This window comes from Phoxinus phoxinus (genome assembly GCF_949152265.1).
Source record: "Phoxinus phoxinus genome assembly, chromosome: 17".
Lineage (NCBI taxonomy): Eukaryota > Metazoa > Chordata > Actinopteri > Cypriniformes > Leuciscidae > Phoxinus > Phoxinus phoxinus.
The window spans coordinates 31,651,558-31,775,936 of NC_136892.1; the positions used below are offsets into that span (position 1 = coordinate 31,651,558).

At 38.3% G+C, this 124,379-nt stretch overlaps 6 protein-coding genes and 2 long non-coding RNA genes across 14 annotated transcripts; 6 read left to right on the forward strand and 2 right to left on the reverse strand.

The window, feature by feature from the left end:
• Positions 1–772: 772 nt before the first annotated feature.
• LOC306984775 (uncharacterized protein) lies at positions 773–2,664 on the forward strand. The gene is made up of 2 exons (XM_079586467.1): positions 773–902; positions 1,092–2,664. The coding sequence occupies exons 1-2, from the start codon at positions 845–847 to the stop codon at positions 1,958–1,960; spliced, it is 927 nt and encodes a 308-aa protein (XP_079442593.1). The 5' UTR covers positions 773–844; the 3' UTR covers positions 1,961–2,664.
• Positions 2,665–8,090: 5,426 nt separating this feature from the next.
• LOC306984790 lies at positions 8,091–11,070 on the forward strand. Its single transcript, XR_013794627.1, has 3 exons — positions 8,091–8,301; positions 9,767–9,886; positions 10,057–11,070. It is a non-coding gene; the product is annotated as an uncharacterized lncRNA (long non-coding RNA).
• Positions 11,071–13,920: 2,850 nt separating this feature from the next.
• On the forward strand, positions 13,921–71,516 carry LOC306984773 (uncharacterized protein). Of its 2 annotated transcripts, none has more exons than XR_013794612.1 (3): positions 13,921–14,045; positions 18,597–18,713; positions 18,901–22,551. XR_013794612.1 is itself a non-coding variant. In XM_079586464.1 (3 exons), exons 2-3 carry the CDS (start codon positions 70,002–70,004, stop codon positions 71,165–71,167), a joined length of 948 nt encoding a protein of 315 aa, XP_079442590.1. In that variant the 5' UTR covers positions 13,982–14,045; positions 69,940–70,001; the 3' UTR covers positions 71,168–71,516. The 2 variants fall into 2 exon arrangements, 1 of the variants encoding a protein (XP_079442590.1); XM_079586464.1 differs by lacking the exons at positions 18,597–18,713; positions 18,901–22,551 and adding exons at positions 69,940–70,059; positions 70,278–71,516 and having other exon boundaries at positions 13,982–14,045.
• LOC306984778 (uncharacterized protein) lies at positions 23,165–26,231 on the reverse strand. Its single transcript, XM_079586471.1, has 3 exons — positions 25,854–26,231; positions 25,235–25,299; positions 23,165–23,730 (listed from the first exon to the last, which is right to left on the reverse strand). The coding sequence occupies exons 1-3, from the start codon at positions 25,945–25,947 to the stop codon at positions 23,581–23,583; spliced, it is 309 nt and encodes a 102-aa protein (XP_079442597.1). The 5' UTR covers positions 25,948–26,231; the 3' UTR covers positions 23,165–23,580.
• LOC306984779 lies at positions 29,050–32,335 on the reverse strand. Of its 2 annotated transcripts, XR_013794614.1 has the most exons (4): positions 32,011–32,335; positions 30,723–30,950; positions 29,850–29,900; positions 29,050–29,773 (listed from the first exon to the last, which is right to left on the reverse strand). It is a non-coding gene; the product is annotated as an uncharacterized lncRNA (long non-coding RNA). The 2 variants fall into 2 exon arrangements; XR_013794615.1 differs by having other exon boundaries at positions 29,050–29,900; positions 32,011–32,329.
• LOC306984753 (uncharacterized protein) lies at positions 33,023–45,119 on the forward strand. The gene is made up of 7 exons (XM_079586409.1): positions 33,023–33,139; positions 33,607–33,726; positions 33,927–34,628; positions 36,865–36,984; positions 37,196–38,017; positions 43,962–44,081; positions 44,229–45,119. Exons 2-7 carry the CDS (start codon positions 33,669–33,671, stop codon positions 44,783–44,785), a joined length of 2,379 nt encoding a protein of 792 aa, XP_079442535.1. The 5' UTR covers positions 33,023–33,139; positions 33,607–33,668; the 3' UTR covers positions 44,786–45,119.
• Positions 71,517–76,432: 4,916 nt separating the features above from the next.
• LOC306984757 (uncharacterized protein) lies at positions 76,433–98,079 on the forward strand. 4 transcript variants are annotated; one of them, XM_079586417.1, is made up of 6 exons: positions 76,433–76,695; positions 81,492–81,608; positions 81,765–81,941; positions 94,090–94,206; positions 96,087–96,203; positions 96,397–98,079. In XM_079586417.1, exons 1-6 carry the CDS (start codon positions 76,638–76,640, stop codon positions 97,284–97,286), a joined length of 1,476 nt encoding a protein of 491 aa, XP_079442543.1. In that variant the 5' UTR covers positions 76,433–76,637; the 3' UTR covers positions 97,287–98,079. The 4 variants fall into 4 exon arrangements, 3 of the variants coding, with proteins under 3 accessions (XP_079442543.1, XP_079442544.1, XP_079442545.1); XM_079586418.1 differs by lacking the exons at positions 76,433–76,695; positions 94,090–94,206; positions 96,087–96,203; positions 96,397–98,079 and adding exons at positions 80,539–80,738; positions 83,481–83,600; positions 83,817–85,339; XM_079586419.1 differs by lacking the exons at positions 76,433–76,695; positions 81,492–81,608; positions 81,765–81,941 and adding exons at positions 93,132–93,337; positions 94,363–94,539.
• An 8,252-nt stretch (positions 98,080–106,331) lies between these two features.
• Positions 106,332–117,426, forward strand: LOC306984776 (uncharacterized protein). Of its 2 annotated transcripts, XM_079586468.1 has the most exons (4): positions 106,345–106,549; positions 107,299–107,418; positions 116,184–116,303; positions 116,464–117,426. In XM_079586468.1, exons 2-4 carry the CDS (start codon positions 107,361–107,363, stop codon positions 117,195–117,197), a joined length of 912 nt encoding a protein of 303 aa, XP_079442594.1. In that variant the 5' UTR covers positions 106,345–106,549; positions 107,299–107,360; the 3' UTR covers positions 117,198–117,426. The 2 variants fall into 2 exon arrangements, 1 of the variants encoding a protein (XP_079442594.1); XR_013794613.1 differs by lacking the exons at positions 116,184–116,303; positions 116,464–117,426 and adding an exon at positions 107,581–110,268 and having other exon boundaries at positions 106,332–106,549.
• The last annotated feature ends 6,953 nt before the right edge of the window (positions 117,427–124,379 follow it).

A 124,379-nucleotide genomic window follows, 5' to 3' on the forward strand; every position in this document is an offset into this window, starting at 1 on the left:
TTATTTGGCTCATTGGAAGCATGTACAGGTTGAATAGGAGTGGCGCAAGAATTGAGCCTTGAGGAACTCCGCATGTCATGGATGTCCACTCAGACGGATGGTCTCCTATACTCACATAATAACCTCTCGCTTCTAAGTATGACCTGAACCATTTTAGGACTATCCCAGAAAGCCCCACCCAGTTTTCCAGCCTGTCAAGAAGTACGCTGTGATCGACAGTGTCAAATGCAGCACTGAGGTCGAGTAGTACCAGCACTGATAATTTGCCTGTATCAGTATTTAAGCGAATATCGTTTATTATCTTAATGAGTGCTGTCTCTTTGTCTCATCTGTCTCATCACACATTTCTAGTAATCTTAAAAACTTTGATTTGCCTAACTGGCTCATGTGTGTTTAATGTGGGTTGGATCTTCACTGACCAGCGCTGAGTTTCCCAAAACCTTTATGAGCTTTAGATGATTTTAGAGAACATGGCCATCTGTGGACTTTAAGATCAGCATAGCTCACGATGGTTTTTAATCTATGACAAACTATATCTTAAGGTAGAGCAACTCAAATATCAGCCGGGTGAGTTGGAATTTGAAGTTAAAACTTAAATCATGAATAGTTTTTAAATGACTACTTGAGCGAACATTTGCACCTGAAGAATTGCGAGTGATTGTAAGTGTGATGATCATCTGCTAAATGAGCAACAACGACCACAATTCACTCCTTCAGTCAGTGAAGCTCCCACAGCCGTTCATGAGAGTTTAAATTCTGGGAATATTCCCATCTTCCCACAGGAGAAGAAGAAGCAAGCAGGAGGAATTACTCCAGGAGAAACTACGGACATACTATTGTAAAGATGGAGATTAAGGAAGAACCCTGCAGAATAAAAGATGAAGATACAGAGGAACAAATAGGTTGGTGTTTTCCTTCATTCTCTTTAATGACTGATGAGGAACATTAAGATGAAAACTGACATATAACTATACATCTAAAACTAGATACTAGTAGACTCAGAAGTAAATTAGATTAGTGCTAAATGAAGAATGAACTTTATTTGTTTCTCATTTGTCCTTTTTTAATTGAATTTAATATGTTGATTTCAGACCTGATGGAAGTGAATGAAGGCAAACACCATTATTTCTCAAGTGAAGATGGAAAACTGACATATACAAATGAAGACAAACCTCTGTTTCCAAAACCTAATTTCAAAAATGAAGATGGAAATGCAGTCGTTTCAAAGACTGAAGAGAATTTAACACAAAAACAAGCTGGAAAATCTGGAGTCAAAGAATCTTTCATCTGCACTGAGTGTGGAAAGAGTTGCAAATATAAATCACACCTTAAAATACACATGAGAACTCACACTGGAGAGAAGCCTCATACATGCACTCAGTGTGGAAAGAGTTTTTTTGATAAAGGAGACCTAAATAGACACATGAGGATTCACACTGGAGAAAAACCATTCACCTGCTCTGAATGTGGAAAGAGTTTCATACGTACAGGATACCTAAATGTACACATGAGAATTCACACTGGAGAAAAACCATTCACATGCACTCAGTGTGGAAAGAGTTTCATTCAGAAAAGATCTCTCAATGATCATCTGCTCTCTCACTCTGGAGTGAGATCGTTCAGCTGTGATCAGTGTGAGAAAACATTTGTTTCTTCAGCAAACTTAAGAACACACCGTAAAGTTCATGCTGGTGTGAAGCCTCACATTTGTTCTTTTTGTGGAAACAGTTTTACACTACTGCAACAGTTAAAAGTGCATGAGCATATTCATACTGGTGTGAGAGCTCATGTGTGCTCGGACTGTGGGAAGAGCTACATTACATCCAGCCGCTTAAAAACACACCAGGGAATTCATACTGGAGAGAAACTGTACAAGTGCTCTTCGTGTGGAAAGAGTTTCACTCGGTCATCTATACTAAGAACTCATGAAAAAAAGCATTGCCAGAAGTTTTCTAAGTGAGAAAAATTCACTTTTACATCCATGATTTACAAATATTATACTTACAAATAATTTGCCATTCAAATATTTACAATTTAGTGATTTAATCTAGGGCTGCCCTCGTTTTAAATATGTTTATAGTCGACTATTCGTCGTTCATTTTGGCGATTATTTGAGTAATTGCTATTAGTATTATTATACAATTGCTATTAATAAGCCAAATCATAATAATGAGCCTTGTAATTGCCTATACATAGCCTAATCAAAAGTAATGGCAAAACTCCTTGCACCAAACGATAATCATAATCTAACAAAATCCCAGAGCGATAATAAGTGAATATGTGATGCAATCTCGCTTTGGCTGGGTTTTCTTGTTCTCTGTTTTTTTCCTATGTGAACGTGTCCTGTTTTGTGCCATAAATAATCCTTTGGAGATGAATCGTCTGTCTAGAGGATGCAATTAAATGTGCACAAATGGCGAGCTGACTAGTGCCCATGGACCGGTTTCCCCTTTGAACCATAATTTGAAACCATCAACTGGTAGGATATTTCCAATTTTCTTTTGTTTTTTGGACTCAAAGGACTTTGATTCGTGGATTTGATTGATTTTTGCTTCTGAAATGGAGAGACTTTGCTTTTTGTACTTGAACTGATCGAGAGAAGTTTGAACAACTCTTTAAACTGAATCTTTGATTCACAAACTTTGTTCAACTGAATGAATTTATCTTTCCCGCATTTCCAACTCATATTGTTGAACATACTGTTTACTATTGAAAGAAAAGTTGGTTTATTGGAAAGAATTCTGAATTGCATTGTGTGTTGAGTCAAATCCAATAAATGATTACATTTCTCTTTGTACATTTTGGTTATTGAATGTATTATTTTGTTTTATTATTGTAAGTTACTTGGGTCAAGGTGAAAGAAACTATTGGTTTTGAGAGTTTTCTTTCTTCACAAATTGTATGAAACTGTGGAACTTCATCAAATTGAATCGAAACTTTTAGGCTGTTGAATCATCCATTCTAAAAGAAACATGAGTCGAGTCGAGTCAGTTTTGATTTACTGACTGTTAGCAATTGGTCATATTTGTCATTCATCTTTCTGAAACAAACCACGAAGAGAACTATTTTCTTTATCATTATAATTTTCTCTTTGAATCAGAACAAAATTGCGTCGACTGGTCACTCACCTGTTGCATCATTCCTCTCTCCAGTAGACGTTCCTGGTTTCTGATTCAACTAGGCCCTACCGAATATCATAACTGGGTGTTGCACGTCAAGTCACGTTGCGCATTACATACTACACATTCATTCTCAGTTTCATTATCATGAACTTTCAGTTATTTTCACAAGTTTCCCGTTTCCCTTTGTTCTGTTTTCCCGCCACTCGTTTGTCTCCTTGGTTACCATTATTATGAGTTCTGTGTTTCAGCTGTGTTTTATTATCTCGTTTGTGTGTGTTTTATAAGTTTTACCCTCACAGTCACTCTTTGTCCGGTCCCCTTCTATGTTAGAGGTTGTGTTTTGTTTGCCAGCCTTTTTGGACTGCCTTCGAAGTGGATTATTAAAAACTCTTGACACTTGATCATCCTCTTCTTGTTCTTCCTTCAACTGTGTGTGACAATTTCTTGTCAGTTTCAAATGACGTATTGGGCTACTTGTGATGTAAGACCAAAAACGACTGAGTATTTTATGTTAAATGCAAGTGATCGCGCTGGTGCCTTTTGCCATATTGGTTTCTGCATTATCTATGTGAATGTTAAAATCTCCAGCAATAGCAAAACAGTCAAACTCAGAGGAAATTGTTGATAACAGTTCTGTAAAGTCCTCAGCAAAGACTGGAGAGTATTTTGAGGCCTGTAAACAATGATTAGTAAAATGCGTGGAGCACCTTTTAACACAATACCCTGATATTCGAAAGACGGGTAATTACCAAAAGATATTTGCTTACATGGATAGACATCTTTAAAAAGAGCAGCTACACCCCCACCTCTCCTACCCGCTCTGCAGACACTCATAAATGTAAAGTTAGGAGGGGATGTTTCATTGAGGACAGTTGCACTGCAGTTGTCATCTAGCCAAGTTTCATTTAGAAACATAAAATCCAGGTTGTATGTAGGTAGTCGTTGAGTAGAAGTGATTCATTTTTAAGTGAGCGGATGTTTAAAAGTGCGAACTTAACAGTCTTACTTTATGTCCCTAGAGCAATCTTAGTTTGGCGTGTAATAGGCACCAGATTAGATGGGTTTGCTGTACGGCTTTTGAAGGCTTTAGACTTTCTACCATGTAATCGAAAAGCAATAGAGAAAGATACAGGCACACAGGGTTCCCGCTTGTTCTGTAAACATTTGAGAAAGTTACTGTTATCATAGCGGGGACCCGACACATATCACTGAGAGCTGGTATCAGTTGTTTTTGGTTCACCTCGAGCAGAAGGAGGAGGGTGTGGGCCCTGGTGTTGGGGCCGAAGAGCTCTCACAGGGGGAGGGCGAGCGGGGCCCGCAGGCTTTGGTGGTTGCGGGGCTTGACGTTTTTTGGTTGATATCTGGGGGCTTGCAAAAGAGTACCCATATAATCTTTAATCAAATACGTTATCTTTCCCTCCCCCCTCGAAACGACTTCTCTTCTCTACTTGTCATGTGCTTTGGCGTGAGGGCGTGGCAACTCCCCTCGAGCCGTTACTCTGCTATGAGCGAGAGATGGAGAGGAGGAGCGCTAAATTAAAACCCTGCCCTCTGTTCAATATCCTTTCACTTGGAAATATGTCACAACACTGGAGAAAAGTCGTTTGTAACTTCCGGTTCACGGGGACTTTAATAAAAGACAAGCAGGTATTATTGAAGTATTTTATAGCATAGATAAAAAAATGAGAAAATATCTTGAGCTTGTGTTCACCACAGACCTTTTTTCCTAAAAAACAATCCTATTCAGGATCCTCTGTATCTGCAGAACTCTGTTCTTATTCATTTTTCAAATGTAATTATACAAATCCACAGAAGCACAAAGTGAAGACAGACACAAACCAATAGGTTTAATGCACCTTACAGGTTTCTTTTATTTATTTTTAAAAACAATATACAAGTTATATATTGTAAAGAACTTTCCCCAGAACCCCTAAAATTATGTACAATTATGAGAACATGTTAAATAATGTGCACAATGCTAGTGAAATATTTTCATACTGAAGATCAACCAGCTGAAGATCCTCCATGATGGAAAAGTGCTTAGCACCATCTGCCCCAAATTTCTAGTAATCTTGAAGACTTTGATTAACTGGTTCATGTGTGTTTAATGTGGGTTGGATCTTCACTGACCAGCGCTGAGTCTCCCAAAACCTTCATGAGCTTTAGATGATTTTAGAGAACATGGCCGTCTGTGGACTTTAAGATCAGCATAGCTCACGATGGTTTTTAATCTATGACAAACTATATCTCAAGGTAGAGCAACTCAAATACCAGCCAGTGAGTTGGAATTTGAAGTTAAAACTTAAATCATGAATAATTTTTAAATGACTACTTGAGCGAACATTTGCACCTGGATAATCTAGAGTGATTGTAAGTGTGATGATCATCTGCTAAATGAGCAACAACGACCACAATTCACTCCTTCAGTCAGTGAAGCTCCCACAGCCGTTCATGAGAGTTTAAATGCTGGGAATATTCCCATCTTCCCACAGGAGAAGAAGAAGCAAGCAGGAGGAATTACTCCAGGAGAAACTACGGACATACTATTGTAAAGATGGAGATTAAGGAAGAACCCTGCAGAATAAAAGATGAAGATACAGAGGAACAAATAGGTTGGTGTTTTCCTTCATTCTCTTTAATGACTGATGAGGAACATTAAGATGAAATCTGACATATGACAATACATATAATACTTGATACTAATAGACTCAGTAGTAAACTTTGTGCTATAGAATTACATCTTCATTTTTCCTTTTTAACTGTAATTTAATGTTCATTTTAGACCTGATGGAAGTGAATGAAGACAAATACCATCATTTCACAAATGAAGATGGAAAACTGACATATAAAAATGAAGACAAACCTCTGTTACAAAAAACTCTTTTTAAAAATGAAGATGGAAATGCAGTCGTTTCAAAGACTGAAGAGAATTTCACACAAAAACAAGCTGGAAAATCTGGAGTCAAAGGATCTTTCACCTGCTCTGAGTGTGGAAAGAGTTACAGTCAAAGAGGAAATCTTAATCTACACATGAGAATTCACACTGGAGAAAAACCGTTCACCTGCTCTCAGTGTGGAAAGAGTTTTACTCAGAAAAATAATCTCAATGATCACCTGCGCCTTCACTCTGGAGTGAGACCATTCAGCTGTGATCAGTGTGAGAAAACATTTGTTTCTTCATCAAACTTAAGAAAACACCTTAAAGTTCATGCTGGTGTGAAGCCTCACTTTTGTTCTTTTTGTGGAAAGAGTTTTTTACAACTGCAATCTTTAGAATTGCATCAGAGAATTCATACTGGTGTGAGACCTTATGTGTGCTTTGACTGTGGGAAGAGCTTCATTACATCCAGCAACTTAAAATTACACCAGAGAGTTCACACTGGAGAGAAACCGTTCAAGTGTTCACACTGTGGAAAGAGTTTCTCTCAGTCAGGAACCTTGAAAGTTCATGAGAGAGTTCACACTGGAGAGAAGTCGCATCAGTGCTCTTCATGTGGGAAGAGTTTCACCCTATTATCTAATCTACAGCGACATAAGAAAAAGCATTGTCGAATTTCTAATGAGCAAAATTCATGTTCAGATCCATTAGCAAATAATACACTTAAAAATAAATAATTTGACCTTCAGAAAAGCTGGATAATTAGCCAAAATGTGTAGTGAAGTTTGATTGTTTGACAAGTGGAACCTTTGGGGAAAGTCAAAATAATAGTTCAGAAAACTAGCGTGCTGCCATAAAGCGATTTGTGAAGAGATGTGTTTTGTTTCTTTGTGGAGTTTAATTATTTTCGTTAATTTTGCATATGTGGCATTTGTGTAACAGTAGCAACATTACTCTAATAAATCATAATCCATATTTCAAACTGGTTTTATCTGTTTATACGTGATGCATTAAATATTGAAGTATTGCACATTGTGAAAATGTAAGGAATAAAAATGAATAAAACTTGTGATTTATTTAGGTATAATGAATAGATTTAATTTAGTTTCCATTAAATCAAGGGTTTTAACATTGTATTCAGCATTGCTAATGAACCAATAGTAGTAACAACTTATTCTTTATACAAAAATGGCACCAGATATATTTTCAATGTAAATTTTAAGAGGCGATTCCTCTCATAATATGGACTCAGACAAACACATCACTGAGAGAAGATGAAACTGCTCAGGAAAAGTTCATGTGTCTGTGATTCAGCAGTGACTTGTTTTACAGCTGCCATCAAGTAGGCTAAGAAAGAAGGTTTCATGTTACTTAAGTTCTTACACTGTTTATACCTTGTATTTTGACAAACAATTTAAAAAAAGAAATAAAATGGAACTTGTGTTTAAGCTGATTTTGTGTTGTCTCGATCCTCTGAATAACTTGCATGAGCTTCTATGTATGTAGTTATGGCAATAGTTTGGCAGCGCCACAGATGTTAGATGACGCCATTTGCTCTCATTTCAACCATGTGATCTTGTTGAATCCATCATGATTCATAAACAAGTAGGTATGCTACTGATTCAATTCACTGTGTTTATCAGACTGTGAGTACATTCATTTTATTTTTATTGGGAAAAATCTAAAATCGGACAACTAATGCTTTAAGCTCGGACAGAACAGGAGTTTTACATCGTCATATCACTGAAGAACTGTTGCTTTGTCTTTACTTTGACAACATCTCAAAAACCATAAAAAATCTTTCTCCATTTATAGCTGCTTTAAAATATGCAGCGTTTTAAGACATTTGTTTACATATTTATTAGGATTACCCTAAATCTAAATGATTCTAAAGAGTCTATTAACTTTTATTAATAAAAAAAAAACAGTAGGCTAGTGTGGGTATCGAATCTTGAATCCAAATGTATTACTTTTTTTTTGAGGGAGGGAGGGAGGGAGGGAGGGGGGGGGGTGTAGATAGATAGACTATTCCATAACTTTTCTAAATAACTATATTTATTTATACTAGTAGAATTAGGTACTGCTCCTTTAAGGCGGAACGCACTCTCATTGGATGAGTGGCCAGTCGGTATGAGGAGCGCGAGCTGTGATCATCGCATGTAAAGCCTGTTTTATATTTCTGTTGCTCTTACCCTGTTTTATTTATATTCAGTAACGCAGTTGTTACTGGAGTATTTTGCAAACTGTCCCGTGTGTGTGTGGGATCGACGACGCTGATATCCACTGTGGAATATCAGATACGTGAGTGTTTGTTTACACTTTACAACCATTTAGGCAAGCCCTCTGTGTAAAGCGTTACAACATCTCTACATGATATGAGACTCAATCTTATTCTCACTGTAAATAAAATATGGAGCTTTGCAGCGGACATAAAGTTTGATTCACGTTAGAAAAATGCGGCGCCAAATTTAAAATATAATTTGATCATACGTTCATTTTAAAAAATAAAAAACATGTCTCTGGCCCTTGCGTTTTTTCTTCTTCACTGACCGCGTCTCGTTTTTAACATAATGTCTCTTAACTGATTGAAAGATAAACAGCGCATTCTTATATGAGTGTTGGGGAAATGCATTACAAGTAACTTGAGTTACGTAATCAGATTACTTTTTCAAGTAACTAGTAAATTAACGCATTACTTTTAAAATTTACAACAAAATATCTGAGTTACTTTTTTAAATAAGTAATGCAAGTTACTTTGTTTTCCCATTTATTGACTGACAGTTCACGTGTGTGTGTGTGTGTGTGTGTGTGTGTGTGTGTGTGTGTGTGTGTGTGTGTGTGTGTGTGTGTGTGAGAGAGAGAGAGAGAGAGAACATGTTTATTGTAGTTCTAAACTAAATGTGAGCATTTACTCCTCTCACTTGCACAAAAATAATCAATATTCCTCAAAATGAATAAAATCAGTGAAATGCTGAATCGGAATACTATGCAAACCTCCAATAACTAAATATGTTAAATAAAACATAATTTTTTATGCCAATGTACTTGCTTCTGACCTTCGATGATTCAGTTAAATAAGCAAAAATAACTATAGATAGATAGAAAGGTTTGCTTGTGCTTTCCTCTACTGTACACATGTCCTTCAGTCTGAGGATTATTATTTCACTTTTGCTGTGAAAGGGTCTTTACATTTACCCAAAAATATAACTTTTGTGTTATAAAAAAACAAGCCCAGCCCAGGTGGGAAAAGTAACGCAAAAGTAACGTAACACATTACTTTTCTAAAAAAGTAACTAAGTAATGCAATTAGTTACTTTTTAAGGAGTAACGCAATATTGTAATGCATTACTTCTAAAAGCAACTTTCCCCAACACTGCTTATATCAGTGTTGTTATTGTGTTAGTAATCTTGAAGACTTTGATTAACTGGCTCAGGTGTGTTTAATGTGGGTTGGATTTTCACTGACCACCGCTGAGTTTCCCAAAACCTTCATGAGCTTTAGTTGACGATGACAAACTATAACTCAAGGTATAGCAACTCAAATACCAGCCAGGTGAGTTGGAAGTTGAAGTTAAAACTTAAATCGTGATAGCTTTAAATGACTACTTGAGCAAACATTTGCACCTGAAGAATTGCGAGTGATTGTAAGTGTGATGATCATCTGCTAAATGAGCAACAACGACCACAATTCACTCCTTCAGTCAGTGAAGCTCCCACAGCCGTTCATGAGAGTTTAAATGCTGGGAATATTCCCATCTTCCCACAGGAGAAGAAGAAGCAAGCAGGAGGAATTACTCCAGGAGAAACTACGGACATACTATTGTAAAGATGGAGATTAAGGAAGAACCCTGCAGAATAAAAGATGAAGATACAGAGCAACAAATAGGTTGGTGTTTTCCTTCATTCTCTTTAATGACTGATGAGGAACATTAAGATGAAAACTGACATATAACAATAATATTTAAAACTAGTTACTATTTAACTAGATCTGTGCTACATTAAGAATTAACTTTTGTTTCTCATTTGTCCTTTTTAAATTGAATATGTTGATTTTAGACCTGATGGAAGTGGATGAAGACAAACATTATTTCACAAATGAAGATGGAAATGCAGTCGTTTCAAAGACTGAAGGGAATTTCACACAAAAGCAAGCTGGAAAATCTGGAGTCAAAGGATCTTTCACCTGCTGTGAGTGTGGAAAGAGTTTCAAGCAGAAAGGAAACCTTAAAGTACACATGAGAATTCACACTGGAGAAAAACTGTTCACTTGCTCTCAGTGTGGAAAGAGTTTCAAGCTGAAAAGATCTCTCAAATATCATCTGCTTAACCACTCTGGAGTGAGATCGTTCAGCTGTGATCAGTGTGAGAAAACATTTGTTGTGGAATCAAACTTAAGATCACACCTTAAAGTTCACACTGCTGTGAAGCCTCACTTTTGTTCTTTTTGTGGAAAGAGTTTTTCACATCTTGCATCTTTAAAAGTGCATGAGCGTATTCATACTGGTGTGAGACCTTATGTGTGCTCTGACTGTGGAAAGAGCTTTATTATATCCGGCCACTTAAAATCACACCAGAGAGTTCACACTGGAGAGAAACCGCAACTGGAGAGAAACCGTACCAGTGCTCTTCATGTGGGAAGAGTTTCAGCCAATTATCTCATCTACAGCGACATAAGAATAAGTATTGCCTGAAGTCGTCTAATGAGCAAAGTTCATGTTCAGATCCATTACTTACAAATAATACACTTACAAATAACTGATTTGACAATCACATTAATAATAAAAAGCTGGATAATTTGCAAAAAATTGTGTTGAAGTTTGATTGTTTGACTAGTGGAACCTTTGGGGAAAGTCAAAATAATAGTTCATAGAAAACTAGTGCTGCCATAAAACGATTTGTGAAGGGATGTGTTTTGTTTATTTGTGGAGTTTAATTATTTGGATTAATTGTGCAATTGTGAGGCGTTTGTGTAACAATAGCAACAATAGTCTATTAAATAATAATCCATATTTCAAACAACTTGTTTTATCATTTAGACATGCATTAAATATTGAAGACTTTTTTGCATTGAAATCTCTCTGCACAATGTGAAAAATTAACAAAATGTAATCACACACACACATATATATATATATATATATATATATATATATATATATATATATATATATATATATATCATACTCGTTTATATATAATCATACTTGTATATATCGAAGCCTCGTTTATTGAAATCACGTGTATCAGTTTGATACATGCTCTGAACCATTGATTCAAAACAAAAGATTTGTAAAAGTTTCAAAGCTTCATGAAGCAGTGTTTTGAAAGTGCCATCACTACTTTTAGCCTGTTTATTATATTTACCCTTTTTGTGGCTTGGTTAAAAATGAAAAATTATGTGATTAGGCTACTCACGATAAAAACCTTATGTTTTTAATAAATTTTATAATGTCATAATTTCACATTTAATCTCCAAATGAATGTAGAAACAAAGACAGTATATTTTAAATATTTGTCTAAAAGGTAGGAAATGTACAGAAATTTAATAAAGTTAGCCTATCAAACAGTTTGCACTGCATAAATGTGAAATTATACATAGATGAATCCTTATTAAAGTTACAAATGTTCTTTAGTCAAGAGCAGTGAGTGTTTTTCTCTGTTCCCTTTGTTCTGTGATTAACTTTACTGACAGACAGCTTTATCTGGCTATACTGTCATTTAAAACTAGGCTATTTAACTCATTTAAGAGTGCTCAGTCTGCTCTTGTGAGGATACTCGACAAAACGGACATTTTTGCAGAATTGCGTGTGTTAGTTCGGTCAACTTCAAGCCGAAAGAGAACTCGATTCTGGCGCTCAATTTGTCTTTGCGTAAATGGTTTAAAAGCATTTGCAATAATAAAAGCGCATCATATAATGTAACGCCAGCCAAAGGATGACAGAATGGATGCTGCGTTAATTACTCCTCCCATTTCTACCAGTGATCGCTTTATTCAATTTCCCGCGTCGATCTGCGCACGTCAACAGCGCTACTGAGTTGTAGGTTGTCAGGTTGAGCTCACAAATGGGTTGAAATGTGTATGATGTGTGTATTGCGCGAGTAGGGTGGGTTTCATACAAGATCTGGCAACTGGGCAACCTTGGAATAATACATTGATGTGATTATTGATGTAACGACGTTTGGGAACAAATCACGGGAGTTTCATGGGAGAAAGGACAAAACGGGAGGGGGGCGGGAGATGGGTGTGAAATACGGGAGACTCCCGGGGAAAACGGGAGTGTTGACCGCTATGAACGGGACGCAACCGCCGCGGAGTAACCGAATCACTCTACATAGACATAAACAGAAAGAAGTAGCTAGCTCCGGCTAAGAAAAAGAAAAAGAAGTAGCTCCGGCTACAATGTTCTTCCGCAAAAACCAGTAGTATATTCCTGCACAACCGGAGGCTGCAGTTTTAGGACCCCAGTTTTAGGACCGCAGTTTTAGGACCCTAGTTTTTTGTGACAGCGCCACCTACCGAACTGGATGATATAGCGGCGGGTGCTGTTTCAGGACCGCAGTTCTAGGATCCAGGTGGTTTAGTTTGTACATAGTATCAAGATCCACCTTGATCCTAAGTCTCATTAGAAAATATATATATATATTAACAAATAAGATTATGGAATAGAATAGCTCCTGCAGCAGGTGGATTAGAGCAAGTAGCATCAAGCTACACGACACAATTTAAAAGATTAATATTAAACTTTTACTTAAAGCTCACTTTAAACCACCATCGAGTAAGATAGGATATTTGTACCATATTCCGGTCGCGGTTTAAAATGGTTTTAAGTCATAAAAAGATGTTGAAATATGGTATAATAAAGCAATTTATATGCAGCTAATGGCTATACTTGCTTGGCAATACTGTAAACATTCTTAATTCATATGAAAATACCCAAAATTGCACGAAAATCACACACAAACCACATATACTCGAAATCGTGCATTTATTAGCTTCTTGTTTCAGGTGAAGAGATGTGTCTTAGCTTTGTTATCACGGATAACAGGACCGCGTCATGCAGAAGGGCAGGATTATTGTCACGTTGAACCACGTGAGATGATTGACAGCTGTACAGCGAATGAGACTTGCGTACATTACTGACGCAAATCAGGAAGAGGAGACCCAGATCTCTCTGTGTTCGCTGTTTATCATAAACACTATCGAGTCTTAAATCTTTCTAATGATGCTCAGTTTGTCCAGATAAAATAAGTAAGAGTGTGATGTTTTAACGAGTAATGAATGTTGAACAACAATCTGTTGTGATCAACAATGTGATCTTTTATCTTTGCCGCGAAAGGGGTTAAATTTGTGTTTTTGGTAATCCAGTTCTGTAGGTGGCGCTGTCACATTAAACTAGGGTCCTAAAACTGCGGTCCTAAAACTGGGGTCCTGAAACTGCAGCCTCCCGTTGTGCAGGAATACCCTTCTCGCAAAAACGCGTTACTTTTTGTTTATTAAGCGCCACAAATTACATAGTGCATTAACGGATTTAATTCAGTGTTTATCAAACTGTGAGGACTGTGATTTTAAGTCAAGTCAAGTTGCAGAGCTGCTCGGGAAGAACTGGAGTTTTTGAGGTAAATCTTCTTAACTCTCACATTTTTATTAATAGTTACCATCTAACTTTAAAATGTAGTCCAAATGTACATTAAAATCAACAACATCTGTAATACTCGACAGTTCGGAGTCATAGGCTAATCGAGTTGCAAACTCCTTATTCGAAGTTTCAATATTTATCCCAAATCCCAAAACATATTTGGGGAGATAGATAGTGTTTGTATAATCTCAAACAAGATAACAGATCTGATCTTGGTTGTCGTATCAATTATAATCTATGAATGTTAGATAGTTTAATATGGTTTCCGCCAGTAGAGGCGCTCGAGCAACCGAAGCAATGACACACACCCGAGTCTAGGAGAAGAAGAAGAAGAGGGAACACAAAGCATAAACATGAGAAGTGGAACACAACCGTTTATTCTGCTCTAAATCTGCTGTTTTTCAAACTGTGAGTACATTTATTTTATCATTGATTAGGAGAAATCTAAATCCAAACGACTAAACGAGTCAGTTAATTTAGTGATTCATCGAAATTAACTAACTGATCTTTGGTCATTACGCCCGTGATGTGAAACGTAAACTCGTTACTGACTCTTTTTCAATTTATTTGAAATTTGTGAGGATTATGAGGACTATTTCATTTTATTCCCACGCAAAACTCTCAAAGATATTCGCGTTCCCAGTCACGCTAATCATGTTGTGAGCTCGGACAGACACGGTCCCGCTGGCAGGGCTTCAGAGATCCGTGCGTTAATGGGGCGTTTCATAGTGTTTGAACATGGACTCAAACATAAAGAAATGCGGTCAGTGCTTAACTCAAGGAGTTTAGTGAAGTTGGAAATATAGGCCTGTTCACATAGGCTATTCGAAGTTGCTGGATATTCATGATATTTGTTAAAACACAAACGACACATATTTACAATCACAGTAACATAGACAACGAGCTACAACCCAATTTTCCTCAACTTGCTTTATAATATAAATTTGTCTCTAACCCGGCTATTAAGAGACGGGCGGGCTGCAAAGTGCAAAACCCTTCTACACATTAATATTATTAAACATAGGCTATTAAATAGCTTCACTGTGACACACTGTAACGTTACTGTCACCAAATTCAGTTCACACATCACTGCTCTCCTGTTGGTTGGTTATACTACAATACTTAGTTTGATAAAATCCATCATCTTTATGATCATTTATTATGAAACAAAATCAACAACTTCACCCTTTTTAGAAAACAAAAAATGCAATAACTTCACACTGTTATACAGTGTAATGCCATCAAATGCAGTAAGCAAATATATCGTTTTTAACTATTGTTAGCTGCGTACGGGACTAATATAATTTGTGTAAAGAATAGCCCTACTTATTTTTTTATGTGGAATTATGAATTATATTATAATTATTTGTATTGGATTTATAATGCATGGAAACACGTCACGGATCTTTCCCGCTGCTTAGCCTCTCAGTCCCACCAAGGATTTTTACTGTGTGATAAAACACGGTACAACAACGGTTCATATGCTCATTGTCCCCAAATTATGACCAGAAATGGATAAATATATTAAGCCTACTGTTTAAAACAAATAAAAACCAATGTAGGAGATGGGTATTATGAGCAAACAGCAGGAAACTGTATATGTGTGCAGTATACCTATTCTGATTTTAAGCTTGTGTATAGCAACCCCGATCACATGTGTAGCGTTCATGTTTAAACTACATTCAGATTCATCATTCGGATTAATTCAGTCCGATTGAAACAAAAGCATCTAATATGCATCTCTAACTAAGCAACCAGCTAAAGGAGGGGCGAATACACTGTGACCTGACCCAATCACAATTCTTTGTATGCATATATTCTCTCTCTCTGTATTCGTGTTGGCAAAAGCACTGACTTCGGTACCAAGTCGGTACTGAAGTGAAAAAAGTGTGACGCTTTGAGCAGAATCGTAAACACCTCGGAATGGCGCCGGCAATATTCATGCACTCATCAAATATGTCTGTGATTGGCTACAATGATCAGCGCTTCAAAAACATGTTGTAAATATACATCAATAACGCTCTTCAGCGAGCGCTTGCACAGATACACACGGGAGCGTTTGAAAGCAGTAGACGGTGGGCCGAGGGGAGATTTCGTGTTTTCGGACGATCTGTGGTGATGGATAACCCAGTTTTTTATATGTAACTGCTACGCTTTTCAACAAAGCAAATAAAAATTGTTGCCACTCACATACTTTGCACATAACTATAATAGGGCTGTCACTTTTTATTCGATATTCGGAATAGATATTCGAATATATTCGAATACATAGGCTGGTATTTGATATCCGTTCGAATTTGATTTTTCTCAAAAGTGACAGCCCTAAACTATAATATCGGTAACTTTCTCCAAATTATTTGCCCGGCGAATAGAGCAAGCAGCTACGTGTGGGGTCCGACCTTCATGACGTATTTGTTGCCTTCATCCAATAGCGTGCGTGGAAAACTGTCGGTGTTGATGACGCGGTTGTCAACAAACTAGCGCGTTTCGCGCCCAGGAAAAATTTAACTTGTTAACTAACTATACTTATGCTACATATCCAGTTTGACACAAAATGTGAATGTAGGGGGAACGTTGTCCATTCTTACCGTTTTTATTTTATGTAACCATCTTTTGTCATAAAATCGTCCCCTTGGAATTATAAGGTTCTGTCTGACATTTTTGTAAAAATTAAGTTATTCACATATTCTTATTCTGTGACCACTTCTTTACATTATGTGATGTTTTTTAAGTTGTGTACATTTTGAACTTTTTATTTAGAAAAAAAAAAAAAAGGTTCTTTCTACACAGTCGAATGGAATGCAAAAACTTTAAAGCTCAATATCTCAAAACCAATCAGAATGCAGATAGAACCTTATAATTCCAAGGTGGCAATATGTCCTGTCAGTTCTTTGTAATCTTTAATAAATACACCGTTCTGATTTCACACATTTGATATATGGTATTGCTTGGAAAACACGTCATAAAAATGAGCCAGACAATTCTCCCTTTTCCCGCTTTTTCATGTTTATTAGTGATCGACCGATTTATCGGTTTACCGATATTTTTACCGATTTTTAAGCATTTTCCCATAATCGGGTATCGGTTTTGTAATATCGGATTCACCGATAGACGGCGCCATCTTGTGGGCGTTTTGATAATTTCGCCATTGCAGCACCGCGTCTGAGGAGAGACGAGACAACAACAACTGCGTGCACAGCACAGGTAAAGTAGGTTATATGTAGGCCTACTACTACATGCCCCATTGACTCCAATGTTAAATGGGTCCATGGCCAATTCTATTATAGTCAAAAACTCGAGAGAGGAACCATTGTCAAAAAAAGTTGTCCACCACTCTTGTTCATCCAAAACAAACTACAATATAGACTCAAGGTGTTAAATACCGGAATTATCCTTTAAAACAACATTCCTTCTGATGTTCATTCATGTTTATTTGATGCTATAAATGAACTAGAAGGAAGAGATGATCGGTTCACGAGCGGCTTTAACTGAGGCGACACAGCGATCTGACACACACATTAAAGAGACACAAAACTGTATTTAAGCAAAATTCTAGTCGTGTTTGCCGCGTGTTCACAACCGGTCAAACAAATATGTTTTCTGGGAACGTTCCCAGCAGGTTATTTTTTAGTTTTATTTTATAAACCATGTAAACTAATTAAAACGTTGCAGATTATAAACTATATTATGCTCGGACACGCTCTGTCTCTCTCGCGAACTGTCGAGCGTGCTCTCGGACACACTCTGCTCTCTCGAGCACTGACGACGTTCGCTTCGCTTTTGTCCAGTCCGGCGCCTCGAAACACACACACACACACACACACACACACACACACACACACACACACACACACACACCAGAGAAAAAAGTTTGCAGTTCCTATGGCGGAGAGAGAGCCCAATCGGATGAAAACCGCTTCAGTGAACTCTTATAGTAACAGCGCATTTTATTGTCAGTAACGGTAACTGCGTTGTAACGGAGGAAACAGAAATTAGTTTGATTACTCGTACTGAAAAAAATAACGCTGTTAGTAACGCTGTTTATTTATAACGGCGTTATTCCCATCACTGTTCCTCTGTTTCTCTGACTGAAAATATAACTGTAGCCTACTGGGAGTCGAGAGAGTGCTACAGCTCCTCGGGTCGTATTTTTGATGGCATATTTGTAGAAAATATCATTCTTTCTAAATGTGATGTAAATATGTAACTATTCTTCTTTCTTTTTTGAAATAGATGGTAAACCACTTTTCTGTGTGACTACTTCCGGTGCTACTGGCCAGAGGCTATTAGCCCGACACGGCCCGTTTAAAGCCCTGGCTCGCACTGGCCCGACAGTGGAAACGCGGCTAATGCCTAAAACTAGCGCGACGATTAAGTGATGCACCATCTTGACAGGATTGAAAACGTGGGAAATAATGAGCTTCCAGATGCGGCAGACAAGCTGTGTGCATGTCACAAAATTATTCCGATTGAAAGCGTCAGCACATGTAAACACCAGATCGGTTTAGATAACATCCCATGTAAACAGTCAACCGGAATCAGCCAATCAGAACGATCTTAATAAGAATAGCAAAAAAGTGTGCATGTAAATGGGGAGTTTCCCAAAACCTTCATGAGCTTTAGATGATTTTAGAGAACATGGCCATCTGTGGACTTTAAGATCAGCATAGCTCACGATGGTTTTTATTCTATGACAAACTATATCTCAAGGTAGAGCAACTCAAATATCAGCTGGGTGAGTTGGAATTTGAAGTTAAAACTTCATTAATTAATATCATTAATCATTTTTAAATGACTATTTGACCGAATATTTGCACCTGGATAATCTAGAGTGATTGTAAGTGTGATGATCATCTGCTAAAGGAGCAACAACGACCACAATTCACTCCTTCAGTCAGTGAAGCTCCCACAGCCGTTCATGAGAGTTTAAATGCTGGGAATATTCCCATCTTCCCACAGGAGAAGAAGCAAGCAGGAGGAATTACTCCAGGAGAAACTACGGACATACTATTGTAAAGATGGAGATTAAGGAAGAACCCTGCAGAATAAAAGATGAAGATACAGAGGAACAAATAGGTTGGTGTTTTCCTTCATTCTCTTTAATGACGGATGAGGAACATTAAGATGAAAACTGACATATAACTATACATCTAAAACTAGATACTAATAGACTCAGAAGTAAAATAGATTAGTGCTAAATTAAGAATGAACTTTATTTGTTTCTCATTTCTCCTTTTTTAACTTACATTTATGTTGATTTCAGACCTGATGGAAGTGAATGAAGGCACAAACCATTTTTTTACAAATGAAGATGAAAAACTGACATATAAAGATGAAGACAACCCTCTGTTTCCAAAACCCAATTTCAAAAATGAAGATGGAAATGCAGTCGTTTCAGAGACTGAAGAGAATTTCACACAAAAACAAGCTGGAAAATCTGGAGTCAAAGTATCTTTCATCTGCACTGAGTGTGGAAAGAGTTTCATTCATAAAGGAGATATTAACAGACACATGAGGATTCACACTGGAGAAAAACCGTTCCCCTGCACTCAGTGTGGAAAGAGTTTCACTCAGAAAAACGTTCTCAAAGAGCATCTGCGCTCTCACTCTGGAGTGAGATCGTTCAGCTGTGATCAGTGTGATAAAACATTTGTTTTTTCAGCAAACTTAAGCAGACACCTTAAAGTTCATGCTGGTGTGAAGCCTCACTTTTGTTCTTTTTGTGGAAACAGTTTTTCACGACTGCAACATTTAAAAGTGCATGAGAGTATTCATACTGGTGTGAAACCTTATGTGTGCTTTGACTGTGGGAAGAGCTACATTACATCCAGCCGCTTAAGAACACACCAGAAAATTCATACTGGAGAGAAACCTTACAAGTGCCAGCAGCCATATCAACCTGTAGCCCAAGACCGGTTGCCCACTGAAGATAAGCAGGGCTGAGCCTGGTTAGTACCTGGATGGGAGACTCCTGAGAAAACCAGGTTGCTGCTGTTAGGTGTTCGTGAGACCAGTAGGGGGCGCTCACCCTGTGGACTGTGTGGGTCCTAATGCCCCAGTGTAGTGACGGGGATGGTTGAGGAGAGACTCCGCCATGATCGTAAAGCGCTTTGGGTGTACAGTAGTACATATGAAAGTGCTATATAAATGCCCTATTCTATTCAAGTGTTCACACTGTGGAAAAAGATTCGCTTCATTAAGGCTGGTTCACACGGCAGGATAATTAGGCCGATTTTAGCTCCGATTCACCCCTTCCGACAATCTTAAGGATGCTCCGATTAATCCGATAATCGTAAAATAATCTGATCAGATATTCCTGCCGCGTGTGGTGTGTTAAGGACGTCGGGATCGCTCCGATCTCAAATCAGGGATATCCAACATGTTGGATTTTTTTGGCCCGATTTCACCTCGTGTGTGTGGTGTCCAAACGAGCCTGTGGACTGTGGCGTGTAGCCAATCTGAAAGCGAGGCGGCGAGGAAGCACCGGGAAACAAAATCAAAACAGCCAGCGGTATGGCGCACCAGAAAGTCCGGTGGACGTCGGAGATGGAGGATAACGTTTTTTTTTTTCCCATTAAAAACAAACTACAAACTATCGCCACTGCATCCTCTTCGTCCGCCATGATTGTTTACTCAAGTCACGTTTGATCTCGAGGGATTTTGCAAGATTTCCCGTCTGACCTGGGAATGCTCAGGAGTCAAATCGGTTCGTGTGTGATGTGTTGATTTTGCTGTGTGGTTGCGCACCACACACTGTACGACCAAAACTGTTAGACCCGTGATTTTTTTTTATTTATTTTTTTGGCCGTGTGTGGGGTCTCTCAGGTTTAGAAAATCGGCCGACAATTTTAAAATCGTCCCGTGTGAACCAGGCTTTAGGAAACCTGAAAGATCATGAGAATTCGTACTGGAGAGAAACCTTTCAAGTGCTCTTCGTGTGGAAAGAGTTTCACTCGGTCATCTAAACTACGAACTCATTGGCAGAAGTTTTCTAAGTGAGCAAAATTGACTTTCACATCCATTATTTACAAATATTGTACTTAAAAATTATTTGACATTCAAATAGTTACAATTTAGTGATGTAATCTAGGCCTGCCCTCGTTTTAAGATTTTTCTAGTCGACTATTCATCGTTCATTTTGGCAATTATTAAACTAATCGCACATGTATATTATTAATAAGCCAAATCATCTTGAAATTGCCTATACATAGCCTACGCAAAAGTAGTGATTATGAATGTTGTGAACAAACAGTAAGCAGACACTGAGCATTTTAATAATTAATTATTGACGATGCTGATTCGTCATCTCAGCAGAATAGTGCATACACCTATATGTATATTTCATTACATAATCTTAGAATATTTCCATTTAGTTTTCCATTTGAATCGGTTAATTTAAAAATGAACATTTCAAGCTTTCGATAGATGTATTTCTCATGTCGGCGAGTTTCCGGCCCCTTTCTATGCTTGAGGTTGTGTTTTGTTTGCCAGCCTTTTTGGACTGCCTTTGAAGTGGATTATAAAAAACCTTTAACACTTGATCGTCATCTTCTTGTTCTTGCTTCAATTGTGTGTGACAATTGTGAGTGTACACAAATAAAACTTGTCAGTTTAAAATGACGTATTGTACTTGTGATGTAAGACCAAAAACGAAGAATATTTATTTATAGAAATTTAAAAGATATAAATCCTCCAAAAACTGCACAAATGTTGAGTAAAAACAGTAATTCACCTTTGGCTAAGCCCCGCCCCCCTTAGTTACTGTTGCTACCTCCGACAACTTCATCTGGGCTCTGGTTTGGTATCAACATGGCTTATGCTGTGACGGCTCTTCCTGCTGAACTTTTATCAAACTTTTATAAAGCAGCAAATAAAGTGTCCGATAGAAGTAGGCAAAGGGGGCTCAGTGTGCGTTCGAAGGCTTTATTTAAGTCATACCGGCGAAACGCGAGCAACAACAAGGCATCCAAATAGAGGCAAAAGCATAACGGTCACAGTCAAAAAATGAACCACCGAATATCCTAATCGAGACGGAGGCTGGGACTCACAATATCAGGAGAAACACTGTTCATGCAAAGCTGGGTCTCTATTCACTTCTATAATCGTTATTATTTACAAAGCAAACGGACTACGCGAGTATAAAGTTGTATTTATTAGCAGCGTGTGCTAGCGTATCAATTAGGGCAGAGAACCGAAATCATAACCTAAACAGCATAAAACTGTCTAACTAGTATAACTTCACAGTAAGGTTAAAAGCTAAATGTATCTTAGAGCAAAAGTGTGTTGTTGATCTTGAGGGGTTTCGCTGACTGAGGACGTCTACACAGTTTAATCCAAAGACGACACTTGTCAGTATTTAACTTCGGTTTTGGGAAGGGGGAAAAACGGACACCCCCTCCAACCTCTCTGGGAAACACGTATCTGTGTTACAAATGCCCCAGGCACAACGTTTAACCATATTTTTAATAAAACTACGACGGTAATAGCCTGCCGAGACCAAAAATATGAGCCGCCTGCGTTGAAGTCAATGGAGCGCCGTGAAAAAGTGTCGGACCCTCTATGGCAGCTCGTTCTTGGCTGCGCTGTGATTGGTCAATCTACATTCTAGGGCGTGGCTTAGCCAAAGGCGAATTAACATGAAAACTGACATAACTTTACATCTAAAACTAGATACTTGTAGTCTCAGAAGTAAATTAGATTTGTGCTAAATTAAGAATGAACTTTATTTGTTTCTCATTTGTCCTTTTTTTATTTATTGAATTTAATGTTGATTACAGGTTATTGATTGCTCTAATGTTAACCCCAGGTATGTGACACGTTTCTGAGACACTATTTTAGTGCCATTACATGTGACCTTAACTACATTTGTTCTATACAACTTCCTTTTTGTTCCAAATAAAATGCACTCAGTTTTTCCCAGATGTATTGAAAGCCTGTGTGTTGTCTATAAGCCACTTGCTAACACTATTTAATTCATTACCTAGAGTCTTCTCAATCCCGCTGATATCATCCCCAGAGACCAGTAATGCAGAGTCATCAGCATATAAAAGCAGTTTACATTTTACTGCAGCTGGCATGTCATTGATATAAACTAAAAATAAAAGGGGGCCAAGGATTGAACCTTGGGGCACCCCACAGGTAATATCCTGAGGATCTGATATGGTAAGAGGTGAACTATTTCACACAGCAGTATTTCTGAAGCCTATACTTTGTAGCTTTGATAGTAGTATTGCATGGTTTACAGTATCAAAGGCTTTTTGCAAATCGAGAAGAATCATGCCCACATACTTTCCTTCATCAAAGTCTTGTTGAATATAATCAAATAAATGAATAAGACAGGTTTCAGTAGAATATGCTGCTCTAAATCCAGACTGAAGTTCATACAGTAGATTTTGTCTGAAAGGTATTCTTACACCTGCTCATACACAAGATGCTCAAACACCTTCGATATAGCTGATCTGCTATTTTTCTTAAAAAGGGGGACTACCCTGGCCCTTTTCTTATCGCTTGGAAAGATACCCTGACTTAAAGAGATAGAGAGATAGTCTTTATTGTCCCATAGGGATAATCATTTCAATGACAAATGTATTATTATAATACAAATCCACAGAAGCACAAAGTGAAGACAGACACAAACCATTAGGTGTAATGCACCTCACAGAGGGTTATTATTATTTTTTTTATATAAAAAGCAATATACAAATTATTTTGTAAAGAACTTTCCCCAGAACCCATAAAATGATGAGAACATGTTAAAAAGGTGCAAAATGTTTTCATACTGAACTACACGTTCAGATCAACCAGCTATAGATCCTCCAAGACGGAAAAGCAAAAGGACAGAGACGTCAGTCTAGATAAAATACCACATTTCAGTAAACTGACCACCGTCATACTGTACAGTGTTTTTCATGGATTTACTGTAAGATACGCTGCCGCCATTGGTTTAAAACGAGCACTCAAGGCTTAAGCGTCCTCTTGCGCTACAGGACTCTGTCCAGCAGATGGAGACACACTGTGACGTCACTGACTGCTGCATGAGAGCCGAAGAGCTCAAAACAACCTGAATGTACATTAGTATGTCTATGTACATCCCCTAAAGGGAAAAAAGACAACGATGAATATAACAATACACTATAACAAGATCAAAAACAATTTCAATACAAACTTTGTTTGCTTGAGAAAGCCAGGACAGACAGTTTTAATTAATTTTGAAAGCTTGAATTTTGAAGGGTGTTACTATGCAGTTGCCGGGGTGTTCAGGGTGGTTGCTAGGGTGTTGCTAAGAGTTTCTGGGCCATTTCTATGGTGTTGCTATATGAAGTTGCTAGTGTGTTCTAGCTGGCTGCTATGGTGTTGTGGGGGGTGCTATGTAGTTGCTAAGGTATTATAGGTGGTTGCTAGTGTGTTTATTTTTAGCTCAATTTCTGTCACTGATGGATTGGCTTCCTTACCACTCTTGCTTGTGGCTTGCTTAGTTTGAGGCACATAATATTCAGCAATATTATTGATCTGACTGCACTGACACTGTTGGATGAGAACTGAACTGAGCTTGACAATGACATCACTGTTTTCTACAAAGCTGCTTTGTGGCTGAATTGAAGTTATTTTATAATTGATTAACTCAGGCAATGAACTGACCTCAGCTGATCAATATTGTCTTTTTAAAGCTGGTTTACAGCAGAATTGAATTCTGATTGCATCATTGAATCATTATTTTCCTTTTTTATCCCTGTAAAGCTGATTTGAAACGATCTGTATTTTATAAAGCGATATAAAAATAAAGGTGACGACTTGAATTCAATTGCTAGGATCTTGCTATGCAGATGCTAGGGTGTTGCTAAGGTGTTATGGGTTGTTTCTAGGGTGTTGCTATGCGTTTGCTAGGGTGTTCGGGTGGTTGCTAGGGTTTTCTGGGTGGTTGCTGGTGTTTCAAAGGTGTTGTGGCTAGGGTGTTGCTATGCGTTTTCTAGGGTGTTCGGGTGGTTGCTAGGGTGTTCTGGGTGGTTTCTGGTGTTGCAAAGGTGTTCTGGGTTGTTGCTAGGGTGTTGCTATGCATTTGCTAGGGTATTCGGGTGGTTGCTAGGGTGTTCTGGGTGGTTGCTGGTAGGGCTGGAAACGATTAATCGGATCCAAAATAAAAGTTTATGTTTACATAATATATGTGTGTGTATTGTTTTTAATTATTTTGTATATATAAATACACACACATGCATGTATATATTTGAGAAATATTTGCATTTATATACTGCATATATATTTATATGATTTATATTATATATAAATAGAACTTTTTTATATATAAATAACACATTTTTCTTAAATATATACACAGGCATGTGTGTGTATTTATATACTAAATAATTATACACAATACACACACATATATTATGTAAACACAAACTTTTATTTTGGATCCGATTAATCACGATTAATCGTTTACAGCCCTAGTTGCTGGTGTTGCAAATGTGTTCTGGGTGGTTGCTAGGGTGTTGTTATGCGGTTGTTAGGTTATTCCTAACGGTTAAAAGTCAAAAACACATTTTGCTCAGATTTCAGTTCCACACATCAGTTGTCTCTGAGATCTGTGAATCTCTTACCTCTTCTGTGACGGTCTCTGATTCAGCAGAAGGAAACTCTTCAGGTCCGGCTGCGTCCAGACACACTGGAATAATAATAATACAAGATTTATGTCTTTATAAACTCTGGAAAGAAAAGAATGTGAAGTATAGGAAACACGGGGCTAGTTGTCTGTATTTCAGTAAAAAATGTCAGTAAATTCAATGGTTTTGAATTAAAAGCTCAATGACGAACATGCTTTCGCTGTAGTTTTATATTAAACTGTTTTAAATTAGGATAATTCTTGTGAATTTCAGTCCTCCGAACTAAAATGAACACAGCAAAATACACACATTTAGACAACAATTAATAAGGGTTGTTTGTGTACATCATTCAAATGCTGTCACATTTTAATTGGGGCAAGTTGTCACGCATTTTAAATGTTAGAACTGTGTACTTTGTAAAAAATATTTTCTTTGTTACATTGTGCTGCAAATCTGTTTAATCTTAAGTAATCTTCAGGCTTTAAGCTTTGTTTAAAAAATAAATCTCCCGGAGGAATATTCACTGAAATAAAAATTTACAACTTGCTCCAGTCTTCCCTGTAATGATAAGGCAAACGTTTTAAGAACGAAACACAATTGCAGATAAAGTACTCACTGTTTGGTTTTTGCTGCATGCTGTCTCTGCGAATAAGCTTCGGTACGCGTTTCTCCCACGATTCATTGGTTTTTGAGTCCTCTCTGCTGTCCATCTCTCATTTAAGACTTTATCTCTTCTGCAGGGTCCAGATGTGATCCGTCTCACACACACCACCAGCGCAATTATTGTCATGTGACTTTCTCTTCGACTATTTCATATTTTAAACTCCGCTTTACGAAATGCATAAATACGTGTTTCTGTTTCATTCAGCTTCTGATGACAGTAAAAGTGAGTCGATGAGGAGCAGAAATATCCACATTAGCTCTTTCTCTCTCTCTGTGTGTGTGTGTGTGTGTGTGCGTGCGTGCGTGCGTGTGTGTGTGCGTGTGTGCGCGTGCGTGCGTGCGTGCGTGTGTGTGTGTGCGTGTGCGCGTGCGTGCGTGCGTGCGAGAGAGAATCCCGTAACTACTACACCTGATGAAAGACGAGAACCGAACAAGAGCTCAGAGAAAACAGAACAAACTCATCAAGAGAGAAAGAGGGATAGTAAAATAAAAAGCACATGTGAACTCTGCGCTGCTCTTATAGCCTAGGCTACTTCATCTTTGGCTCCGCCTATATTTACTCAATCATTGAGGAAACGGGTGACTTGACTAAATATGAAAACCTTCCTTGAACTAACAGTGGAAAGAAGCTATTTTTAGCTACAGCTTCAGTTCTGACATGATTGCAGCATCGATTGCCTAATGCATCCTGCAGGGAACACGTTTATTTTACAAATGTGAATAAGACACGGCTTTAAATATCAATTCAACTGTATTAATATTACCATGACCTGCATAGGCCAAACAATATGCAAAATGATTAACATTAAAAAGGAAAACATAGGACGTTATAAATGAATAAACAACATACAATGGACAAACACTAGGCTACTAAAATATGATTTTTTTTTCAGATTGATGACTTTTAATTACATAAATTAAAGATTGTTTTGGCATTTCTTGTAAAGGTTCTAATTCTATTTATTTTACTGTCTTCAGTTGCATTTGATTTTTTTGCATTTAGTATTGTTTTTCCTTTCTGTTGTTCACATCAGAACACATGATGACGCCAGTCGAGTACTTGAAATATGTGACCCTGCCGCAAAACCAGTATGGAGCAATTTTGAAAATGTTCGTTCATATGAAAGCTGAATAAATAATCTCTCCACTGATGTGTGGTTTCTTAGGATAGGACAATATTTGGTCGAGACATTGAAAATCTGGAATCTGAGGAGCAAAAAAAAATGTAAAAATCTGCTTTAAAGTTGTGCATTTATGTTCACGATTGTGCTGCATTCACTCACAGAAATACATGTTTTATATATTTACGGTAGGACATTTACTAAATATCTTCATGGAACATGATCTTAATATCCTCATGATTTTTGGCATAAAAGAAAAATGGATACTTTTGATCCATACAATGTAGTATTGTTGGCTATTGCCACAGATATACCCATCCAGACTTCCATTATTTTTGATCTTGTGAGATGGATGGCAAAGGTGAATTCAAGATTATTGACAGATGATGATGCAAAGACGGATCTTGTTATTAAGAGAAGGTGCGTTTAAGAAAACATTTGCACCATTCAAGATTAGATTAGATCAATAAATACCAACACGATCTCATGAAAGTGCGTATCTATACCATGAATGTTATTTCTCGTGCCATTTATAGCCTACGGCAAACATGTTGTTTTTTGCGTGCATATGTTACGCACTGAAAACCCTTGCACGCTATAAAGTGCGTATCGCATACAAAACTGCGTATGCACGTACAAACGGCGGATCATATGCACGCAAAAACCATTTTTGGCATATAAATGGCACGAGAAATAACATTCGTCGTTTAGACACGCACTTTCATGAGATCGGGCTTAAAATACTGAGTCAAATGGCAGTGACAAAGTGCAAGTATTCAGTCTACTACACCATTCTTCACATCTTATTCTTTATTTTATGACTGATTATTATGTCTATTTCCCACGTTATGTCTGACATTATACAAATGAAAATGAGCTAATGTAGTGAGCAAAACATGTGACAAACACAATCACAGAAAAACTTTTCAATTAACTGTGGTGGTAAAAATACACTTATACTTTATAGAAGTCGCTTGGCTCAAGTTGGCTGTAATTTGAGAGGCAAGGACGAGGAAATTCACCTTTGTGCTGGTTAGTTGTTGTAAAACCAGAATCATCCACATATTCTTCTTTATTGTGTGCAGAAATAGTCGAGAGAGTGAGATGAGGCATGAGCAAAGGTCTGAAACCTGCATTGTGCTGACCATAGCGTTTCTTCATTCATTTCAGTTTTTATTTATTTATTCCGCTGTAGTCAATAATTGTATCCCTCAAAACTCATTTTTGATCACCAAAATTACATATTACTAAATGACAATTTTCTTCATATTTAATTTAATATTTCCAAAAATAGTAAAAAATGTTTTTTTTCCTAAAAAAAAATAGATGCCTACTCTCAGATAAATGAGGCCTACGATTAATCAGATGCAAATAGAAATATAAAACCAGTCCTAATTGAAAGAGAACAAGTTGACAAAAAGATTGAATCTAATATTGGGTGATAATATAGCATAATGAGTGATTTATAAGTTATTTTATGTTGGCCGGTCATTTTTGACCGGGAAGACCACAAATGTGACTATGTGCCATTTTTTACAAAATAAAAGTTTTTCAAAACTTTTTTCCTGATGCAAAATTAAAGTAGACTAGTGTGATCAACAGTGCCAATTTTCTTCATAATTAATTTAATATTTCCAAAAATATAAAAAATTACTCAAAAAATGAGATGCCTACTCTCAGATAAATGAGGCCCATGATAAATCAGATGCAAATATAAATATAAAACCAGTCCTAATTGAAATGAGTGATTTATAAGCTATGTTTTATAGGCCGGTCATTTTGACCCGGGAAGAACAGGTGTTATAGGGTTTTGAACACCACATGAGGGTTAAAGCACATTAAAAACAACAGACATATAAACAACATTAATAGCTGGACTTTAAGCACTAGATTTCAACAGTAAAATATGGATTTTACTGTAAGATATGGAAGTGTTTTTTGTTCTGTTGTTGTTGTTTCTCTCCTGCAGAAGAAATGAATTACACCAGTTTCCAGGAGCCTCAGTGCAAAAAGTGTTCATATATCTTCACTAATTTACTTACAAAAACACCAGAAAGTGTGGATTACTTTCACAGCTAGCCCTAAGCACATGTATTTATCAATGATTGCTTTACATTATATGTATTTATAAATGATTGCTTTATATTATGGGCTGTTCTACTTGTGACAAGTGAGGTTACGCAGCCACGTCTGTTGGATAAATTCAATATTTATTGAGCAATGTATAAACAGTGTCATTTAGACATTAAAGAATACATTTGGGACCGAGAACACTTTCAGGTGTAAACAGTGCAATATTGTAAATACACTTTGACACTTACATGACCTTCACAAAGTGTTTAACAGAACCCAAATCATCCAGACTGATTATGTGCTCATGTATCTTAAACTATGAGATCATTGTGCACTTGAACGACACTTGACACCAGTTATTGGAGGTTCTGAAGATAAAAATACCTTCTAAACGGAAGTAAAGTAATGACATGATTAAGGAGAAATATTTTGCATCTCTAGACAGATTGTGCAACATGAACTATACCTGTTCAAATACGAGGAGAATTACACAATATATAAGCCTGTGTTGCATATTCAAAATCTGTTGAAATATGTACACAGTACATTTATAGTCATGAACGTTTAAAAAACGGAGCATTTTCAAAGGAAAATATTATTTTGTGTTATTTTGTATTCCAGTCTCATTCTGATTCACCGACTGAAAGTGACGTGAAGATGAGGGAAAAACGGCCGCTTTCTGAAGAGAAAACACAGTGTTAGAAATCAAAACACGTGCAGATTTATGATATGATTATGAGCTGTGAATCTCGGACCTCATCCCTGAATTTCTCTTTTCTCCGCAGGTCCTTCTGGATCAAGAGAGACTGAAAGCAAACAAACAGATGTTCAGGTTTGAGTGAGTCACGTGATCATAATCCACACTGAAATCAGAATGATCGTCACAATGCAAGAACAGTTCAATTATCTTAATATGACATTTCTTCTTCTCTTATCTCTCCGTGTTGCTCTTTAGAATCACAGTCTATAAACAGCAACGAGCATTTCGAGAAAACCTGTTGCATTTGATTTAATATCTGATATAATATTCTGATTTATCATTCCAGGATTTCACTTTTATTCCATTCCATGCATTTAATTGGACTAAAAAAACAAGTTTAGGGTCAACAGTCAACATTTACTTTATACATACATATCTGCACTGCACAAATGTTGTTATTATTATTGTAAACATGCACATCATACAGTATATAGGCATTATATACAGATATTTGTGTTAAAATTAGGGCTGTGAAACGATTAATCGCGATTAATCGCATCCAGGATAAAAGTTTGTGTTAATAAATGTGTGTGTACTGTGTATAATTATTTTGTATATATAAATACACACACGTGCATGTATATATTTAAGAAAAATGTGTTATTTATATATAAAATATTTATATATAATATAAATTATATTATATATAAATTATATATATTATATATATAATATAAATTAAATTATATATAAATCTATATACATGCAAATATTTCTTCAATTTCGTCAAGCATGTGTGTGTGTTTATATATATATAAAATAATTATACACAGTACACACACATTTATTATGTAAACACAAAGTTTGGATGCGATTAATCGTTTCACAGCCCTAGTTAAAATCTGAAATTCCTCTCAAACTTTCTTACACTTCGGTCGATATGTCTCCATACTGTTTTTCTGCTGCAGAATCAGATGTTCTTTGAATCCACAGGCATTTTCTTTTCTGCTAATTGTTTTTTCCTTCTGCACATGTTTGTCTTCGTCTGTCATCTTTTCTTTTCCTTCTGCTGCGTTTCGTTCTCTCTCTGGCATTTACTTCAGTTTTCTTGTCGTGTTACTGGCATGAAGTCTTAATCTTCTTATTTTCTTAACATCTGCAAACCACACAAAATATATAACCGATTATTTCACTATTAAAGAGAAATCATGAATTTCTGACTGGACAAACGCTATATTACAGAGTCATCAGATATATACAGTGCAGGCCAAAAGTTTGAGGCCCTCTGAGATAAATCTAGAATATAATGGATTTTAAAATATTTAACATTCTTCATTATTTATAGGCAGTGTTGGGGAAAGTTACTTTTAAAAGTAATGCATTACAATATTGCGTTACTCCCTTAAAAAGTAACTAATTGCATTACTTAGTTACTTTTTTAGAAAAGTAATGCGATACGTTACTTTTTCCCCCACCTGGGCTGGGCTTGTTTTTTTATAACACAAAAGTTATATTTTTGGCCAAATGTAAAGACTCTTTCAAACTAAAAGTGAAATAATAATCCTCAGGCTGAAGGAAATGTGTACAGTAGTACTATCTAAAGTCATTTTTGCTTATTTAACTGAATCATCGAAGGTCAGAAGCAAGTACTTTTGTCAATAAAATGAGATTAAATGCATAAAAATGTATGTTTTATTTAACATATTTAGTTATTAGAGGTTGGCATAGTATTGTGATTCTGCAATTTCATTTTGAGGAATATTGAATATTTTTTTTGTGCAAGTGAGATGAGTAAATGCTCACATTTAGTCTAGAACTACAATAAACATTATGTTCACACACACACACACACACACACACACACACACACACACACACACACACACACACACAACATGAGGACAGGAGAGCAGTCAGTCAATAAATGGGAAAACCAAGTAACTTGCGGGATAATTAACAAATGAGCGATTATTGATTAAGTTAACTCTTAAAAACAGGCACATTTTCATGCTTCCAGTGAAAAAAACGCACAATGATCTTTGAAACATTTTCAGTTCAAAGCAAAAAAGCGACATAAGAAGTAATATTTCTGCTTTCAACTCAAGGTCTGAGTTTGTCATTTAAAGAGTTGTTTTAAATCAGAGCTACGGTATGCATTATCGTTATCTGAACGCGATGTAGAAATGCCAAACAAACGACATGCAGAAAACACTCACCTAGATCCAGATCTGGAAATATTTATTATTATTATAATTCCTACTTCAGACTTTTTTTTTTCGTTTAAATCCTTGGAGAAGACGGCTACTAAAACCTCAGACTTGAATCACAGCCGAAGCCACCAGGAAACGACTGAGTAAATACTTCGAACAGCTTCTGTGACGCAAATGGGAAAAGTGCCTGAACTTGTTTAACCTCTTTTTTTTTTTTTTCATCTCGTCTTTGTTAATAAGTTACAATAACTGACGATCCAGTTGATTTCATGTCCAGTTGAGTTTGGCCACAGCAAGAAGACATTACCCGATGTATGACACCACCCGATGAGTCCACTGATGATGACACTCATTTTTATTAGCAAATAAAAAACTCTTTTCAAAATATTTGCATTAAATTCCTTGCATTACAGGAACATTTATTTTTTTACGTGTTACTGATGAATCCAGATCTCAAGGTCTCTGATGATCCACTATTATTGATATGGCTGGAGTTAAGGGAAAAAAAATCAAATTTACTCATTGTTTAATATTGCAATATTGGATTATAAAAAAATATAAATCAATGTTGACCTCACTAATGCTACTGAGTTATTTTCAGCATGTGTAAAGGTTGTTTTATGCTAATTTTTCTGCACAGTTAGTTTGTTGTGTGGTTGGATTTAAGCTCTAAAAGATCTGATCCTGAATCAGCGTGAAAAGAAAAACTTTCTTGGTTTCAAATCATCAGCATCAAAAACAACTGCATACTCCTTTGGCGGCTATTTTAAGTTTAAATATATGCCTTTCCAAACATTCTCTATTATGGTAAATCATCTGTGTAACCAATACATTTTATTTCTAAAATAATATTTTAATTTTCTATCATTATATTATCCCAAATCAAACACATGTGGTAAGATAAAAAGAGTTTGTATAATATCAGCCAAAATAACAGATAGCACATTAATCTATGAATGTTAGATAGTTTAATATGATATGAATTGTGTTCCGCCAGTAGAGGCGCTCGAGCAACCGAAGCAACGACACACACCCGAGTCCAGGAGAAGAAGAGAAGTGAGCGAGGGAAGGGAACATAAACATGAAAAGTGGAACACAGCCGTTCATTCTGCTCTAAATCTGCTGTTTTCAGACTGTGAGTACATTCATTTTAGCATTAATAAGAGAAATCTAAATCCAAACAACTAAACGAGTCAGTTTACTTAACTTAGTGAATCACTCAGAAATGAATCGAAATGAACCGACTGATGATGTTTACTCGTTGCTCGTGAAACCTAAACTTTTTTTTTTTTTTCACATTACAATTTGTGAAGATTATGAGTTGTGTTTTTATTTTATGTAATAAACAAATGAAACATGTTAAACAGAGTTTTTAATGCATGTAAATTATATCTAATGAAAGAGAAACATAAAAAGTTTGAGGAGTGGAATTGTTTTTAAAAAGTTGAAACGTTTAAACCATGAATAACTGAGAGTGATTGTAAGTGTGATGATCATCTGCTAAATGAGCAACAACGACCACAATTCACTCCTTCAGTCAGTGAAGCTCCCACAGCCGTTCATGAGAGTTTAAATGCTGGGAATATTCCCATCTTCCCACAGGAGAAGAAGAAGCAAGCAGGAGGAATTACTCCAGGAGAAACTACGGACATACTATTGTAAAGATGGAGATTAAGGAAGAACCCTGCAGAATAAAAGATGAAGATACAGAGGAACAAATAGGTTGGTGTTTTCCTTCATTCTCTTAAATATAACGCTTGAAGACTACATGTCCGTTTTAATGTATTAATTATATATAATAATTAATAGCAATAATAATTAACTAATTTCATTTATTTACTGGTATTGCATACTGACATATTATATTGCTATATTTTTTCATTTTGTCCTTCTTTAATTAAATTATGGGAATTTAATTTTAGATCCTATGGATGTGAATGTTTTGAAACATGAGTTTCGAAGACCTCATTTCACAAATGAAAATGGAAATATTTCACAGACTGAAAATAATTTCACACAGAAAAGTTCTGAAAAAACTGGAGTCAAAGGATCTTTCGCCTGTTCTGAGTGTGGAAAGAGTTTCACAGATAAATCAAAACTTAACAGACACATGAGAATTCACACTGGAGAAAAACCGTTCACATGCTCTCAGTGTGGAAAGAGTTTTACTTATAGAAGTATTCTTGAAGATCATCTGCGCTCTCACTCTGGAGTGAAGTCGTTCAGCTGTGATCAGTGTGATAAAACATTTGTTTTTTCATCAAGCTTAAATTCACATCTTAAAGTTCATACTGGTGTGAAGCCTCACATTTGTACTTTCTGTGGAAAGAGTTTTTCACTACTGAAGTATTTGAAAGATCATGATACTATTCATACTGGTGTGAGAGCTTATGTGTGCTTTGACTGTGGGAAGAGCTTTAGTACATCCAGTGCTTTACAAACACACCAGAGCGTTCACACTGGAGAGAAACCGTACAAGTGTTCACACTGTGGAAAGAGTTTCGCTCGGTCAGATTACATGAAAGAACATGAGAGAATTCACACTGGAGAGAAGCCGTACCAGTGCTCTTCATGTGGGAAGAGATTCACCCAATCGTCTAGTCTACAGTATCATAAGAAAAAAGGTTGCCTGAAGATTCCTAAATAAGCAAAAGTTCATGTTCAGAGGCATCACTTTCATGTTAATAGTTTGATATTGTGATAAATCAACAGATGAATTTCTTGCAACATAGCTACAATATCTGAGAGAGAAATCTGTCAAATTTACATATGGCACTTTTCCATTACCAGTACCAGCTCAACTCGCCTCGTCTCGGCTCGCTTTTCGCTCCGGTTTCCATTGCAGATAGTACCTCCACAATAGTACCTGGTCGTCATAGCAACGCCGCAGGAAACTGCCGTGACGTAATTATTTCTATAACACAGTTCCAGTCGTGGGATTGAATAAGTGCACTCAATAAAGTCCACAATGGTTTCGGACACCCAAATGGCTGTTCCCAGTTTTTTGGCTTTTAGTATGAATATGTTATGTTATCTATAAGCTAGTGTGCTCCAAAACAATGACAAAATTCGCATTTAGAAGACCAAACCCAACGTTGAAAATTAAAATCAGGTTGGAGTCAGAATCCAGTGTCAGATTGACGTTAATCTCCAACGTTGGACAGAAGTTGTATTGTGGTTGAAAATCGGGTTGACCAACATTAGTCGAGTTCTGACGTCAACCAGACTTTCATTTACAACCAAAATGCAACCCAAATCATCCCTGACATTACTACTTTCTACTCGAGGACCTTGACAGAAATGCAGTGGAGTAAAAAGTACGATATTTGACTTTCGAATGTAGTGAAGTACCTCCACAATAGTACCTGGTCGTCATAGCGACGCCGCAGGAAACTGCCGTGACGTAATCTTCTACGCGACACACACCCGCTACCCACACACACAGGACAATGGAGGAAATCGAGTGTTTGCTGTTTTACATAATATTAGTAATGGGTATATCACGCAATCTATGGCCAAACTATTTAAAAATGGCGGGGTTATTCAGGATACGCGTGCAATGATGACGCAGTGAATAGTGACGATTCTCTCTGACCAATCAGCAGTCTGCCGTGTTTTCACGCTCATTTTAGTATCCGCTCAGAACCTCGCCGGAGGTGATACGAAAAAAAGTATCTGGAAGCAGGTACAGGTGCAACTTTTACACAGTGGAAAACCAAACAAAGGCGAGGTGAGCTGGTACTGTGTAGTGGAAAAGCGCCTATAGAGGCATGGTGAGGATTGTTGGAAATTGAAAATGAAAATGAAACTAATGATCTCCATCGATATTCTGTACAAATTAATTTAGTCTGGTGAAGCACTTATAAATGTCATTCAATGTATCTATACTTACATTGTATGTAGAATTTGTTTCAATAATAAAGGAACAAATCTCTGTGAGTGGCTTAAGTCAAGAGTACTCTTTTTTTTTTTTTTTCATGAGCAAAGTCATGAAAAGTCATTGAACAATAAGCAATATCTCGAGTCAGGGTTTACAGCCGATACTTCCTCGTTCCAAAGAAGGTTGGCGCCTCGAGCCCATCCTCGATCTCAGACATCTGAATCGCGCCTTGAAACGGCCGTTCAAGATGCTATCATTGAAACAAATCATCTCACAGGTGTGTCCAGGGGATTGGTTTTTCGCAGTGGATCTGAAAGATGCCTACTTTCATATCCAAATATGATATGAAATTTCAATGAAATGAAAATATATCTATGTAAGACTTGTACTTGGCCTCTAACACACACACTGGCGTGTAAAATCTAAGAATTTATTAGCCAATGGCTAATGATAGACATTTAGTCGCCCGGAGTTGCCAAGTTTAAGTAATATTGTTAGATTAAACTTTTTATTCAAATTCTAACTGTTATATTATGAACTATATGCAAACTAGTTGCAATTAAATGTCAATATTGACATTCTATTGAAACATAAGTCATTTTCTGTTCTAACTGAACTTATTTCTGTCATTGGTTTGCATTATGTATGCTTGTGGATTTAAATGTGTACATTAATGTTATTATTCGTTTTTTAATTGGTTTTTATATTTAAAATGTTTTAATTTAAGCTTAAAAGACATGATTTTCTTAGTTGTTTCATATATTGTGTCCTGCTTTCCCGAAACAAACTCAGTTTGTAGAATAATTTCTAAACGACTATTTGAGCAAAACATTTGCACCTGGATAATTGCGAGTGATTGTGAGTGTGATGATCATCTGCTAAATGAGCAACAACGACCACAATTCACACCTTCAGTCAGTGAAGCTCCCACAGCCGTTCATGAGAGTTTAAATGCTGGGAATATTCCCATCTTCCCACAGGAGAAGAAGAAGCAAGCAGGAGGAATTACTCCAGGAGAAACTACAGACATACTATTGTAAAGATGGAGATTAAGGAAGAACCCTGCAGAATAAAAGATGAAGATACAGAGGAACAAATAGGTTGGTGTTTTCCTTCATTCTCTTTAATGACTGATGAGGAACATTAAGATGTAAACTGAAAAAAGGACACAACTTTTGCTTAATTGTGTATATAATTAAGCAAATTATATACACAATTATATTAAATACAAATTAAATATACCTAGTATATTTATTGTTCTCATTTCTCATTCTTTATTTGAATGTTGAAAATTTGATATGTTGATTTTAGACCCGATGGAAGTGAATGAGGACAAACAACATCCGTTTCAAAACCCTCATTCTTTCACAAATGAAGATGGAAACACAGTCATTTCCCAGACATCAAAGTGTTTCACACAAAAACAAGATGACAAAACTGGAGTCAAAGGATCTTTCACCTGCTCTCAGTGTGGAAAGAGTTTCGGACATAAAGGAAACCTTAATGTACACACGAGAATTCACACTGGAGAAAAGCCGTTCACTTGCTCTCAGTGTGGAAAGAGTTTCATATCCAAAGGCTCTCTCAAATATCATCTGCGCCGTCACTCTGTAGTGAGATCATTCAGCTGCGATCAGTGTGATAAAACATTTGTTATGGAATCAGACTTAAGAATACACCTTAATGTCCATACTGGTGTGAAGTCTCACTTTTGTTCTTTTTGTGGCAAGAGTTTTTCACGACGGCATACTTTAAAAGAGCATGAGAGTATTCATACTGGTCTGAGACGTCATGTGTGCTCTGACTGTGGGAAGAGCTTTAGTACATCGGGCCAATTAAAATCACACCAGAGAGTTCATTCTGGAGAGAAACCGTACAAGTGTTCACACTGTGGAAAAATATTCGCTCGTTTAAAAAGCCTGAAAGATCATGAGAGTGTTCATACTGGTGTGAGACCTTATGTGTGCTCTGACTGTGGGAAGACCTTCATTACATCAGGCGACTTAAAATCACACCAGCGAATTCATACTGGAGAGAAACCGTACCAGTGCTCACACTGTGGAAAGAGTTTCAGCCAATCATCTTATCTACGGTATCATCAGAGAAATCATTGCCCAAAGTCGTCTCGTCTAAGTGAGCAAAGTTTACATTCATGTCCATGATTTACAAATATTGTCCTTACAAATAACTTGACATTCAGATTGTTTTAATAGAGTGACTAAATTTAAGGGTTAAAATAGTAGTGACGTTTGAATCAAGTAATAGTTTAATCAAGTGTTGCCCTTCTCTTTTCTCAACCGCTGTAACATGATTTATAATGATATGATTCAACTTTACTGAACTTCTAACACTTGTTTTGCATTAAACTATTTCTAAAGTTCTTCAGGTGAACTGTGGTGAGATTAATTTTTATGTGAAGCTTTAGCTTTAAATACCACACAGGTATTTTTTATAGCATGTTAAAATTACTATACAATCACGGTTGTTTTTGTGTGTCCCTTTAAATGCAAATGAGCTGCTGCTTCTGGTGTTGTGTAAAGGCAAGTTCACACTACAGGATTTTAAAACGTGGGGCTGAACTGTGCGGTTCACACTACATGACTTGCTCTCTGTGAAATCAGGAGTGTTCAAGTTGTTGAGCTGTTCACACCACACAACACAACGTGATTGATCCGCAACAGGAGGTAACTCACTACACGAGTTGACAACAACTCTGTCACCCAACGATTCTATCTTGTCTACAAACCACGTTTTGTCATGAAAAGTCACGCAATAAAACGAACCAGAAATGACGCGATACAGCACACACGCCACTACCCAGCGAAGAAGAACACAAGTACACAACACGCGAGTCTTTGTTTGAATATGGACGTCAGACAGAAATTAGTGCTGCAAACTGTTTGCGCGATGATTTTCTCTGGGGGGAAAAACCCGCGTATTTTCCCGGTGACCTCAACCCATACCTTGCTTTGATTGGCTGTAGCTCATGACATCACATGTGGTTGAGTCGTGCGACAGCTCCGGATATCTAGCATGCTAGATATTTTTCTGGGCTCGGCGACGCATTTGCGAGCGTCTTTGATGCGTTGTTGGCTCTTTCATACTAACAGATTGGCGAGCGTTCATCGGCCGCTAATCCCCCGCGATTTGCACGCGATAACAACCCGACCTGTCGGCGAGCTCAACGATTTGCAAATCGGGCTTTAATCGGGCTTAAAATCCTGTAGTGTGAACTTGGCTTAATAGTCAGTTCCTATATGGATTTACATGAATATTCATGATATTTCCCCTGTTGTGGGCGTGGCCTTGAGACAAATCACAAAACGAATGGAACTGAAAATATTTGTGCTCGCTCCTCAAATCACAACTCAAGTCGTTTAATGGATTATTTCGAAAAGGTATAGTTTCAATGTTAAGCATTAACTGCAACATTTCCCATTTTCAAAACAATATAGTTTGTGTAATATAAATCGTCTGGGCTGTTTAACCTGTTTGATTTCAGGCATTCAGATAAACATGGTGGACACAGCAGAGCAAACAATGAGCGAATAACCTTGGCTAATACAGTTTTTTACTCTTTGATGTCTTTATCTTTTTTTATTTAATTTGTGAGGCATTACATTTAATTTAAATAGTTTGGTTTGTAGCTTACCTTGTTGGCATTCGGTGAGGAGTAGCCTACCGCAGTGTTGACAACAATGCCTGAAATAAACCTCTACAAATGTATCTGTGCCCTATTAAAATGTATATAAGCTTGGCTGGTGTGAGTATTTGTGACTTTCTAAATTTCTTAATTATTCTGTAGGCTATAGCTATAGCCATTGTTTGGTTCAGCTCCATCATCCCCACCACTACCAAGATGGTTCCTTCCCATACCTCACGGGGTCGGCTGCGCCCCTGCCTTCGTCTCCCTCGGATTGCGAGCTACGGATGGGGCCTACGCCAAAGAACTTTATATCATAATATTGCTTGCTGGGCTGTTAATAAATTTATAATTGTTACAGTATTTATTCTCCCAAGTCTTTCTGATAGAACTCATGTTGTCTGGAGTTTTTTTAACTATTGAAACTTCTCAAAGATGTTTTTGCAGTGTTTCAGTGCTCTATTCCTCCCTTTCTTTCTTTATGAACAAATCAAGACAAGCTTGATCGATGTTGAGTTCGCTGCTGGTGCGATCATAAAAGGGAATTGTGAAGAGCTCCACAATGGAAATGACCTCCTTTGGAATGTTTTTTGGAGCCTTTGACAGAGCCATGAAGGCCTCTGTTGCCATGTCATCTGCATTCCAGGTATCCCATAATGTCTTCTTGCCCCTGGTTTCAAATGCAGAGACTGTGTCACAACCACTGAAGGCATGGAACACAGGAAGGGCCTTGAATTTGTCAGGACCCAGAGACATGGCTTTCTCATGGGCAGATGTGTATCTGAAGTTCTTGCCGGTCCAAAATGCCACCCACAACTCCTCAAGGTCCAGCTCTGTGGCACATGTGCAGTGGCTTGAGCCACAACTGTTACCGCTCAGTTGACGATGCAATCAACATTTCATTTTACAACACCTGGACAATCGGAACACATACGCAAGACTCCTGTTTGTGGATTACAACTCTTCCTTTAACACCATCATCCCCGACCTCCTCCACAGCAAACTGACCCATCTGAACATTCACCCCTCCTCTGCTCATGGATTACATACTTTCTCACCAACAGGACTCAGTATGTCAGGCTGGGCCCACATCTCTCACAGCCCCGCACAGTCAACATCGGTGCCCCCCAGGGTTGTGTGCTGTCCCCCCTGCTCTTCTCACTGTACACCAATGACTGCACCTCTGGAGACCCTTCTGTCAAAAGCATCAAATATGCGGACGACACCACCATAATAGGCCTCATCTCCAACAACGACGAGTCAGTCTACCGCAGAGAGGTCAGTCTCCTGGAGTCCTGGTGTGCAGTCAGTAACTTGGAGCTTAATATCAACAAAACGGTGGAGATGATAGTGGACTTGCGCAAAAAGCCCCTGATTCATCTTCCTCTGGTCATTAACAATTCATCCGTGACTGGGGTAGAGCACTTTAAGTTCCTGGGCACAACCATCACCAACATACTCAAATGGGACAAAAACATCTCCCAAATAGTGAAGAAAGGCCAGTAGCGCCTGTTCTTCCTCCGCCGCCTGAATGGGCTACTGCTCAGTCCCCCCATCATGGTACAATTCTACAGAGTGGTCATTGAGAGTGTGCTAACATCCTCCCTCACGGTCTGGTTTGCCTCTGCGTCAGCCTGCACAAAGCCCAGGCTACAAAGAGTCGTCCGGGGAGCAGAGCGGATCATCGGCTGCCCTCTGCCCCCCATCATGGACCTGTACAGCTCCAGGTCCATTAACAGAGCTGTGAAGATTGCGGCCGACCCCTCTCATCCTGCTAATAGTCTGTTTAATCTTCTCCCCTCTGGAAAGTGGTACAGGGCCTTTTTGGCCAAAACACCACCGCCACCGCCACAGTTTTTTCCCCCAAGCAATAGCCCTCCTGAAAGACTCTTAAATCTGGAATTCATTGCACTTTATTTTTATTTAACACAACACTATCTACATTAACTTATTGCTCATAATGTCTCTGTTTGTCCTTGTATTGTGTTTTTGTCCTTGTTTTCTTTGTTTTTCTGTTTTACTGTGTGTTGCCTGCATGGAGAAGACCAATCCAAATTCCTAGTATCTGTATACATGGCAAAATAAAGTTGAATTGGTCCACAGTGCACAAGGTAATCTTTTAAAATCCTTTCCTTGCAGCATCTGCCGCATGGAGTAGCATCCTTGTGCCTCTTCATGTGTGCAAGGTCTGATCTGATTATTGTGGGTGAGATGATTGGGTCCGCATGTGTAAACTTGTTTGGTAGTCGACATTTCTATAAGGTTCCTGGGCAGAAAGTAAAAGAGCTGTTTTGTTTTTATCCACTCTCAGGAAGCCTTTCCAGTTGGTTTGTTAACTTGTTTTTTTTCCATCCACTCTTGTCTCCTTTCCCCACTTCTGGGACTTTATTCTGTTAACTTCATAGTGGTCTCATATAACATCCACTCTGATGACCCTTTCAAGTTTCTCTTTGATATAAGGTATGACGATCTTGCTGGAAAGACCTTGAGAAGCTGAAGTCCGCGGTGACGACATAAAAATCTGTGATTAATTTTAGCGGAAGTGAGAGACTAAGTTTTGAATGCTTATATCTCCTAAATGTGAATTTTGTCATTGTTTTGGAACACACCAGCTTATTTATAACATTAAGGAGCCTGGACAACGTAGAGCCTGGAAAACAGTGCACAGAAAGCCATCAGGAGCAGAGCTAAAACTCTTGTTAGTGCAAATGTTACACATCTGGAATTTATGAATGAACACTGTCAGCCCCCTTTTACTAGAGCTGACCGTGCATGCTCCACTCCCAAACAAACAACACATGAATTGTGTGTGTGTCCACTCGTCATGAAGCGAGGGCAGGGAGGAACACACGATCCAAAGCTGTTTGCTCCCCGTACTCCTGTCTAGATGTGGTTGTGGACATGCATCGATGCTCAGCACCTCTACCTCCTCAGAGATAGGCTGCTGAAACACCGGGCTCTCTAACCAGGGCGGAAGAAGCCGCGGCACGGGCTTCCGATCCCAGAGAGAGAGCGCTGGATCCCCCGGGGAAAAAGGAAGAGAAAAGGTGGAGCCGGTCTCTAACCCCTTCGCGAGATCAATTTGCGAACTCCACAATACCAGCTTCCGTGCTGCCTCTGCAACACGGGGCCGATACTGCGAGGACCGCGAGCTTGAACACCCTCCTCAAAGAGTGACAAGCGGGAACGGAGCGAGTAAAGCGATAGTCAGATCCCTCGAGCGCTGACAGAACATGCTCCGTTCCAAACAAACAACACATACATCCCTAACCTGGTTCTACCAGACTCTCGTACATTTCATTTGTACTGAGAGTCTGGCCTCTCTCCATTGACAAGTGTTAACTTCCTTGAAGGCGGGTATTCTGTTGAAGTTTAAAACTATTGGATCTGCCATAACCAAACGCTAACGTTTGGTCGTGATGTATGACTACTCAAACTAGCGCACGACCTCAACGTCATCCTATTCTCAGCCACTCCCTCTGTTCGGACCGGTAAAAAAATGACTGGAGAAAACCCAATAATATACCACAATCCGTACCACAGACGTAGTTCTGAAGGAAGATGAAAATTGAGCGGAAGTACATAGGAGGGCGGAGCCAGGCTAGTGTATCCCCACCCGTAAAGAAAGAGGGCAGGGAGGAACACACGATCTAAGGTTGTTTTGTTCGCCATAGTATCTATGCTTGTAACAGACAACAATAAATAAGACAGACAGTATGTAACACAGAGCGCTTGCTGAGGCACAAAAGCTAGCGCGGTTCTAAACGGGATGTCCTTTATCCTTTCCTGGCCGTCACGTCACCCGCCTGTGACGCCCACTCTCATCATTGGACTAGTTGACACAAGTGCTTCAGACGCAATCACGCAGGAGCGTTCCCAAAGCGTCATCGACGCATCGCAAGTTCCCTCGTAAGGGAACTCTTCGTATTCTGGATTTTTCCTCCGGTTTTTACAAGAATATGCTGTGCAGTGACTGTCTAAAGCATGTAAATATACAAGCGTGAAGCGTTACTTTAACCGGGTTAAAAGCGGTGTTTAGATTGACGATAACCCGGGGTTAAGCTCAGTGTGAAAAATACATTTTATCAGTGACATGTTATGATTTATGTCTCAGATATAGACATGAGAAAAGCAGAATTTCAAAACTTTATTCCGGACATATATGTTATTATTCATTTTTAATAGTTTTTTTTATTCCTTTTTATTTATCTAATCAATTTATTTTTCATTTAAACTTAAAAGACATGATTTCTGATTTGTTTCTAAATTACTATTTGAGCAAAACATTTACACTGAATAACTGAGAGTGATTGTAAGTGTGATGATCATCTGCTAAATGAGCAACAACGACCACAATTCACTCCTTCAGTCAGTGAAGCTCCCACAGCCGTTCATGAGAGTTTAAATGCTGGGAATATTCCCATCTTCCCACAGGAGAAGAAGAAGCAAGCAGGAGGAATTACTCCAGGAGAAACTACGGACATACTATTGTAAAGATGGAGATTAAGGAAGAACCCTGCAGAATAAAAGATGAAGATACAGAGGAACAAATAGGTTGGTGGTTTCCTTCATTCTCTTTAATGACTGATGAGGAACATTAAGATGAAAACTGAAAAAATTGTGACTCACCTAGTATATTTATTGTTGTTCTCATTTATCATTCTTTATTTGAATTTTGAAAATTTGACATGTTGATTTTAGACCCAATGGAAGTGAATGAAGACAAACGACATCAGTTTCAAAACCCTCATTATTTCACAAATGAAGATGGAAACACAGTCATTTCACAGACGTCAAAGAGTTTCACACAAAAACAAGATGGAAAAACTGGAGTCAAAGGATCTTTCACCTGCTCTCAGTGTGGAAAGAGTTTCATTCATAAAGGAAACCTGAATGTACACATGAGAATTCACACTGGAGAAAAGCCGTTCACATGCTCTCAGTGTGGAAAGAATTTCATATCCAAAGGCTCTCTCAAATATCATCTGCGCCGTCACTCTGTAGTGAGATCGTTCAGCTGTGATCAGTGTGAGAAAACATTTGTTGTGGAATCAGACTTAAGAAAACACCTTAACGTCCATACTGGTGTGAAGCCTCACTTTTGTTCTTTTTGTGGCAAGAGTTTTTCACGACTGCAGACTTTAAAAGGGCATGAGCGTATTCATACTGGTGTGAGACCTTATGTGTGCTCTGACTGTGGGAAGAGCTTTATTACATCCACCCACTTAATAAGACACCAGAGAATTCATACTGGATAGAAACCGTACAAGTGTTCACACTGTGGAAAGAGTTTTGCAGAATCATCTAATCTACGGTATCATGAGAGAAAGCATTGCCCGAAGTTGCCTTGTCTAAGTGAGCAAAGTTCACATTTACATCAATGATTTACAAATATTGTACTTACAAATAACTTGACATTCAGATTGTTTTAATAGATTGATTAAATATAAGGGTTAAATTAGTGGTGAAGTTTGAATCTGGTAATAGTTTGCCCTTCTCTTTTCTCAACTGCTGTAAGATTATTTATAATGATATGATTCAACTTTACTGAACTTTAAACACTTGTTTTGCATTAAAATATTTCTAAAGTTTTTCAGGTGAACTGTGGTGAGATTCATTTTAATGTGAAGCTTTAGCTCAAAATGCCCCACGGGTATTTTTATAGCATGTTAAAATTGCAATGCAATCACAGTTATTTTTGTGTGTCCCTTTAAATGCAAATGAGCTGCTGCTTCTGGTGTTGTGTAATATTTTTTCCAGTGGGTGGATTTCACATCAATATTCATGAAATTTCCACGTTTTCCTTCAGTGTGAGAATTAGAGAATTGGGTATGAAAATCTTGATATAACATGGAACATAATCTGCACAGCCACACAATACTATGCATCTACCTCTCAAATGTCTGTAAATACAACCAAAATATATGTAAAAAAATCCACCGCAGTTTCTTTATCAGGCATCAAGAAGTGTCATACCGTCCACGCACATACATTTTTACATGATAAAAAAAGTGTCATATTGCGATATCAATGATGTAGGGACGCGATGACGTATGGTGCATTTATGTTCCCTAGAAGATTTAAGAAGACACCTTAATGTCCATACTGGTGTAAAGCCTTACTTTTGTTTTTTTTGTGGAAAGAGTTTTTCACAACTGGAACATTTAAAAGAGCATTTAGGTGCCATTTATGTTTATTGTTGGCATAATATTTTATTTTGTTTGGATATATATTAGTATTTTGGACACTGGGTGGTAGTGATTAGATGCACATGTTTGTATATAGTGGGCCAGAGGTTCCAGAACATGGCACGTGGTGGGATCTGGTATCATATCTTTGTTATTGGTCTTTTCAATATATTGTTTTTTGTCTGAAGTCGAACGATACGCACAAGGCCTTGTGCATCTGCTTTCGTCTCCAGTATTCTGCCATTAACCAGGAGCCTCGTGGTGCAGTGGAGTCAACCACCACAACTGTGTCACCTGGAGCAAACTTCCTTTTTACTTTTGACCACCGCTGTCGTTCTTGGATTAAAGGTAAGTACTCCTGTGTCCACCTTTTCCAGAAGAGATCTGCCATATATTGCACTTGTCTCCATCTGCGCCTTACGTGTAAGTCAGGGGTGCCCAATCCTGCTCCTGCTGATCGACTGTCCTGCACAGTTCATCTCCAACCCTAATCAAACACACCTGAAGCAACCAATGAAGGTCTTCAGGATCGCAACCAATTAAGGTCTTCAGGATCGCAACCAATTAAGGTCTTCAGGATCGCAACCAATTAAGGTCTTCAGGATCATTTGAAACTTAAAAGCAGGTGTGTTTGATTAGGGTTGGAGTGTGCAGGACAGGTGATCGGCAGGAGCAGGATTGGGCACCCCTGATATAAGTCCTCTTTTACGAAGAGTCCAGGCGGTAGTATTGGCTTGGTTTTCAACAGAAGAAGGTGGTTTGGGGTGAGTGCTTCCAGGTCCATAGGGTCTTCAGAAAGCTTTGTAATGGGTCAATCATTTAAAATTGCTTCAACTTCACAAATTAAAGTTTGCTATCCTTCATCATCCAGAACTTGTTGGCTAAGAACAGAGTGCAGCATATTTCAAACCATGCGGATCAAACGCTCCCATACACCACCGTGATGAGATGCTGCTGGGGGGTTAAAGTACCATTTTATTCCCTTCTGAAGCATAGCAGTCTGGATTTTGTCCTGATTCAAGGCATTGAGTGCTTCTCTCAATTCGCTTTCAGCTCCAATATAATTTGAGCCATTGTCTGATCTTAAAGACAACACTTGATCTCGTTGACAAATACATCTTCTTAATACATGGATGCAGGAGTCTGTGTCAAGAGTATGCAACTTTGAGATGTACTGCCCTGCTTGCTAATATGTCTCCCTCTATTTAAGACGTTTGATTATATCCCCACCCCTGGCATCAAGGCGAATAGCCTCAATGCCCGCTACTCGTAAGGCCGAATCCCTCCCATGTTTTGCGTCTATATAATGTTTGGCCATTGGATAATTCATATTTCCAGTCCGGATGGCATACCTATGCTCAGCTACCCTGTCTCTTAGTCTCCTTTACGTAAAAACAGCCACAAGTATACTCCAATCGATAGACAACATGCGTAGTATTGCAATTTATAAAACTGTTGACAGTGTAAGTCATATTACTGAAAACATCCATAAATGTGTCAGTTTTAGCCATATCCCCACAATAATTACAATTGCCACAAGGAAAGTTTCCCTTGGGTTGACGAAGCCCAATTTCATGTTTAGGAGCAGGGAGGTAACGTCTTACTAACTTGTCTTTTTATTTGTGGCCCTCCTAAAGCTGATCCCAGGGAGCTCCGTGAATATTTCCCGTGAAGTCGGGTCACATTCAATAATGTTCCAGTTTTTCTTTATAATGTGTTTAATCTGGACAGCCTCCTTGCTGTACTGAGTAGGGTTTCTGACACTCTTTTGGGTCTAGACTGAAGCAGGGTCTTCATTTCAAGTGATTGGGCTCTATTATGAGCTTGAACGAGAGTCTGTGTTTGGTATCCTCTTTGTCGAAAACGCTGCTGCATATCCATAGATTGATTTTGGAAATCCTGATCTGAATCACATATACGCCTTAGTCTCTGGGCCTGTACAAAGGGTATGTTATCAATAAGCCATAGAGGATGAAAGCTATTTGTATGCAATAAGGTATTACGATCTGTTGCCTTTCTGAAGATAGATGTGTGCAAGAATCCCTCATTATCCTTTGAGATCTGTAGATCCAGAAAGTTTATAAATTTAGGTTCTCATTTAAGCTGTTTACATAAACATGGAAGTCTACAAGTTATTTTTCTGAGCCTGAGAACATCAGAATCACATCATCAATGTATCTACCCCACCACAAGACTGCATCTTTAAAAGGGTTATCTTGGGGAAATATATAGCGCTCCTCCCACAAGCCTAAAAACAGATTGGCATAATTGGGAGTAAAACAAGCACCCATTGCAGTCATCCTTTTCTTGTCTATACAATTTGTCTTGAAAGAGAAAGATGTTGTTCTTTCAAGTCCACTCAGTAAGTTGCACTATAAAGTCACTGGGAGGCATCAAATGTTCAGGTCCACATCCTATTTGCTAAATTGTCTTTAAAGCCTGTGTAGTATCTTGAATATAAGAAATCTGCAACAAATGGCTTGATGAAATAATCCACATTGATTTTCTTGGTGTCATGTTTTGATGTATTTTAGAGTTATTTATGGACAGCACTTTGGTCCATTTTAATGGTTTTGAATAAACAAAGTTTGAATAAATTAATGGTTTTAAATAAAAGTTGAGTTGAGTTAATTGTCAAGATTGTTGTTGTATTGAAATACAATATAGTCACAATCTTTTCTATTTTCTCTTCCAACTGATCTTATTTCTGTCATTGGTTTGAATTATGTATCTTTGTGGATTTAAATATGTGCATATATGTTATTATTAGGTTTTTTTCTATTTATTTATCTAATAAATGTATCTAATTAATTTCTTTTTCAATTAAACTTAAAAGACATGATTTTTTTTTTTTTTTTTAGTTTGTTGTTTCATAATATGTCCTGATGTCTCAAAAAAATCATGGAATTGTTTCTAAAGACTATTTGATTGAACATTTACACTGAATAATCTAGAGTGATTAAGTGTGATGATCATCTGCTAAATGAGCAACAACGACCACAATTCACTCCTTCAGTCAGTGAAGCTCCCACAGCCGTTCATGAGAGTTTAAATGCTGGGAATATTCCCATCTTCCCACAGGAGAAGAAGAAGCAAGCAGGAGGAATTACTCCAGGAGAAACTACGGACATACTATTGTAAAGATGGAGATTAAGGAAGAACCCTGCAGAATAAAAGATGAAGATACAGAGGAACAAATAGGTTGGTGTTTTCCTTCATTCTCTTTAATGCCTGATGAGGAACATTAAGATTAAAACTGAAAAAAAGACTAAATGTTTTGCTTATTGTGACTCGCCTAGTATATTTAATGTTCTCATTTCTCATTCTTTACTTTGGATTGATTTTAGACACAATGGAAGTGAATGAAGACAAACAACATCAGTTTCATAATCCTCAGAATTTCAAAAATGAAGATGGAAACACGGTCATTCAACGGACCGAAAAGTGTTTCATACAGAAACAAGCTCGAAAAACTGGAGAAGGATCTTTAACCTGCTCTGAGTGTGGAAAGACTTGCACACAAAAATCAGGCCTTAATGTACACATGAGGATTCACACTGGAGAAAAACCGTTCACATGCTCTCAGTGTGGAAAGAGTTTCGCTCAGAAAAGCTCTCTCAATAATCATCTGCGCCGTCACTCTGGAGTGAGATCATTCAGCTGTGATCAGTGTGAGAAAACATTTGTTTATTCATCAAACTTAAGAAAACACCTTATAGGTCATGCTGGTGTGAAGCCTCACTTTTGTTCTTTTTGTGGAAAGAGTTTTTCACGACTGGAACATTTAAAAGATCATGAGAGTATTCATACTGGTGTGAGACCTCATGTGTGCTCTTACTGTGGGAAGACCTTCACTAGATCCAGCCGCTTAAAATCACACCAGAGAATTCATACTGGAGAGAAACCGTACAAGTGTTCTTCATGTGGGAAATGTTTCACTCAATTAGGAAACCTGAAAGATCATGAGAGAACTCATACTGGAGAGAAGCCGTACCAGTGCTCTTCATGTGGGAACAGATTCACCCAATCAGCTCATCTACGGTATCATGAGAAAAAGCATTGCCTGAAGTCGTCTAAGTGAGCAAAATTCACATTCATGTCCATGATTTACAAATGTTGTACTTGCAAATAATTTGACATTCAGATTGTTTAAATAGAGTGATTAAATCTAAAATTAGTGGTAAAGTTTGAATCTAGTAATAGTTTGATCAAGTGTTGACTTCTTCTCTTTTCTCAACTGCTGTAACATGATTTATAATGATATGATTCAACTTTACTGAACTTCAAACACTTGTTTTGCATTAAAAGATTTCTAAAGTTCTTCAGGTGAACTGGTGAGATTCATTTTTATGTGAAGCTTTAGCTCAAAATACCACACTGGTATTTTTATAGCATGTTAAAATTGCTATGCAATCACGGTTGTTTTTGTGTGTCCCTTTAAATGCAAATGAGCTGCTGCTTCTGGTGTTGTGTAATATTCAGTTCCTGTGTGGAGTACACATGAATATTCATGATATTTCCCCTGTTGTGGGCGTGGCCTTGAGACAACTCACAAAACGAATGGAACTGAAAATATTTGTGCTCGCTCCTCAAATCGCAACTCGAGTCGTTTAATGGATTATTTCGAAAAGGTAGTTTCAATGTTATGCATTAACTGCAACATTTCCCATTTTCAAAACAATATAGTTTCTGTAATATAACTCGTCTGGGCTGTTTGATTTGAGCTTTCCTGTAGCTCAAACAGTAGAGCGTTGACGCCTGCAACACAAGGTCATGGGTTCTACCGTTACTGGGAAACTTTGGCTTCATTTTTCTACAGTGGAAGAAGCAGAGTCCATCTTTTTACCGTCTGTGTTGTGAAAGTAACTAGTGAATAGATGTAGTTTACCTGTTGGATGTGATGTTTCATATCAACTGACAACCTCTGTAGTCCCACTTCTTAACAACCGCCTTATTATTATTCAATGATTACAATGATACTATACACAACATCATGAAATGTTCAGGTGAATAGTTAATGGTGAATTCAGGGTTGTGAGAAGGAAATCACAGACTAGAAACTTAGATATGTTTCAGGCTAGACTTTATAATATCATGCTGATGCTGTTGTATGCATGTTGTGTACAATTATAAAAGCGTAATCCTTTTGTTTATTAACCATGACAATACAGTGACTGTAAAGAAAATAATATTTGATATGATCTTAGCAACATAGCTTATAAAGAATGTGTCAACACAAGATTTACTTAGAAAAAAATCTATTTTAAAAACATGATTGTTTGATTGTTTTGTTGTTGTTGAACCTATTTTTCAATGTCTCCTTCACAGTCTCCTCCACATTGACACAGAGCTGTGCTCTTTAAGGGGGCTTTTTTTGCATTTGCAATGCCCCCGGCAGCATTTCTTGCAGCCACAACTTAAGAGAGTTCAATGATGGACTGGCTTGCCTGTGGAAGAGTTGACCACAATGGTCTCCAATCGCTTGGGTCCATCCAACCCCAGTCAGTTGGAGATGGCATATTTGGTGCCACCTCAAGTGCTTTTCCCCAACAGTGTCCTTCCTTGGTACACTGCTCTTTTGAGGTGCTCCACTTTGTAAAGAAAGACTATGTGCATTTGGTATATGCATGCCATCGCCGTTTTCACAGATTCACATTTATGCAGAGATGAGAACGATATCATTTTCAAAACTTGTTTTTAAGAGCTTGCACTCTGAAACCTATTTCGGGGTTTGTGTTCTCGGGCCACCAGACGTTGTCGTGTGGATGTAGTGCAACAGTGCATTGAGGGTTTTCTGTCTTCAGTTGAGAACGGTGTTGTGTAAGCGGCCCTGAAGTTAATACCTAATGATTGTTTACAACGGAAATGAATCAATAAGAAACGTACTTATGCTTGGACAATGATTTTCTCCTAGAGCTGCTGTACGGCCAAAACAATCTTTGTTGAATGAATTTCCTATTATCACTGTAAAGCTGCTTTGAATCAATCTATATTGTAAAAAGCATTATATAAATGAAGGTGGCTTGACTTGACTGCGCCCTTAGTGCATCCTTATTTGCTCCATTCCTCCTCCTTTCTTTGTGAACAAATCAAGACAAGCTTGATCGATGTTGAGTTCGCTGCTGGTGCGATCATACAGGAGAATTGTGAAGAGCTCCACAATGGAAATGACCTCCTCTGGAATGTTTTTTGGAGCCTTTGACAGAGCCATGAAGGCCTCTGTTGCCATGTCATCTGCATCCCAGGTATCCCATGCTGTCTTCTTGCCCCTGGTTTCAAATGCAGAGACTGTGTCACAACCACTGAAGGCATGGAACACAGGAAGGGACTTGAATATGTCAGGACCCAGAGACTTGGCTTTCTCATGGGCAGATGTGTATCTGAAGTTCTTGCCGGTCCCAAATGCAACTTCTTCTTGCAAAGTATACAACTCCTCAAGGTCCAGCTCTGTGGGACATGTGCAATGGCTTGAGCCACAACCGTTGGTCCACAGTGCGCAAGGTAATCTTTTTAAATCCTTTCCTTGCAGCATCCGCCGCATCCTTGTGCCTCTTCATGTGTGCAAGGTCTGATCTGATTCTTGTGGGTGAGATGATTGGGTCTGCATGTGTAAACTTGTTTGGTATTCAACATTTCTACAAGGTTCCTGGGCAGAAAGTAAAAGAGCTCTGTTTAGTTTTTATCTACTCTCAGGAAGCCTTTCCAGTTGGTTTGTTAACTTGTTTTTTTCCATCCACTCTTGTTCTTGTCCGCTTTCCCCGCTTCTGGGACTTTAATCTGTTAAATTCATAGTGGTCCCATATAACATCCACTCTGTTGACCCTTTCAAGTTTCTCTTTGATATAAGGTATGAAGATCTTGCTGGAAAGATCTTGAGAAGCTGAAGTCTGCGTTGACAACATAAAAATCTGTGATTCATTTTAGCGGAAGTGAGAGACTGTAAGTTTTGAATGCCTATATCTCCTAAATGTGAATTTTGTCATTGTTTTGGAACACACCAGCTTATTTATAACATTAAGGCCAACATATTCATCATAAAAGCTACAAAAAATTACATTTTGATTTCAGGGGGCCTTTAACTTTCCTGTAGATCAAACAGTAGAGCGTTGGCACTTACAACGCCATGGTCATGGGTTCAATTTCCAGAGAAAGCAAGAACGGATAATAATGTAAATGTGTACATTGAAATGCAAAGTAAGCCGCTTTGGTTAAAAGCGTCTGCCAAATGCATAAATGTAGCTACGCCTGATTTCTGCTGCTGATTTAGACCTCAGTGTCTGGGTCACTGTTTCCCGAGGCTCTGCTTATATGGTTCCCTTTCGAAGGGAACTCAACAATACGTCATCGACGCTTTGGGGAACGCCTCAGGCGTGACAGGTGTCTGAAATCAAATATCAACTCACAGCAATCATGCTGACCGGCGACAGCCCGTGCATCATCAGCTTAAATGATGAGCGCGCAACCTGGATGTATAAAAAGGGCGCCTTGAAACCGTAACAACATCCTTTTCGTCTTCAGGGACTGTTTGTCTGCATCAACGTCATCTTAACGGTTGAAGAAGAATTAAGCGCAATCTTTAAACAGTTAACACTGATAAGCATTGTGTTTAATGTGTCACCCATGCCCAAGGTTTCTTGTAGCCAGATGACACATGAAAATGAGCTTTTTCTGTGTGGGAAATGAAAAAGCACGCACGGCAGCTCTCGAGAGAGCTTCCTGTGCAAACTGTGAGCGTTTTTCTATTCAGATGCTCAGCTCTCGTCTGGCTCTCTTCTCGAGGGAAGAGCTCAGCTTCTGAACCTCGGTCCCGCTCTTGCCGAGGCAGAGTGGTGTTTCGCTTCAATGGGGTTCCTTGCTGAGTTCGCTGATGGTCTCGAGAGGGGCGGTTCCTCTCAGACACGTCATCGACTGACGAGAGCAAGCTGCAGAGGTAAGAGAAAAACTTTTCCTACTGTTTCTGCAGTGAGTTCAATACAGAATAATGGAAACGCCACAGGTTTATTGTCTGGTCTGTTAGTAAAATGTTTTTGTGCAAATAACATTTCTTAAAAAAAGAAAGAAAAAAAAAAAAAAAAAAAAAAAAAAAAAAACACTGTGCTGGCAGTGTTCTATAGAAATGTCTCGATGCGTACATCTGTGCGCTGTCGAATGTTTCAGCATCGCACCTGTTGGCTTTCTTCTCGAGGGATGAAAGCCAAATATATCGTAAGGTTCGAATCTCTCGCTTGCCGAGGCAGCATGTAGATTACAAGACCGTAATTATATTAATCAGTATTGTTTGGAAATTATGGTGCATTTCATTCTATAATATTAAAATGATGGAATATTATCTGACTTTGAGAAGTTAGATGTTTTCAGCCATCCAGACCGTGTTTCACAATTTTTACAGCCACCTGGGTCTCACTGAGTGTGAGCTGCCAAAGGTTAGCTGTCAGGTCGGAGTATGAGCTCCCACATGCCGTGGTTGTCAGGTTACAGGCCTCACCAGGCCTTCCTGAGTATGAGCTCCCACATACAGTGGTTATCAGGTCAGAGGCCTCACCAGGCCTTCCTGGTTATGAGCCTCCACATGTCAGGTTACAGGCCTCACCCGGCCTTCCTGAATGTGGGCTCCCACATATTGTGGTTATCAGGTTACAGGCCTCATCCGGCCTTCCTAGTTATGAGCCCCCACACACTGTGGTCGCCAGATTACAGGCCTCACCAGGCCTTCCTGGTTATGAGCTTCCACATGTCAGTTTACAGGCCTCCATCCGGCATTCCTGGTTATGAGCTCCCACACACTGTGGTCGCCAGGTTACAGGCCTTACCAGGCCTTCCTGGTTATGAGCCTCCACATGTCAGGTTACAGGCCTTACCCGGCCTTCCTGAATGTGGGCTCCCACATATTGCGGTTATCAGGTTACAGGCCTCACCCGGCCTTCCTGAGTATGAGCTCCCACATTTAGTGGTCACCAGGCTTCAGGCCTCCTAGAATCGGCCTTCCTGGTTTTGAGCTTTCACATGTCAGGTTGCAGGCCTCACCAAGCCTTCCTGAATGTGAACCCCCACTTACTGTGGCTGCTGGGGTATAGGCCTCACTGGTTGTGAGCTTCCACAGGTCAGGTTGCAGGCCTCATCAGGCCTTCCTGAATGTGAGCTCCCACGCATTGTGACTATCAGGTTACAGGCCTCATCTGGCCTTCCTGATCATGGGTTCCCACATGCTGTGGTTGCCAGGTTACAGGCCTCACCGGCCTTCCTGGATACGAGCTCCCACATTCTATGGTCGTCAGGTCACTGGCCTCACTAGGCCTTCCTGAATATAGAGTGATGAAGTACATGCACCTCGACTTCATTAAATTCATTCTTATGGTAAGTCACACGACTGAACATCTTGTGTTCTTTCTAAAATCCATTTTTTATGGTAAGGGTCATGTGCTGTACGCTTCGGTCCCTTCCTTTGTGGCTCAGACCCTGGTCTTTCACTTTGGGTTCCACTCTAGATGCGTCCTGTTGTCAAAGTATGCTACAACGGACGCCTTTCTCTAGCCAACTTCCACATTTTGTGGTTATCAGGTAAGACTCTCCAGGCCTTCCTGAGCGTGAGCTCCCACATGCGTTGGTCGCCAGGTTAGAGGCCTCACCAGGCCTCCCTGGATTCAGAATGGCTAAGCACACGCACTTTCGTTTCGTGTACTTTCTAAAAATCCATATTTATGGTAAGGGTTGTGCGCTGTCCGCTTCGTTCCCTTCTTTACATGACTCAGACTCCGGTTCTCCACCTTGGGTCTCACTCTAGATGTGTCTTCTGTCACAATGTATTATGACAGGCACCTTACTTTCAAGCTATCTCCCACATTCTGTGGTTACAGGCCTCATTAGTCCTTTCTGAAGGTAGCCCCACATTGTGTGGCTGTCAGGTTATAGGCCTCTCCGGCCTTCCTGAATATGAGCTCCCACTTTTTTGTGGTCGCCAGGTTTTAGGCCTCACAGGCCTTCCTGAGTATGAGCTCCCACATACTGTGGTTGCCAGGTTAGAGGCCTCACCAGGCCTTCCTGGATTCAGAATGGCTAAGCACACGCACTTTCGTTTCGTGTACTTTCTAAAAATCCATATTTATGGTAAGGGTTGTGCGCGGTCCGCTTCATTCCCTTTTTTACATGACTCAGACTCCGGTTCTCCACCTTGGGTCTCACTCTAGATGCGTCTTCTGTCACAATGTATTATGACAGGCGCCTCATTTTTAAGCTATCTCCCACATTCTGTGGTTACAGGCCTCATTAGTCCTTTCTGAAGGTAGCCCCACATTGTGTGTCTGTCAGGTTATAGGCCTCTCCGGCCTTCCTGAATATGAGCTCCCACTTTCTGTGGTCGCCAGGTTTTAAGCCTCACAGGCCTTCCTGAGTATGAGCTCCCACATACTGTGGTTGCCAGGTTAGAGGCCTCACCAGGCCTTCCTGGATTCGGAATGGCTAAGCACACGCACTTTCGTTTCGTGTACTTTCTAAAAATCCATATTTTAGGGTTATGCGCTGCCCGCTTCATTCCCTTTTTTACATGACTCAGACTCCGGTTCTCCACCTTGGGTCTCACTCTAGATGCATCTTCTGTCACAATGTATTATGACAGGTGCCTCATTTTCAAGCTATCTCCCACATTCTGTGGTTACAGGCCTCATTAGGCCTTTCTGAAGGTAGCCCCACATTGTGTGGCTGTCAGGTTATAGGCCTCTCCGGCCTTCCTGAATATGAGCTCCCACTTTCTGTGGTCGCCAGGTTTTAGGCCTCACAGGCCTTCCTGAGTATGAGCTCCCACATACTGTGGTTGCCAGGTTAGAGGCCTCACCAGGCCTTCCTGGATTCGGAATGGCTAAGCACACGCACTTTTGTTTTGTGTACTTTCTAAATCCATATTTTAGGGTTATGCGCTGCCCGCTTCATTCCCTTTTTTACATGACTCAGACTCCGGTTCTCCACCTTGGGTCTCACTCTAGATGCGTCTTCTGTCACATTGTATTATGACAGGCGCCTCACTTTCAAGCTATCTCCCACATTCTGTGGTTACAGGCCTCATTAGGCCTTTCTGAAGGTAGCTCCATGAGTATGCGCTCCCACAGGAATCTGTGGTCGCCAGGTTTCAGGCCTCACCGGCCTTCCTGATATGAGCTCTCACATTCTGGAGCTCCCCACATGAGGGGATCATCAGGTCTTAGGCCTCAGTATACCTTCCTGGTTTGAACCCTCTCTTACGTCCCCAGTGTTCGGAGCGAGCACTGGGTAGACCCGTGGATGGAGTGGACAACGTTCGTCGTTTCAAAATGTAGTCACACTCTCCATGAGATCCCGTCTCTGTGATCCGTGACTGAATGGTTTCTGCCAGCTTCGCAGGCCTTCGGTTTTTGGATGCCTTATCCAAGGCAACTTCCAGAGGTTCTGTCTCGGACAGACAGGCAATGGCCAGACTGTGTGTCTTAGTTTAGATCACCAGGCCAGCCTGGAGGCATTTCAGGAGGCATGCTCTCCTGAATAGTGACTGGTTGGGAGTCCTTTGGGTCCCCCTAGCCACACTCCCTAGAAATGACCCCTTCTATTTGGAAGTTGTGGTCCTAAGCCTTTGAGCTGGCCCAGATATACCCCACATTAACTATGTGTTGGCAGTTTCTTGGTTCATTAGCTTGGGCTATGACCGGTAGGGAGTGCTGTCACTGACAGCCCGATATGACCTAAGGGTGAGTGGTCCCAGTGTTCTCTGAACTTTTGGTTCTGACAGTTGTCACTGCCTTTGGGCATGCACTCCCCTCAGCATGGCGGAGTGGGTATTTCGTTCCCCAAAGCGTCGATGACGTATTGTTGAGTTCCCTTCGAAAGGGAACGTCTCAGGTTACAACTGTAACCTATGTTCCCTGAGAACAGGGAACGAGACAATACGTCTCCCTGCCATGCCTCGGGGCCTGCCTGCAACAGTCCCTGAAGACGATAGGATGTTGTTACGGTTTCAAGGCGCCCTTTTTATACATCCAGGTTGCGCGCTCATCATTTAAGCTGATGATGCACGGGCTGTCGCCGGTCAGCATGATTGCTGTGAGTTGATATTTGATTTCAGACACCTGTCACGCCTGAGGCGTTCCCCAAAGCGTCGATGACGTATTGTCTCGTTCCCTGTTCTCAGGGAACATAGGTTACAGTTGTAACCTGAGACATTTTCTAGGCAGATCAGCCTTGTTTCCCAAGCGTAGTCCACCATGAAGTGAGAGTGAGGGTAGGCCTGATTTTCGTTTTTGAAGAAGTTTTCTAAGTTCCCAACACGGGACAGGCAACGTAGAGCCTAGAAAACAGTACACAGTAATTTTTCAGCGAGTTTTGTCTTGGACTGTCCTCTTATCGGAGCTGTTTGAAAAAAAGCTAGCTTGTTCCTCTTCAAAGGGCCAGTGCCCTGCATCCTCTCTGCAACAAAGAGATTGCATTGCTCTTGGCCTATCTTCTCTGCAACACGAACAGCGTCTACAACTGCTTGGTCTGATAATTCTCTTGAGTTCAGCTTCAGAAGGTTGTTGCTGTCCTCTGTGAAGGGGTTTCCCAGTTCATCAATCATGTCAACCAACTCACGTCTTGAATTTCAGCTGGACACTTTTGTCCTGTTCATGATGTCTGTTTTCAGAGACACCCTCACTGCAGAACTCAAACTCATCACTTATGCTGGTACTCACTACGAGATATTTGGGGTGATTTTTGACCAATTTCTCCCCTTCCGACAATGCCAGGTAAAGTCCCAATTGATGGTTTTACATATTATCTTATTAGATTTTCCTGTGGTGTGAGGTGTGTTAAGAGTGAAAAGCAAAGAAAGCGAGCTAACGGAAGACTCACCCCCAGCTCATGCTATATACATGTCAAATTAATGTTCACACCGTCTCCACAATTTCATCCAAACATAAGGGTAGAGACACACCCAACCGACACCAAAGAACGAGCGCTGATGAAAGCTGACTGTGTTGACTAAAGCCAACGATGCTGAAAACTAAGGCGGCCAATGCTCAAAAATTGGCTAGGTGTGTCCCTGGTTTAAAAAGCAATCCATACGCTATAAGCTCAATTTCTTTACTTTAAAGTCACGTGCGATGCGAGAGAATTTGCAAGATTTCCGGAGTTCACAGGCTGTGAATGTGATGTGCTTTCCTGGTCACATCGTGGCACTCCACAGACTAGAGGAACAAAATGGAAAAATTTATGATTTTTTTTATCGTCATGTTTGTGGTCTCTCACATTTTGAAAATATTCAAGCTTCAGCTTCAGATGATATTCTCAGATACTGCGATTTCATTGTAATCCCTCTCACAACGTCACTCAATTCACCATTAACTATTCACCTGAACAGTTTGTGATGTTGCATATTGTAATTCTTGACCATCAAAACATAGGGGTAGACATATTTTCTGTGTTATCATGTTTGGTTCAGGAGATATAATACAAAATACATAATTCAGTTATGGATACGGAAAGCAAAATGGCCGCCACGGGGCGTTTTTGTGATGGCTCCATTGGCTTTTATAAAAAAAGTTTACATAATTTTCACATATCACTATTCTAACTGAGCTTATTTCTGTCATTGGTTTGCATTATGTATGCTTGTGGATTTTAGAATGTGTTAGTTTTTTAAAGGTTTTTATTTTTATTTTATTTATCTCTTTTTCATTTAAACTTAAAAGACGTGATTTTGGTTGTTGTTTCATATATTGTGTCCTGATGTCTCAAAAAAAATCATGGAATTGTTTCTAAACGACTATTTGAGCAAAACATTTGCACCTGGATAATCTAGAGTGATTGTAAGTGTGATGATCATCTGCTAAATGAGCAACAACGACCACAATTCACTCCTTCAGTCAGTGAAGCTCCCACAGCCGTTCATGAGAGTTTAAATGCTGGGAATATTCCCATCTTCCCACAGGAGAAGAAGAAGCAAGCAGGAGGAATTACTCCATGAGGAACTACGGACATACTATTGTAAAGATGGAGATTAAGGAAGAACCCTGCAGAATAAAAGATGAAGATACAGAGGAACAAATAGGTTGGTGTTTTCCTTCATTCTCTTTAATGACTGATGAGGAATATTAAGATGAAAACTGAAAAAAAGGATTAAATGTTTTGCTTAATTGTGTCTCACCTGGTATATTTATTGTTCTCATTTCTCTATTTGAATTTTGACAATTTGATATGTTGATTTTAGACCCGATGGAAGTGAATGAGGACAAACAACATCAGTTTCAAAAACCTCAGTATTACAAAAATGAAGATGGAAACACAGTCATTTCACAGACGTCAAAGAGTTTTACACAAAAACAAGATGGAAAAACTGGAGTCAAAGGATCTTTCACCTGCACTCAGTGTGGAAAGAGTTTCGGACATAAAGGAAACTTTAATGTACACATGAGAATTCACACTGGAGAAAAACCTTTCACATGCTCCCAGTGTGGAAAGAGTTTCAGTCAGAACAGTAATTTCAAAAGGCATCTGAGCCGTCACTCTGGAGTGAGATCATTCAGCTGTGATCAGTGTGAGAAAACATTTGTTGTGGCATCAAACTTAAAAGCACACCTCAATGTCCATGCTGGTGTAAAGCCTCATGTTTGTTCTTTTTGTGGAAAGAGTTTTTCACGACCACAGACTTTAAAAGGGCATGAGACTATTCATACTGGTGTGAGACCTTATGTGTGCTTTGACTGTGGAAAGAGATTTGTTCACGTAGGAAACCTGAAAGATCATGAGAAAAAGCATTGCCCGAAGTCGTCTCGTCTAAGTGAGCAAAGTTCACATTCACATCAATGATTTTCTTTAATGTACTTCTAAATAATTTGACATTGAAATAGTTTTAATAGAGTGATTAAATCTAAGGGTTACATTAGTATTGAAGTTTGAATCTGGTAATAGTTTGATCAAGTGTTGCCCTTCTCTTTTCTCAACCGCTGTAACATGATTTATAATGATATTATTTAACTTTACTGAACTTCTAACACTTGTTTTGCATTAAAAGATTTCTAAAGTTTTTCAGGTGAACTGTGGTGATATCATTTTTTTTTCTGTTTTTGCTTTAAGGGGTCCTATATCTATATATTCATGTCCTTTTTTACAAGACGTAAAATCTCTGATGTCCACAGAGTGTGTAAGTGAAGTTCTAGTTCAAAATACCCAACAGATCCTTTTTTGTAGCATGTTTAAATTTGTTACTTTTCGGGGGTGAGCTAAACGTGCTGTTTTTGTGCCTGTCCCTTTAAATGCAAATGAGCTGCTGCTCCCGCCCAGGGGCGGAGCGGGGGGGTGGCTAATTGGGCTTAAGCCCCGAATGTTTTGTCAAAAGCCCCGAATCTTTTAGGTTTTTTAAAATAACTTCAACTTTGTTCCATTCCTTCTCAGTCTTTCTGACTGGAGCGGCAAAAAATGAAACAAAAGCTCTATTACCGTGCGTGGTGGTGGACGGTAATGCATCGCGCATCACTCAGCTTGTTTGCCAACTGCCAATAAAAACGAACGAAGAATATAAATCTTCTTCTTCGTCGTTGTCATCAGGGGCTGGGGGGCTACTGTGTGTTTTCACCTGCGTCATAGCGAGCTTACTGGCTAACCGGCTGAAGTTAATATGGACATAACAAAGTTTTTTATATGGAACACTAACAGTAAACCTCACCGGCCGGAGAGAGATTCAGAAGCAGCGTCGGACGAACTGCGGACAAGTGTAGGCTATGTTGCGTTCACACCGAACGCGAATAGAGCGTCTGGCGCGAGTGATTTCAATGTTTAAGTCAATGTGAAGACGCGTTTACGCACGTCTGGAGGTCCTGCGACGCGAATGAGGCATTTAGCGCGGCGCGGTAGACGCGAATTCACCTCATTCGCGCGTCCAGTTTTTTTTTTTTTTTTTACTGAGTAGGCCTAACAATCATCATTTTCCCAGATAGTGTATAGTTTTTTAAGCAGTCTATTATCTCAAACAGCCTGAAAAATAGTGCATTTAGCTGACGTAAATGGTAAAAAAATCTCCCGGGGGAGTAGGCCCCCGGACCCCCCTAGGTTTGGGCTAAGCCCCGAATGTTTACATCATCTGCCTCCGCCCCTGCTCCCGCCCCCTTTCAAGTAGAAGGACGGGCTTCAAGAGCTCCTGTGTTAACAGCCTTTTATGTTCAAACCGGAGTCTACTGCTGCTGTCTTTTACTTTCGTTTTCTATTTGTTTCATTTCATTTTTCCCGCCTCCTTCGTTTTGAGATCGCAGTAGACGTGAAGGACTATAATGCGTTAAGAGCTCGCTCAAGTACTGCGGAGCTGAACCCTTTAGTGCTTTGTAAGTAATCAGCAAGATTTTAACATTTATACAATGTTTAATAGGGAGCCAATGTAGTCTTAACAGAACCGGGCTAATATTGTCATACTTCCTGGTCCTGGTAAGAACTCGAGCTGCTGCGTTTTGGACCAGCTGTAGTTTGTTTATTATGCGTGCAGGGCAACCACCCAGTAGAGCATTACGATATGACGGAGCCTCAGTCATGAGTGGAAAAAAACACAGGTGTGCAAGCACGCATAAAATCAGAGGCCCCATTAGCTTTTTATGTGCACTGCAATGCGCATTGTTTAAATGTAGTATTAGTTGACAGTGTGAAATGCATCCCTGAAGCTAATTGCTTCTTTTCTCTTTTGCAGAAACTGTATGTTTTTGTGTCAGGGTCATATGTGCACCAAAGATGGCTTGAGGTACAGAGGGAGATGTTTCAGGGGAGTTACAAAGAAAGACTGATAGAGACACAGTGGGCATGTAGGTATAATGCTTGCAAGACAGTGAGAGACAGACTGTCAGCCATCATACGTCTACTAAAAGAAATATCAGTAGAGCAAAATGGTGACAGAGCTGTAGAGGCAAGAGGTTTATTAGCCCAAATAGATCTCAAGTTTGTTAGCCTCCTTGTCACATTCACCAGTGTTCTTGGTGAGATACAATATCTGTCAGATATTTTACAGTCCCCACAACTTGATTTAGGCACAGCTGTCACACTTGTTGACTCTCTTGTTGACACATTGGAGAGTTACAGAGAGGGCTCTCTCTTTAATGACATCTGGGACAATACTTGAACTCTTACTGAGCAATGCAACATCAGTGCCACACCTTCAGGCCGTCAGGTCAGACCAAGCTCTTTGCTTGAAGGGCATTACTTGTTCACTCCAATAGTTCAAAGACAAGAGAGCACAGAGAAAGAGTCCTTTCGGACAGCTTCATTCATTCCAGTTATTGATGTGCTTCTCTCTGAGGTGAAGAGAAGATTTTCTAAAGAAAATTGTGTGATAATGAAAGGGATTACAGGCCTTGAATCCGTGCAGTGCCATGTTTTGTGAGAAAGATGTAGTGTTTCCATTTGCCTCACAATACAACTGCAGTACTGAGGATCTACAATATGAGATCCCCCAGCTTAAGCACATTCTTGAGAGGAAGCAAAGTAGTGGTCAGGAAACACCAAAGGCATTAATAGAGCTCACTGTCTTCCTGGAGCCATTTAAGGAGGTCTTCCACCAAATGTTTAAACTGTGCAAAATTGCACTTGCACTACCCGTGAGCACGGCATCCTGTGAGCGCAGTTTTTCTAAGCTAAAGTTAATCAAAACTGCCTTGAGAAGTACCATGACTGTTGAGCGTTTAAGCAATTTGGGTGTGCTGAGTGTAGAATTAAGAAGGGCTAGGGCCATAAATCTTGATGACTTTGTGGATGTGTTTGCCAAAAAACATTGCAACAGGCGAATAAAGCTATTCTGAAGCCTGGTAATCAGAATCGGAGAGTATCGATCCCTGTTGGGGTGTTCTTTTTGTAACAGTAATAATTATTTTTGTTTTACATTAAGCAAAGATATAAATGTTTCTTACACAGCCTGGTAATCGAAATCAGACTATTGACCCCTGTTGGGAAAGTCCTGTTACATAAAGCAAAGATGTGATTGTTTCTGTCCTTGCTTTTATTTGTATCTGCCAGTATCTGCTTTTCCCCAGTAACTGTTTAGTTTGCAATAAATGTACACCTTATGCCAAATATAATTGCAAAATAAAAAAGTTGTTAAATGTTAACTGTAGTCTATGCACATTATATCATTAGTAACATTAAATATAACACAATAAACCAGTTAAACAAGTATGTCAGTAGGAGTTTCCTTAAGTCTTTCTGATAGTTTTCAACAGGCCGGTTTACTAGAATAAAATTCTGAAATTATGGTTTATAGTTTACCAATTTAAACTCAAAATAGTAAGCTTTTACAGACTTGAAAGTTCCAGTAACTTTAATAAAAAAAAACGTAGTTGTCAGAACTTGGAAAATGTAGCTGACGCAACTTAATAATTGTAGTTCTTCAAAACTTAAAAATTTAAGTTGATATCTTCAACTCAAAAATTCTGTGCAGTCGGTTGCCTTGAAAATTTGAGTTGAACTAACTTTTTCTTTTTTACAGTGTATCTGCTTTTCCCCAGTAACTGTTTTGTTTGCAATAAATGTACACCTTATGCCAAATATAATTGCAAAATAAAAAATAATTGTTGTGCAACTCAAAATGTTAAATGTACTGTTATTAGTCGCACATTATATCATTAGTAACATTAAATATAACATAATAAATCAAAGTATATCAGCAGGAGTTTCCTTAAGTCTTTCTGATAGTTTTCTACAGGCCGGTTTACTAGAATAAAATTCTGAAATTATGGTTTATAGTTTTGGTGTGCCACCCCAAGATTTTAAGTGGTCCCATCTGGCCACCCCTATGAAAAATTTCTGGAGGCGCCACTGATGCTCAGGCTAATATGCTTGCATGTAAATTTGGCATGTGTTCTGATTATGTTAAGGTAGCCTTATTCAAAGCATTCTGTACACCATTTTATATACTGCCCACTTGTGGCGGTCTTACAGCAAAAAGAACATGCAGCGTGATACGCTACATTCATGCAGAATTTAGCGTATAATGATGGCATGAGACTGCTTCTAATGGCGCTTTTCCACTGCATGGTACGGTATGGTTCGGTACAGTTCGGTACGGTTCGGTACGGCACGCTTTGGCGCTTTTTCACTGCATGGTACGGTACGGCTCGGTTCGGTACGGCTCACTTAGGGCGCATTTCCACGGCTACCACCGGACCTACAACTATTAACGATCAGTCCCACCCACTTTGAAGCGGTGCTAACTGCAGTGGAAAAGCAACCGAGCTAAAGCGAACCGAACCGTGCCGAGTCGAGTCGTACCACGCAGTGGAAAAGCGAAGCGAGCCAAACCGTTCCGCGCCGAGTCGAACCGTACCGAGCCGTACCATGCAGTGGAAAAGCGCCATAAAACAACCAAGATGGTGTAGTGCTAGTCAAATGTTGGTTAATGTTGGTGTGCCTACCTGTTCTGCCTTAATAAGAAATCTTATTCTTCGATACATGTGTAGAATGTCTGTCTCTGAAAACAGAATTATACAAGCTTTAGCCCACAGTGATTTTAGCTCTGTCAGGTATACATCGAGACATTGGCACTCCTGTTTGTATATTACAAGTAAAAGTTATTGATCTTTTATTCATTTATTTATATGTAGGCCTACTGTATATTTATTGCTATGATGTAACTATTGTCATTTTTTGTTTTTTAAACTTGTACTATGGACCTTCCATTTTGAGTCCTGAATAAAGTCATTATTATATTATTATATAATTATACTATATTACTATTTTATTTGCTGTATACTGTTTGTTTATTTTATTGACTAAACTATTTACTATTACTTCTCACTTTATCTTATATTTACTACTTGCATTGCACTGTAGTTGTACCATATCATATTACCATAAAGAAGCCATCAGTTATCTTTGTTATTGCTAAAATCGGGTCAATCACAGAAAATGCTTTTTCCACAGAAAACTTTATTTAATTTATTGTGAAAATTAAATTATATCTCAGTATGGGGGTCTTCACAATTCTTATCCAAGAATAAAAAAGCCAGATTAATGACCAGCCTGAGCTATGACATTTCCAACTATCTAACTATCGATATTTTAAACAACTAGAGATTAAACTTTTTGTACACCACATACAAACCACTGAAATCAGTTGATCAATGTCATTTTTTGTTGTTGTTTTTATCCAGAAAAACCGCAGCTCACCCATTTACTTGCATTTGATTACATTGCAGTCTTGCCCTCAGCAAAATGGCGGACGCGTAAGTTATCGTAGCGACGTTCCAAAGCGGCCAATAGGGCGTCTATGTATTTATTATGTCTATGGGTATGAGGAGCGAGCTGTGATCATCGCATGTATGCGTGTAAAGCTTGTTTTATATTTCTGTTGCTCTTAAGTAGAATTAGGTACTGCTCCTTTAAGGCGGAACGCACTCTCTCTCTCACTCCCTCACTCATGAGTGGCCAGTCGGTATGAGGAGCGCGAGCTGCGATCATCGCATGTATGTGTGTAAAGCCTGTTTTATATTTCTGTTGCTTTTCACCGGTTTTATTTCTATTCAGTAACGCAGTTGTTGAATGTTTTGCAAACTGCCCCGTGTGTGTGTGTGGGATCGACGACGCTAATATCCACTGTGGAATATCAGATACGTGAGTCTTTGTTTACACTTGGCTACAACCATTCAGGCAAGCCCTCTGTGTAAAGCGTTACAACATCTCTACATTATATGAGACTCAATCTTATTCTCACTTTAAATAAAATAAGCAGCTTTGCAGCGTCTCGGGCATGAAGTTTAATTCGCTTTCTAAAACTGCGGCGCCAAACTTAAAATAGTCTGATCAACTAAAAAAAAAGTTGAGCGTTTTTCCCGCTTCACTGACCGCGTCTCGCCTTTAACATGTGAATGTCTCTTAACTGATGTAAAGATAAACAGCGCATTCTTATATTGTTATTGTGTAAGCAAGCAGATTCCTCAAACATTACTTTTAACAACATTAATAGTGAGCCAGATAGCAAGTATTCAACTGAACTATCCATGAGTTCAAAAACAGATTATAGACTGATGATGTGTGCCAAAATGAAACTTTACAACATTTTCTAAATGTGCTGCTGTAAATTATGCATCAGTTTTGGTGGCAGAAATAACTATAGGTAGGCTGAAAATGTCACCTGAATGAAACTATTCTTTTGTCTCTATTTTGCACACATTCCCACATCAACCTTTAATACACTTAAAGCTGGATAATCTAGAGTGATTGTAAGTGTGATGATCATCTGCTAAATGAGCAACAACGACCACAATTCACTCCTTCAGTCAGTGAAGCTCCCACAGCCGTTCATGAGAGTTTAAATGCTGGGAATATTCCCATCTTCCCACAGGAGAAGAAGAAGCAAGCAGGAGGAATTACTCCAGGAGAAACTACGGACATACTATTGTAAAGATGGAGATTAAGGAAGAACCCTGCAGAATAAAAGATGAAGATACAGAGGAACTAATAGGTTGGTGTTTTCCTTCATTCTCTTTAATGACTGATGAGGAACATTAAGATGAAAACTGACATATAATTTAACATCTAAAACTAGATACTAGTAGACTCAGAAGTAAACTAGATTTGTGCTAAATTAAGAATGAACTTTATTTCTCATTTGTCCTTTTTTAAATTGATCTGAATATGTTGATTTTAGACCTGATGGAAGTGAATGAAGGCAAACACCATTATTTCACAAATGAAGATGAAAAACTGACATATAAAAATGAAGACAAACCTCTGTTTCCAAAACCTCATCATTTCAAAAATGAAGATGGAAATGCAGTCGTTTCAAAGACTGAAGAGAATTTCACACAAAAACAAGCTGGAAAATCTGGAGTCAAAGGATCTTTCACCTGCTCTGAGTGTGGAAAGAGTTTTGTATGTAAATCAAACCTGAACATACACATGCATATTCACACTGGAGAAAAACTGTTCGCATGCTCTCAGTGTGGAAAGAGTTTCACTCAGAAAAGAGCTCTCAATGATCATCTGCTCCGTCACTCTGGAGTGAAGCCATTCCGCTGTGATCAGTGTGATAAAACATTTATTTCTTCACCAACCTTAAGAAGACACCTTAAAGTTCATACTGCTGTGAAGTCTCACTTTTGTTCTTTTTGTGGAAACAGTTTTTTACATCTGCAACATTTAATAGTGCATGAGCGTATCCATACTGGTGTGAGACCTTATGTGTGCTCTGACTGTGGGAAGACCTTCATTACATCCAGCTGCTTAAAATCACACCAGAGAGTTCACACTGGAGAGAAACGGTACAAGTGTTCACACTGTGGAAAGGGATTCGCTTATTTAGGAAGCCTGAAAGATCATGAGAGAATTCATACTGGAGAGAAACCCTACAAGTGTTCACACTGTGGAAAGAGTTTCACTCGATTACAAAACTTAAAAAGACACCATGTTCTGATCCAATGTTCAGTTCAATCTGACTTGTAATGATGCTTGAATCCTAATCATACACTGTTTGCTCGTTGGCCAGAGGAGAACTGAGCGACTGAGTCTGGTTTCTTCCAAGGTTTTTTTCTCCATTCTGTCACCAGATTGAGTTTTGGTTCCTTGCCACTGTTTGCCTTGGATTTTGGCTTGCTTAGTTTGGGACATTTATTATTCAACAATATTATTGATCTGCCTTATTTAAAGGTGCTATGTGTAGTTTTTATACTAAAATGAATCCATTTTTAATTGCCTGTGTGTGAAGGGGTTGTAATCTCACAATAAAATGATCCACTTGGCGGGTTTTGCTATTACCTCTGAAAGCAAGTATTCCTATTTCTATGTGAAGTCTCCGGGTCGGATTTGCCGCAAAATCCAGTGACGTGACTGAGACCTGCATGCGCTCCCGAGCGTCTTGCCTCTCGCCTCGTCTACTGACTTTGCACTCAACAGCGACGACACTGCAACTTTATGACATGGAGTCTGCTAATACTAGGTGTAGTGGCTATTTGTCCATAAACTTAAACAAAACGAATAATATCAAACTTTTCAAATGGCCACTGCGGCTACGTCATGGGTTAGGCTTTACGCAGGTTTAGAGGTGCCAAAGTGAACTAATGTCCATAGCAAAAATGAGTTTGAGGAGGTTTATTTACACATATAAGCAAGCTCACAGAAATTTTCTGCTGCCTCTCCTACGCTGGTAAAAAAAACATATGCCCTCGCAGCCTGAGGTCCCTCCCACCTTGACCTACTTATGCAAATTAACATAGCACCATGTGACCAATAAACAACAACATAAGTAAACAAAAAATAACCATAAATACAACATAAAACAAATTAACTTTAACAAGAAAAGAAAGAAAATAAATTAGGCTATAACTTAACTTAAGCCTAAAATAAACAAAGCGAAAAATAGCTCCAACAGCCTGTTTTATATTTTTGTTGCTTTTCCCCTGTTTTATTTATATTCAGTAACGCAGTTGATACTGGAGTATTTGGCAAACTGCCCCGTGTGTGTGTGTGGGATCGACGACGCTGATAAGTATCCACTGTGGAATATCAGATACGTGAGTGTTTGTTTACACTTGGCTACAACCATTCAGGCCCTCTGTGTAAAGCGTTACAACATCTCTACATTATATGAGACTCAATCTTATTCTCACTGTAAATAAAATAAGCAGCTTTGCAGCGTCTCGGACATGAAGTTTAATTCGCTTTCTAAAACTGCGGCGCCAAACTTAAAATAGTCTGTTCAACTTAAAAACAACAACATGTCTCTGGACCTTGCAGTTTTTCCTCTTCACTGACCGCGTCTCGTTTTTAACATGTGAATGTCTCTTAACTGATTGAAAGATAAACAGCGCATTCTTATATCAGTGTTGTTATTGTGTGAGCAGACAGATTTCCTCAAACATTACGTTTAACAACATTAATAGTGAGCCAAAGACAGCAAGGTTTCAACTGAACTATCCATAGGTTCAAAAACAGATTATAGACTATTATGTGAGCCAAAATTAAACTTTACAACATTTTCTAAATGTGCTGCTGTAAATTATGCAACAGTTTTTAGTGGCAGAAATGACTATAGTTTTATGTACATCTCATCTGAATGACAAACTATTCTTTTGTCTCTATTTTGCACACAATCCCACATCAACCTTTAATTCACTTAAAGCTGGATAATCTAGAGTGATTGTAAGTGTGATGATCATCTGCTAAATGAGCAACAACGACCACAATTCACTCCTTCAGTCAGTGAAGCTCCCACAGCCGTTCATGAGAGTTTAAATGCTGGGAATATTCCCATCTTCCCACAGGAGAAGCAGCAGCAAGCAGGAGGAATTACTCCAGGAGAAACTACGGACATACTATTGTAAAGATGGAGATTAAGGAAGAACCCTGCAGAATAAAAGATGAAGATACAGAGGAACAAATAGGTTGGTGTTTTCCTTCATTCTCTTTAATGACTGATGAGGAACATTAAGATGAAAACCGACATATAATTTAACATCTAAAACTAGATACTAGAAGACTGAGTAGTAAACTAGATTTGTGCAAAATTGAGATTTTGAACAATATTTATTTTTGTTTCTCAATTATACTTTTATTGAATTATGTGAATTTTATTTGTTTATTTTAATTTTGTTTATTTCAGACGAACAGCACCAGTTTCAAAAACCTCATTATTTCACAAATGAAGATGGAAATGCAGTCGTTTCAAAGACTGAGGAGAAGTTCACACAGAAACAAGCTGGAAAATCTGGAGTTGAAGGATCTTTCACCTGCTGTGAGTGTGGAAAGAGTTTCGCATGTAAATCATATCTGAACCAACACATGATATCTCACACTGGAGAAAGGCCTTATTCATGCACTCAGTGTGGAAAGAGTTTCATTCGCAAAGGAAACCTAAATGTGCACATGAGGATTCACACTGGAGAAAAACCGTTCACTTGCTCTCAGTGTGGAAAGAGTTTCACTCACAAAAGATCTCTCAAATATCATCTGCTTAACCACTCTGGAGTGAGATCGTTCAGCTGTGATCAGTGTGAGAAAACATTTGTTTTTGAATCAGACTTAATAACACACATTCAAACTCATACTGGTCTGAAGCCTCACTTTTGTTCTGTATGTGGAAAGAGTTTTTCACGACTGCAACATTTAAAAGTGCATGAGAGTATTCATACTGGTGTGAGACCTCATGTGTGCTCTGACTGTGGGAAGACCTTCACTAGATCCAGCAGCTTAAAATCACACCAGAGAGTTCATAGTGGAGAGAAACCGTTCAAGTGTTCACTCTGTGGAAAGAGTTTCTCTCGGTCAGGAAACCTGAAATATCATGAGAGAGTTCATACTGGAGAGAAACGATACAAGTGTTCACACTGTGGAAAGGGATACGATCATTTAGGAAGCCTGAAAGAGCATGAGAGAGTTCATACTGGAGAGAAACCGTACAAGTGCTCACACTGTGGAAAGAGTTTCAATCGATTACAAAACTTAAAAAGACACCATGTTCTGATCCAATGTTCAGTTCAATCTGACTTGTAATCAGTGGTGTAGTCTACGTGATACGCAGGTATACGCCGTATACCCACTAGGAAATGGCAAGTATTTCCACTTAAAAAAGCGTGAGGATACGCAACAACTTCGTTTTGTTTCAGAACTTTCACACTTTCATTCATAAATTCACCACGTCTGTGTTTGCGAAGCGACACGGATCGAATCGCGTAATCCACTCACATATGGAACTTACTGTATAAAGAAGAACGTCACGAAATTTGGTCATTTTTGAATGAATTAATCAAATCTCGATATGGACTAGTGTCTGTGAATATTAAAGCTCAAAGAGACTGCAGCTGTTCTACGCGTCTCTGGGATGAGCGCTCAATGTACACACACACACTCACTGACGCTCGGTGTTTTCAGCGTTTCACTGTAGCTATGAGGACATGATGTAAGCTACACATGTGCACTTCATCACAGAGCTGCTATGAGAGTCACTTCACGAGAATTTCACCATTTAATTTGATAAAACTATCGTCATTCATTCGTAACATATACACACAGAAACTGTAATGTCTTTACAACCTGTCAAAATAAATGTTCGGCATAACTTGAAGAAATTATAACAGAAATATTTTACTATTGCACAGTAGAGTATACTTCAAGTAGGCCTAATAATAATAATAATAGTTTATTAAAACACACTGAAACTCAAATGTTTACAAATGTTCTAACTCAAAGAAATTATGAAAGAAATTGCACATAAAATAGCTACTTTAAAATAACAATAATAATGAAATCTAAAATTTTATTTTAAAAAGGAATATCAAACAAGTTTTCATACTTGTTTTAATTTAAACAGTAAACTTGCCAAAACAAAAACACCATTTCTAAAAGTAAATATGTATTTTTGCCTATAATGGTTTAATTATTAGGCTTTTTTTTTCTCTTTTTTTTTGTCAGCTGATAAAACCTGTGCTTCAGGGACCGTATTCATATAGCATCTAAGGCTAAATTTAGCTCTTAATTGGCTGAGTTAGATGGTGATTAACACTCAGTCCAGTCTGTAAATGTCATTGGCTGTTAAAGTCTTGTGTTGCTTATAATAAATTGACACGTTGATAATAACACTTAGTCTCATAATGCTCTCAATTACATGTCGTTGCATACTGTGTGCATTAGTGAGTGTGGTGGTGCTTATGGGGTGATGCATGGGACGGGTTAGTATGAGGCGCTGGGGGGGTGTGGGGGTGTACAGTATATGTAATCACAGTATACTCACTACAAAAAACTAGACTACACCACTGCTTGTAATGCTGCTTGAATCCTAATCATACACTGTTCGCTAGTTGGCCAGAGGAGAACTGAGCGACTGAGTCTGGTTTTTTCCTCCATTCTGTCACCAGATTGAGTTTTGGTTCCTTGCCACTGTTTGCCTTGGATTTTGGCTTGCTTAGTCGGGGACATTTATTATTCAACAATATTATTGATCTGCCTTATTTAAAGGTGCTATGTGTAGTTTTTATACTAAAATGAATCCATTTTTAATTGCCTGTGTGTGAAGGGGTTGTAATCTCACAATAAAATGATCCACTTGGCGGGTTTTCCTATTACCTCTGAAAGCAAGTATTCCTATTTCTATGTGAAGTCTCCGGGTCGGATTTGCCGCAAAATCCAGTGACGTGACTGAGACCTGCATGCGCTCCCGAGCGTCTTGCCTCTCGCCTCGTCTACTGACTTTGCACTCAACAGCGACGACACTGCAACTTTATGACATGGAGTAAACATACGCTTGTAAACATATTGGTTGCAATCTGAAGCATCACCGCTAGATGCCGCTAAAAACTCCACATTGGCCCTTTAAGGTGGATGATGATGCAATTCTTTTTTCTAGAAACAAACTGTTGTTGTATTATTTTCATGTTATCACTGTGAAGCTGCTTTGATACAATCTGTATTGTAAAAAGCGCTACATAAATAAAGGTGACTTGACTTGACTTGACCAGAGAATTCATACTGGAGAGAAACCTAATGCTGCGTTTACCCCAAACACGAATAGAGCGTCAAATTCGAGTCAATCGCGTCTAGTTTGACGCTTGAACATTTTGAATGTCCGAGGCACAATCCGCTTCTTGTGGGAGGGGCAAGTGCTAGGCGGTGTCTGTTTGCAAGAAAGGCCGCGAAATTTAAAAATACAACTGTTATTGTGTCACGAAATGTAGTTTTAAGAGTTGTTCAGTCGAGAATGTAGTTGTTTAAAGCTCAAATCTGTGGTTTGTTTATAAAGATAGCGCCTATTTAAAAAATATCTGACGTTTTCGGAGTTGTGAGATCCAGGCGATCACCGTAACCCGCCTGGAACAGCCTTACCTCGGCTAGTCCTCCTGACGTTTGCCGCTGGTAAACGAGAACTGTTTAAATTCACAATCTATAGCTTCGGTTCTATTATATGAAACATACGTTAAAATACAATAATGACTCGTTATAACGTAGGTCAAACGACTTCTTTAATTATGTGAGTTTTTCTTCATCTCATTCAGAAATGTATGATTCCAAGTGTTCAGGGTCACATTCATATTTAACATATAGCTGACCAATGTCATTCCTTCTTTCACGCAGGCATTTAGTCATATTACAAAATAATTTATTGAGGCCAAACATTTAAAATGACATTATAAACTGAAAAGCGGGCCTGCCCCCGTTTATCACGTCACTTCACTTCATGACAGCAGCAAGCAGGCTCCTAATTGGTTAATGCGGCGTGAATTGATGCCAAAGTAAAACAATTTAAACTCTGGCGTCAGACGAGAATTCGCGTCAAACGCATGAATGCACAAAGCACTACTCGCGCGTATCGCGTCAGATGCTCAATTCGTGCGTCAATTCACGTTATTGACTGTTGTATGGTGAACTGGACGCGCGAATGAGGCGAAATCTCGTCTACCGCGCTAAACGCCTCATTCGCGCCGCAGGACCTCCAGACGCGCGCAGCATTACAAGTGCTCTTCGTGTGGAAAAAGTTTCACTCAGTCATCTAGTCTACAATCTCATGGGGAAAAAAAGCATTGCCAGAAGTTTTGTAAGTGAGCAAAATTCACTTTCACAGTCATTATTTACAAATATTATACTTACTAATAATTTGACATTCAAATAGTTTCAATAAAGTGATCTAGGGCTGCCCTCGTTTTAAGATTTTTCTAGTCGACTATTTGTCGTTCATTTCGGCGATTATTAGACTAATCGCATGTGTATATTAATAAGCCAAATCATAATAATGAGCCTTGTAATTGCCTATACATAGCCTAATCAAAAGTAATGAATATGAATGTTGTGAAAAACATCAAGGAGACTGTCTGAGCTTTTTAATAATTTATTGATAATTGATTATTGACGATGCTGATTCGTCATCTCAGCAGAATAGTGCATACACCTATATGTATGTTTCCTTACATAATTTTAGAATATTTGTATATATATATATATATATATATTTTTTTTTTTATGGTCCTCTAATGTGTTCGAATATTTCACCAGTATCAGCCTTTTCACCGTTTGTATCACTCCGCTTTGTCTGTGTTTGCGCAACTTGCATCATTAAGCCAGTAGGTTGCGACAAGTGACTGTCTTTAGGAGTGAACAATTTAACTTTAAGTCCTGGAAATTTCACCCTCTGCAATTACACAGCACAATGCTGTTATTCCCCTATCCCTCCACTGTTGAAATATTGGGTCATCCCTTCCTGACTTAAATTCCTCATCATGAGTAATCCACCTAAGTATTCCAATCTCTTTCTCAGTTGTGTTTTTTTCATAGCCGGTTTAATTGCGGTTTAATCATAGCCAGCTTAAAACTTTTTGGTACGTATTCTAATGACAAAGATGTATTAATGATATTAAGAAGAGGATATATGACCTCTGGAAGCATCTCTTTCAGCAGCTTAGTCGGTATCGGGTCTAACATGCATGTTGTCGATTTAGATGATTTAACGAGTTTAGAAAATTCTGCTTCTCCTATAGTAATGAATTAATAAAAATGTTCCTTAGGGAGACTACAATGCTCTCCCTGATGCGATACTGTAGTAGACGGTTGCATAGTTATAATTTTCTCTCTGATATTATCAATCTTATGAGTGAAGAAGTTCATAAAGTCATTACTGCTGTGCTCCTTGAAAACTTCTGGGCTAGAAGCTTTATTTTTCATTAGTTTAGCCACTGTTTCAAATAAATACCTTGGGTTTTGTTTATTTTCTTCTAATAGGGTTGAAAAATAAACAGATCTGGCATCTTTTACGGCCTCTATATGCAATCGTGCTCTCTTTCCATGATATGCGAAATACCTCTAGTTTTGTTTTCTTGCAGTTGCGCTCCATTGTTCTGGCTGTTCTCTTAAGGGCCTGAGTGTGCTCGTTGTACCACGGCGTTGGACTATTTCCTTTAATCTAAAAATAAAAGTTTGTTTATTATGCGTGCAGGGCAACCACCCAGTAGAGCATTACAACAATCTAGCCTTGAAGTCATGAACGCATGAACTAACTGTTGTACATTTTTCATTGAAATAAGTCGTAATTTAGATATATATTTTTAGATGGAAGAATGCGGTTTTACAGATGCTAGAAACTTGGCTTTCAAATGAAAGATTGGTATCAAATCTTTGATTGGCAGTCCCTACCAGCCGTTTGATGTAGTTCTTAAAAAGCAATTTCTGTAAAAGAAAATATCTCCCTTTGCTTTGAACAGGTATCAGGTATAATATTCTGGGAACAATTAACCTAACATCGTATCATTATTTCAAACATGCTTTTTTAAAGTTTAGTTAATATTGCTGCATTAAACTTTGTATTAAACTTTAGACTACAGTAGCCTTTGTTATATATTATAAACTATGTGCAAACTAGTTTCAATGAATTGTCAAGATTGATGTTCTATTGAAATACAATATTAATCACAATCTATTCTATTTTCTGTTCTAACTTATTTCTGTCATTGGTTTGCATTATGCTTGTGGACTTAATGCATATATAGGCCTATGTTATTATTAGTTTTTTAATAGCATTTTATTTATTTATTTTATTTCCTTGTTTACAATTCCCCCAGAACCCCCATGATCCTGAAGGTCAACTGCACCTCTTGTGGTGTGGAGTGTAATTGCCGATAACTATAAAATAAATATCAGGATACCACATGTATCTAATACATTTATTTTTCATTTAAACTTAATACATGATTTTTTTGTTGAAGTTTTGTCATGAAGTTTGTTGTTTCATATATTGTGTCCTGATGTCTAAAAGACTATTTGAGCAAAACATTTGCACCTGGATAATCTAGAGTGATTGTAAGTGTGATGATCATCTGCTAAATGAGCAACAACGACCACAATTCACTCCTTCAGTCAGTGAAGCTCCCACAGCCGTTCATGAGAGTTTAAATGCTGGGAATATTCCCATCTTCCCACAGGAGAAGACGAAGCAAGCAGGAGGAATTACTCCAGGAGAAACTACGGACATACTATTGTAAAGATGGAGATTAAGGAAGAACCCTGCAGAATAAAAGATGAAGATACAGAGGAACAAATAGGTTGGTGTTTTCCTTCATTCTCTTTAATGACTGATGAGGAACATTTAGATGAAAACTCACATATAATTTTACATCTAAAACTAGATACTAGTAGACTCAGAAGTAAACTAGATTTGTTCTAAATTAAGAATGAACTTTATTTCTCATTTGTCCTTTTTTAAATTGAACTGAATATGTTGATTTCAGACCTGATGGAAGTGAATGAAGGCAAACACCATTATTTCACAAATGAAGATGAAAAACTGACATATAAAAATGAAGACAAACCTCTGTTTCCAAAACCTCATCATTTCAAAAATGAAGATGGAAATGCAGTCGTTTCAAAGACTGAAGAGAATTTCACACAGAAACAAGCTGGAAAATCTGGAGTCAAAGGATCTTTCACCTGCTCTGAGTGTGGAAAGAGTTTTTCACTACTGAAACATTTAAAAGTGCATGAGCGTATCCATACTGGTGTGAGACCTTATGTGTGCTCTGACTGTGGGAAGACCTTCATTACATCCAGCTGCTTAAAATCACACCAGAGAGTTCACACTGGAAAGAAACCGTACAAGTGTTCACACTGTGGGAAGGGATACGCTCATTTAGGAAGCCTGAAAGATCATGAGAGAATTCATACTGGAGAGAAACCGTACAAGTGCTCATACTGTGGAAAGAGTTTCACTCGATTACAAACCTTAAAAAGACACCATGTTCGGATCCAATGTTCTGATCCAATCTGACTTGTAATGTTGCTTGAATCATAATCATACACTGTTCGCTCGTTGGCCAGAGGAGAACTGAGCGACTGAGTCTGGTTTCTCCCAAGGTTTTTTCTCCATTCTGTCACCAGATTGAGTTTTGGTTCCTTGCCACTGTTTGCCTTGGATTTTGGCTTGCTTAGTTTTAACAACATTATTGATCTGCCTTACTTAAGGTGGATGATTATGATGATGATGCAATTTTTTTCTAGAAATAAACAGTTGTTCTCTTTGATACAATCTGTATTGTAAAAAGCATTATATAAATAAAGGTGACTTGACTTGACGTGAATACTTTTTACAGTAAATGTACTGTACTTCCATTTACAGTATTTTGTGTATTCACTGTAAAATAAAATAAAAAATTAGACACTGTGATTTTAGTTGCATTTACAGTATTGATTGTTTTACTGTGGAAGAAAAAAATGATGAAATACTGTGATTTCAATTGCATTTACAGTGCTGTTTATTTACTGTACAAAAAAACAGTTAAGCACTGTTTTTTATGTATTGTATGCAATACGGTACTATTAAAACTAGGTAACAGTTATTCACGGTATAATTTAAATACTGTATCACTGTGATTTAATATTAGCCATCATTAAAAGAATCACCCATATTCTAAAATATTGCAATCAACTGCAGACAATAAGAAAATTGTTAAAAGTTATTTATTTAAAACATTTGGTGAACGACAAAACAGGTACAACATAAGGGATAATGGACATTGGACAACACGCCATTAGACTATCCAAAGTTAACGCACGTTCTAGGTTGTAATGTGGCCACGGCGCGCAGCGGAGTGTGTTAACTTTGGATAGTCTAATGGCGTGAAGTTAATTTTCCCGCTTATTCTACTGTTGCTACATTTTTTTATTTACGACTGAAGCAAATTTTACAAAACGAGGCTAATTCATTACAAGTTTTGTAAAGTTACAGAGCAAACTGTTACTAGTTGATTCACTAGTTCCGCACGACTGGTTTCTATGATGGAACAATAATGCAAATTGACACAATACGGTAAAAAAATGGAACGACTTTGCAAAGCCATGCAAATAACTGTTAATTATTACCACGCTCTAAAGAGCAATAAAAAAACACTATGGCAATATTGAAATTAAATAAAACATTGAACAATAAAAAATGAAATATTAAACATTTGCATGAACATTTCAAACAGAAATGAAAAGAAACTTCGTAGAAATGTAATTCCCCTGCCACTTGACAAAGGTCTATGACCTCTTGCATGCCCTGACCTTGGAGACCTAGAATCCCAGTTGGAGCCCTGAAATTAAAGAAGAAAACACATTAACAATTACATTGATTACAATTACTTTGTATTGCATCACATGATGAGGGTCTAAGATGATGATGTTGGAGTTGTGTCAAGGTACTTGACATGGGCTGGAGAGAAACTGCACAGACGGACTTATTTTCTTCAATGGCACCATTTACTTTCAGTGTTTCCATCAGATTAGAAAGCAATTTGTGGTGGGGGGCCTGTAATCATTCAAAATAATTACTTCGTTAATATTTCGTTACACAGAACATTATTATATTAAATATGAGCCAATAATTATTTATACCTTCACAAAATGCAAATATTTAGTAGACGAGAATAAAAAATGACACATGTGTAACGTGCTTCTGTAACGGATTTCGGCTTAGCCAACCTCAACACATTGGACACTTTTGGGTTAGTTCACACAAAAATGAAAATTATTTTGTTAATTACTCACCCTCATGTCATTTCACACCTATAAGACCATCGTTCATCTTCGGAACACAAATTAAGATATTTTTTTATTAAATTCTGAGAGCTTTCTGACCTTCCATTGGGAGCAATGCAACTAACACATTCAAGGCCCAGAACGATAGGAAAGACATCATTGGAGTAATCCATGTGACTCCTATGGAAGTAAAATAATGCCAAATGTTTTTTAAATAAAAAAAGCCTGTTGAATTGCATTAACCATGCTTGCATTTTAATGCATTGTATTTTTAGGGCTTGCATTTTTATGGGCTGAAATTCCAACACATTTCAATTCCAAACATTTCAAACACATTTTCATTAATACAAATTCAATAATCCATATTCACCTTTCATTTCCAAAATATTCAAACTGGTTAAAAATACAACCTATAATATTCAACAGGCAATTTTCGGTCCACTTTATTTCGCTTAACAAATTCGCTTCCACAAATTCAGTGGTTCAAATTCGACAGTAAATTCAACATTGACATCCAGGAACTGCAGGAAAAGCAGTAGATTACCGAGCATAATCTCCATCTGCTGTTAATCGATCTCACCAGCAGGGAGTGCAAGCGCGTGTTGTTGACGAAGACCAGAGCAACAGTTAGAGCAAGCCATTTATTCATAAAAACTGATTTATAGAAATGTAAGTGTATTTGTGATTATTATGAAGGCTGTTTTATGTTTAATTCAGTGTCTTCACAGTCCCTGTGTAGCCTACATGCATCTTTCTCTACCGTGAACGAGATTATAATGTTATTCCCCTGATGCTGATGTAAAGAACAAATGTTACATTTGAGGTAGACATATAGAAACGCGTGTGATTGGCTGTACGGCTCAACGTATGCCTTTGATTGTTCAGGTCAATCAAAGGCATATGTTGAGCCGTACAGCCAATCACACGCGTTTCTGCTGAGTTTAAAAATGCAACGTCCAATCGAAGGCGGTTAGATTAGTTTCCGGGGAAGAAATCCGGTGTAAACAGATCACTTGGACGTCGTTGTGGAAAAGAGATAAAAACAATATAAATACTGTACGTTTTATCACACAAACTGCTTGTTTCGTGTCTTAGGCCATCAATGTGCTCTTACGATGGGGAATGTTTAATTTGGACTTTTCTCTGCATGCTTTTGGATACAGTGCCTATATACCTGCATTATATGACTTACAGACAAGAACGGTTTGACCTAAAAATATCAAAATTGAAACTACTGCGGAGACAAAGACACCTACATCTTGGATGCACTTCAGGTAAGCTAAAACATACCAAAATTTAATTTCAAAGTGAACTATCCCTTTAAGTAAAATTAGGTACTGCTCCTTTAAGGCGGAACGCACTCTCTCACTCATGAGTGGCCAGTCGGTATGAGGAGCGCGAGCTGTGATCATCGCATGTATGTGTGTAAAGCCTGTTTTATATTTCTGTCGCTTTTCCCCGGTTTTATTTCTATTCAGTAACGCAGTTGATACTGGAGTGTTTTGCAAACTGTCCCGTGTGTGTGTGTGGGATCGTCGACGCTGATAAGTAACCACTGTGGAATATCAGATACGTGAGTGTTTGTTTACACTTGGCTACAACCATTTAGGCAAGCCCTCTGTGTAAAGCGTTACAACATCTCTACATGATATGAGACTCAATCTTATTCTCACTGTAAATAAAATAAGCAGCTTTGCAGCGTCTCGGACATGAAGTTTAATTCGCTTTCTAAAAATGCGGCGCCAAACTTAAAATAGTCTGTTCAACTTAAAAACAACAACATGTCTCTGGACCTTGCGGTTTTTCCTCTTCACTGACCGCGTCTCGATTTTAACATGTGAATGTCTCTTAACTGATTGAAAGATAAACAGCGCATTCTTATATCAGTGTTGTTATTGTGTGAGCAGACAGATTTCCTCAAACATTACGTTTAACAACATTAATAGTGAGCCAAAGATAGCAAGGTTTCAACTGAACTATCCATAGGTTCAAAAACAGATTATAGACTATTATGTGAGCCAAAATTAAACTTTACAACATTTTCTAAATGTTCTGCTGTAATTTATGCAACAGTTTTAGTGGCAGAAATGACTATAGTGCATCTCATCTGAATGACAATTACAAACTATTCTTTTGTCTCTATTTTGCACACATTCCCACATCAACCTTTAATTCACTTAAACTGTGGATAATCTAGAGTGATTGTAAGTGTGATGATCATCTGCTAAATGAGCAACAACGACCACAATTCACTCCTTCAGTCAGTGAAGCTCCCACAGCCGTTCATGAGAGTTTAAATGCTGGGAATATTCCCATCTTCCCACAGGAGAAGAAGCAAGCAGGAGGAATTACTCCAGGAGAAACTACGGACATACTATTGTAAAGATGGAGATTAAGGAAGAACCCTGCAGAATAAAAGATGAAGATACAGAGGAACTAATAGGTTGGTGTTTTCCTTCATTCTCTTTAATGACTGATGAGGAACATTAAGATGAAAACTGAAAAAATGACTTAGTTTGACTTAGAAAATGTTTTGCTTAATTGTGACTCGCCTAGAATACTTTACTTGAAGTTTTAAAATTTGATATGTTGATTTTAGACCCGATGGAAGTGAATGAAGACAAACAGCATCAGTTTCAAAATCCTCAGTATTTCAAAAATGAAGATGGAAACACAGTAATTTCAGAGACTCATTTCACACAAAAACTAGCTCGAAAATCTGGAGTCAAAGGATCTTTCACCTGCTCTGAGTGTGGAAAGAGTCACATCCAGAAAGGTAGCCTTAATCTGCATATGAGGATTCACACTGAAAAACCGTTCACATGCTCTCAGTGTGGAAAGAGTTTCAGTTGTAAAAGTAAACTCAATGCTCATCTGCGCTGTCACTCTGTAGTGAGATCATTCAGCTGTGATCAGTGTGAGAAAACATTTGTTGTGAAATCATACTTAAGACAACACCTTAACGTCCATACTGGTGTGAAGCCTCACTTTTGTTCTTTTTGTGGAAAGAGTTTTTCACGACTGCAAACTTTAAAAGAGCATGAGAGTATTCATACTGGTGTGAAACCTCATGTGTGCTCTGACTGTGGGAAGACCTTTACTACATCCAGCCACTTAAAATCACACCAGAGAGTTCATAGTGGAGAGAAACTGTACAAGTGTTCATACTGCGAAAAGAGATGTACTCATTTAAGAAACCTGAAAGATCATGAGAGAGTTCACACTGGAGAGAAGCCGTACAAGTGCTCTTCATGTGGGAAGAGATTCACCCAATCATCTCATCAACGGTATCATGAGAAAAATCATTGCCCGAAGTCGTCTAAATGAGCGAAGTTCACATTCACGTCCATGATTTACAAATAATTTGACATTCAGATTGTTATAATAGGGGAGCGTGGGGCACAACCTAACGCGGGGTTAAATGTAACACGCACCTTTTACACAGTTAGTCAGGCTCAAGCAGGTTGTGTTTCCGCTCATTTTCTCTCGCTGCCAGAAGACGGTCTCCCGCAGATTTGTGGAAAGTTTTGATAAGATTTCGTGAAGATACTGGACAAAGAGTGTTTTGACACCATGCAAGTACCGTATTTTCCGGACTATAAGTCGCACTTTTTTTTCATAGTTTGGCTGGTCCTGCGACTTATAGTCAGGTGCGACTTATATATCAAAATTAATTCATACTGACTGAGATGAGCCGAGAGAAAACATTACCGTCTACAGCCGCGAGAGGGCGCTCTAGTTGGCGAAGTTGTTCAGAAGCGACACCGAGGAAGAACTCAATGGATTCAGTGTTGAGGAATGAGATCGGGAGCTTGGAGAACTTGCTTACCGGTAACTTGTCGGACTCGCTGGCTAATGTTAGTTTAGCCTATTCAGCCCCAGGTATATGTTCTTTATGCTATTGTGTTAGGGGTTCCCGCAGAAAATGTGTTAGTTAAGATGTAACGTAACTTAACTTAACTTTGTGTTAGCCTACGTGTCGTCACCATACACCTCAGCATAAATGCTCCTGATAAATTATGTTATTAAAGCATTAATTTTCACAATCCACTGTTAATTTAACATAAAAGCAAGCAGGCTGCGTGCATGGTTTGCCATGACTGAATGCGCGCTCCCTTAATAATTCCTAAAAGCTGACATATACATCCTCTACGTCGTCCATCAGGCTACCGGAAACTAGACACCCCCTATCGGTTTCGCAGCCGAAAGTAGCATATGCTAACGTGCACATAGTCTATTCACTCCTTCAGTCAGTGAAGCTCCCACAGCCGTTCATGAGAGTTTAAATGCTGGGAATATTCCCATCTTCCCACAGGAGAAGAAGAAGCAAGCAGGAGGAATTACTCCAGGAGAAACTACGGACATACTATTGTAAAGATGGAGATTAAGGAAGAACCCTGCAGAATAAAAGATGAAGATACAGAGGAACAAATAGGTTGGTGTTTTCCTTTATTCTCTTTAATGACTGATGAGGAACATTACGATGAAAACCGACATATAATTTAACATCTAAAACTAGATACTAGAAGACTCAGTAGTAAACTGGATTTGTGCAAAATTGAGATTTTGAACAATATTTATTTTTGTTTCTCAATTATACTTTTATTGAATTATGTGAATTTTATTTGTTTATTTTAATTGTTTATTTCAGACGAACAGCACCAGTTTCAAAAACCTCATTATTTCACAAATGAAGATGGAAATGCAGTCGTTTCAAAGACTGAAGAGAAGTTCACACAGAAACAAGCTGGAAAATCTGGAGTTGAAGGATCTTTCACCTGCTGTGAGTGTGGAAAGAGTTTCGCATGTAAATCATATCTGAACCAACACATGATATCTCACACTGGAGAAAGGCCTTATTCATGCACTCAGTGTGGAAAGAGTTTCATTCGCAAAGGAAACCTAAATGTGCACATGAGGATTCACAATGGAGAAAAACCGTTCACTTGCTCTCAGTGTGGAAAGAGTTTCACTCACAAAAGATCTCTCAAATATCATCTGCTTAACCACTCTGGAGTGAGATCGTTCAGCTGTGATCAGTGTGAGAAAACATTTGTTTTTGAATCAGACTTAATAACACACATTCAAACTCATACTGGTCTGAAGCCTCACTTTTGTTCTGTATGTGGAAAGAGTTTTTCACGACTGCAACATTTAAAAGTGCATGAGAGTATCCATACTGGTGTGAGACCTCATGTGTGCTCTGACTGTGGGAAGACCTTCACTAGATCCAGCAGCTTAAAATCACACCAGAGAGTTCATAGTGGAGAGAAACTGTTCAAGTGTTCACTCTGTGGAAAGAGTTTCTCTCGGTCAGGAAACCTGAAATATCATGAGAGAGTTCACACTGGAGAGAAACGATACAAGTGTTCACACTGTGGAAAGGGATACGATCATTTAGGAAGCCTGAAAGAGCATGAGAGAGTTCATACTGGAGAGAAACCGTACAAGTGCTCACACTGTGGAAAGAGTTTCAATCGATTACAAAACTTAAAAAGACACCATGTTCTGATCCAATGTTCAGTTCAATCTGACTTGTAATCAGTGGTGTAGTCTACGTGATACGCAGGTATACGCCGTATACCCACTAGGAAATGGCAAGTATTTCCACTTAAAAAAAGCGTGAGGATACGCAACAACTTCGTTTTGTTTCAGAACTTTCACACTTTCATTCATAAATTCACCACGTCTGTGTTTGCGAAGCGACACGGATCGAATCGCGTAATCCACTCACATATGGAACTTACTGTATAAAGAAGAACGTCACGAAATTTGGTCATTTTTGAATGAATTAATCAAATCTCGATATGGACTAGTGTCTGTGAATATTAAAGCTCAAAGAGACTGCAGCTGTTCTACGCGTCTCTTGGATGAGCGCTCAATGTACAAACACACTCACTGAAGCGCGCGTGACACTCGTGGTGTTTTCAGCGTTTCACTGTAGCTATGAGGACATGATGTAGGCTACACATGTGCACTTCATCACAGAGCTGCTATGAGAGTCACTTCACGAGAATTTCACCATTTAATTTGATAAAACTATCGTCATTCATTCGTAACATATACACACAGAAACTGTAATGTCTTTACAACCTGTCAAAATAAATGTTCGGCATAACTTGAAGAAATTATAACAGAAATATTTTACTATTGCACAGTAGAGTATACTTTAAGTAGGCCTAATAATAATAATAGTTTATTAAAACACACTGAAACTCAAATGTTTACAAATGTTCTAACTCAAAGAAATTATTAAAAGGAATTGCACATAAAATAGCTACTTTAAAATAACAATAATAATGAAATCTAAAATTTTATTTTAAAAAGGAATATCAAATAAGTTTTCATACTTGTTTTAATTTAAACAGTAAACTTGCCAAAACAAAAACACCATTTCTAAAAGTAAATATGTATTTTTGCTTATAATGGTTTAATTAATAGGCTTTTTTTTTCTCTTTTTTTTTTTGTCAGCTGATAAAACCTGTGCTTCAGGGACCGTATTCATATAGCATCTAAGGCTAAATTTAGCTCTTAATTGGCTGAGTTAGATGGTGATTAACACTCAGTCCAGTCTGTAAATGTCATTGGCTGTTAAAGTCTTGTGTTGCTTATAATAAATTGACACGTTGATAATAACACTTAGTCTCATAATGCTCTCAATTACATGTCGTTGCATACTGTGTGCATTAGTGAGTGTGGTGGTGCTTATGGGGTGATGCATGGGACGGGTTAGTATGAGGCGCTGGGGGGTGTGGGGGTGTACAGTATATGTAATCACAGTATACTCACTACAAAAAACTAGACTACACCACTGCTTGTAATGCTGCTTGAATCATAATCATACACTGTTCGCTAGTTGGCCAGAGGAGAACTGAGCGACTGAGTCTGGTTTCTCCCAAGGTTTTTTCCTCCATTCTGTCACCAGATTGAGTTTTGGTTCCTTGCCACTGTTTGCCTTGGATTTTGGCTTGCTTAGTCGGGGACATTTATTATTCAACAATATTATTGATCTGCCTTATTTAAAGGTGCTATGTGTAGTTTTTATACTAAAATGAATCCATTTTTAATTGCCTGTGTGTGAAGGGGTTGTAGTCTCACAATAAAATGATCCACTTGGCGGGTTTTGCTATTACCTCTGAAAGCAAGTATTCCCTTTTCTATGTGAAGTCTCCGGGTCGGATTTGCCGCAAAATCCAGTGACGTGACTGAGACCTGCATGCGCTCCCGAGCGTCTTGCCTCTCGCCTCGTCTACTGACTTTGCACTCAACAGCGACGACACTGCAACTTTATGACATGGAGTCTGCTAATACTAGGAAACGACCAGCACAACACAAACTCCACATAATAATAAAAAACAAAAAAGCACGAGCACTCGCTTGTAAACATATTGGTTGCAATCTGAAGCATCACCGCTAGATGCCGCTAAAAACTCCACATTGGCCCTTTAAGGTGGATGATGATGCAATTCTTTTTTCTAGAAACAAACTGTTGTTGTATTATTTTCATGTTATCACTGTGAAGCTGCTTTGATACAATCTGTATTGTAAAAAGCGCTACATAAATAAAGGTGACTTGACTTGACTTGACCAGAGAATTCATACTGGAGAGAAACCTAATGCTGCGTTCACCCCAAAACACGAATAGAGCGTCAAATTCGAGTCAATCGCGTCTAGTTTGACGCTTGAACATTTTGAATGTCCGAGGCGCAATCCGCTTCTTGTGGGAGGGGCAAGTGCTAGGCGGTGTCTGTTTGCAAGAAAGGCCGCGAAATTTGCGGTTTAATCATAGCCAGCTTAAAACTTTTTGGTACGTATTCTAATGACAAAGATGTATTAATGATATTAAGAAGAGGATATATGACCTCTGGAAGCATCTCTTTCAGCAGCTTAGTCGGTATCGGGTCTAACATGCATGTTGTCGATTTAGATGATTTAACGAGTTTAGAAAATTCTGCTTCTCCTATAGTAATGAATTAATAAAAATTTTCCTTAGGGAGACTACAATGCTCTCCCTGATGCGATACTGTAGTAGACGGTTGCATAGTTATAATTTTCTCTCTGATATTATCAATCTTATGAGTGAAGAAGTTCATAAAGTCATTACTGCTGTGCTCCTTGAAAACTTCTGGGCTAGAAGCTTTATTTTTCATTAGTTTAGCCACTGTTTCAAATAAATACCTTGGGTTTTGTTTATTTTCTTCTAATAGGGTTGAAAAATAAACAGATCTGGCATCTTTTACGGCCTCTATATGCAATCGTGCTCTCTTTCCATGATATGCGAAATACCTCTAGTTTTGTTTTCTTGCAGTTGCGCTCCATTTTTCTGGCTGTTCTCTTAAGGGCCTGAGTGTGCTCGTTGTACCACGGCGTTGGACTATTTCCTTTAATCTAAAAATAAAAGTTTGTTTATTATGCGTGCAGGGCAACCACCCAGTAGAGCATTACAACAATCTAGCCTTGAAGTCATGAACGCATGAACTAACTGTTGTACATTTTTCATTGAAATAAGTCGTAATTTAGATATATATTTTTAGATGGAAGAATGCGGTTTTACAGATGCTAGAAACTTGGCTTTCAAATGAAAGATTGGTATCAAATCTTTGATTGGCAGTCCCTACCAGCCGTTTGATGTAGTTCTTAAAAAGCAATTTCTGTAAAAGAAAATATCTCCCTTTGCTTTGAACAGGTATCAGGTATAATATTCTGGGAACAATTAACCTAACATCGTATCATTATTTCAAACATGCTTTTTTAAAGTTTAGTTAATATTGCTGCATTAAACTTTGTATTAAACTTTAGACTACAGTAGCCTTTGTTATATATTATAAACTATGTGCAAACTAGTTTCAATGAATTGTCAAGATTGATGTTCTATTGAAATACAATATTAATCACAATCTATTCTATTTTCTGTTCTAACTTATTTCTGTCATTGGTTTGCATTATATGCTTGTGGACCTAATGCAAATATAGGCCTATGTTATTATTAGTTTTTTAATAGCATTTTATTTATTTATTTTATTTCCTTGTTTACAATTCCCCCAGAACCCCCATGATCCTGAAGGTCAACTGCACCTCTTGTGGTGTGGAGTGTAATTGCCGATAACTATAAAATAAATATCAGGATACCACATGTATCTAATACATTTATTTTTCATTTAAACTTAATACATGATTTTTTTGTTGAAGTTTTGTCATGAAGTTTGTTGTTTCATATATTGTGTCCTGATGTCTAAAAGACTATTTGAGCAAAACATTTGCACCTGGATAATCTAGAGTGATTGTAAGTGTGATGATCATCTGCTAAATGAGCAACAACGACCACAATTCACTCCTTCAGTCAGTGAAGCTCCCACAGCCGTTCATGAGAGTTTAAATGCTGGGAATATTCCCATCTTCCCACAGGAGAAGACGAAGCAAGCAGGAGGAATTACTCCAGGAGAAACTACGGACATACTATTGTAAAGATGGAGATTAAGGAAGAACCCTGCAGAATAAAAGATGAAGATACAGAGGAACAAATAGGTTGGTGTTTTCCTTCATTCTCTTTAATGACTGATGAGGAACATTTAGATGAAAACTGACATATAATTTAACATCTAAAACTAGATACTAGTAGACTCAGAAGTAAACTAGATTTGTTCTAAATTAAGAATGAACTTTATTTCTCATTTGTCCTTTTTTAAATTGAACTGAATATGTTGATTTTAGACCTGATGGAAGTGAATGAAGGCAAACACCATTATTTCACAAATGAAGATGAAAAACTGACATATAAAAATGAAGACAAACCTCTGTTTCCAAAACCTCATCATTTCAAAAATGAAGATGGAAATGCAGTCGTTTCAAAGACTGAAGAGAATTTCACACAGAAACAAGCTGGAAAATCTGGAGTCAAAGGATCTTTCACCTGCTCTGAGTGTGGAAAGAGTTTTTCACTACTGAAACATTTAAAAGTGCATGAGCGTATCCATACTGGTGTGAGACCTTATGTGTGCTCTGACTGTGGGAAGACCTTCATTACATCCAGCTGCTTAAAATCACACCAGAGAGTTCACACTGGAAAGAAACCGTACAAGTGTTCACACTGTGGGAAGGGATACGCTCATTTAGGAAGCCTGAAAGATCATGAGAGAATTCACACTGGAGAGAAACCGTACAAGTGCTCATACTGTGGAAAGAGTTTCACTCGATTACAAACCTTAAAAAGACACCATGTTCGGATCCAATGTTCTGATCCAATCTGACTTGTAATGTTGCTTGAATCATAATCATACACTGTTCGCTAGTTGGCCAGAGGAGAACTGAGCGACTGAGTCTGGTTTCTCCCAAGGTTTTTTCTCCATTCTGTCACCAGATTGAGTTTTGGTTCCTTGCCACTGTTTGCCTTGGATTTTGGCTTGCTTAGTTTTAACAACATTATTGATCTGCCTTACTTAAAGCTGCAGTCCGGCACTTTTTTGTGTTTAAAAATATCAAAAAAGACATTTTTGAAAAAAAACGTAACCAGCCAGTGTTCAAAACGATCTGCTTGCCTTACCTCGATTCAAAACGGTAAGCTTGTAATAATGATTTTAATTCCAGTGGTACTGGTGGATTTCCGCGGGAATTTCGAGCATGTCTTTGCGTCATTACGTCACTTCTGTACACATAGAGAAGGAGTCCCCGGCTAGCGTGTGTGGATGATCAATGTGTGTCGACAATCACCAGTGACAACTGGAGATTCACCAGTTGTAAAACACAAAGACTTCGGACTTCAGATTGGCTACAGAAAAAATATATTTTTCACGTTTTGACGTGATATAAGCAATCGTTAGATTTAATCAGCATGATATAGCTCCTGCAATGCTTCCCCCCACCCCCCGAATTTGGTCAGAACAAAAGTGAATGTTACTTACTTGTTCAGATGACATTTTCCGATGAAAATTCTAATGTTGACACTTTCAAAAAGTATACTCTGAGATTGCTGATGACAGTACAGTATCCACAGCGACGCAGCAGCGACAGGTTCTCCTCAATACATTGTGTTCATCCGCGCTGTTTCATGCCGATTTACTACCCACGCACAGTTAATAATTCCGCGAATAACTGCAATTGCAGATTTCGAACAGAGATGGCGACAAAGAGGAAAAACGACGGACTGCAGCTTTAAGGTGGATGATTATGATGATGATGCAATTTTTTTCTAGAAATAAACAGTTGTTCTCTTTGATACAATCTGTATTGTAAAAAGCATTATATAAATAAAGGTGACTTGACTTGACGTGAATACTTTTTACAGTAAATGTACTGTACTTCCATTTACAGTATTTTGTGTATTCACTGTAAAATAAAATAAAAAATTAGACACTGTGATTTTAGTTGCATTTACAGTATTGATTGTTTTACTGTGGAAGAAAAAAATGATGAAATACTGTGATTTCAATTGCATTTACAGTGCTGTTTATTTACTGTACAAAAAAACAGTTAAGCACTGTTTTTTATGTATTGTATGCAATACGGTACTATTAAAACTAGGTAACAGTTATTCACGGTATAATTTAAATACTGTATCACTGTGATTTAATATTAGCCATCATTAAAAGAATCACCCATATTCTAAAATATTGCAATCAACTGCAGACAATAAGAAAATTGTTAAAAGTTATTTATTTAAAACATTTGGTGAACGACAAAACAGGTACAACATAAGGGATAATGGACATTGGACAACACGCCATTAGACTATCCAAAGTTAACGCACGTTCTAGGTTGTAATGTGGCCACGGCGCGCAGCGGAGTGTGTTAACTTTGGATAGTCTAATGGCGTGAAGTTAATTTTCCCGCTTATTCTACTGTTGCTACATTTTTTTATTTACGACTGAAGCAAATTTTACAAAACGAGGCTAATTCATTACAAGTTTTGTAAAGTTACAGAGCAAACTGTTACTAGTTGATTCACTAGTTCCGCACGACTGGTTTCTATGATGGAACAATAATGCAAATTGACACAATACGGTAAAAAAATGGAACGACTTTGCAAAGCCATGCAAATAACTGTTAATTATTACCACGCTCTAAAGAGCAATAAAAAAACACTATGGCAATATTGAAATTAAATAAAACATTGAACAATAAAAAATGAAATATTAAACATTTGCATGAACATTTCAAACAGAAATGAAAAGAAACTTCGTAGAAATGTAATTCCCCTGCCACTTGACAAAGGTCTATGACCTCTTGCATGCCATGACCTTGGAGACCTAGAATCCCAGTTGGAGCCCTGAAATTAAAGAAGAAAACACATTAACAATTACATTGATTACAATTACTTTGTATTGCATCACATGATGAGGGTCTAAGATGATGATGTTGGAGTTGTGTCAAGGTACTTGACATGGGCTGGAGAGAAACTGCACAGACGGACTTATTTTCTTCAATGGCACCATTTACTTTCAGTGTTTCCATCAGATTAGAAAGCAATTTGTGGTGGGGGGCCTGTAATCATTCAAAATAATTACTTCGTTAATATTTCGTTACACAGAACATTATTATATTAAATATGAGCCAATAATTATTTATACCTTCACAAAATGCAAATATTTAGTAGACGAGAATAAAAAATGACACATGTGTAACGTGCTTCTGTAACGGATTTCGGCTTAGCCAACCTCAACACATTGGACACTTTTGGGTTAGTTCACACAAAAATGAAAATTATTTTGTTAATTACTCACCCTCATGTCATTTCACACCTATAAGACCATCGTTCATCTTCGGAACACAAATTAAGATATTTTTTATTAAATTCTGAGAGCTTTCTGACCTTCCATTGGGAGCATTGCAACTAACACATTCAAGGCCCAGAACGATAGGAAAGACATCATTGGAGTAATCCATGTGACTCCTATGGAAGTAAAATAATGCCAAATGTTTTTTAAATAAAAAAAGCCTGTTGAATTGCATTAACCATGCTTGCATTTTAATGCATTGTATTTTTAGGGCTTGCATTTTTATGGGCTGAAATTCCAACACATTTCAATTCCAAACATTTCAAACACATTTTCATTAATACAAATTCAATAATCCATATTCACCTTTCATTTCCAAAATATTCAAACTGGTTAAAAATACAACCTATAATATTCAACAGGCAATTTTCGGTCCACTTTATTTCGCTTAACAAATTCGCTTCCACAAATTCAGTGGTTCAAATTCGACAGTAAATTCAACATTGACATCCAGGAACTGCAGGAAAAGCAGTAGATTACCGAGCATAATCTCCATCTGCTGTTAATCGATCTCACCAGCAGGGAGTGCAAGCGCGTGTTGTTGACGAAGACCAGAGCAACAGTTACAGCAAGCCATTTATTCATAAAAACTGATTTATAGAAATGTAAGTGTATTTGTGATTATTATGAAGGCTGTTTTATGTTTAATTCAGTGTCTTCACAGTCCCTGTGTAGCCTACATGCATCTTTCTCTACCGTGAACGAGATTATAATGTTATTCCCCTGATGCTGATGTAAAGAACAAATGTTACATTTGAGGTAGACATATAGAATCGTCCAATCGAAGGCGGTTAGATTAGTTTCCGGGGAAGAAATCCGGTGTAAACAGATCACTTGGACGTCGTTGTGGAAAAGAGATAAAAACAATATAAATACTGTACGTTTTATCACACAAACTGCTTGTTTCGTGTCTTAGGCCATCAATGTGCTCTTACGATGGGGAATGTTTAATTTGGACTTTTCTCTGCATGCTTTTGGATACAGTGCCTATATACCTGCATTATATGACTTACAGACAAGAACGGTTTGACCTAAAAATATCAAAATTGAAACTACTGCGGAGACAAAGACACCTACATCTTGGATGCACTTCAGGTAAGCTAAAACATACCAAAATTTAATTTCAAAGTGAACTATCCCTTTAAGTAAAATTAGGTACTGCTCCTTTAAGGCGGAACGCACTCTCTCACTCTCTCACTCATGAGTGGCCAGTCGGTATGAGGAGCGCGAGCTGTGATCATCGCATGTATGTGTGTAAAGCCTGTTTTATATTTCTGTCGCTTTTCCCCGGTTTTATTTCTATTCAGTAACGCAGTTGATACTGGAGTGTTTTGCAAACTGTCCCGTGTGTGTGTGTGGGATCGTCGACGCTGATAAGTAACCACTGTGGAATATCAGATACGTGAGTGTTTGTTTACACTTGGCTACAACCATTTAGGCAAGCCCTCTGTGTAAAGCGTTACAACATCTCTACATGATATGAGACTCAATCTTATTCTCACTGTAAATAAAATAAGCAGCTTTGCAGCGTCTCGGACATGAAGTTTAATTCGCTTTCTAAAACTGCGGCGCCAAACTTAAAATAGTCTGTTCAACTTAAAAACAACAACATGTCTCTGGACCTTGCGGTTTTTCCTCTTCACTGACCGCGTCTCGATTTTAACATGTGAATGTCTCTTAACTGATTGAAAGATAAACAGCGCATTCTTATATCAGTGTTGTTATTGTGTAAGCAGACAGATTCCTCAAACATTACGTTTAACAACATTAATAGTGAGCCAAAGATAGCAAGGTTTCAACTGAACTATCCATAGGTTCAAAAACAGATTATAGACTATTATGTGAGCCAAAATTAAACTTTACAACATTTTCTAAATGTTCTGCTGTAATTTATGCAACAGTTTTAGTGGCAGAAATGACTATAGTGCATCTCATCTGAATGACAATTACAAACTATTCTTTTGTCTCTATTTTGCACACATTCCCACATCAACCTTTAATTCACTTAAACTGTGGATAATCTAGAGTGATTGTAAGTGTGATGATCATCTGCTAAATGAGCAACAACGACCACAATTCACTCCTTCAGTCAGTGAAGCTCCCACAGCCGTTCATGAGAGTTTAAATGCTGGGAATATTCCCATCTTCCCACAGGAGAAGAAGCAAGCAGGAGGAATTACTCCAGGAGAAACTACGGACATACTATTGTAAAGATGGAGATTAAGGAAGAACCCTGCAGAATAAAAGATGAAGATACAGAGGAACTAATTGGTTGGTGTTTTCCTTCATTCTCTTTAATGACTGATGAGGAACATTAAGATGAAAACTGAAAAAATGACTTAGTTTGACTTAGAAAATGTTTTGCTTAATTGTGACTCGCCTAGAATACTTTACTTGAAGTTTTAAAATTTGATATGTTGATTTTAGACCCGATGGAAGTGAATGAAGACAAACAGCATCAGTTTCAAAATCCTCAGTATTTCAAAAATGAAGATGGAAACACAGTAATTTCAGAGACTCATTTCACACAAAAACTAGCTCGAAAATCTGGAGTCAAAGGATCTTTCACCTGCTCTGAGTGTGGAAAGAGTCACATCCAGAAAGGTAGCCTTAATCTGCATATGAGGATTCACACTGGAGAAAAACCGTTCACATGCTCTCAGTGTGGAAAGAGTTTCAGTTGTAAAAGTAAACTCAAAGATCATCTGCGCTGTCACTCTGTAGTGAGATCATTCAGCTGTGATCAGTGTGAGAAAACATTTGTTGTGAAATCATACTTAAGACAACACCTTAACGTCCATACTGGTGTGAAGCCTCACTTTTGTTCTTTTTGTGGAAAGAGTTTTTCACGACTGCAAACTTTAAAAGAGCATGAGAGTATTCATACTGGTGTGAAACCTCATGTGTGCTCTGACTGTGGGAAGACCTATACTACATCCAGCCACTTAAAATCACACCAGAGAGTTCATAGTGGAGAGAAACTGTACAAGTGTTCATACTGCGAAAAGAGATGTACTCATTTAAGAAACCTGAAAGATCATGAGAGAGTTCACACTGGAGAGAAGCCGTACACGTGCTCTTCATGTGGGAAGAGATTCACCCAATCATCTCATCAACGGTATCATGAGAAAAATCATTGCCCGAAGTCGTCTAAATGAGCGAAGTTCACATTCATGTCCATGATTTACAAATAATTTGACATTCAGATTGTTATAATAGGGGAGCGTGGGGCACAACCTAACGCGGGGTTAAATGTAACACGCACCTTTTACACAGTTAGTCAGGCTCAAGCAGGTTGTGTTTCCGCTCATTTTCTCTCGCTGCCAGAAGACGGTCTCCCGCAGATTTGTGGAAAGTTTTGATAAGATTTCGTGAAGATACTGGACAAAGAGTGTTTTGACACCATACAAGTACCGTATTTTCCGGACTATAAGTCGCACTTTTTTTTCATAGTTTGGCTGGTCCTGCGACTTATAGTCAGGTGCGACTTATATATCAAAATTAATTCATACTGACTGAGATGAACCGAGAGAAAACATTACCGTCTACAGCCGCGAGAGGGCGCTCTAGTTGGCGAAGTTGTTCAGAAGCGACACCGAGGAAGAACTCAATGGATTCAGTGTTGAGGAATGAGATTGGAAGCTTGGAGAACTTGCTTACCGGTAACTTGTCGGACTCGCTGGCTAATGTTAGTTTAGCCTATTCAGCCCCAGGTATATGTTCTTTATGCTATTGTGTTAGGGGTTCCCGCAGAAAATGTGTTAGTTAAGGTGTAACGTAACGTAACTTAACTTAACTTTGTGTTAGCCTACGTGTCGTCACCATACACATCAGCATAAATGCTCCTGATAAATTATGTTATTAAAGCATTAATTTTCACAATCCACTGTTAATTTAACATAAAAGCAAGCAGGCTGCGTGCATGGTTTGCCATGACTGAATGCGCGCTCCCTTAATAATTCCTAAAAGCTGACATATACATCCTCTACGTCGTCCATCAGGCTACCGGAAACTAGACACCCCCTATCGGTTTCGCAGCCGGAAGTAGCATATGCTAACGTGCACATAGTCTATTCACTCCTTCAGTCAGTGAAGCTCCCACAGCCGTTCATGAGAGTTTAAATGCTGGGAATATTTCCATCTTCCCACAGGAGAAGAAGCAAGCAGGAGGAATTACTCCAGGAGAAACTACGGACATACTATTGTAAAGATGGAGATTAAGGAAGAACCCTGCAGAATAAAAGATGAAGATACAGAGGAACAAATAGGTTGGTGTTTTCCTTCATTCTCTTTAATGACTGATGAGGAACATTAAGATGAAAACCGACATATAATTTAATTTTTTAATTTTAATGGATTTGTGCAAAATTGAGATTTTGAACAATATTTATTTTTGTTTCTCAATTATACTTTTATTGAATTATGTGAATTTTATTTGTTTATTTTAATTGTTTATTTCAGACGAACAGCATCAGTTTCAAAAACCTCATTATTTCACAAATGAAGATGGAAATGCAGTCGTTTCAAAGACTGAAGAGAAGTTCACACAGAAACAAGCTGGAAAATCTGGAGTTGAAGGATCTTTCACCTGCTCTGAGTGTGGAAAGAGTTTCGCATGTAAATCATATCTGAACCAACACATGATATCTCACACTGGAGAAAGGCCTTATTCATGCACTCAGTGTGGAAAGAGTTTCATTCGCAAAGGAAACCTAAATGTGCACATGAGGATTCACAATGGAGAAAAACCGTTCACTTGCTCTCAGTGTGGAAAGAGTTTCACTCACAAAAGATCTCTCAAATATCATCTGCTTAACCACTCTGGAGTGAGATCGTTCAGCTGTGATCAGTGTGAGAAAACATTTGTTTTTGAATCAGACTTAATAACACACATTCAAACTCATACTGGTCTGAAGCCTCACTTTTGTTCTGTATGTGGAAAGAGTTTTTCACGACTGCAACATTTAAAAGTGCATGAGAGTATTCATACTGGTGTGAGACCTCATGTGTGCTCTGACTGTGGGAAGACCTTCACTAGATCCAGCAGCTTAAAATCACACCAGAGAGTTCATAGTGGAGAGAAACCGTTCAAGTGTTCACTCTGTGGAAAGAGTTTCTCTCGGTCAGGAAACCTGAAATATCATGAGAGAGTTCACACTGGAGAGAAACGATACAAGTGTTCACACTGTGGAAAGGGATACGATCATTTAGGAAGCCTGAAAGAGCATGAGAGGGTTCATACTGGAGAGAAACCGTACAAGTGCTCACACTGTGGAAAGAGTTTCAATCGATTACAAAACTTAAAAAGACACCATGTTCTGATCCAATGTTCAGTTCAATCTGACTTGTGATCAGTGGTGTAGTCTACATGATACGCAGGTATACGCCGTATACCCACTAGGAAATGGCAAGTATTTCCACTTAAAAAAGCGTGAGGATACGCAACAGCTTCGTTTTGTTTCAGAACTTTCACACTTTCATTCATAAATTCACCACGTCTGTGTTTGCGAAGCGACACGGATCGAATCGCGTAATCCACTCACATATGGAACTTACTGTATAAAGAAGAACGTCACGAAATTTGGTCATTTTTGAATGAATTAATCAAATCTCGATATGGACTAGTGTCTGTGAATATTAAAGCTCAAAGAGGCTCAATGTACACACACACTGAAGCGCGCGTGAAGCTCGTGGTGTTTTCAGCGTTTCACTGTAGCTATGAGGACATGATGTAGGCTACACATGTGCACTTCATCACAGAGCTGCTATGAGAGTCACTTCACGAGAATTTCACCATTTAATTTGATAAAACTATCGTCATTCATTCGTAACATATACACACAGAAACTGTAATGTCTTTACAACCTGTCAAAATAAATGTTCGGCATAACTTGAAGAAATTATAACAGAAATATTTTACTATTGCACAGTAGAGTATACTTCAAGTAGGCCTAATAATAATAATAGTTTATTAAAACACACTGAAACTCAAATGTTTACAAATGTTCTAACTCAAAGAAATTCTGAAAGAATAAAATAGCTACTTTAAAATAACAATAATAATGAAATCTAAAATTTTATTTTAAAAAGGAATATCAAACAAGTTTTCATACTTGTTTTAATTTAAACAGTAAACTTGCCAAAACAAAAACACCATTTCTAAAAGTAAATATGTATTTTTGCTTATAATGGTTTAATTAATAGGCTTTTTTTTTCTCTTTTTTTTTTTGTCAGCTGATAAAACCTGTGCTCAGGGACCGTATTCATATAGCATCTAAGGCTAAATTTAGCTCTTAATTGGCTGAGTTAGATGGTGATTAACACTCAGTCCAGTCTGTAAATGTCATTGGCTGTTAAAGTCTTGTGTTGCTTATAATAAATTGACACGTTGATAATAACACTTAGTCTCATAATGCTCTCAATTACATGTCGTTGCATACTGTGTGCATTAGTGAGTGTGGTGGTGCTTATGGGGTGATGCATGGGACGGGTTAGTATGAGGCGCTGGGGGGTGTGGGGGTGTACAGTATATGTAATCACAGTATACTCACTACAAAAAACTAGACTACACCACTGCTTGTAATGCTGCTTGAATCATAATCATACACTGTTCGCTAGTTGGCCAGAGGAGAACTGAGCGACTGAGTCTGGTTTCTCCCAAGGTTTTTTCCTCCATTCTGTCACCAGATTGAGTTTTGGTTCCTTGCCACTGTTTGCCTTGGATTTTGGCTTGCTTAGTCGGGGACATTTATTATTCAACAATATTATTGATCTGCCTTATTTAAAGGTGCTATGTGTAGTTTTTATACTAAAATGAATCCATTTTTAATTGCCTGTGTGTGAAGGGGTTGTAATCTCACAATAAAATGATCCACTTGGCGGGTTTTGCTATTACCTCTGAAAGCAAGTATTCCCATTTCTATGTGATGCTCCGGGTCGGATTTGCCGCAAAATCCAGTGACCTGACTGAGACCTGCATGCGCTCCCGAGCGTCTCGCCTCTCGCCTCGTCTACTGACTTTGCACTCAACAGCGACAACACTGCAACTTTATGACATGGAGTCTGCTAATACTAGGAAACGACCAGCACAACACAAACTCCACATAATAATAAAAAACAAAAAAGCACGAGCACTCGCTTGTAAACATATTGGTTGCAATCTGAAGCATCACCGCTAGATGCCGCTAAAAACTCCACATTGGCCCTTTAAGGTGGATGATGATGCAATTCTTTTTTCTAGAAACAAACTGTTGTTGTATTATTTTCATGTTATCACTGTGAAGCTGCTTTGATACAATCTGTATTGTAAAAAGCGCTACATAAATAAAGGTGACTTGACTTGACTTGACCAGAGAATTCATACTGGAGAGAAACCTAATGCTGCGTTCACCCCAAACACGAATAGAGCGTCAAATTCGAGTCAATCGCGTCTAGTTTGACGCTTGAACATTTTGAATGTCCGAGGCACAATCCGCTTCTTGTGGGAGGGGCCAGTGCTAGGCGGTGGTCTGTTTGCAAGAAAGGCCGCGAAATTTAAAAATACAACTGTTATTGTGTCACGAAATGTAGTTTTAAGAGTTGTTCAGTCGAGAATGTAGTTGTTTAAAGCTCAAATCTGTGGTTTATTTATAAAGATAGCGCCTATTTAAAAAATATCTGACGTTTTCGGAGTTGTGAGATCCAGGCGATCACCGTAACCCGCCTGGAGCAGCCTTACCTCGGCTAGTCCTCCTGACGTTTGCCGCTGGTAAACGAGAACTGTTATCACAATCTATAGCTTCGGTTCTATTATATGAAACATACGTTAAAATACAATAATGACTCGTTATAACGTAGGTCAAACGACTTCTTTAATTATGTGAGTTTTTCTTCATCTCATTCAGAAATGTATGATTCCAAGTGTTCAGGGTCACATTCATAGTTAACATATAGCTGACCAATGTCATTCCTTCTTTCACGCAGGCATTTAGTCATATTACAAAATAATTTATTGAGGCCAAACATTTAAAATGACATTATAAACTGAAAAGCGGGCCTGCCCCCGTTTATCACGTCACTTCACTTCATGACAGCAGCAAGCAGGCTCCTAATTGGTTAATGCGGCGTGAATTGATGCCAAAGTAAAACAATTTAAACTCTGGCGTCAGACGCGAATTCACGTCAAACGCATGAATGCACAAAGCACTACTCGCGCGTATCGCGTCAGATGCTCAATTCGTGCGTCAATTCACGTTATTGACTGTTGTATGGTGAACTGGACGCGCGAATGAGGCGAAATCGCGTCTACCGCGCTAAACGCCTCATTCGCGCCGCAGGACCTCCAGACGCGCGCAGCATTACAAGTGCTCTTCGCGTGGAAAAAGTTTCACTCAGTCATCTAGTCTACAATCTCATGGGGGAAAAAAGCATTGCCAGAAGTTTTGTAAGTGAGCAAAATTCACTTTCACAGTCATTATTTACAAATATTATACTTACTAATAATTTGACATTCAAATAGTTTCAATAAAGTGATCTAGGGCTTCCCTCGTTTTAAGATTTTTCGACTATTTGTCGTTCATTTCGGCGATTATTAGACTAATCGCATGTGTATATTAATAAGCCAAATCATAATAATGAGCCTTGTAATTGCCTATACATAGCCTAATCAAAAGTAATGAATATGAATGTTGTGAAAAAACAGCAAGGAGACTGTCTGAGCATTTTAATAATTTATTGATAATTGATTATTGACGATGCTGATTCGTCATCTCAGCAGAATAGTGCATACACCTATATGTATGTTTCCTTACATAATTTTAGAATATTTGTATATATATATATTTTTTTTTTTACTCGATCTTAGTGCTGCGTTTGACACTATAGATCATAAAATACTCTTAGATCGACTTCAAAATTACACTGGTGTTCAGGGACAGGCATTAAGCTGGTTTAGATCGTACCTATCAGACCGTTACCATTTTGTCCATTTAAATGGGGAAAAATCAAAGATAACGTCAGTAAATTATGGAGTGCCGCAGGGATCTGTATTAGGCCCCCTGCTATTCTCAATTTATATGCTGCCACTTGGTAATATTATAAGAAAACATGGAATAAGTTTCCACTGTTATGCTGATGACACTCAATTATATATTTCATCAAGACCAGATGATAACACTAAATTATCTAAAATGACAGAGTGTGTTAAAGATATAAAATATTGGATGACGTGTAATTTTCTTCTATTAAACTCAGATAAAACGGAGGTATTACTGATTGGTCCAAAAAACTGCCCACAAAACCTCTTACAATACAACCTTAATCTAGAAGGACGTCCTGTTACTTTATCCTCTACAGTAAAAGACCTGGGTGTTATACTAGACCGCAACTTGTCTTTTGAAAATCATATTTCAAATGTCACAAGAACAGCCTTTTTCCACCTTAGAAACATTGCTAAGCTACGTAACATGCTATCAGTTTCTGATGCAGAAAAGTTAGTTCATGCATTCATGACCTCGAGACTAGATTACTGTAATGCTTTATTAGCTGGTTGTCCTGCATCCTCAGTAAACAAGCTACAGTTAGTCCAAAATGCAGCCGCTAGAGTTCTTACTAGGTCAAGAAAATATGATCGTATAACACAGATCTTATCATCTCTACACTGGTTACCTATTAAGTTCCGTATCAATTACAAAGTATTGCTACCTTTGTAAAGCTGCTTTGAAACAACATGTATTGTGAAAAGCGCTATACAAATAAACTTGAATTGAATTGAATTGAACTGTTGAAATATTGGGTCATCCCTTCCTGACTTAAATTCCTCATCATGAGTAATCCACCTAAGTATTCCAATATCTTTCTCAGTTGTGTTTTTTTCATAGCCGGTTTAATTGCGGTTTAATCATAGCCAGCTTAAAACTTTTTGGTACGTATTCTAATGACAAAGATGAATTAATGATATTAAGAAGAGGATATATGACCTCTGGAAGCATCTCTTTCAGCAGCTTAGTCGGTATCGGGTCTAACATGCATGTTGTTGATTTAGATGATTTAACGAGTTTAGAAAATTCTGCTTCTCCTATAGTAATGAATTAATCAACATTTTCCTTAGGGAGACTACAATGCTCTCCCTGATGCGATACTGTAGTAGATGGTTGCATAGTTATAATTTTCTTTTTGATATTATCAATCTTATGAGTGAAGAAGTTCATAAAGTCATTACTGCTGAGTTGCTTGAAAACTTCTGGGCTAGAAGCTTTATTTTTCGTTACTTTAGCCACTGTTTCAAATAAATACCTTGGGTTTTGTTTATTTTCTTCTAATAGGGTTGAAAAATAAACAGATCTGGCATCTTTTACGGCCTCTATATGCAATCGTGCTCTCTTTCCATGATATGCGAAATACCTCTAGTTTTGTTTTCTTGCAGTTGCGCTCCATTTTTCTGGCTGTTCTCTTAAGGGCCTGAGTGTGCTCGTTGTACCACGGCGTTGGACTATTTCCTTTAATCTAAAAATAAAAGTTTGTTTATTATGCGTGCAGGGCAACCACCCAGTAGAGCATTACAACAATCTAGCCTTGAAGTCATGAACGCATTAACTAACTGTTGTGCATTTTTCATTGAAATAAGTCGTAATTTAGATATATATTTTTAGATGGAAGAATGCGGTTTTACAGATGCTAGAAACTTGGCTTTCAAATGAAAGATTGGTATCAAATCTTTGATTGGCAGTCCCTACCAGCCGTTTGATGTAGTTCTTAAAAAGCAATGTCTGTAAAAGAAAATATCTCCCTTTGCTTTGAACAGGTATCAGGTATAATATTCTGGGAACAATTAACCTAACATCGTATCATTATTTCAAACATGCTTTTTTAAAGTTTAGTTAATATTGCTGCATTAAACTTTGTATTAAACTTTAGACTACAGTAGCCTTTGTTATATATTATAAACTATGTGCAAACTAGTTTCAATTAATTGTCAAGATTGATGTTCTATTGAAATACAATATTAGTCACAATCTATTCTATTTTCTGTTCTAACTTATTTCTGTCATTGGTTTGCATTATATGCTTGTGGACTTAATGCATATATAGGCTTATGCTATTATTAGTTTTTTAATAGCATTTTATTTATTTATTTTATTTCCTTGTTTACAATTCCCCCAGAACCCCCATGATCCTGAAGGTCAACTGCACCTCTTGTGGTGTGGAGTGTAATTGCCGGTAACTATAAAATAAATATCAGGATACCACATGTATCTAATACATTTATTTTTCATTTAAACTTAATACATGATTTTTTTGTTGAAGTTTTGTCATGAAGTTTGTTGTTTCATATATTGTGTCCTGATGTCTAAAAAAAAAAAAAGGAATTGTTTCTAAACGACTATTTGAGCAAAACATTTGCACCTGAATAATCTAGAGTGATTGTAAGTGTGATGATCATCTGCTAAATGAGCAACAACGACCACAATTCACTCCTTCAGTCAGTGAAGCTCCCACAGCCGTTCATGAGAGTTTAAATGCTGGGAATATTCCCATCTTCCCACAGGAGAAGAAGAAGCAAGCAGGAGGAATTACTCCAGGAGAAACTACGGACATACTATTGTAAAGATGGAGATTAAGGAAGAACCCTGCAGAATAAAAGATGAAGATACAGAGGAAAAAAATAGGTTGGTGTTTTCCTTCATTCTCTCCAATGACTCGGTAGTAAACTAGATTTTTGCTAAATTAAGAATGACCTTTATTTCTTTGTTTCTCATTTGTCCTTTTTTAAATTGAACTGAATATGTTGATTTCAGACCTGATGGAAGTGAATGAAGGCAAACACCATTATTTCACAAATGAAGATGAAAAACTGACATATAAAAATGAAGACAAACCTCTGTTTCCAAAACCTCATAATTTCAAAAATGAAGATGGAAATGCAGTCGTTTCAAAGACTGAAGAGAATTTCACACAAAAACAAGCTGGAAAATCTGGAGTCAAAGGATCTTTCACCTGCTCTGAGTGTGGAAAGAGTTTCATATATAAATCATATCTGAACAGACACATGAGGATTCACACTGGAGAAAAAACGTTCACATGCACTCAGTGTGGAAAGAGTTTCGCTCAGAAAAGCTCTCTCAATGATCATCTGCGCAGTCACTCTGGAGTGAGATCGTTCAGCTGTGATCAGTGTGAGAAAACATTTGTTGTGGAATCAAACTTAAGACAACACCTTAAAGTTCATACTGCTGTGAAATCTCACTTTTGTTCTTTTTGTGGAAACAGTTTTTCACTACTGAAACATTTAAAAGTGCATGAGCGTATCCATACTGGTGTGAGACCTTATGTGTGCTCTGACTGTGGGAAGACCTTCATTACATCCAGCTGCTTAAAATCACACCAGAGAGTTCACACTGGAGAGAAACCGTACAAGTGTTCACACTGTGGAAAGAGTTTCACTCGATTACAAACCTTAAAAAGACACCATGTTCGGATCCAATGTTCAGTTCCAATCTGACTTGTAATGTTGCTTGAATCCTAATCATACACTGTTCGCTCGTTGGCCAGAGGAGAACTGAGCGACTGAGTCTGGTTTCTCCCAAGGTTTTTTTCTCCATTCTGTCACCAGATTGAGTTTTGGTTCCTTGCCACTGTTTGCCTTGGATTTTGGCTTGCTTAGTTTTAACAACATTATTGATCTGCCTTACTTAAGGTGGATGATTATGATGATGATGCAATTTTTTTCTAGAAACAAACAGTTGTTCTCTTTGATACAATCTGTATTGTGAAAAGCATTATATAAATAAAGGTGACTTGACGTGAATACTTTTTACAGTAAATGTACTGTACTTCCATTTACAGTATTTTGTGTATTCACTGTAAAATAAAAAAACAGTTAGACACTGTGATTTTAGTTGCATTTACAGTATTGATTGTTTTACTGTGGAAGAAAAAAAGGATGAAATACTGTGATTTCAATTGCATTTACAGTGCTGTTTATTTACTGTACAAAAAGCACTGTTTTTTATGTATTGTATGCAATACGGTACTATTAAAACTAGGTAACAGTTATTCACGGTATAATTTAAATACTGTATCACTGTGATTTAATATTAGCCATCATTAAAAGAATCACCCATATTCTAAAATATTGCAATCAACTGCAGACAATAAGAAAATTGTTAAAAGTTATTTATTTAAAACATTTGGTGAACAGGAATGACAAAACAGGTACAACATAAGGGATAATGGACATTGGACAACACGCCATTAGACTATCCAAAGTTAACGCACGTTCTAGGTTGTAATGTGGCCACGGCGCGCAGCGGAGTGTGTTAACTTTGGATAGTCTAATGGCGTGAAGTTAATTTTCCCGCTTATTCTACTGTTGCTACATTTTTTCTTATTTACGACTGAAGCAAATTTTACAAAACGAGGCTAATTCATTACAAGTTTTGTAAAGTTACAGAGCAAACTGTTACTAGTTGATTCACTAGAATTCAAACACATTTTCATTAATAAAAATTCAATAATCCATATTCACCTTTCATTTACAAAATATTCAAACTGTTTAAAAATACAACCTATAATATTCAATAGGCAATTTTCGGTCCACTTTATTTCGCTTAACAAATTCGCTTCCACAAATTCAGTGGTTCAAATTCGACAGTAAATTCAACATTGACATCCAGGAACTGATGGAAAAGCAGTAGATAACCGAGCATAATCTCCATCTACTGTTAATCAACCTCACCAGCAGGGAGTGCAAGCGGGCTGTTTTATGTTTAATTCAGTGTCTTCACAGTCCCTGTGTAGCCTACATGCATCTTTCTCTACCGTGAACGAGATTATAATGTTATTCCCCTGATGCTGATGTAAAGTACAAATGTTACATTTGAGGTAGACATATACAAAACGCGTGTGATTGGCTTTACGGCTCAACGTATGCCTTTGATTGTTCAGGTCAATCAAAGGCATACGTTGAGCCGTACAGCCAATCAGCCAATTCTGCTGAGTTTAAAAATGCAACGTCCAATCGAAGGCGGTTAGATTAGTTTCCGGGGAAGAAATCCGGTGTAAACAGATCACTTGGACGTCGTTGTGGAAAAGAGATAAAAACAATATAAATACTGTACGTTTTATCACACAAACTGCTTGTTTCGTGTCTTAGGCCATCAATGTGCACTTACGATGGGGAATGTTTAATTTGGACTTTTCTCTGCATGCTTTTGGATACAGTACCTATAGACCTGCATTATATGACTGACAGACAAGAACGGTTTGACCTAAAAATATCAAAATTGAAACTACTGCGGAGACAAAGACACCTACATCTTGGATGCACTTCAGGTAAGCTAAAACATACCAAAAATTTAATTTAAAAGTGAACTATCCCTTTAAGTAGAATTAGGTACTGCTCCTTTAAGGCGGAACGCACTCTCTCACTCTCTCACTCATGAGTGGCCAGTCGGTATGAGGAGCGCGAGCTGTGATCATCGCATGTATGTGTGTAAAGCCTGTTTTGTATTTCTGTTGCTTTTCCCCGGTTTTATTTCTGTTCAGTAACGCAGTTGATACTGGAGTGTTTTGCAAACTGCCCCGTGTGTGTGTGTGGGATCGACGACGCTGATATCCACTGTGGAATATCAGATACGTGAGTGTTTGTTTACACTGTACAACCCTTTAGGCAAGCCCTCTGTGTAAAGCGTTACAACATCTCTACATGATATGAGACTCAATCTTATTCTCACTGTAAATAAAATAAGCAGCTTTGCAGCGTCTCGGACATGAAGTTTAATTCGCTTTCTAAAACTGCGGCGCCAAACTTAAAATAGTCTGTTCAACTTAAAAACAACAACATGTCTCTGGACCTTGCAGTTTTTCCTCTTCACTGACCGAGTCTCGTTTTTAACATGTGAATGTCTCTTAACTGATTGAAAGATAAACAGCGCATTCTTATATCAGTGTTGTTATTGTGTAAGCAGACAGATTTCCTCAAACATTACGTTTAACAACATTAATAGTGAGCCAAAGACAGCAAGGTTTCAACTGAACTATCCATGAGTTCAAAAACAGATTATAGACTATTATGTGAGCCAAAATTAAACTTTACAACATTTTCTAAATGTGCTGCTGTAATTTATGCAACAGTTTTAGTGGCAGAAATAACTAGTTTTATGTACATCTCATCTGAATGACAAACTATTATTTTGTCTCTATTTTGCGCACATTCCCACATCAACCTTTAATTCACTTAAACTGTGGATAATCTAGAGTGATTGTAAGTGTGATGATCATCTGCTAAATGAGCAACAACGACCACAATTCAATCCTTCAGTCAGTGAAGCTCCCACAGCCGTTCATGAGAGTTTAAATGCTGGGAATATTCCCATCTTCCCACAGGAGAAGAAGAAGCAAGCAGGAGGAATTACTCCAGGAGAAACTACGGACATACTATTGTAAAGATGGAGATTAAGGAAGAATCCTGCAGAATAAAAGATGAAGATACAGAGGAACAAATAGGTTGGTGTTTTCCTTCATTCTCTTTAATGACTGATGAGGAACATTTAGATGAAAACTGAAAAAATGACTAAATGTTTTAATTGTGACTCGCCTAGTATATTTTAATGCTCTCATTTCTAATTTTTTACTTGAATTTTTAAAATTTGCTATGTTGATTTTTAGACTCGATGGAAGTGAATGAAGACAAACACCATAATTTCACAAATGAAGATGGAAAACTGACATATCAAAATGAAGACAACCCTCTGTTACAAAAAACTCTTTTAAAAAATGAAGATGGAAACGCAGTAATTTCAGAGACTCGTTTAACACAAAAACTAGCTCGAAAATCTGGAGTCAGAGGATCTTTCACCTGCACTGAGTGTGGAAACAGTTACAAGCAGAAAGGAAACCTTAAAGTACACATGAGGATTCACACTGGAGAAAAACCGTTCACATGCTCTCAGTGTGGAAAGAGTTTCAGTTGTAAAAGTAAACTCAATGATCATCTGCGCTGTCACTCTGTAGTGAGATCATTCAGCTGTGATCAGTGTGAGAAAACATTTGTTGTGAAATCATACTTAAGACAACACCTTAACGTCCATACTGGTGTGAAGCCTCACTTTTGCTCTTTTTGTGGAAAGAGTTTTACACGACTGCAGACTTTAAAAGTTCATGAGAGTATTCATACTGGTGTGAGACCTTATGTGTGCTCTGACTGTGGGAAGAGCTTTATTTTATCCAGCCGCTTAAAAACACACCAGAGAATTCACACTGGAGAGAAACCGTACAAGTGTTCATACTGCGGAAAGAGATGTACTCGTTTAAGAAACCTGAAAAATCATGAGAGAGTTCACACTGGAGAGAAACCGCACCAGTGCTCTTCATGTGGGAAGAGATTCATCCAATCATCTAGTTTACGGTATCATGAGAAAAAGAATTGCCCGAAGTCGTCTAAATGAGCAAAGTTCACATTCACGTCCATGATTTACAAATATCGTACTTGATTGTTTTAATAGGGGAGCGTGGGCAGTGTTGGGGGTAACGAGTTACAAAATAACGGATTACAGTAACGATATTACTTTTTTGGGTAACGAAGTAAAGTAACGCATTACACTAAAAATATCAGTAACTATACTACTTTACTAGACTATAGGAACGCGCTTTCCTGCGTTACCCAAGCCGTGTTTTCATGTGTGTAAAGCTCTGATCTGTCGAAGTGGTGCGTGCACGCCTGTGTGTGTGTGCTTGCCTGGGCACCGTTGCCATAGAGATCGATTTGAGTGACGTAGCTGCTGGTGCGAATGACAGAGAGGAATAGAGATGTAGACGGAGACGCGAGTTTCGGCCAGTGGCGATATTCACATTACTTTCAGTTTATTGCTCGAAAGGACACAAATATTTGCCAGAAATTCACTCTATGCCCTGGCAGGCAAGTACTGGCCATCGGGACTACCGGGAGATTCACGGCTTTTTGGGCCGATCCGATGCATCTAAAACTTTTTTGTTCGTTTGTCTTAACGGCTCATAAAACTCGTACATCGGCGGCCCATTCGTTTTGTTTTGCTTAATTGGCGGCGCTGGGTAAGTGCCGGTGTAAATGCATTGGTTAAAAAAAGTTAGCGTTAGTTTTTTTTCTGACAGACCGGCCCATGAAACACGTAGATTGGCCCATTGGTTATTTTCTTGATTGACACTGGACTGGCCCAATCACATCTTTAAATGCCTCCCCCTTTGTTTAAGCGAGCGTGCAGTGTCAGTGTATCTGTCAAAATCTCTTATATACGGTCTATGGTCAAAATACAGATGGAGAAGAAAGTTTCAGTTTTGCAGTTTCCGTCAAAATAAAATATAATGTTTATCTCTGTCCAGCCCTGATCATGTGTCTACCACCACGGACATAATCCTGTTGTTTGTAGATTTTACAGTGAGGCATATTTCTTTGTGCAGACAGGGATATTGTTATTTTATATGGTTTTACATGCCATTTTTATCGGCTACATTTATAAACACTATGCGGACATGCAGGCTAAATGATGATAGGGCTATGATGTTTGTCCATGTATCTACACGGTAAATTAAGAAACGGGAAAGTAAAGTAATAAGTAGTGAAGTTACTTTTCAAATGCAGTAACTAGTAAAGTAATCTCATTACAATTTACAGAAGTAACTAGTAACTAGTAACTAGTTACTTTTTTTGAGTAACTACCCCAACACTGAGCGTGGGGCACACTAACGCGGGGTTAAATGTAACACGGACCTTTTACACAGTTAGTCAGGCTCAAGCAAATTGTGTTTCCGCTTATTTTCTCTCGCTGCCAGAAGACGGTCTCCCGCGGATTTGTGGAAAGTTTTGATAAGATTTCGTGAAGATACTGGACAAAGAGTGTTTTGACATCATTCAAGTAAATCTTTTGGTAACGCTTTAGATTACAGCCCGGAAAGTACTGCGTAATTAAAGCGATTTTACAGTGTAACTTTCAGTAATTATAGTGTACCTATAAAGTACTTCCATGTTTATACTGTTATATACTGTTATAATGGCTATTATTAATCAATAAAAATGAAATTTATTAGACAGGGTTGTGTCATTTAATTTTATATAGCCTATGTAGGAATATTTTAAAATATATAAATTATTATCGGCCTATATATTCTCTTCATTGTATGTAGGCCTACATAAGATAAAATGAGACAAATCTCTTTTTGTTAAATGTCCATTTAATGATCAATATTATAATGTTTCATATTGTATTATTCTGCAATTGCTATTACATTGTATTTGCTGTTCTTATGATTGTAATATTATACCACTTGCGATTATCAATCTATTATAGTTATGTTATTAAATTATTGTACTATTCATAGTCTATTTAACTTATTATTTTTTATTGTCTATATTCTCTAATTGACATTTCTTATTCTATTGCTATTATTATAGTATTATACATAAACTATGCTATTATCAATATTTGTATTATTATATAATTATACTATTCATTACTATTTTGTTTGCTGTCTAAATTATTTACTATTACTTCTCACTTTATCTTATATTTACTACTTGCATTTGAGAAAGTGTCAAAAATATGACACAATGATCAGTTAGGGGAGATGCTGAGATTTCACATCTATTTACCTCATTAACTAGATTGTCTGAGATTAACCAATAATCCTTAAATCTTGAGCACTGGCCATTATTAGATGAGTTAAACCAGGTAAATTGTTTTCTGGTTGGGTTTTTCATTCTCCGATAATCTATTAGATTGGCCTTTGTGATCAATTCAACTATTGTTTCATCAAATGTGTGGCAGTGTCTCTTTAATGGTAGGCGGTCTAACCATAGATCAGGAGTGTTAAAATCTCCCCCAATTATTACTCTATCCGTTGAAAAAAGCATTTTCCATTCTTCTAAGCACTTACCTAAGATGAGAAGAGATTTTTGTTCTGTGCTCTTTTGTTAAAACCATACACACATAATAAAATGTAGTTTAAACCATAGACCTTCTCCTCTCCTCCTTCCACACCATCTGCTCCCAGATTATGGACTCTGTTGCGCCCTACAAGGTAAAGACCACCAAAGGTCCATCGGACCCCTGGCTCAATGATTCAACTTGGGCCCTCAGGCGCCAGTGTAGACAGGCTGAGCGAAAATGGAAGAAGGATAGGCTGCAGGTGTCACTGGAGATGTTTAGAGACAGTCTTGCCACCTATCAGAGAGCAGTGAAGGAAGCTAAAGGACAGTACCTTTCTAATCTCATCAATAGCAATAGCCACCGCCCTGGAATCCTGTTTAGCACTATTAATTCTGTCATTAATCCGGTGTCTGTTGTTTTGAATGATGTATCAGAAAATACATGCAATGCATTCAAACAACACTTTTTGGACAAGGTTTCATCTGTAACTATCACACAAGCTCCTGCTGTTGTCTTTTCCTCCCGAGCGACGCAATGCGTGCTGGAGAACTTTGATGCAGTTACTCTGGAGGACCTCAAAAAAGCTGTCCATGAGCTGAAGCCTACCACCTGTCCTCTAGACGCTGTTCCTGCCAGGATTTTGAAAGAGGCTATTGACATCGTAGGTCCTTTTCTTGTCACCTTCATAAACAGCTGTCTTAGTTTGGGGTCTGTTCCCACTGCTCTCAAACACGCTATTGTTAGACCGCTGCTCAAAAAATCCAACCTAGATCCCACCATACTGTCCGATTTTCGACCAATATCTCATCTGTCACTTCTGTCTAAGTTGATGGAGAAGCTTGTTTTCTCCCAGCTTCAGTCTCACCTACAACTGCACGTCATTAGTGATACATTTCAGTCCGGTTTCAGGTCCAGACATAGCACTGAATCAGCGCTACTAAGGGTCCATGATGACATCCTTGGAGCTCTGGATAGTAAAAGCTCTGTGGTTTTGGTACTACTGGACCTTACCGCTGCATTTGACACCGTGGATCATTCCATCCTCATCTCCCGTCTTCAACATTTTGTTGGTTTGCAGGGCGCAGTGCTCAAGTGGTTCTCCTCATATCTCACTAACAGAACTTTTTCAGTAATGCTTGACGACTTTTCCTCCTCATCTGCCCCTCTGTCATCCGGTGTGCCTCAAGGATCCATTCTCGGTCCTGTTCTGTTCTCTCTCTATATGCTGCCACTTGGACAACTCCTCTCCAATCATAACGTTCATTTTAATTTCTATGCAGACGACCTCCAGATCTACCTTCCTGTGATTCTGAACAATCGTTCTGCGCTGGACCCCCTTTATAACTGCCTTAAGGACATTAAGCAGTGGCTTTCCCAGAATTTTCTTCATTTGAATGAAGGAAAGACGGAGTACATCCTGTTCAGCCCTGACTCACCCAATAGTTCTTTCAGTTTTGGTCCTCTTACACCTCAGTTTGCACCTCTGTGCGTAACTTGTGTGTTATTTTTGACAAAAATTTGCTGTACGACAAACAGATTAGTGCAGTTGTTAAGGCGAGCTTTTACCAGCTAAGGCTTCTCAGTAAGGTCAAACCATTCTTGTCCCGAGCTGACCTTGAAAAAGTCATTCATGCCTTTATCAGCTCGAGGATAGACTACTGTAATGCCCACTACACTGGACTTAATCAATCACTTCTTAATCGGCTTCAACTGGTTCAAAGCGCGGCAGCACGTCCCCTTACCAACACCTCCAAACGCTCGCACATCACCCCCGTCCTCCGCTCGCTCCACTGGCTCCCAATACGGTTTAGGGTGGAGTATAAGGTCCTGCTGTTCCTGTTCAAGGCCATCAATGGTCTGGCCCCGGTCTACCTCGCCGATTTAGTAACGGTCTATTATCCACCCAGAACTCTCCGCTCATCTGAACACATCTCTCTGGTCATTCCAAAATTTAAATATAAAAAGTTTGGAGGCCGGTCATTTGCTGTCCAGGGCCCTAATCTGTGGAACGCTTTACCAACACTTCTACGAAGCATCACCATGTTGAGTGTTTTTAAATCGCAGTTAAAAACACATCTGTTCAGACAAGCTTTTAACACGTAACCTCCGACTCTGGCTAATATTTGTTTTGTTTTGTTTTGTTTTGTTTCTTCCCTTTTTTCTGTTGTCTATTGATGCTTTTACTGGAAAGCGCCTTGTGCACCTTTTGGCTGTTGTAAGGCACTATAAAAATAAAATTTGATTGATTGATTGATTGACCAACGCTACTTTTGTGTCATCGAAGGGTAACGCCCCTTTTTTGGGGAAGACAAACGGATTCGCCTGAGAACAGAACTCGCTCTAGATCTGCAAAGTTTCTTGATAGCAAAAATGGCACAAACATACACACTCTCTTTGCCGGCCGAGGACCGTGAGCGGTATTTAAAGAGTAAGTAGCCTATTTTTTTGTCATTAACACACTCACAGTATGACAAACTAGACGATGAGGCCATGTCAAGAGGAGTCGGTGGTTTACTTGGATCATGTTTCACTTGATTTAAGCTATTGACATTGACATAGTTTTGTTGTCAACTAGCTATAAGTTACTAGTTAGAAAGACGAAGCTGGTAGCAGCTATGTGATTAGCTCTCACTAGGCACGCTACCTTGGCTGTTAACTGATTTTACTGTTGAAGTAGTGGCAGGCTAGGACTAAAGTGGACTTGGCTGGTTTCTGCTTGTCACTTATTCAACCCCCCAAACTATCTGTATTTAACATGAAGTAGTGTACTTGCTAGTTACTGGCTTTAATTTCGTTACCATACCAACTTTCTAACTAGTATAGCTAACGTTAGTCGACAACTAAACTATGTCAATAGCTTAAATCAAGTGAAATGTGATCCAAGTAAACCACCGACGACTCTAGACATGGCCTCAACGTCTAGTTTGTCATACTGTGAGTGTGTTGAAGACAAAAATATAGGCTACTTACTTGGTGATTCCACAAGATAGTGGTAACGTTAGATGTTTGAATAGTCCATATTTGGCCACTGCGTGGGGTCATTAATCCAGTTTTCGACCCTTTCAAAGGGACTCCTCTGTATCCCCATATCCAGTAGCTTCTTTAAATACCACTCACGGTCCTCGGCCGGCAAAGAGAGTGTGTATGTTTGTGCCATTTGTGCTATCAAGAAACTTAGAGCGAGTTCTGTTCTCAGGGGAATCCGTTTGTCTTCCCCCAAAAAGGGGCATCACCCTTCGATGACGCAAAAGTAGCGTTGGTCTATTCATTTCTGTTGCGACCATTATCCAATAGCCGGTAGGGTCACTTTTATGGTCAATAATTTTCCCAGGAAATCTACTTAACAAAATCATAACTCCTGCCGAGTGTGACGTTCCATGACTGAATAAGACTGAGTCTCCCCATTGCAATTTCCAAAATTTTGTGTCAGCCTCAGTTGAATGGGTTTCTTGCGGAAAAAAAACACAATTAGCGCTTTGCTCCTTACAGAAAAGAAAAAATAGCCTTACGTTTTACATTATCTTTCAACCCCCTAGTATTTAAAGAAATAAAGGACAACATTTAGGTGATAAGTATAACCTATAAACAATGCACAAAAGAGTGTAAACGATGCGCAGGAATGAGTCATTCCTAAATCTACATGTTTAGTGTAACGAATCCTCTATACACTAGAGGGAGTAAAGGAAAACTACAAACTGAATAGCTATTGTAACAAAGGTCTATTTAAATATGGAATCTACTTTGTGTTTTTCTTAATTTTGTCAGCCATAAAGCTATTGTTAGTACCATAACAAAAAAATATCAAATTATGACCAGCTTTAAAACATTTAAACAGGTAAACATTCAGTATCTGCCATATGCTGGCGTGCAAAAAAATAATAATAATTTGGACTCATCAAATCATTGACCATGCTCCGATCATAACATCGGGTTATTTAACCCCGGATGTTCAGTGATGCATTAACAAACAAAGTGCGGGTAGTGTTGATACTTACATATCGGAGCGTTTTTGTCAACCAAACAATAAAAAAATAAATTTCTCAGTCAAACGTGAGTGCAGGCTGAATTTCTGACAGCCATTCAAATGATAGCAAAACAAGTGTTCAGTTTGGGTCCACTCTCCGGTTGTCGATCAGAGCGTATCCTTCCTTTAAGAATGCCCTTTTACCCGTCTTTCTGGCTTCTTGGACCAGTGCCACAGCTTTGCACACGCCTCCCGGTCTTCTTTCGAGAAGTCTTCTTTGAAACGTATGTGCATTTCTCTACACATACTCGCATCCTTCGACTTCTTCCAAACATCATCCCGCACCGTTCTCATCCCGAACTGAATGATAATGATAATGATAATTCGGCGTCGCCTTTCCTTCCCAGCCGGTGAACGGTGTGTCTACGATGTCTCGCAGCCGCTCCACAGACATTGGAACAACTCTTGTCAGTATCCCGATGACAACTTCTCTCGTGTCCTCACCATAATTTTCAGGGAGACCCAATCATCCTCAGATTCCACCTTCTTTTATATCGGGTTTGCTCTGCACATGCTTCTTTTAACAAGCTGTTTTCTCTCTAAAGGCCTCCTATTTTTTTCTGAAGCACGCAGATTTCTTCTCGGTTTTCTTTAGTTGCTTCAATACGTCTTTCGGTTAGGTTTTCCACCAGCCTACATAGCATGATTTTTGCCAGGACCTTGCCTGTGACAGCTAGCAGCGATATACCTCGACTGTTGCTACAAATAGTTTTTTCACCCTTGTTTTTATATAAAGTGACAATGTTTCATTCGCTTTCTAAAAATGCGGCGCCAAATTTAAAATAGTCTACGGTCATTTAAAAACATGTCTCTGGGCTTTTTGCGTTTTTTCCTCTTCACTGACCGCGTCTCGTTTTTAACATGTGAATGTCTCTTAACTGATTTAAAGATAAAAAGCGCATTCTTATATCAGTGTTGATATTGTTTAAAAAGACAGATTTCCTCAAACATTACGTTTAACAACATTAATAGTGACCCAAATACATCAAGGTTTCAACTTAACTATCCATGAGTTCAAAAACAGATTATAGACTATTATGTGAGCCAAAATTAAACTTTACAACATTTTCTAAATGTTCTGCTGTAATTTATGCAACAGTTTTAGTGGCAGAAATGACTATAGTGCATCTCATCTGAATGACAAACTATTCTTTTGTCTCTATTTTAAACACATTCCCACATCAACCTTTAATTCACTAAAACTGTGCATAATTGCGAGTGATTGTAAGTGTGATGATCATCTGCTAAATGAGCAACAACGACCACAATTCACTCCTTCAGTCAGTGAAGCTCCCACAGCCGTTCATGAGAGTTTAAATGCTGGGAATATTCCCATCTTCCCACAGGAGAAGAAGAAGCAAGCAGGAGGAATTACTCCAGGAGAAACTACGGACATACTATTGTAAAGATGGAGATTAAGGAAGAACCCTGCAGAATAAAAGATGAAGATACAGAGGAACAAATAGGTTGGTGTTTTCCTTCATTCTCTTTAATGACTGATGAGGAACATTAAGATGAAAACTGAAAAAAGAATAAAATATTTGCTTAATTGTGACTCACCTAGTATATTTATTGTTTTCATTTCTCCTTTATTTTAATATTGAAAATTTGATATGTTGATTTTAGACCCAATGGAAGTGAATGAAGACATACAACATCAGTTTAAAAAAACTCAGCATTTCAAAAATGAAGATGGGAACACAATCATTCAACAGACTAAAAAGTGTTTCACACAAAAACGAGCTAAAAAAACTGGAGAAGGATCTTTCACCTGCTCTGAGTGTGGAAAGACTTGCACACGAAAATCAGGCCTTGAGAGACACATGAGGATTCACACTGGAGAAAAACCGTTCACATGCTCTCAGTGTGGAAAGAGTTTCATTCAGAAAAGAGCTCTCAAAGATCATCTGCGCCGTCACTCTGGAGTGAGATCGTTCAGCTGTGATCAGTGTGAGAAAACATTTGTTTATTCATCAAACTTAAGATCACACATTAAAGTTCACGCTGCTGTGAAGCCTCACTTTTGTTCTTTTTGTGGAAAGAGTTTTACACGACTACAGACTTTAAAAGTGCATGAGAGTATTCATACTGGTGTGAGACCTTATGTGTGCTCTGACTGTGGGAAGAGCTTTATTACATCCAGCAACTTAAAAACACACCAGAGAATTCACACTGGAGAGAAACCGTACAAGTGTTCACACTGTGGAAAGAGTTTCTCTCAGTTAGCAACCATGAAAGATCATGAGAGAGTTCACACTGGAGAGAAGCCGCACCAGTGCTCTACATGTGGGAAGAGTTTCACCCAATCGTCTAATCTACGGTATCATGAGAAAAATAATTGCCTGAAGTCGTTTAAATGAGCGAAGTTCACATTCATGTCCATGATTTACAAATATTGTACTTGCAAATAATTTGACATTCAGATTGTTTTAATAGAGTGATTAAATCTAAGGGTAAAATTAGTTTTTCTATAAAACATTTGCTGTAACATTTGAACTACTTTACTAAACTTTACTGACCTTCAAACACTTGTTTTGCATTAAAAGATTTCTTACGTTTTTCTGGTGAACTGGTGAGAATTTTTTCTTCTGTTTTTTGTTTAATGTCTAGTCTTCATCTTTTGCAAAGTTACATTGCAAAATGTTTTTTGTTTAAAAAGTAAATAATCATAAAACAGCCTTACAGTGTTGTATTAGGCTGTAAATACATCAAATCTGTCCTGAAGGTCCATAGATCTTATTCAGAGCAGCGCTGTGACGGGTATGAAAGCGAGGCTGTGAGGGACAGACTTGCTGTGTTTTCATTCATTTAATTTCATTGACGTTCTTTTGAAATACAATATAGTCACAATCTATTATGTTTTTTCCTCTAACTGAGCTTATTTCTGTCATTGGTTTGCATTATATGCTTGTTTAAATATGTGCACATATGTTTTTATTATTTTTTAAAATATTTTTTTAGTTCTATTTATTTATCTTTTTTTCATTTAAACTTAAAAGACATTCTTTTTTTGTTTAACTTTTTTCATGAAATTTGATCATGTATGTTTGTTCATAATCTTCATATATTGTGTCCTGGGGCCGTATTCACAAAGAATTTTATCTTACCACTAGGAGTACTCCTAAATCGCAATAAAAGATTTTAGCTAGGAGTGTTCTCTTAAAAGTTATTCACAACGCCTTTCAGACCTACTCTTAGTAAGGAAAAATGACAACTCCTAAACTAAGAGTGAGTCTTCGTTGCTATGGATGACGTCAATTATCATGCACGAGCTTCCTCGCAATGATCACGGTGATTGGTTGTTAGATGACAGGGCCATCATGCGGAACATAACACAGACACACCAAATCATGGAATTACGACATCTAAATATGTCTGTGTCCCACACAAAATAATAATAGTAATGTCATCGAAATGCATATATAATGACATGTTTGTGCAGGCCCCAGTGAAGTGTAATTCTAAAAAGGCAGAGAGAGAGAGAAAAGTTGTAAATTAAATTAAATTAAATTAAATCAAGGTAGCCTAATACCGTAATGAAAACAGCCACTGGCCTAATAATGAAAAACGACAGTTGCATTAACACTTGCTTGGTTAATTGACATCCTATTAGCCTAAATAGACTACTTAAAGCAAGGAAAGATTATGAACTCGCCAAAACGGAAAAGAAAGCCCAACTGGACGCAGGATCAGTCACTGCTGCTGGCCCAGGTGGTGCTGAAAAAAAATAATAAAAGGGAAATTCGGCACTGGGATACAACATCGAGAGTTGTGAAGTTTGCATCGAACACAATCTGGGTATTGATGGAGTGGGTTTCCTTTCTATTCACAAACACGTCCTCATCCTGACGTGGTGTGTCGATCCGTCTATATCACCGACCACTCCGGGCACACCGGCAATATCCATAAAGCTGGCTTTGTTTCTTTGGAGTTGGCGAATGTCAGGAAAACTTATGAACTGTCGAATAATATGGGGTCTACATAGTGCATTGATGGTTTGGTGGATGGATCTGCTTACCGATGGCTGGGAAATCGCTAGATCGTCGGCATTACACAATTGCATTTTCCCCGTTGCCAGGTAGCGAAGTGTTATCAAACATTTCAATTCGGCACTGATTGGGTTGTTGCGATTAGTTGGCGCTGTTATTGCATCCCTCACAAGATCCACAACAATTCCCTCACGGTTAAGGCGGTGTCTTTGTAATAACTCTGTGTCATTGAGTGTCTCCAACACACTGCGTCGCGCGGCGATTTTAAGACCCGTTGTGAATAGGTCTTAGTGAGTTAGGAGTCCTCTCGACTTCTTTTAAGCTGTCCCAGACTTAGGTGCTACTTTTAGGGCTAAAATGCTTCGTGAATTACTAAATTCTAAAAATTAGCAGTCCTAAAGTTAGGAGTGACACGCCCATTATTTTTAGGAGTTGCTCCTAAATTTGCCAGTTAGGAGCTACTTTTAGCCTTAAAATTCTTTGTGAATACGGCCCCTGATGTCTCAAAAAAAATCATGGAATTGTTTCTAAATTACGATTTGATTGAACATTTGCACCTGGATAATCTAGAGTGATTGTGAGTGTGATGATCATCTGCTAAATGAGCAACAACGACCACAATTCACTCCTTCAGTCAGTGAAGCTCCCACAGCCGTTCATGAGAGTTTAAATGCTGGGAATATTCCCATCTTCCCACAGGAGAAGAAGAAGCAAGCAGGAGGAATTACTCCAGGAGAAACTACGGACATACTATTGTAAAGATGGAGATTAAGGAAGAACCCTGCAGAATAAAAGATGAAGATACAGAGGAACAAATAGGTTGGTGTTTTCCTTCATTCTCTTTAATGACTGATGAGGAACATTAAGGTGAAAACTGAAAAAAAATGACTAAATGTTTTGCTTAATTGTGACTCTAGTATATTTAAGTTCTCATTTCTAATTATTTTCTTGAATTTTAAAAAATGTATATGTTGATTTTAGACTCGATGGAAGTGAATGAAGACCAACAACATCACTTTCAAAATCCTCACAATTTTACAAATGAAGATGAAAACACTGTCATTTCAGAGACTCGTTTCACACAAAAACAAGCTAGACAATCTGGAGTCAAAGGATCTTTCACCTGCTCTGAGTGTGGAAAGAGTTTCAAGCATAAAGGAAACCTGAATGTACACATGAGAATTCACACTGGAGAAAAACCGTTCACATGCTCTCAGTGTGGAAAGAGTTTCCGTTCTAAAAGTAAACTCAATGATCATCTGCGCTGTCACTCTGGAGTGAGATCATTCAGCTGTGATCAGTGTGAGAAAACATTTGTTGCAAAGTCAAACTTAAAAGCACACCTTAACGTTCATGCTGGTGTGAAGCCTCACTTTTGTTCTTTTTGTGGAAAGAGTTTTTCACGTCTACAAAATTTAAAAGTGCATGAGAGTATTCATACTGGTCTGAGACCTTATGTGTGCTCTGACTGTGGGAAGAGCTTTATTACATTCAGCAACTTAAAATCACATCAGAGAGTTCACACTGGAGAGAAACCGCACCAGTGCTCTTCATGTGGAAAGAGTTTCAGAAATTCATTTAATCTACGGTCTCATGAGAGAAAGCATTGCCCGAAGTCGTCTAAATGAGCAAAGTTCACATTGACGTCAATGATTTACAAATATCGTACTTACAAATAATTTGACATTCATATTGTTTTAATAGAGTAATTAATTCAAGGGTTCATCAATGGCAATTATTGTTGAAAACTGTAAAAATACTATTATTTCTCAACTGTCTCAATACAATGTAACTGTCCTCAAAATCTTTTTTATAGACAGAATCCAACAAAGTGTTACAATAATAATGATGTACTGGCGCTCGTTGTATATGTGTGCATGCAATGTATTTTTCCCCTCAGGGCTTGCTGTAGATAGGCATGGGTCATGCGCACTTGGTACTGGAGTGTCGCAGGGTTTTGGAGTTAGTGATCTGATGTGTGGTATAATAAAGTGGACAAGAGTTCAAACTGCTATCGTTTATTATTTTATTATTTCTGTTAGTGTTAGGCGAACCCTGTACGAACGCTCGTTACATTATTAAAACCATATCAATAAAATTGAAGTCTATTTTCATCACTGAAGTCTCCCCACCCAACATAGTATATTTTCTCATAAAGACCAATACCATCTCTCACCAAAGAACTTAGAGCAGAGCGCACGCCATCTTTGCATAAGACGGGAAAGATTTTAAAACAAGCCGTTCATTCATAAATACGCAAGATCGCTGTGAAAATACAGACCGGAAGACAACGAGTGCAGCGCTGAAAAGGGGCGGGGCTACATAAGGCCTATAGGCTGGTGAAAATCGGGCCGACTCATCTTTGCCTTATATAAGATCATGACTAGCTGCTACGTCAAGTGCATAGACAGTATATAAACTGGACACAGCGACCCCATAAGTTTCAACGGAGAAAAGTGAAGCCCATTAGAAGCATCGCCAGGCGAACTGCGCAGACTCAAACTGAGCTTGACGACATAGATGTGACGTGAGCCTGTCTGACAGCTGTCAGTCTTCTAGTAGCTGTGCCGAGAGAAATCTGAATCATTCCCTTCCGGATCTCGCAGAGACGGAGAGCGTGAGCATTAGCTGTCCATGATCTAGCAGCAGGAGCAACTTTATCACTCTCTGTGCGCTTCTCCCTTGCCTTTATGCCTCCACGCCCCCCCGATTGACTGTGAGCTTCTCCGCCGGTCTATACGGTCATTTCTCGACTGTGCGACAGAGTCGAGTGGTTATGACGCAATCGTTAGCCTATTTTTACAAAAACTGCTTCTACGGGGCCATAAGGTAAGATACAAGGTAATGGAGCATTTTATACATTGTCGTGTTTCTTTAGAAATAAATAATGGACAAATGGAGTCTTTAAATAAACGCCTCAGATGTAAAGTTATTCGCTGTCAAAGTGACGCCAAAATGAATGGGAGTCAATGGAATGCTAACAGCAGGTGGGGGTCCGCTAGCCAATGGCGGCGCCCGGGGAAGCTTCAGTTTCCGGCGGATGGATTACCCGCTTACTCGAGTGAGAACAATTTGTGCTGCACAAAACATACCTTAAAAAAATAATCATGCAAACATACTTTTATCTTGCTCTTTTTTCTCCTCCTCTGTCCTTTTCTTCTTTCTCTTTTCGGCACCAGAGGGATACGTCCTTTTATGTGACATGGCTTAACATTACCGTGACTATGCACTCGCGAGGTGTCTGGTTTATGCGCATGACTTAAACGCTGGCAGACACAGCAGCTGTTGTAGGCAGGTATATGATATATTTTGTACACTGTAAAAAAAATCCCGTATTTTTTACGGAATAATGCTGGCAACTTTGGTTGCCAGAACAATTCTGTAAAAAATACATTAAAACTGTAATCACCTTTATGGAGCAGCATGTAAGTTTTACATTTTAAACTGGTATATTTAACAATGGATTTCAGCAATATTGACATGGCCATAAAGTTATTGAACAAATTCCTTCAGTAAGAATTGAAGACACCTGATGTTAACAAGCCGAATCACTGAAGGAGAAAACCATAATTAAAGTCACCATTATGGAGATCAGTGTGGGTTTTAGTTGGGCTCTTTACCCTTAAATTATTAACATTAAGTTTTGTTTGGCTGCTGTACATGAGTTATAACAGCAGATGATGAACAAAGAGAAAAGGTGATCTGATGGTGTTGGTTGTGTTTAAACATAATCATTATTTCACAATCATTTGACCTGAATCACTGAACTCATATAGAGTCCAATTCATGAGTTAGGTTACTTTATTATCTATAGTGGTACCGTCATTGAACACCATAATACTATTAACTTTTACAATGTAATCCAAATAATTTCTAAAAAGTGTCTCTAGTTCAAAAAAGAGACACACAGACATCAATAATCAGCCTGTGTATCTCAACAATGGTGACATTTATAAAGCATGTTGCAGTGCATTCTGGGTTTTACCAATCAAAACTCACTCATGGCTCCCATCATGCATTGCTGCATGAATAAATAATGAGCTTATGATCAGAGGTGATCTTTTTGTCACCATTGCTGAGATTCATACGCTAAATCTTGATATGTCTGTGTTGCCAAAACATTTTTTAATATGGATACATAATTTTTTATTTGTATTTTTATTGATTTGATTATTTGAATTTCATTGAAAAGGCTAAACATATTATGCAGCTAAAATTAATAAAATAAACCTAACTCATATGAGTTCAGTGATTCAGGTTAAATGATTGTGAAATAATGATTATGTTTATACACAACCAACACCATCAGATCACCTTTTCTCTTTGTTCATCATCTGCTGTTATAACTCATGTACAGCAGCCAAACAAAACTTAATGTTAATAATTTAAGGGTAAAGAGCCCAACTAAAACACACACTGATATCCATAATGGTGACTTTAATTATGGTTTTCTCCTTCAGTGATTCGGCTTGTTAACATCAGGTGTCTTCAATTCTTACTGAAGGAATTTGTTCAATAACTTTATGGCCATGTCAATATTGCTGAAATCCATTGGTAAATATACCAGTTTAAAATGTAAAACTTACATGCTGCTCCGTAAAGGTGATTACAGTTTTAATGTATTTTTTACAGAATTGTTCCGTAAAAAATACGGGATTTTTTTTACAGTGTAGGCTATAGCTATAGCCAGTGTTTCCCAGCCTCCACAGTCATGTCAGTAAGGCTCCCTTCATCAACACCAAACTAGTTTTCCTGTTTTCTCATATTATATACTGGACATTATGTAAAGATATAATTAAAGTAACACAAGTAAATGCACATATGCTTGTATCTGTCATATATTAAAGTCCTCTTAGTCTGAGACCGAGACAAGACCAAAACCTTCAAAAAATGGCCTAAAGTCCCCCTGTGGTGAAAATCAAGCTTTTAATATTGTCTATGGGGTGTTTTTATATGCTTTAAGGGAAGCCATGTTGAGTATTTTCAGGGTTTGAAATTCAGCGTGACCCTCACAGTGCATTATGGGTACTCTCTAGTCGTTGAGCGTATATCGGTTGTACACTCGTTATTGCAGTGCATTGAGGAATTGAATGAGTTCACTCGATGTGCACTTCTGTTCGGACAGATAATGCAGCCAAATAGTGCCCTATTAAGGGTATAGGAGGTGGTTTCGGACACAGCCATGGGTTACTGATAAATGCAGTGTAAAATGGCGACCTCGTCTGGTGAACTTGAGAACTGACAAACCTGAATTTGGCCATGTGACCATGAACCAACTGAACTACCCTGCTTGCAGACAGTGAATTGTGAAATATTTATATTGAGATCTATATCTGTATTGTATGGTTAATATTACAAAACAGATCCAGATCATATTTCAAAAATCACAGAAATTTTTTTGGAAGAGACTTCTATTGAAATGGACTTACATTGCATTTAAGTTATAGCTATTTGATCAGTTCATGGGAATCAAACCTTGCGAATTGAAAATGCCATGCATTTTTCACATTACATTTTTTTGTCAGGATTACCAGAATGAGAATACAGTGAGAA

Coding starts and splice junctions, on each gene's coding strand:
- LOC306984773 (XM_079586464.1), top strand. CDS start 70,002: ATGGAGATTAAGGAAGAACCCTGCAGAATAAAAGATGAAGATACAGAG. Junction 70,060..70,277: donor AGATACAGAGGAACAAATAG/GTTGGTGTTTTC, acceptor TGTTTATTTCAG/ACGAACAGCACCAGTTTCAA.
- LOC306984776 (XM_079586468.1), top strand. CDS start 107,361: ATGGAGATTAAGGAAGAATCCTGCAGAATAAAAGATGAAGATACAGAG. Junction 107,419..116,183: donor AGATACAGAGGAACAAATAG/GTTGGTGTTTTC, acceptor ATCTTCCCACAG/GAGAAGAAGAAGCAAGCAGG. Junction 116,304..116,463: donor AGATACAGAGGAACAAATAG/GTTGGTGTTTTC, acceptor TGTTGATTTTAG/ACCCAATGGAAGTGAATGAA.
- LOC306984778 (XM_079586471.1), bottom strand. CDS start 25,947: ATGGACAGCAGAGAGGACTCAAAAACCAATGAATCGTGGGAGAAACGC. Junction 25,300..25,853: donor CATGCAGCAAAAACCAAACA/GTGAGTACTTTA, acceptor TTATTATTCCAG/TGTGTCTGGACGCAGCCGGA. Junction 23,731..25,234: donor CAGAGACCGTCACAGAAGAG/GTAAGAGATTCA, acceptor TTTTCCCTTTAG/GGGATGTACATAGACATACT.
- LOC306984753 (XM_079586409.1), top strand. CDS start 33,669: ATGGAGATTAAGGAAGAACCCTGCAGAATAAAAGATGAAGATACAGAG. Junction 33,727..33,926: donor AGATACAGAGGAACAAATAG/GTTGGTGTTTTC, acceptor ATTTAATTTTAG/ATCCTATGGATGTGAATGTT. Junction 44,082..44,228: donor AGATACAGAGGAACAAATAG/GTTGGTGGTTTC, acceptor TGTTGATTTTAG/ACCCAATGGAAGTGAATGAA.
- LOC306984757 (XM_079586417.1), top strand. CDS start 76,638: ATGGAGATTAAGGAAGAACCCTGCAGAATAAAAGATGAAGATACAGAG. Junction 76,696..81,491: donor AGATACAGAGGAACAAATAG/GTTGGTGTTTTC, acceptor ATCTTCCCACAG/GAGAAGAAGCAAGCAGGAGG. Junction 81,609..81,764: donor AGATACAGAGGAACTAATAG/GTTGGTGTTTTC, acceptor TGTTGATTTTAG/ACCCGATGGAAGTGAATGAA.
- LOC306984775 (XM_079586467.1), top strand. CDS start 845: ATGGAGATTAAGGAAGAACCCTGCAGAATAAAAGATGAAGATACAGAG. Junction 903..1,091: donor AGATACAGAGGAACAAATAG/GTTGGTGTTTTC, acceptor TGTTGATTTCAG/ACCTGATGGAAGTGAATGAA.